The 137,373-nt window shown below is 39.5% G+C and overlaps 1 protein-coding gene across 2 annotated transcripts; it reads right to left on the bottom strand.

The window, feature by feature from the left end:
- Positions 1–15,840: 15,840 nt before the first annotated feature.
- Positions 15,841–118,449, bottom strand: PHEX (phosphate regulating endopeptidase homolog X-linked). Of its 2 annotated transcripts, XM_040531918.1 has the most exons (22): positions 117,824–118,449; positions 113,521–113,589; positions 111,143–111,304; positions 96,546–96,632; positions 95,322–95,548; positions 92,072–92,140; positions 89,246–89,362; positions 86,275–86,358; positions 85,796–85,941; positions 79,206–79,299; positions 74,747–74,875; positions 71,791–71,892; positions 53,319–53,396; positions 51,487–51,590; positions 44,746–44,804; positions 32,849–32,903; positions 29,553–29,620; positions 28,684–28,814; positions 25,610–25,675; positions 25,384–25,488; positions 23,736–23,812; positions 15,841–20,203 (listed from the first exon to the last, which is right to left on the bottom strand). In XM_040531918.1, exons 1-22 carry the CDS (start codon positions 117,933–117,935, stop codon positions 20,101–20,103), a joined length of 2,244 nt encoding a protein of 747 aa, XP_040387852.1. In that variant the 5' UTR covers positions 117,936–118,449; the 3' UTR covers positions 15,841–20,100. The 2 variants fall into 2 exon arrangements, with proteins under 2 accessions (XP_040387852.1, XP_040387863.1); XM_040531929.1 differs by lacking the exon at positions 113,521–113,589 and having other exon boundaries at positions 19,300–20,203; positions 117,824–117,967.
- Positions 118,450–137,373: the final 18,924 nt, after the last annotated feature.

Raw genomic sequence — 137,373 nt, forward strand, 5'->3', positions numbered from 1 at the left:
TTGCCCTAAGTTTCATAGCCAATCTTCTATTTGCAGTAGACATCTCTGCTTTCATGAAATTATTTTTATTTTCTCTCTCTTACTAGTTATAATTGTACATAAATCTTTATCACAGATGTTTGCTACTCTAGTGAGACCACTTTCTGCAATGTAAAGAGCTGAGAAACACATAACATTGTTAGTCAAAAGGGCAGGAGAAAAAAAGATTTGAGATTTCTAACTTAATTTGAGCTATTCTGTGCTTGTGTTCTGTGATAACGTTAAAAGTAAAGTGTGGGTGGATACTGGTTTTATAGTGCATGAACATCTCCAGGCCCTCTTCTCAACAACACTGCAATAATTCACTTACTGTACAAGCTACCATACAGAGAATGACATTATGTTCTAAACCTGTGGGGGGAAAAAAAAAAAAGTTAATAAGGAAATATGTTTTTTTTCTGTTTGTGTCAAGGCTTGAACGCCAATAGATTTTTCAGAGAAGTCAAAAGTAATACATATCTCTTCAGTGTTTTGAAATCCAGCTCCACCGATGCTTTTTCTTTGTAACTGTGGCAAACACACTGCTTCCAGGGCTCCCAGGACATTTTTCTTCTGTTGCAAGTGAGGTTGCTTCGTTATTTCTAATTGGAAAAAATAATTGCTGGGGGTGTTGCCCAGCAGGAGAAAAATCAGATGGTAGCATTTCTCTACCATCTTCAGAAAGCAATCTAATCATTCAGATTTGCAGAAGGCTGGAGTTTTAGATTAGCATGCACATCCAGAGAGAAACAGAAAGATCTTACAGTCGGAGGGCAGTGCAGATCTGTATGAGGTAACGCCAGTGAAGTGGAGACAAAAACTTTGTACCAAAGCTTCTCCCTCTTTAGATGTCATTTGGATTCCCCATGGTACCTGAGTCTTTTCTTTGGGTAATATGTGTTGCAGAGTGAGCCAGAACCATAGTGGCTGGGTGTCCACTACAATAAAGCTCATGCTGATTTTCAAGGTAGGATTCCCTGTGTGGGCAGTTTGCCATCTGCCCATGCAGACTGCTGCCATTTTAGATCAGACTATCAGGATGGAGTGTGTATGAATTTTAGTTGTAGCTAAACCATAAAATCAACTACTTTCTCTTTCAGTTGTTCTATGCATAGTGCATCCTCCAGTTTTTAGTGCCAACTAAAATGGTGCTAATTCAAGGTTATACTTTGAAATATGCATTTCTTCTTTAAAGCTTTTCCTCTTTTCCAGCTAGGTGGCATGACAGGGCCCACAAATCTCTTAATATTCTAGCCTTTACCACACAGCTTTTCCAAACAAGGTCATACAGAACAGATGAAAAACATATAATTAATAATTATCAAGACCTGCTGCTGTGTGGGCTTCAAGTCCCTGCTCAGAAATTAGAACCAAATGATTTCAGGCTTTAAAAAATATAGTTAAAATATTCAGTGTACCTAAGTTAACTCCTCTGAGACAGTGCACCAGCTCCATTAACTCCTGGCATGTGCTTTGTTCAATACTAACACCTACTGCACACCTCAAATCACAGCAGTTGGACTTTGCACTTACCTCACCCCACACACAGGATGAAGTGTCTTTTCAGTTCCCCATGCCTTGTCTCCTTCACCCCCCATACATTACAGCCAGTTGATCTGGAACAAACGTATAGATTAGGCAAAGCAATACAAAAAGGGAAGAGATTTGGGGCAAATAACTGTAAAAATAAGTAGGGCAATCCTAGTCGCATTAGGAATTCTAAAAATTGGTTTCAATTCAGATTGGAATAAGGGGGAGCTAATAGGCAAAGTAAACCTTTATCTCAGTTATTTCTAAAGAACTTGATTGAAATGGTATAGGATGATGTTTAGTATCAGAGTCCAAAAGTTAGCCAGTGAATTGTTAAGTATGCACAGATTTTGAGACAAGAATGCACCTCAGCTAACTTTGTGCATAATTCTGGCTATTGATTTGTCCCACATTCCCCTGGAAAACCCAGTAGTTTATAATTCTGTAAGGAACTATTTTCTAGGTAAAAGTGTTTGTGTAACAATTTAAGACTTGATAATTTATCAGTGAATTCCAGAAAGAAATTTACTTTGTGTTTGGAAACTTGAAAAATTGGAATATATCCCATAAGAACGAGATGGACCAACACAGTTCTGGAGAAGCACTCCCTGGGAAACTCTGTCCTCTACATGGAAAGGAGGACCCATGCCTCTGATTTTATATGTTTGCTAACCAAATATCATGTTTGTCTTCTGCCCAGAGACAAGGTCTGTGTTTTGTTCAACAGTACTTCAAAGTCATCTACTTTCTCTTAGTAAAACAATAAATTAATGACTCTTAAATTGTGATATAAGCACTTTCACCAAGAAAATAATTACTTATGTTCTTCTGAGGAATTATAAAAGGGAATCAGATTAAGAGCATTTATTACATAAATAAAAAGTAAGAGTGTATCCAAACATCTGTCACCAAACTGAATGTTTCTGCAACCCAGATCCATTTGTTAATTGTTCCTCTTTGCCTGGAATGCAGCTGTTTAAGTAATTTCTGAAGCAGCATCTCTGTCATTGACAGACATCTGTGCAGGATCAGTGATGTGCAGAAACTATTCTATTTATAGAGAGGCAATCATCCCTTTCTCTTCTTCCCTCCTCCCACCCACAGTTCTTTGCCGTGATATCAAGGGAGTCCCAAACCTGGTATTATTTCCTTTTGAGATGAAATACACCCATAAACTTTAGTCAAGAACAAGCAAGTCAAGTAGAGTAAGGATCTTTTTTTTTATTCTGAGAAATATCTTTAGACGCCGACTGTGGAGATTTCCTAATGCTAGAAAAGAGGCAGTATTTGTTGAAACAAAAAGAATAAAATAACATCTAACAAAAAGTATAACATCTATTAGTTATCATAATAATCTGTCAGTAAAGGTCCAAACTAAAGTGTGACTTTGGAGATAAAACAAAAAGAAGTAGCAATTATTTTTTAAAATATTTATTTATTTAATTATTTTCTTAGTGAAATAATTTTGTTGAAATATAGCCTTTACATAAAACAATCTTTTGGGGTGGGGGGGTGGGGGGGGTGGGGGTGGGGAGAGAGCTTTAGTTCTTTCCAAATGCTCAGGCTTCTAAAAGAAAAAAATAAAAATCAGTATGTTTCACAGATGAAAAGCAAATATAATGTTTTGTGGAGAGTCCAGTTCTCCTTAATTATCCATGGCTTTCTATGGAGCTAGTATGCTCCAGTTCTACTGCAAACATATTGTTTCATAATCTTGTCACATAGCAGTTCTTGTGTTCCAGCCCCAGAATAGCTGGATTTGATTGAGTGCTGCATAGGAAAAGGAGTAGGAAAGCTCTTGAGAAACTTTGTAATGAAACATATACTAATTATAGTATTATTTAAGAGCAAAATGTTTCAAAGTGTACTTTATTTTACACTTTGAGGGACTATTCAAATATTAAAGCTCATATATTATTCATTTATGAAGAAAATGAGTTATTAGTCTGAAATGGAACATACACAGCAGGGTAGACATCTATGTCATGACATACTTCTTTATTACCCACTTTTGCCACTGAAGAAGGAGCTATGAATTTTAAGGCCTTCTAGCTAGTAACTGTCCTGTTTCCAACAAACCAGTGCTCAACAGGAGGTTTTACATAGGAAATGTCTTTAACACTTGACTCTACAGCTCCAATGTGAAAGGGAAATTAATTGTCGTTCTGCTTACCATTCTCTTCAGAGTAGTATTTTTACCCAACTTTCTACATTGCCTGAAATAAGAAAATCCCATACTCTTTGGTCCAGAATAGTGAAGGATCCTAGGATGACCTTGTGGAAATGTACTGTGTAGCATGGATCTCATGGCTTTCCTGAGCCTCAGCAAAGGACATTGCACAAAACTAGTTATTTTTTCCCAAATATATTCAAAAGTTTAATTTACACCCGTGTTATTAATGTGATGAATTTTAATGTGCATAGTCTATCCTAACAGCCGCAACTTTCAGAAGGAACATTTCAAAATAATATAAGAAAATTGCAATAATTGAGGGATATAATTTTTTTTTATAAACTGCTCTTCTACAAAATATCTTGGTTCAGTTATGTCAACATTAGTGTTGGAAGTATGCAAAATATAGCCAGCTTATTAAAATGACCATTCTTTTACACAGCTGAAAACCTTTCTGCTCCACAGATGGGGCAACCTGTTGTGTTTTTCTTTCCTAACAATGATATCACAACATCTAAAAATGTTCCCTATGGGACCAGTTCACAACTAAAGCTACAGTAAAAGACAGTACACCACCTGACTTTTCTGTAGACTCCCTCCTTGTTATTTGTGCCAAACATTTTTGAGTCTCATGCAAACAGGCTCCATTCTACAGCTACTTCTGATCACCAAAACATCGAAACTGGACTTGCATAGCTAATCCCACCAAGATCTTACATCAACCCACAATAAAGAGTGATTCCTCTTTGCAACACTGACAAGATATCCAGCAAACTGACCGTTATTCTCCCAAGCTAAAAGGTCACACAGCCCAATGTGAATTCTTGGGGGTAAAGTTGACTAAAAGTACTAAAAAAGCTTGGGCACTGCTTTGCAAAGTCTAAAGAGACACGCTGACAAAGGCACTGCTCACAATTACTACCGCTCACAAGAGACACAAATGCAGAGTCCCACCAGACACCTACTATCTTAAAAGCATTAATTACAACAAAATATTGAGGGCAGCTAGATTAAAATGTTGATATACTCCTAAGAAACTACACAATTTCTTTTCTGCTTTGAGACAAGATTTGTAATTTTCCCAGGTCTGTTGGAGGGCTCTAAATTCACACAGCCAAAAGACAACTGCTTCAGGCTTAGTGATAGTCCAGTGTATTGAAGGGACATGGAAAGGAAACAAGGCCTTTAGCCACAAGCAGTATTTTCAAACTCTGTCTTTGATACAGGATTACTGAAATACACTAGAAAAAAGTTACATGAAAGCTATGTCTATTTCACTACCTGTGCCCATGCTGTTGTTGCTGAATTTAATTTAATGGACCTGGGCACAGTATTAGGGTTTATGTAGCCCCCAGCTGGTATGCCCACATGGCATAGCACATCACAGACAGAGTGCTGAGACCCAAAGTAGCATTGCCCCAGCGGAAAGAGCATCAAAAACCATCTTGCAGGGAGGAGCTTGAGGCTGAACTCTGTGATAATGTGCTCACCTACCTCAAACTTTTACTTTTACTGAAGCTTTTCATAGCCACTGTGCTTGTCAGTGCCATACACAAATGAAATGCAAGATAATCAGGATGGAGATTAGTTGAAAACTGGCCAAGGGTTTGCATCTTAGAGCAGACAGCTTCAGTTTTTAAAAGCAGATATGCAAAACTAAGACCACATTCATGTCCCCTGCAGCAGCCGGAGATTCTGCCCTTTGCCCCAGCCAGGCAGGCTTGTCTTTCTGGCAGGGAGCAGAGAGAACCTCATTTAAATGAGCTGCTTGGCTGTCCATGAACATCTGCTCCACAGCAGGCCAGGAAAGTGCCACACCACTTCCAAAGGCAACTGTGCTTGCATATGATGAAGGACAAAAATCTGGTTCAATGTGCTGTTCATGTGTACAGCTTTCTCTGGGCTTCATGTCTTTCCTCCTAAATGATGAGGCCACAGGTGTATTTGGAAGCCAGACGGTAGATAAATGAATTTGCTGTCTCCTTTTTTTTATTAAGTTTTTGTCAATTTTTCAAATTAACTTTATTTTTCCAACAATCCCAAGGAGGAGTTTACTAGCTGACCTTTCTTAGATGTGTTGTTACATGTCTGGAAATAAATTATTAGAGCTTTCTGTTGTCTCTCTCTCTCTCTCTCTCTCTCTCTTTTTTTTTTTTTTTTTGGTAGCAATTTGGAGTGTGGGGGCTGAAAGAGAAAAGTGATGTAGGTTTGCTGGACTGGCACAAACGTAACTGGGTCACAATTTATGACTCAGACCATTCGTGGCAGATTGAACACTCTTGAAATGCTTAATGATTTATTGCTGATGTAAATTGTGATACTCAGTGTGCCATTAGCAAAGCCATTATCTCTGTCGTGAGAACTTAGGATCAATATACGTCAAGAGAGACAGAAACAATGTTGTGAGCTTGCTGATACAAATGGTTTGGGGAAGAAGCACTCTAGAGTGCCGTTTGACACAGCCCTTTGAGAATTTTGAGGACAGCATTTTTCTGAGTGGAACTCCTCAAATCATGTGACTGTGTCCTGTCTTTATTAGCTATTTAATTATGTCCTGGCTACATCAGCTCCCTCCCTCAAAAAAAGAATTTTGTACGTAGCAACAAATCTGATTACCTAAAAAATTAGCTTTTGTAACATGACATGGACAGCCATATTCTACCTAAGACTATGCTGAGACATTATTTGTGAACATGAATGTATGTTCTCAGAATTAATTACTTTCATTCTGCAATTAAAGTAAATGTGTTTTGTGGAGAAATGCAGTACTAATTAGAGCTTCCTGCCAGATAAGGATATCAGCACCGTACATTCAGGTCACTGAGTACAGACTGAGTGCCGTACTGGACAGTCAAACCTTCAGACTAAAGCCACACTGAGCAACCCACTGACTACAGTCAGTTTGCCATAAATAGCTACACATGCTAATTATTCAGAGTCAGTTTAAAAATTACTATACTTTTATAATAAAAATCAGTGTACTTCAGCTGAAAACACTAAAGATTAACTTCACCAAATAAACTGTCCTTTATGATTGTTCACCCTGCTGTGTTTTTTTTTGTTGTTGTTGTTGTTTTGTTTTGTTTTTCAGGAATACCTATTTTGTAAGAAAGCACAGCTGAAAGAACCACTTTTCCTTTCTTGAAGGTACTTGTTAGATCTGGAGCTGAACTTCACTCAGTGCTCTGGAGCATTTGATATGGCATTTAGCACTGATTTCTTCTCTCTGGTGACCAGAGATAGATAGGACATGAGAAAACAGCATGAAGCTGCAACAGAGGATGTTCAGGCTGGGTGTGACGAAAAGGTTCTTCACCAGGAGGGTGGTCAGGCACTGGGACTGGATCCCCAGGGCACTGGTCACAGAGCTGAGCCTGCCCGAGTTCAAGAAGCCTTTGAAAAATGCTCTCAGACACATGGTCTGATTTTTGGGTGGCCCTGTGTGAGCCAGGAGTTGGACTCGATGATCCTTTTGGATCATGCCAACTCAACTTTCTATGGCTCTATAATTCTATGGTTCTATTATTTGGTCAAGCTCACTCTGGAAACTGTTATAAGCCATGAAACGTTGTTTCCTCTAGTGAAGTGTGCTCAGCTTGCTCACTGGTAATTATATCCACATTGCATTCACAAGAATGTAATTATTCAGGATTCTCTGCAAGGATCTTAACAGCAGTACAGTCACTGTGCTTGGCCCCTGTATCAGTTCTTTCTGCTACCTGTTGCAAGGCTGCCTTACGTCATCGAACAAATCCCAAAGTGCTCTTGCATCTACACCTGCAACTAAAAAGTTGTCAGTATTCCCATACTAAAGTGAAAGTGGCTCTGATGGGGTCTCTAATTTACCCTCTTCTAGTTTCACACAGTGTACCTACTATAGAACTAACACTGTCAGAGACTCACAGGGTAATTCAAGTTGGAAGGGAGCTCTGTAAGTCTCCAGTCCACCTCCCACACAAACCAGGACCAGTTACATCAGGTTGCATAGGGACTCCAGTTGAGGCACGAATATCTCCCAGGATGGAGACTCCAAAACCTCCCTGGGCACTTAGGCCAGTGTTTGACCTCCCTCACAGTAGTCCCAAGTATCAACCCCTTAAGACCATCATTATTGACTGGTGACCAGATGAACACAGCACCATTGATTACAATCCTTTAAGTCCAGCAGTTAAAAAAATTGTCCATCTACCTTGTTGCTTATAGTCCACCTAGCCAAAACATATTTCACTAATTTGTTTGTCAGAATACTCTGTGAGATCACATCAAAGGCTTTGCTAAAATCAATATTGACAACATCCACATCTCTCTCTTCACTGAGAGTCAGTTACCTCATTATAGAAGGCAATCAGTTTTATCGGACACAATACAGCATTGGTAATTCCATGTTAGTGGTTTCCAATCACCTTTCTGACATTCATGCATCTGTACAGGAATTCCAAGAGGATTTGCTCCACAAACTTTGCCATAACCTTCCAAAGCCGGTATAGAACATCTGCACAGTAACATTGGCCAGCAATTTTGGTGTTTCTGGAGACATCTCAGCTGGTCCCATAGGCTTGTAGATATCGAGTTTTCCTGAGTGCTCTTTAAGTCTGTCTTCATCTACCCTTGTTATTGCTGCGCTCCCACAGGCTTTGCAACTGGGTTCAGTGGGGTAGGAGGTCTGAAGGCACCCTTCAGTAGCAAAAAAGGCAAAAAAAAGCATTGACTACATTGGCCTCTTCCATGTCCTTTGTCCCTCAATCTCTAGCTCTACACAGCAGCAGGCTCACAGTTTCTTTAGTTTTCCATTTGCAGTTCTGTAAGAGAAGTCCTTCCTCTTGTCCTTCAAATCCCTTGCTAATTTAAGCTCCAGCTGCTCTTCTGGTATCTCTATGTTTTCTTATATTACAGACAATTAGTTATATTCATCCCATTGGTAGGACGACAAACTCTAAGGAAGAACTCTCCAGAGTCATTTACATGAGGGAACTAGTCAAATGCACCTAAATCTTTCAGGATTTGGAAGCAGCACCCAGATGGAAGGGCATAATTTCCAGATGTCAACCCTACATGGAAAATTTCAAATCCTCAAAGAAAATAATTCATAGAGAATTCATCTTATGAAAGACGTCAGAGAGGGAGAAAAATCGTTGTTCTGTTTTGTTACTATGCATCTGAAGGCCTTTCCCAAACTCTGACTAGTGATATATATTTTTTATCTCACCAGGCACATTAACTACCAATTATATTATAAAATTCTGGCAGCACATTATAACTATTTTCACCTGGAAAACTTTTTTTTTTTTTTTTCCTCCATGGGGCACTTCTGTTAAGTGTGAGACATCACTGTTTGGAAAGATGAAAGACAGCTCTGAAAAAAAAAAAAAATTTAAATCCATGATTGAGCGCACACACAAGGAATAAAGCACAAAGCTCTGTGTCCCTCAAATCCTTGCTCCCGAAGGCCTTCTTAGGAGAATCTTGGTGCAAACACAATTTGGAGTTATATTCCCATTTTTCTTTGCAATGAAAACTGATGATGTTTCCAACATGCAAATATAAAAACCCTAGGGGAAGATAAAATGTATTCTTTCCTGGTCTTTTCTTCAAAGATTCCTGTTTGCTGCCAGGCGTGAACCTTCATATTGCATGTGAACTATGCTGTAGCTCACGGAGGTTTCAACAAGTTCATGTCTTTGCTACCAGAAATTTGTTACCTTTTTTCATAAAATACATCTGGTGTGAAAATGGCATGATGGGAAAAAAGTGATTATCAAAGAAGGTGCTGCCTGAACATCTGCCTGTTTTTTCAAGTGACTTTCTGGCCTGAGACTGTCACTATAAAGCTAAGAGAAGAATTGGTATGAGCTGTCTTGCCAAAATAATCTTCTGTTGCCTTTGAACTTTTTGCAGTGATGCATAAGGGAAGAGTTATGGTTTCTCTTCCTCTTCCAATAAAAAAAAGCACACACCTAGTCACACATTTACATCTGCTACTTGCTGTATTAATGCCCAGAGTCACCCTGGCTTCTCCTTTAGCCCCTGCCTTCAGACAAACCGCGCTTTCCATGGTAGGGAACTGGGGCCACAGGTCTCCTCCAGTTTTGTTCCAACTTAAAATGGCAAAATGTGCATTGCTTTGAAATTGTCCATTATTGATTGCCATACGAAAGCCTCTTCTGAGATGCTATGGATGTTATCTTTATTTCCTACACTGCGAACTTTTTTTTAGCTCTTGCAGTTTCTTCTCACATCAGCCTGAGAATCACCTTTCTGTTTCTCATTTTATGTGGTATTTTGCCTGATGTCCTCCTGGTTAATGATTATCTAAACGTGTTAGTCAAGGTCTGGGAGCACTGCCTGGCAAATGAAGAAGTTTTCATTGGGGCTAATTTTAAAACTTCTTGTATTCTTGCTGCATATTTTGTCTAAAATCCCACCTGAGACCTGCTTTCATAACCCTTCCTCTCTTCTTCCAGCTTTCAAGATCAGTTTTTAAACCCTTACTTTTAAACACTCATGAGCTCTATCATGGATTAGCCTCTGGTATCTCACTTAAAGTCATTCTGCTTGTGTGTCACCTTGACATGGAGAGCAGGGCTCTTCCAGTTCCTGTACTATGTAGTCATAGTTAATTCCTGCTAGGATTAATTGAAAATTGTTAAAAATATCACATATTTCAAAACCAGTTATTTTCAGGACTAAATGTTCCTTCCAAATAGTTGTATTTGTTGGTGGTATCCACCATCTGCAGAAGAACTAAGTCTTAGATACTCTTTAGGTGCCCTCTGAACTTGATATCCCTCACACACTCCTTCTGTCTTGCCAGATGGTTAGGATCGAGGTGCTCTGGAGCTGCTGTATTCACCAGTGAGCTGGTTGTCATACTGAGGTTGGTGGAAGATAAACAGTATGTGTGTGGCCCCCATGCAGGCATAATCTCGCCCCTACCTAAACTAAACATTCCTCTTTGGCGCTTCCAGTGCTTTTGTGCAATGAGAACACTTAAATAACATTGTGAACATCAATCCATGAAAAGTTGGGTCTGAAAAGTTTTGACACTGGAGGAGGGCTTAAAAAAAAAGAAAAAAAAAAAAACCACCTAATTTTCTAAAAACACCTGTCTACACCTGTCTCCAAGTCTTTTGTGTGGAAATGTTATTCTCTGTAGAAAAAAGGAAGTGTGATTTTTCAAACACATAGAATTTCATAAATAAAATTATTCCCCAAAGGATAAAAGAAGGCACAACAGGACTTAGTCTTTGGTTCATTGATTTTAGGGCCATGAGGGACCATTATGATTATCAAGTCTGAGAATCTGAATAAGGGCAAAAAAATTTCAACATTAATTCCTCCATTAAGTTCCTCTTGTAGTTGAGCAATAGAAAAGGCTTTAGACTGGCATCCAATTTGATCCATTAGCAAATGCCACTTGTTTCTCCAATTCCCACAAGTAATTCTCTCTCTCTCTCTCTCTCTCTCTCTCTCTTTTTTTTTTTTTTTTCCTTTTCCCAAAGTATACTTAAAGCAATTTGAAATCTTTTAAAATGAGTGTTCATTTTCCCATCACGGTCGGGCTATTTTTATACCTCCTAGAAGAGATCATTTGCTGTGAAGAGTAAGTACAAGTGCTCAAACTTGGCAAATCGATAAGGGAGGGACCCCTGTTACGGAGAACAAACCTACTCACTGCCAGTTGAACACAGGTTACCTATGAGAGCAGGAAAATAAATTAAGGAACCATTATTATTGGTAGGAAAGATGGTGCTAAACTTTGAACTAGAGTTCACTATCTAACACAGTGCAGAGCAAAAACGGTACATTATAGGGATAACTCCAGATTCCAGACATAAGGCACCACTTTCTCTCTGTTTATGGTCAATACTCACTCCTAGACCTACAAAAGAAAGCAGAGAGCAAAGCTGGACCTGGGCAACCCTAGGCAGCACATGAAGTCCCACATCTCTGAAGGTTTCTGTGGGCCCTTGCTCATAGGGAAGTGTCTGAAGCCTGGTTACTCCTCGGGCACAGCATTGGGAAGTGTCCCTGTGTTTGCACCATGGAGAAAGGTCCTGTGGGAGGTTGGCTGTGGTAGGGGCTACATGAGCCGGCAGTGCTCGTGCACCATATAGGGCAGGAAGGTTTGAGAGGAACCAGGCCTCAGCCCTGAGGTGGGATGGGAAGAAGGTGTTGCTGGTGCTTTGCCTGCAGGCCCTGAGGTGTGCGCCACTGGGGAGAGGTAGAAACCTCCCCATCACACTCCCCTCTTGTTTTAAGGAATGCTGTCAGGTCTCCCCCAGGTTCAGCTCTGCTTTGGAGCTCATGGCCACCAACTGCAGGCTCACAATGGTGCAGAGAGGTGTCCACCAGCAGCAGTGAATCTCCATGCTCCTTCCTTTGCTGCGTGTGCACAGCCCGTCTCAAAATGGTGGCACTGGAGGGTGGCTTTGCAGCAGGGACAGTGAGAAAGGAGGGAGAAAGACAAGAACATCAGATCCTGAAATTTAGGGTAAAATTGCAGCAGAACTGCTAATCCCACTTGAAAGAATGGGCTCGAGTCCAATTACAATTTTTTTCCAATCCAATAGGAAAACCATTACACTGATGACAATCGGATTGGTGCAGCCATGGCAATCTTGAAAGCATTTAGGATATTTTGATTAAATGACACAGTGGGCAAAGACTGAAATTGCTTCTCTAGAAAAAGCCCAGCATGGATAAATTTTTAATTAAAATGAATTAATATGGCATTTTTATTTGGAAAACCACATGAAAGGGAAAAAATAAAATTGAGGGGTATGAGAAAGGGAAAACACCCCTTTGTTTTCTCTTCTGGCTGATTGTCACCACACTTTTAAAAATCCCTTTGCTTCCCTGTGTAATCAAGTTGATTAAAATCCTCTAAAGAAATAAAACAGCTGCACAGACCTTCAGAATCACACTCTCCTCTACTGTGTGTGCATTGTCTTCTTTTCAACAGCTTTGTTTTCAAATTATTCTTTTCCCTTCATTGCCTCTGAAAGCCTATTACTGGATTTATTAAAACAAAGCCGAATAAGCATGCTGAATACAGACACAGTGATTGCCTCAACACATGTTGTTCTTGCAAAGAGTACTGTGCTAGCAGGTCTAAACTGCCAGCTGTCGCTGAACTGAAAGCAGAACAAAGCAAAACCCAGCTGAACTAATGTAAGTGTTCACTAAACGAAGACTCCATATTTTGCCCTTAATTATTATTATTAAAATAATAATTGTCACGCTGAAGTCAGACCATGACATTTCCCTTCAGCCCAGGCTAGGCTGCAAAACCTTCCCAAACAAGCTCTAAGATGACCTGACACCTTCTCACCACCTCGGGCTAGGACCAGGCAGCTGCTACCTGCTGCTGCTGCAGCTGTGTCCTTCAGCCTCAGCCTGCCTGGGGTGTCTCAGGAAGGAGACACGCTGCTGCCCTCCCACTCTTGCTTGGGTTTCTTGTGCCTCGCTGCAGGAGGCAGAGGGGATGAGGGGAAAGTGGCGGACAGGATGGAGGAGCACTGCAGACACACACTACACATATGCACACTGCATGCTGCACACACACACTGCACATATGCACACCCCAAATGTGCATTGGACATGTGCACACTGCACGTTGTGGCAGTCCACCTGGACAAGGCAGTGTGGGTGGCTCACCATGACCGGGGAACACTGCTGAGAACGGCGGCAGGGAGAGTTTGGTCCCTGCACGCTGCATGACATCTACAACATTTGAAAGGTAGCACCTAACAAAGCAGAGACATCTCTCATCCCAGCCAAAACATTAAGTTTCCTGGGTTTATTTTGAAGATGCAGTCTGGAAGGAGGTGTTGGCCTGATATTGGTGGGACAAGTTTTATTCTTGTCCTGCCTACTGACTTTGAGGTATTTACTTCAGCTCTCTGCAGCTGTGTTCCCTCATCTGGCAAATGAGATTAGTACTAGCTAATGCCTTTGGAAACCACTCAGTGGACTATGAAGGAAAATTCCTGTGTAAGACACTAGATATTTTGTTCTCAGTCTGACTTTCTGTCTTATCATGGAGACCAGAAAATCTCAATGCCCTATATAAGCTTACACTTAGATCGATAGGACATATCATGTTTACTTTCATAGATAAAGGTCTATTAAACTTTAAATTCAACTTGGTATCTTTCATGAAAAAAAAATACTGCACAAATCTGAAACAGTGACAATGTAACTTTTAAAGTGTTTACAAAGATGAAAATGTAATACCTGCAAGATAAGAGTAAACAGAGTCAGTCCTATGCAAACGATGGTGGATTGGGCCTCATTGTCTTAGAAGAATCCCAAAGACTAGTTTTTTTTTATTTTTATTTGTTCCTGGCAAGAAGAAAATGTGTCCCCCAAACAGCTTTAAATCAGTAAATTCTATGTGCTGTTATACAGATGGAGTAAAATGCTGGCCCCACTGATGCTAATGACAAATCACCCAATGAAGTCAGTGGGGTCAGAGTTTTACCCTGAGACTCTATTTACTTAAAAATAACTCATATTTCTGACATTTTTATATACACTTACATAACATAGACTTGCAGACTTCCTGTGCTGTGCCTATATATATTATCTTTTATAGCAGTGCCCTTGTACTAATGCTTTGTAAAATCTTTTCATGATTTACAGCACTAAAGAAAAGATTTTCTAATTTCTCTTCATCATACTATTCAGAGGTCACACCGTATTGTGCTCTTCCCTCTCCAGTGCAAACCACTGAAACCCCACTCTGGCAGAATGACATGCAAGCATATGCTTTGATTTTAAGTGTCTAATCAAGAGCAGACACAAAACATGTCAGTTGCTTTAAAATGCAGTGGCGCTGCATTGTTTTGCAGCATCGACCTATAAAGGCACCATATTTTCCTTTAAAATGCCATGATATGATATAAATTGATTAATTTATAAGCCTGTTACATGTGTTTGGGGGACAAAAAGGATGCAGGAAAGTAGGAGGCAGTGGCAGAATTACAGATCCCCTAGAACCATCAGACAGCCCATCCAGTCTCCTGGACGATGCAGCGAGTTCCAGCCAATGCAGTGCTTAGCCCCCACCCAGGTACTGAGCTGCAACACCCATGTATGCATGCCCCAGTGCCCAGTCACGAAGGCCAGCAGGGCTCCTGCACTCCCATTTTTCTCCCAGCAGGAATGATCTGGCAAGTTTGTGTACCATTTCCCAGCTCTGGTGGGTCAGCTGCTTCTTCTGCAAGAGTGATATTTCGATATTTTTAATTGCATGCAGTGACATATATTTATTTTCCATATTTGTTATATATGAGATTTTTGTTGCCGGTGGTTTTACACAAATACTTTCCTAGTGTTGAAGCAAGAGAATGTGACATCATATTTTTTCAGGTTCCTGTACCAAAATCTCTGCTACTAACATTTCAGAAGGGCACTATACATTGGCCATGCAAAACAACCAATACTATCATTATTCAAAGAAGTGTTGATATCCTGAGTAAACTTTGTGGTAGAATTAAAAAAAAAGAAAATCCCTTTTGAAATCCCCAGGCTTTTTTTAATAGGTCACTTTTCACGGGTTCAAAGCCTAGACAGGGATGTGATACATTTTTTAGGTACATTTTTGAAAATCTGCATTTAGGTTCACACCCACAGTTAATAGATGCATCTGTGTATTTGTCTAACCTTGTACATAAAGCTCTTTCAGCTGTGATGCTTATGGATGATTAAAATTATATCATTATATCTGTTTCTTTGATGACAAATTAGTGTAACACATTATCTTGATTCTCAGTAACTTCCAGCTTTGATGTTATATTTAATAAAACATGGTGCTGTGTTGGAGAGTCCCTAGGGAATCTTTAATTTCTTTTTTTTTTTATTTTTTTTAAATATATATTACTTTTTAAATGGGATTAAATTGTCTGATCAGTGAGGCAGGCTCTTGCTGTAGCAGATAAACCCTGAATTCCTCAGGGCGATGTGCAGCCACTGTTAAAGCCTCTTTCCAAGACACAGACAAGCTCAGCAAATCCCGTGAGAGTTGAGCAAAATATTTCCCTCATGCCGAGGCTGGTTTCACGCTCCCATCCCAACATTTGCTCTGCTCATTCATCTCCTACCACACAAACCTTACTTTTAAGTACACAGGTAGCTGTTCTCCCACCCCTTGTTATGATTCAGAGGCTTCACATTGGGGCAGTTCTTCTGCCTTCCCCTCTGCAGTTTCTGCACCATCCATCCCTCATCCACAGTAGCTTGTCCTATGTTTATTTTAATCGCCTCCAGTGGATTAGCAGGGGCAAGTGGAGCTTAATAAACTCTGGCTGGAGATGGCCCTTCTTTCGCTGCCAAACAATAACGGTAGCCTTGAGAACCTGGGGCCATGTCATTATGCTCTTTATTACATTTTATAAAGACTATATATTACAGAAGTAACATTGCAGAGTTGGGCAGTTACAGGACAACCAGATTCTGCCATAGTGCATGCATACAAAAATTCTTCATCACTTTGGCTCTTATTGGCTAACACAATTGTCTTTGAAATAGTCTGTTAACTTACCATGCAAGAAGGAAAATTAGGAAGTAGAATAGACTCACGAGAGAAATAAAAATCCAGATTAAAAAGACACAAACACAAAAGACCTTTTAACTCACTATGGTTTTGTCTCTTGAGTCGTCAGGTTTTTAATGTTTATTTGGAGACAGATATATATATTACATTGCTGTAAGACAGACTTCTATGCTGTAATTTGTGAATAATACTCAGGAAAAAGTTACACATAAAACCACCTGTTTATTTCATAAATGTTTCAAACATTTAGTGTCATGATAGCATTCTTATGTGAAGAATGCTGAAGTTCCCTTGCACGAGGCTCAAGGCAGAGCTTTATAATGCAGCTGGGTTTTTTGGTCCTTCAGCATCAGGCCCCAGCCTAGACATCATTGACATACCTAAGTGGTTTACACAGGTGAGTTGCTCAGCTGCCTTTTCAGAGAGCCACTCGTGTAAAGCTACTCTTTCACACTTTCACAACAGGATCAGCAGAAATACTCACAGTGTACGAGGTGGTATTACGGCTTTCTCAGGGTCAGGGGAAAAAAAAAAAGTTTGCATAGTTTCAGGACCAGAAGAAGAGGACATGGGACAGGAGTAGGGGTTATTTCTCTATTCAAATTCACACAGGTAAAATGTGTTGCTTTTTTTTCATATGATATCTTTCCCCTTCTGACCACTGGAAGATAAGAAGATTACTGACCCAAGAGAAGGAAACATTTTACAGTGTGCTTAAGGCAAAAAGAGTGTTGCAATAATTACTGGCAATTAAAAAAATATATCAATACAGAAGTTCTAGGAGTAAAACATATATGATGAAGGAACTGTTTGCATAGATGCAGTAAGTGAACCTGATAGTAATACAGCAAGACATTACTAGCACAGACCAGGGAGGCACAGTGTGAAAACAAAGCAGGGCCAGGGAATCTGTTAAAATAGAGGCAATGTGAAGGGACCTCACATATCATCACCATTTTTCTAGCTATCTTAGGTGACCAAATTTTATGAATGTGCTTAGTTACCTTCTGCTTTGCTTTCCACCTGGCACCTAAATAGCTGATTCCAAAGTGAATTGTAAATTGTAAATTGTGCAATCAGCTCTTTGGTTGGTTGGAGGTAAGAAGCAGGCACGTAAGGTGGGACTGGCTCCTTGTGCTAACACAAAGCTGTGCATGCTGCCGTATGCAAGACCTAAGCCCAAGGCAGCAAACACCTGAGTCAACAGCAAGATTGCCCAGACTCAGATACTACTGATGAACGTGCATGTCAGCAGCAGGGACTTCTGGCTTTCCTGGCAGTACATAGGCCTCTTCTCAACTTCTAAAAGTGGGGTCCAAAATCTGGCCATGCCCCCTCTTCGTTCCTTCCAGTGCATTGTCCACAAGCCCCACACCTCCCTGCAATGCCCCCAGCCCAGGACCCGTTCCGCTGCCCTCTGTAGGAGACGGGTGCCTGCCCTAGCAAGGATGAGAAGGTTTTGCAGTGGTAGCTGTGATATTGGGAATATCCATGGCACAGTTCAAAAGTCTTTGGTATTAAACATGAAAGCCCTGAGCCTAGCAAGTGTGACATAAGGCGTTTTAGAAAAAATCACTATCCAGTACAGAGTTGGACCCCCCCCAAAAAAAATACAAAATGACAGGATCTGTCAAACTGGAAAATAGCCATGAGAGAGAAATTCTTTCAAATGCATCTCTGACCCAAGAGATAAAATTAGAAAACTCCAAGCTGACTGTTGTGAAAACATTCTTGCCTAGGCCAGTAATTTAGAAAGTTTAGATAAGTGTTTGAGTCACTGTTCTGACTTCTTTGAGGACAATGACCGTATTGGTACTACCTTTAATGAGGCCAGGATTTCACCCCTGAACTTTGTGCTGTTGATCCAAAACAGCCAACATCAAGTTGTCTCAGTACTTGTATGAGAACAGGAATGAAATCAGGACAGCACTCAATTTGTTGAGGAACTTTCCCATTAGTAGGCAAACCCTGTGACTTTGCTCAAGAGCCATTCCTACTTGTCTGAGGAAAGTTCTTATGAAAATACTGTCATCTAAATAGTTTGTGTGAAAAATATCTCCAGGAAAAAAAATAAAAATGTTAGTGTCAACTCAAAAAATAAACTATGTTCCATAGAACTAAGAGCTGGCTTAAAGGAAGAAAAGTGTGTTTGCTCTTAAGAAAAAATTGATTTTCTTCAGGGGAAAATTAAAAGAAAATCCTAGCCCCTAAAACATAATTTTTTGATTGTGGCAACAATGACTTAAGTTTAGGAATGACTTAAGTTTAGTTCCTTCACTCTGAAAGGTAGTTTGAGGATCTATTTTCTTTTATGAAGTATGTTTCCATAATGTCTCCCTTCTTTATAAAGAAACATAGGAAACTAACCCCATTTGCAAAAACTTAGCTTCAGCTGAACCTTCATCCACCTTGACTGTTAGAAAATAATTGATCAATCCTTGTAAAAAAATGTATCTTACAAATATTTATATACTGATAAAATAAAACTTAAACAAATTAATAGAAGAATCTATATTTTTTGTATATATATAATATATATACACAGACATATAGATTTGCAGTAATTAAATCAATGTAAAGAAGCTCTCTCTCCATTTGAAATGATTCCACAATCCAAAAATGAATTAATGCACAGGGTATAAATAAATACCAGTTAAATATGTATCTTTCTGTTAGGGAAGAAAGGGCTATCTTAGTTTTCTTCCCCCTTTACTAATAATTTTGCATTAAATATTTTCTGCTACTAAATTTTATTTTATTTTTATTTAATATCATTAGAAATCAGATAAAAAACTCAACTGGCCTGTGTATATGCTGCATTTAAAAGTCCTCTACTTCTAAACTGATCTTTTGACCCAGACAAGTCAAATGCTGCTGGCACTCTGTTTTTCAGTCACATATTCTTCTTTCCTTAAAACTACAGGTAATCTTGCCCTGTTCAGAACATGAGGACAAACATGTATACTACTTATATTCTTCTGTAAATCTCAGACACTAACACATACTAAAATTAAAACTGGTGTAGTATTTCGGGCTTAAAAATAAATGTAGGTGAAACCATCTTCAGCACAACATAAAATTCAGCCCATGGGGAAAAAAACTGCCCACACTTTAAACAGGAATAAGTGCTGTAATAAATCTGGGTATCATGGTGCTGGGAAATCCCTCTGCAAGCCTCTGTTTTTTCACCATACGTTGATTTTTGTCATAAGCTGTTCTAAAATTAGAAAAGGACAGGATCTGACAAGTATCCTTTCTATTTAGTCCTAGCAGATGGAAACCATGAGGTGCTTTCTCAGCTTGAAGCTGTTCCAAAACCTAAGGCACTAATCTGACATATTAAACCAAATTTATATAAAGTCTTGTGCCTTTACATCATGCAACATCATTTATGGCATGCTGGGCAGTGACAGTTTAAGTTATGAAAATGCTGTATCACACAGCAGATCAGAGTTGGCTTTATAGTAGGTCTCATGAATTTCTTCATCCAAAAAGAACAAATTTTGTATGGGAGCATTCTGCATAGCACCCCTGCAGAGCAATAGATTAAAACTAGATTTTAGCATTTACCTCTTGCTCACATATAAATCAGGAATTAGAATTGATAATGGCAGTTACTCATCAATGGCAATGCAACTGCAGATGAACAGGAGGAGTTTTATGGATAAAAGGAGTGCCCATATAGTTCATCCATATGAGTGCATTTGAAGTAACACCTCTCCAGATTGCAGAACATTATTCTGAAACTCTAGTGGTGGGCATGAGCTCAGATGCAGCAGTTCACATTGCAGACCCCTGTTGACAAAAGACCTGTGTGGGATGTCTACCACAGCCGGCAGGATTCTGCCCCTCGGTTCATATTCGTGTTTACTGGGCAGCTGAAAGCCTTACGGAACTCTTCAAAGTTGCTCATGGCACCAATAACTCTGCAAAGAGAAAAGAAAAGTTCTCAACAGGCAGGTTATCTTCTGTCAAACATCACAGACCTGTGAGTGTTTCAACATATTCACTTCGGGTTGAATTTTCAGGCTTCCCTTGTCATTTCTCCAGAAATAAAAAGAAAAAGTTCAGGAGAAGCACTCCTACTTAAAGCTAATGTGAAGACAATCTTGTTTCATTCAGTGCTTTGAGAAACATCATACTTTGCTAGAAACTCAACCGAAAATAATTGCTTTTTAGCAGATACCATGTCATTTAGAACGATATTCCAATCTGAGCTTTGGCAGGAAAGGTGGGGGGACATCAGCAGTAGTCTTGTGTGGTGGAACCCTTCTTCCAGCAGCTGCCGAACTGCTGCAGCCCAGCACACTGCAGTGTGTAAGCACACACGGGGGTTGTGCTGGAAGTGGTTTGATTTGGCTCATGCCAACCAGGTTTCTGTAACAACACCCCCTACCCACACACACACAAGCCATCTCCCCAAGACTTTGCAGCCTGAAGCCGGGGTGACAGACTGAGCCTCTCAGCCAGCTCAACCTTGGGCATCCCAGCCCTTTCGATATTTTGGAAATCCATTTTCTGAAGCTTCTGACCTGACCAGCTCCCAAGCTCTCTTGCTTCCACCCCAGATGGCATGACAGTGAAAAAGCAGCACTTCTCCTCCTCACACAAGCTAGACAACGTGCCTGAATCCTAGACCGGCACCTTCAGGTACACGGGAAGAGCTCCTGTGTGCAGTCATCTTTGGTTTCTTCTTCCACACCTGTACTATTTCATGCTGTCAGAAATGATTATTTTACCATTGCTAGATTGGAATTGTGTTGTTTGCAGATTTTTCCTATGCTTTTAAGCATCTTGGAGTTTACTAACCTGAAATTTGAAATGGTATTAAAGTAAACAGCAGCCTGAGTTAAAAGCAGAAAGGTATCTACTGAGATATTAATTGTGTGCCTTTCTGCTCTCCTTCTTATGCAGTGGGAAGACATTTTTCTCCATTGCAGGCAATCATCTTCTCAGCATAGCTCAGCATGGTAGAAAACATTCTTATTACATTGATTAGACTTTCTGTGGGTAAGAGAATTTGCAGTCAGCTGGTGCAAAAATATCTAAAGGTCAGTTTTGTAGGGAGAATTACAAAATGTTGTTGGGCTTCAAATAAGATATACACCTTTACCGTAGAAACATCACAAATACCTACTCAGGTGCTGGAACAGAAAGAGCTGGTCATGCTGGATTGCTACTTACATTGGTGGGCATTCTGCCTGCCACATTGGGGAGTTCACTTTGAAATCGGCATTCAAAATAAGTGAACTCCCATGCTAATATGGAAAATCTGCCACTTAAATAAAACCAGAATCTAGTCAGCAAGAGATCTTTATGTGTCCATTAATATGACTTTTCTATGTACGGTTTGACTTTGCCATGTTAACTGTGAAATCAGAATGGGCTGTCTGGATTTCAAACCACTGACCTACAGCAGAGACACCTTCCCTTTAATGGGTCACCTTGGGCTCTCTTGACTGTCAATAGAAAGGCGTGCTTGCAGAGTTGAAGTAATCCAGCTTATTTATTTACAGAATGATATGATATGCATTCAAAATACCTATTCTTTTTTGACTGAGAAGAGAACTGGGGGTGACTAGCTCAGATGCACACACCTATGCTCAAGATGTGTGTGTTTCGTTTTTATTATTTTATGATTATTTTTTATAATTACTTAGAAAAGTCTGTTTGGGATGTCTGGATAGCAAGTACTGTCATTTTGGAAAGCAGCTACATTGCTGCTGTAATCATAATGGTCTTGGGACATAAATGAAGCAAAGCTGGGGGAAACAGATAATATTATTCCAGTTGATATGACATGGAAGAAGAGACAAACCAAAATTTCTCTCAAGTTCTGAAACAGAAGATTGTTCTGGCTATCTCACATAAAAACTAAGAGAAAGATTTGTCTATATTTTCTAGACTCAAAATTCATCTAATCTTCTCTGTAATTGTCTTCCATAACCTGACTCCTTCGGCTAAATAAGAGTTTTTCCTCATGAATGCATTATCCTTAGGTTTCTCTGCATATTTTGTGTTTTGCACCATCTCATAGAAATGTAGCAATGTGATGATTGTACATAGAGAAAGGTAAATAAATCTGAGGACTTTTAAAGCCAAGAAATGGTTGTTTTTATCAAAATCTGACATGTATGAGTTATAAAAAATATCACTCTGTAGGCTGAAGATCAGGTGGATACTGCAGTCTTCATTGTCAAGAAGTATTTTTCAATTGTTAAAATGCATGTAAATTTGTATATCATAGTCGTTTTACTCAAGCTGATGTGGCAAGTATTGCTAAGGTATGCTACTGCAAGTTTAAGTGCAGAATGCAGAAATCTACCAAGACCAGGCATATTCATCTGCATTGTTAGCTTACATTAAATTTGTGCTATAATCTTTCCAGCTCCATTATTTCTTAACTCATTCTGGTTATAAGTACCCCAAGGTGTGCTATGCATACTGTGTTTATATGTCCAGCTTTGGTATGGCTGTCCAGGGAATATGTCAGAGTACCTGTACCCTTCGGTCCATGAAGCAACCTCACAGCTCCCCTGTGAAGACAGTGTTGCTATTTCTCCTTTATCAAGAGAGAGAGATATGAGGCAAAGGGAGTTCATAACACCTAAATTTAGACAAGGAAAATCCCAGCTTCCTCTTTAGTCAATAGAAAGTGGTAGGAAACACCGTAAGATAGCCTGACTGAGGGCAAATACACAATTCTTGGTGAAGTAAATGCAAATGACATGAATCCCAGAAGAAACAAAAATTGCCCTTGGTTATGCAGACTCTGTGGAGATACAGAGAAATAAACATTGGCTTCTTAATTCTTACATAGTCTTTAAACCTTCCTCCTTTTCCAGTCTCTCCTTCTTGATGTTCAGTTGTTAAGAGAGCCTGGCAGAGGCCTCTTGGGCAAAGAGGTGGACATGCTGTTATGGGTGGACTACCACAGCTCCTTTAAGAATTGTGTCTTGGAGGTCAACTGAAGAGTTCAGTCTTGAACTGAACCGATGTGGCATGTTTCGCTTTGCTTTTCTACCTGTTCACTATTAGTATAATTCAAGGCACTCATATTAAAGCTTTAATGAACTCAGGCAGTTTGAATTAAGGACCCTCCTAATATTCATTGTTTTCCAAACTAGATTGACATAGGAAAAAGAAAAAAAAAAAAACAACTGATAGATGAGACATTTCATATACTCAGGTCTTGATTATAGAACATCACAAGGATCACAGTATGTTCTGGTTCAACTGCTTTTGAGGGTAGATGCAAGTCCCTCATTTTTACAGAAGAGCATTTGTAACAGCAGAATATAAGCTAATAAAAACACTTGACTTTGAATCTAGGCCAAGACCATAGGCCAATTTTGTTTTAACTTTTTCTTAACTTCTCTTAACATGCTAAATTTCTGCTCTTGACTGCTGCAGTGATGATTCTGCATGTATACTAAGTAAATATATTATTTATACTACCTGAACATAGGAGGGCTGTGAGCTCCAGCATATATTTGTTCTCTTGCAGATTCTGATCTAAAGGAGTTGCATCTTACCTAATAAAAGATAAAAAGAAGAAATAGGCACATCATTTGGAATGACCTTGCAAGTTAAAGCAGAATGTAACATCACAGTTCTTAAGATGCTTGTTACGTATAGAATGTACAAAATGGAAAGACACCTCTAACTCCTATTTGGTTTCACCTTTGCTAGCTTGCAGCGTTCTCCTGATATATTCTCCTGTTTTTTGAAATCCCTTAATGGATCCAGTCCCCACCTGCTGTTTTTCTCCACCCATTCATTCCCTTCATCTAATCATAGCCACTTTACCAGTTCTTTGTTTGATATGCTCTATAATTGTAGTTTGATTTTCAGCTTGTGCTGGAGCATCTCACACCTTAATAATTACCAAGGATATTTCTTGGTCTCAAAGCTATGTAATGTGTAAAAGGTACGTATAATGATGTTTCCCATTTCTAAAATTGCAGCTGTATTACCTTACATTTGTTCCACATTGGAAAGGCAGTTTCTTTTGAAATGAAACATTTTTCAAGTTTCCATTAGTGTTCCCCAATTCACTATTCCTAATACAATGCTTGGCCCAATTGTAACTGACCACAAAACAGAGTAGAGAGAATATTTGCACAACTGAGTAATCCCTCTTATGCTGTATCCATTGCATGAAAAACCTCAATCTCTCAGTCCTTACCTTACCTAAGCCCGTGTCGAATATTTTCTATCAAAATCCTTTAAGCCAGACCACATATAAAATACATGTGCTTCAGTATAAACTACCAAAATGCAATCTTTTCATCAGTTAATATTGTCAAACTTAGGTGGTCATAGACCTGTACACTGCTACACTGCTACCTGTACCCTTAGCGGAGAAGTGCCAGGGTAGGTTTAAAACCAACATTGGTTGCACTGGGTCCTGTTTCTTCAATTTTCGATGATTCATTCCTTCAGGTGGCTGATGCAATTTTGTAGCTCAACTTTTACTCCTCATATAGGGAGTTTGCCCAGTTCTTTTATACAAATAAATCATTTCTGATTCTCTCCCTTGTTTTTACAAAAACTCACATCTTCTATCAAAGTTTTACTACAGGGTGTCCAATGTACAGCAAACAAAGGTGAAAAAAAAAGAAGCAAAGATTTACTTCACCACTGCTTAGTTTCACTGAACAATCTGCTCAGTAACAAATGGTGGTGGTATATTTGCAACAGGAGTTTGTGGTGGATAAACTGCTGATGGAAAAGAGTCATACAATTCTGCACACTTTAAGCACCAGAAAACTGGGATGCGAGCGTAGAAAGAGGTTATAGAATCAATATGTGCAAGACAAGTTTTGCAGTGGATGGCAGCAGCAAGAAGAAAGAAAGCTGCTGCAAGAGCACTGTGCAAAAAAAAAAAGAATAACTTCAGCATTTCTGGTACCATAGATAGGTGAATGAGAATGAAGAGAGAAAGAGAAAAGAAATAATAGTCTTGTGAAAACAAGTCTCTGTTTATATCATTAAAAGTATGGATTTGGTTGCTATAGATTGTTGAAAAAAAGCAGCCTCATCTCTGCACTGTACATTGTGCAGGTCAATAGATGGAGACTCAAAACACATTTGTATTACTCACATGGGCATAACTCAGAAAGAAAAGCTGGTTGTGTGTGAAGTCAAGGCCTGGCAGTAAAGGTTCTTCTTCTCCTCCTCTCTTTTCTCTAATCCATCTCCTGTATGCCTGATAAAAAAGAGATACAAAGTGTCTTCCAGTGACATGGAACCTAAACACAACTGTCTTTCTCTCTCTCACTCTTTTTTTTTTAGTAATACCATGTTCCAGACATTTTTTGTATACTTACTCTGAAAGCCTCTCGCAAACCTCCATTATCTGCAATGTTTTCTGCCAAAGTCCTCTTGCCATTCACCTGGCAGAATGAAAGCACTTCAGTCATTTGACCTGTTTCTGAACTTCCTTCTTGATCAACTTTAAGGGACAGGGAAAAAAAATAAAGGAAGGCAAGGACAACCTCATCCAATTTCAGCCATCATATCTCTGGTTAAGAAAACTGCTTTTCATTGTGAAAACTGTCAGTAAATAATCCTCTGTTATGAGTTATCCTGGCTCTTTGCCTATATCTTTGTAGCACAAAATGTAGTAGATAAAAGGCACTCAAAAATCCTGTCCCTGATCTTTGATCTGAGAATCAATAATTTTCCCCTGAAGATTGTTTTTCTCTGGTTACATGTGAGATCCAGTAGCCCCCTTCATAAACTTTTATCCAAAAGGTTATATTTGTTTCTCTACATAACTTTATATACTCCTGGGATGCTAAAATGACTTTTAAGTCAAAACATAGAAGAGCATAATTAAAAATAGCCGTCAGGTACAGAATTGAAATTGATAGTATATTCAGTGCTCTAAAAATATCTGTGAAGGAGATTCATGTTGCTTTTCCCCAATATTGATTACAAGAGCAAGAGCGATGGAAACAAGAATATATTGTGAGAAGCAGCACTATCAGAACTTTCTGAAAAAGCCAGTTTCCTGGTATTACAAAGTGCAATATCATCATGGAGAAATCCTCATTTCTGCAAGTGCAGCGTTATCTCCAATCACCCAGTTGATAGGGTCTTAGTGCTATCAGACCGTATTTGTAATTAAGCAGTTTTACTCTCTATTGTGCCTAAAATGAACAATGTAATGAGCACAGTTTTGAGCTGAGCTCTGAAGACCAATGTTGACTGGCAAATCTTCCAATGCCATGCTCTCCGATGCCATGGCAGATGAGCATAGGAGGGTCTGGGTTCAGGAGCCACTTTATTTTCAGGTTGGTATAAAAGGAAAAAATGGGGTAGAAAAGGTAAAAGGGCTCAGGAGGTACACAGGCACATGCACACAGTCCCACCACTCGGTGTAGATGACCAAGGGATCTTGCTTGACACCTAGCAAGGGCGTAACAAGGAGAAATGGGAGCAGTAGAGGAAAGAGCAGACCCTTTCCTACCTGTCCTTCCTCCCTTCAGAAGGCCAGACATGGAGATAGGAGGGAGGTTGTCAGGAGAAAAGTTGCTGGGACACCAGGGAACATCCATATGTATTGACTGGCTTTTTTTTCCGGCCTACATCCTCACACATTTTACTTGTGGTTATCTTGTGAAGTAGACTGATTTAGAGAATGAAATGAGAGTAAGCTTGCAGTGGCATGTGAGCCATAGGTCATTTTAATAAGTGGAAGAAGTCCTTCCGCTGATCTCAGGAAGCTCTGGGTCAGGTATCTGAGACTAGTGGGTGCAGACAGGTCATGACAGGGCTCAGAGACCACGATAAGCCCTTTGTTTGATCAGTTGAAGCTGAAGTTATTTCTATATACACTTTTTCTTTCATTACCTTGCTTTTCTGGAGACATTTTTATTGTACACTAAATGAGAAAGAGGAAGAGTAAATAGGTTTCTTGATCCATGTAAAATATTCGTACAGGAGTAAAAATACCTGCAGAATGTATGAATATTGATGTAAATGACAGGGGAAGAAAAAGCTCTTTGCATGCATAGCTCTTCATACAGAAGCTATGAAATACATCAGAAAATACTAAGATTATTCTTCTATCCTCTAAATAGTGCTTTAGGTTATCCCACAGAAATAGAAGGAAAAAGCCTCACATGGCAAGGCTGCAGGTAACAGGATCTCTTCATAAGCCCATCCACCAGCTTCAAAGATGATAACTATACTGGAGGGGATAACTCAGATCTACCCCATTTCAAGAGACACCATAGAAAGTAAAGTGGATGGTGGAACCATTGGCGGGAACATCGGAATGACTCTGTTTGTTTCTTAGGGAAGGTTTTAACGACCTTCCGTAAGTGACATTTTTGTATTGATAGTTCTTGTCCTATAGACATTCAGGAACAAGCCTGAGAATTGGTATTTGCAAATTACTTTGTATGAATTACTTTATATCTGAGTTGTTGAACTTCAGATTGGACTACAATATGGTCTTGTTATCTCTGAGACAAATATAAACAGCCTGAAGAAAGTATTGCAATTATTGCTAAGCATTCAATGCAACTTCTCTGTTCTAGAAAGGCAAAGAATTTATTGTAATTCTGCTTCTAAAAGGTAAGTAGAGGTGGCGAAATTGAGTAGGGGGTTGGGTATGTGTTTTATCCTGAATATTAAGATTAAAATCATGTCCTGGCCAACATCACTGGAATTTTAGCTATTGACTTTTGAAGACCTGGGTTTTACCCTATTTATTCTCTGTTTGGGACACTTACATAAAGTGCACATTTTCAGAGAAGCCTATAGCTCTGATAGACAATGAAACAGAAACAATTGCCTTGCACTTTCTTTCTCAGTTGTTTTCTATGAGCTACTGCTATCATACTCCCTTCATTTGGGATACAAGTTGGGTCTGTGTGCACATATGGAAAAAATAGCAAAAGTTGAATGTGAAATAAAGTAGGGTTCATGCATCTGTTTTTATGGCTGTAATAAATATCAAGTATAATTGCTAAAGGAATGCATAAAACATGCTATTATATTCTTCTTTTTAAAAACAGTGGCTGCTCAGATTTCATTAGTGACCTCATCTTCAGAAGACATTTAACATGCTCACAGTAATTAGACCAGCCCTGCTGAGGGGCTCCATCCTCTTCCTCTGTTTCCAATATGATATGATGGGGAGAAGCAGTTTAACCCTGTCACCAGGGTATGGGTACTGGTATTTGACTGGACTAATAAAATCTGACAGACAATTTTAATCACAATTATTCACTTCAGAAAATGATTTGTTGTGAGAAATGAAGGCGGTAGCCTAATATCCCAATATATTGGGATTTATGAAAAGATAGATTAAAAAACAAAACAATGACAAAAAAAAACAAACAAACACTCCTAATATACCAGTGCTTTCAATCACTTCTGTTTTACATACATGTAAGCCAGCTCTCTTCCAGTAGTAACTGCTGTATTGATTAATCATGCATTTTGTCTTCTCTTTAAATTTTTCTTCAGAGCCATTTGTCCACCATGGGTCTAAATTTCCATTTTTGTCGTATTTCCGACCTTAAAAAAGAAAAAAAAGAAAGAAAACAAACATTTCCAGAGGAAAAGAAAAACAAAACAATAACAAAACAATAGCAAAATGAAACGAACAAAACCCATAATTTTCCAGTTCGGGAATCTAGCACTTCCATAGAAGTTAGAGGTAAATGTACTCATGGAAGTGTGTGAACAAAATACTTAATATTAGCAGACAAAATCTTTACCTCAGTCAACTCAGTAGTAAAAAGCTCACATTCATTTTATAATTATGTAATGTAAGAGGGATACAAGCTTTCTTGTGAATATAATTGTATTTTTCATCCTCAGCCTATATGTCTTTGATTCTGCAAACCTGGTGACAACTAATTTATTACTTGACAAGAAAAAAAATTAAAAAAACTGTGTCATAGAAACTTCTGAAGTTTACATTTTTTTTGTCTTGGAGCAAAACCAGAACATTAGAACTACATTCATATAAACAAGGAAAATATATATGTCCCATTTCCCAGGCTGGTGGTTTAAGCAATGGAGACCAGACCACAACTCCTTGGCCATGTTCTTACCTTCCCATTATAGAACTGAATACAACTTTAGGGAATTTGACACCTTGAACAAGACAGCACACTTCAATTTTCTTCACACAATTCAGCATTGTTAAGAAAAAAAAACAATAAAAGAGCTAAAGTACACACATGTCATCTTTCTAATCTGTCAACTGTAAGGAAAATAAAAGTTATCAACATACGGACAAACACTCACCATTATTATCAAATCCATGAGTAAACTCGTGGCCAACAATTACTCCTATAGCACCATAGCTTAATGATCTGTAACACAAAGAAGCAGTGTTCTCGGAAAGCGTCTACACACAAAAATCAAAGAACAGAAGACAGAAGATCAAACAGATTTGTACCTCAGGAAAGATCGTTATTAAAATTGGGAGAGGCTGGGGGGGGGGCTGGGACAAAAAATCATAAGGTACAATTTTGACTTAAGGTTGTTGAAAGTCTGAAGGTTAAATCCTCACTTGTTTAAAAGCAATCTTCAATATAAAATTTCAAAAAGCATTGTTGTGGCTCGCTCTTTTAACCAAATCATTTATTAGCATTATCTGAACTCCAGAATGTCTCCTGCAGCTGATTGTATTATGTGTATTTTAACCAAGAACAGGAAAAAGTTATAGATGGTATTATTCTCTTATAGTCGTGAAAAAAGCATAGATCAAAGGCTGCAGTGGGCTTCTGTAATGCCAGGTCCAATCATTCTTCACTGGCATGCAACAAACAGACTTGCAAATGACTCTGTAATGCAAAGCATTTAACAGATCTCCTTTCAGTTTTCAAAATAAAGGTCAGACAATTTCCTTGCACCTGCACAGGGATAGGGCATGATCTGCAGTCACATAAATGCACTGGAGAACCAGAATAGACAGAAATATTTTGTATTCTTGATTGACAATAAATGATATTTTCCTTGTTATACCCGAATAAACATGCATCTGGGAGAAATAGGGATGAAAGTTTCAGTACGAAAAGCAATGGATATGGGGGGGAGGGGTGGGTGTTATCTGCTAAATGCATCTTTCATTTGTTAAGTTGTTCCTTGTGATTTTAATTATTTCAGTTATTGAGATGCCATGTTTCAAAGTAGCTTAGAGTATTTTCAACATTGTATTGAAACAGGAGTAAAGGCTGAGGGTTTTGAAGTAACATGTTATTACTGGACCTAATGATCCGTAGCACACTAATTGCTCATCTCAGTCATGCCCAAAAAGTATGATATGATTTAATTTCCCCTTCTCCCATGGCAATTCTTCACTTTGGATTTCTTTTTTTTTTTTTTTTTTTTTTTTCCATATCCTGAAAGGTAACTTACATGATTTACATGTGATAAAATATTCCCTATTGCTTTTTTCTTTCTTTTTTTTTTCTTTTTTTCCCCACTACTATTGCAAACATTCATTAAAAGATGTTGGTTAAAATTGTACATTTCTGCAATGAAAATATTGCCCTTTTGTGTGGCAAATTTCTAATCTTGTGTAACAAATATTGATAATTATCCATACTTAATGTACTATATTAGACTTGTTTTCCACATCTGAAGTAAAGTGGCTACCCAGGATCTTTTAAAGAATAGCGTGCAACTTATAAAGAGTTCAAGAAGAACCAATGAGACCTATTACTAAATGCATCTTATTAATGATAGGTAGCAGAGAAAGCAGGCTGGTTGCCGGGCATACCCAGGTCTTTCCCCAGCTCCAAAAGACCTGTGTGGAAGTTTGGCATGAATTTTGTCCTTTCCTTCTGTGAACCCCCTACAGCATTTTGTCCTGCTCAACAACCACTTTGCCAGAAATGCTCCCAGGTCTGCTCATGCTCTCCTCTTTTGGGACACAGATAGACACAAATGGAGAGGATTAGATCAAGCCCAACACGTACCATATTGGAGAGGAATGTTCTGGGACTGGGGAGGCTCTGAGGACAGCAAGGAAGCTACTGACTCAGCCTGATGTCTCTATTTCAATAAATCTGGCATTGAAGACTCATAACTATGAATAATGGCATTTGGATGGTATTTTATTTCACGTACTGAGATGTAAAGTGACAACTTAACTTCCCTTTATGCAAATAGATGCAGCTGTTTTATAGTAGTTATGCTGGAACTGGACACTAGAACTGCACTAAATGTTAAATATTTGCTAAATCAGTTTTCCAGCAAGTGCTGATGATTTTTTGATGATTTTTCTGTTCCAGTGCCATGTACTGTTTCTTTTAAGCAGACAGAAAACAGATCCAGAATATTTCAAGGACAAAAGCAATCTGTTGTCTGATATGAAACAGCTACATTTGTTTACTAAATTTCATTTTGATACGTACTCAAGCAAAACCAATTTAAGGTAAGGTAACCTTTAAAGAAGAGAAATGAGCAAAGTACAAATCTTTGAAAGAACCATAATTTTATCACTATGGCAGAAGGTCAGGGCACAGAGAAACCTCTTCAGCAAGTAAAGCTGGAAAATGATCTGCAACAACCACAGCAGAAAATAAGTTCTCCTTAACCAGAAAGGACTTTTCTGTATCCCCAGTTACCACCTAGAAAGTCACGTGCCTCGCGAGAATTCTTTTTGAATGGAAATTCATTCATTCCTAAGTTGAATGCATCTCTCTACACATACTGCCAAATTTCTTGTTTACAGGGACACATCCAGACTGGAAGATGGCAAACCAAAAATGTTTTAAAAGTTTGATTTTATTTTTTCACAAATATTTATTAAGGACATGTTTCATTTGTAATTGACTTTCTATAACTACAAAATAACTTTCAGAAACTGGTGTCAGAGACGTTTTCTGGTCTGAACCTGTCCTAAAATAGAAAGATATTGGACTGCATAGAAGCTGTCATCTTTCAAAATTAAATATATGTGACCTGTAATTACTCTTCCTTGTCTATAGTAGCACATAAACCTGCACAGACAATCACTCTTGCACATAGAGGTATTCTCATGCACCTCAACAAGCAGACCCACTGTTAATCTTAGATTTTAGCAGAAAAAAAAAAAAAAAGAAAAAGATAATGAATGGCCTCTCAGTATATTCAGTTCTGTTCAAGGTGTGTTGGTCAGCTGATTTACAATTGCTTTTAATACTTGCCATATGCACACTACTGCATCTGCGTACTATAGCATTGAACCACTTCCACTAAGGTGCACTTAATTATCAACTCCTGTGAAAAATCAGTCACCAGTTTAAGACAACAGCAACACACCTACTGCTCCCCAGGGTAAGAAAAGTTATCACACAAAGCAGCAGTTTTCAGATTTATTTTTTTTTAACTGTTGCAAAATCAGGACACAGCAGGGAAAAACAAGGCAACCCAAAGGCTGAGCTTACCCTACACAGTGACAAGACAGCATTACTGTGAACTACTTGTTGGCTGTCTTTAGCAGTATGGCCTTTTTTCTCTATGCCCTCTTCTTTGTCTGTATGTATTTCTAACACCTTTACTTTCTATTCCTTGCTTTCACGTGTAAGAGGTTCCCCTGATGCAGTACCTACCTAGGATACTCTGTTCCCCAAAAGAAAGGCTTTTGCAGTTCTCCTGCTGGGAATCCTGTAATAGCAAAAAATGACAATCGTGAGATCCCTAGATCAATATAGCTGAATTGCAAAGTAAGTCACTAGGCCCAACAGTCACCTTTTTTGTTTAGTTTCAGAAGATTTTGCTAGGCAAGCTTTCCCTCAGGTGGTACTTTCAGAATATGATAGAGAGGATCTTTGAGAAGAAGTGGAGATCCCTCTCTTTCAGGACCCCAATGAAAACCAGATGCTGCATTGCAAGAACTTGATTTTTTTCCATGGCTATATGTGCATATATGTGTGTTTGTGCATTTGTTCCCATGAATAAAGAGCTAGCATTTCTCATGATTAAAAAAAAACTACTTGATTGCTCTCGGATGCACTGGCAGATCAACATTGAACATATAGGCAAAAACCGACAAGAATTATGAAATTGTTGGTTTAGTGAAGCTTCGGTACAGCAAGAGACATACAAAAGTGATATAATGTAAACCTAATTGTAGTCTGTGAAATCAAAGGTAAAGGAACATACTTAGGCACTTCAGTAAAGAGCTGTAGACAATCAAGGCTGTAGAGCCAGTCTAGCTACAGGAATTACCTGGCTGCTTCTGGTAAACCAGTAGCCAAAACACACTAACAGTGTAGGCACTCCAGTGAATGGCGATCTACTGATGTTACACAAAGGAGCCAAAATAGTTCCTTCGTCAAAGTCACGGGTCTATTTCTAATTCCTGGATGACATTTCACTGCCATGATTCTGAAGACAATGGAGCAGACCATGTTAACAGTGTAACAACCCAAATAGTTGCCAAACGGACACCTATACCCAAAGTTTTCAAATGCTGGTGAAAACTGTAGTTCGTCTGGGTCCAAATGCAGAGTTTGATGACTCACATGAAGAATTCCTATTTACAAAACATGGGCTTACATCCGCTTTGAATGTTACCCCACATGGACTTCTCCTTGTCAGTGAGGAAATGGTTTCCTCTGATGATTCACTTGCTTTCCCAGGAATCTCTGCTTCACCTTACAAGGCTCTCTGCAAGAAATCACCTGGCCACTCAGATCAAAACAAACAAAAAATGCATTCACTTGATTTTGACCATCTTCAATTTTTCACGGATAAACAGGACATAGATTTTCCAATAAATTTTCGGGCAAAATTTTTCCTTTCCTTCCAAAGTCATTAAATACAATATCCTGAGGGTAATTCACATCAAATGATGTAGCAAGCGTTATATCCTCCTGACTGCTTTTTTTCACTGTTCTATCCTGGCTGCCTTGACTACCTATTTGCAATTAGTTTAACAAAAAAAAGTATGGTTTGCAAACTTATTTTCTGAGTACTTTTTTCTCTTACTTCTGCAGATGCTGTTTTGTCCTTTCAAGCTTGTTATCAATTGCTTTCCCAGTGCTACAAAACACAATTGTACCAACGTCAAGGACAAAGTTTTCCTGATCTAATTCTATTTGCCTCCCAGCACACACAGAAAAGTATTGAGTGTTTATGATGTGTGTTTTTAAACATCTCACAGTAACGGTACACTGACGCATCCTGTTGAAAATTGTTTGCTAGTACACTAAGTTCTAAAAAAGAAGTGTAAAAGTGTACACTAAGTACACTAAGTTCTAAAAAAAAGTCTGATAAGTTTACAGAGGAACAAATCCATCCATTAGTGCCCGGTCCAAAATATACAGAGGCCAACAGAATTATCCCTGGGCTGGGCTGCGGCACACTGATGTAAGTAAATGGCACTCCCCCATTCCACATTAGAGCATGCAATGTTCCAGCAGGTTGGTTCATGTGACACCTGAACCTTCAGTGTCCTGTTCACACGCATTTTGTGACTGCTATATGTTGTCATCAACTTTGTGTGCTAAGCACCATAAGGTACTAAGAGTTGGAAATCTACCCTGAACTACATTGCATGCTTCCTTCCAAGTTCAAAACTTCAGAAAATACTTTTGGACATGCCAAAGATATCATTTAATAAAATAGATGTTATGGTTGACTAACCCTGAATGATCCTTTCCCCCAGCAGCAGATGAGAGGAACTGTGGACAGAATGAAGAAATCATGTCTAGTGGTCACACAACCCTGGCACACAGCCATGTAGCTGCTAGCACACCAAGACGCTATCAAGATCTTGTAAGGAGAAGAAATTACTTTGCTTATGTGTACGCTTCTATAGTGAATTTGCACTTGTCTGTGCTCCAGTAGAGGTATACATGCATTTTTTTCAGTAAACTAGATGCAAAGATTCACTCAGGTTCACCCATCTAAGTAATATAATCTAAAGTTGCCTTCATGTGACAGTGCTGAAACAGTCAGGTGTGAGTTAAGCCATGAGATAAAGTTACCACTCATGTTATGTGAAAGAATGGAAAGACGCTCCAACCATGAGTCCATTCAACAGGTTGAAAATTATTTTACTCTAAGTCAGGATCCATTTTAGATAAGACATGCTGAATAATGGAGCTTGTTTAAAGAGTGGTTTCTGCTTGTGCTGTGTGAAACACCTTTGTAGTTCAAATGCACCAAAGCAAGCTTAGGAAGTATTTTCAGGCCAAAGTGAGTCACTGATCTAAGACCCATTTAAGGAAAACTCAGGGAACCCAATAGGGTGTTTTTGTTCAATAAAATTATTATCTAGTTTTAAAAGTGATTCCTGAGCAGCTAATAAAGTGGAGGTGTCCTATCCTCCAGAGATTAGTGGTACTAAATGATGAAGGGTGCTTGCCCAGTATTGCAACAGTACTAGGATACAAGGAACAGCTTTGGAGCTGGCAACACAGGGCATCCCTCTAGAAACAATGTCTCCCTAAGGCAACTGTCAAAAAGATTGTCCTTGGAGGAAACAAGGAAAACAATGTCCTAGACCTAGAATCTTCTTGAAATTATAACATGAGATAGATCACCTGACAGTTTCTTATTCTGTGCTGTTTTGAATCCCCTGAGTTAGGCAATTCCCTTCTGAAGCCTGTTTCTTGCTTGCTTGCTTGGCATATTGCACCTAAAAGAATTAATGACAAAACTCAGAGAGCTCATAGTAGGCTGCAGAAGCAATAAATACTAATAAGATTATTTGTATGCCACTGGAGTTCAAGCGAGAAAAGCACTGATCTGGAGAAGTAAGTCAGGCAGACTTCAGTTTCACATCTTAAAGAATGGATACAGGCAATGAGTAGGTACTTACAGCTAGCACTTCATCACAAATTTAGCCTTTAGTGCATCTTTACATTCTTCTTCCCTCTACATGGTCCAAGAAGAGGGATATAGGCTGAAAACCTCTCTGTCAGTTATGTGTACAGTTTACTGCTAGTGCTGGCTTGGAACCATACTCATCAGCAGCACACAGAAAGAAAACTGTGCTCTCTTATTACAGACCCCCAGACAAATCCCTTTGCCATAGGTATGACCTGGACTTGCTGAATCTGCCTTGCCTACTTTCTTATATTCTACCTACTTTTGTAGCAACATTGCAAGACTGCAACATCATTCTGAGATGGGCACTGGTGTAACATGACATGAGAGCACTGGAGATTTGTGGACATCTGAGTTCAAGCTATCAGAGAACAGCATTAGTACTGTACATCCAAGCATTTTAGAGAAGGCAAGATGTATGAGCTGGGTCGTCCTCCAGATGGACTTTGTGCCACTGATCACAACCCTTTAAAGCCCAGCAGCTATGATCACAGCCTTCTGAGTCCAGCAATTCCACCAGTTTTCAGTCTGCTTATGAATGTCTGCTTATGTAGTCTTTACTTCGTCAATTTGTCTTTGAGAATATTGTAGGAGACAGTGTAGAAAGTCTTGCTCAAGTCAAGATAAATCACATGCACAGCTCTCCCCTCATCCCCAAGATGATGATAGAAGGTTATTGGGTTAGTGAAGGAAATGGTTTCCTGGATCTCTACTTTAAACCCCATCACATACACAGGGACTGAAGTGAGGCTAGCCAGCCTGTAGCTCCCTGACTCTTGTCGTTTTTGAAGACAGGAGTGACATTTGCTTTCTTCCAGTCCTCAGCAACCTCCCCACAACCTTTCAAAAATAAATAGGAGTGGCCTTGAAATGGCATCAGCCATCTCCTTCAGCTAACAAGTTTGCCTTATCAGATCATGGACTTGTGTCTGTCCAGTTCTGTTTATATATTCCACAATCTGCTCATCCTCCAATGAGGATAAGACTCTTTGCTCTAGACTTTCCCTTTGATCTCAAGGGCCTGGGATTTCTGAAAGTCTGTTTTACCAGTAAAGACTAAGGCAAGGAAGGCATTGAGTACCTCAGTCTTCATAGTGTCATTTGTCACCAGGTCCCCTGAGCCACTCAGCAGTGTGTCCACATTTTCCCTAGACTTTCTATTGATGCTAATACACCTGCAGAAACCTTTCTGATAGCCCTTCACATCCCGCACCAGATTCATCGCCAGGTAGTCTTTGACTTTCCTAACCCCTATGCCCACACCCTTGGACAGTGACTTTTTGCTGAACTTTCCTCTTATCTTACTGCTCTGGAACACAGGAGCATTTCAAACAGTGAAGCACATCTGGCTTACTTTAAATATTTCACTCTGAATTTATGCTGATCTTGAAGCTCTGACAGCACTCTTCACCTGCAGAGAACTACTTTTAACTTACTTGAAGACATCTAGCTTCATTTTATCCATTGCATCAATTTTAAGCCTCTTTCCCCAGCAAGATGCTATGAAATTTGTTGGAGTATATTTGAAGTTTGAAACAATTTTTTTTTCTTTTTTTTTTTCCTTTTTTTTCCCTCTCTCTCTCTCTTTTTTTTTCTTTTCTTTTTTTTTTTTTTTTGTTTTACAGTAGCTTTGCTGCAATTAATGAATCAATTTACCAGCTGATACCATGTTATTATACACATTTTGCAGATGAACACCCTGAAACTCAGGGGAATAAAGCTACTTTTCCAGAGAGACACAATGACATTTCATCTAATAGTTCACTGTAACTATGTAAACTAATAATGGATGAAGTAAACAAGAAACAGGTGAGATGCCTGAACATGTCATAAGGAAACTTGGAGTTCAAATCTCAATATGAATTCTAATTCCATAGTTCATTTACATTGCATAATATTTTTAACTAAGACAAGATCTAGTAAAGCCTCATTCAAAGTCAGTGCATTTACAATTTCCAATAATTAGCTGGTTTGTTTAAAGCAACTTCTGACAGGCTAGTGAATCCACCACATAAATAGCAGATGTGGGAGACATCTGTGCTAAGCTGTGTGACTTACAGGGTACTCTGCTGATTGTCGTACTGGCTGTTCTCAGATGTCTTTAAAAACTGCAACCTGTTTTCAAGTGTCATTGAACGAATTCATATTTAGAATTTTAAATGGATAAGACATAAGCAGAAGACTAATTTCTGGTCAGTAAGCAAAGGATTTTGAATTCATGTAAGGAATTAAACGTCAAAACTATGTTGTTTAGTTATCTAAAAACTGTGTGAAGGGCAGGATACATTTCTTTAAAATGGCTCTATAGACTTTAAGTTGCTTGGATAACTGAATCTCTTCCCAGTTGCATTTGAGGTGCCTTTGCATGTCCTGCCTGGGACATGAAGTGCCACTCTCAATGGAACACGTTCTCCTGTCTCCAGGGTCTCATATCTGCAAGATATGACGATGTACTAGATGCTGCAAAGAATCCCAGACAGCTTTGATCTACCTATATGAAGGCAATTAGGATCACTCTGTCGTAACATTGACCTGAACCCTACACCTTATTTCAAGTTCTATCCTGCAGACAATAAGAATGGAGAATATAAATTGTGTGAGGCACAGTAACTGTTTCAGACTGTGCACGAATACAAAGCTTAACTTTCTGAGTCGTAGTGAATACATTAATTAACAGATAAAGAGAAATGATGGTCTTAAAGCAGAGGACTCAGCAACTTTTGGTTCAATTCTTGGCTCAGTTTCCATTTCACCTTACAAAAGAGGGTCTTTGCTGCTCATGAAACAGAGAGAACCTCAGTGGGGCACAGTGAGGAGAAATGCATGATGGTTTGTGACAAGCTAATGAATAAGTGTGCTGAGGGATTAAGAAACATGTTTTTACAATAAATTTTAATCTTTATTTTCTAAAGGCAACAACTCTCTAGATTCCCCAGATAAAAAGAAAAGCACACGGAAAAAATCCTCCTATTTTAAACATTTATACATAAGAATTTTAGGAAGAAGAAATAGAAAAATGTGTGTAAGGATCATGTATCATCTCACCTATAACTGTAAGTAAATAAAAGAGAATACTGTCCATTAGTAAATAGGAAAAAATGAAAACGAGTGCTCACTTAAGAACACTTAAAGCTTACTTAATAACAAGGCTCAGAAAGTATTCAGTCCAAATCTGTTATGTTCATTAACCTCCTGGAAACTAATGGAGCACTTGAAACTACTTCATCAATAACCTTCCAATTAGTCCAGTTCTTAAGGGAAGAGAAAGTGCTGCTATGTGGAGTCCCCTGGTCCTTCCCCAGCCATGGCACCGTGTGCTGTTTGCCAGTGCTTGCCTGGCTCCTGGCGAGATAAGAGTTCTCCTTTGCAACTCACAGCATCAGCCAGCTGCCAGCATCAATATCTGCATGCCACTTTCTATAAAGATGATACTTACTGCCTAATATAAGCTCTCATCTGTAGTTTTCTCTATGGATGCTAATTCGAACATAATTTTAAAATTCTATTTTAGATTATATCTTCTTCCTGTAGCATGTAATGAAGCCGCTCTCGAAAGAGGCCTCTTGACTTTCTAGAGAACTGCAGTACAAGCAAAAATGACTTAGAAGAAGCATGGGTATAAACTTACAGAGATAACATCAACAGGAGTTAATTATCCAATATATCTATTCAAGCTCATACCTCGTTGAGTGTGTTGCTTATATTTGCCTCAGTTCACTGTAAATCCACTTTTCATTACTGTTCACAAACCACAGATGTTACTTTTTTGACATATTCTAGAGGCAAATATATTGACACTTGGAAAGAAAATTAAACACACCAAATGTCTAATGAGCAGTTCCCTTCTACCCTTCACACATTCAAGGGCCAATATTTTAGTGTTGTAATGAAATAAAACCTTTTCTTGAACACAATTATGCTAGCATACTTTGTTCATCACTTGTATCTATTTTCATCATGTACTTGTTGGCTGCTCTAGAGCTCATTAAAATAAAGTCTCTTTTGGAAAGTGTTTTTGTATTCCAGTGATCATAATTTTAAAAGATGGTATTCATGCTGCTTAGGTTATATGAAGTGTGCTTAGATACATATGTAGCATCTAAAGACAATTATATGTACCTGTTATCCTTGTTAAGTACCTATAATTGAACAGAAATTGACTAGCAAATACTAAGAAAAATACAATTTAAATTTAAAAGTGATTAACAACCATTATAAAGATGCATGGTTGTTAATCTAAGATGCTTTGAAGCATGGAAAAAAAAAAAAAAAAAAAAAAACAGGAAATAATTAAAACTCAAGTATAGAGATCATCAGGAGCAAACTTTAATAAGATAAATTTTATATACCATAATTAATAAATTTGCTTTTTGCAGCACATCTTACCTTGATACTTACTTCTTTTTTGGAAAAATTAACAGAATTGTTGTCCATTTGAGCTATTGATAATTTACTAATGAAAATTAAATGAAGTAATAGCAGCCATAAAGGATGTTTGCACTGAAGCAGAGCAGAATTCATTACAATATCTGCACATTGAAGTTTTGCTTTATTCTCCCAAATCCAGCCATTTTTTTAATCATCTAGTTTCTATTGTCTATTAATTTTCATTTTTAGTGAAGAAAGGTCTTTTCTTGCAAGCAATTCAGTAGTCAAGATGCCACTAAAAACATTAACAAATTTCCCTTATATGAAGATTGCATGGACTTGCATGGAGATTCCAGCAATTTCTTGTTTAACACTTAAGTGAGCAATACAGACTACAGTGACAGGAGAATTTATAGACCTTTCACTGGGAGAATGCCAGAGACTTCCCTGTGCTATGGGTGCAGAAAGAAAAGGCATCTTCCTAAAGTTAAGAAGTGATCAAGGACCACCATGTTCCCCTCCACTTCTGCAGGATGACAACTCCTTTTCAGAGTCCACGGATCAAGGCACAGATGATGCCATATCTCTAAATTGTTTCATGAAACCTTCAGTGACTAATTGAGTTTGGAGTTGCTGTGGTTAAGCTGATAATACCACACAGTACATTTCTGTTTCCAAATTGAGCGTTCTTAATTTTTAGAATCAACTTTAAAACAAAGTCTTTTCCTCTTAATGTAGCAGCTGCTTTCCAGAAAGAATTTGCTCTATGCGTTTTAGAATTCAGTTTTCTCGAATACTCCTTCTTAGTGAATGCATTTACCAGGAGAATAAATAGATGGGCCTTGAACACACTAAATTCTAGTTTGTGTACTGAAGAGCAAGACCACTCAAGAAGATAAAGAGCTGACCTAACCCATTCTCTTCTCTCTACCAGTGACCTGTAGATATCAGTGGAAAGAGCATTGGGCATCTCTCTGTGAGGTAGTTCTTCCATTAATACAACTTTTGACCTTCCAGTAATCGGTAGATGAGGGACATGTCCTCCTGAAACAGAGTTTATCCTCCTGGATCAAAAACTATGCCTTTGTTCAAGACAGAACACCCTCTTTTTCTGATCATCTGCTAAAAGAGTGACCAGCACAGATCCTTTGGTAACACACCCCTCCAGCTATTCTGAAAACAATGAATTTGTTCCTATCTCCTTTTCTCATCTCTGATTAGTCATTAATTTCTGAAAGGATATTCTTTCCTGTCTCCTGACAAATTCCAATTAATAGTATTGGGAAAGAACTTCATGAAAAGTGTTCCACGGAAATAAAAGTAATATATCAAGTTCACTTACATGCTGAATTACAAAAAAAAAAAAAAAACAAAACAAACAAAAAAAAAACTCTAATAGACTAAGGAAGCGTGATTTTTTTTTTTTCCTAAAAGAGAGCAAAGAACAAGTCATTTTGACTCTTCCCCATTATTTCATATATTTACTCGTTCTCGTCTTTGTTATGGTCAGTTTTCTTCACATAGGTGCTAGAATACTGCATATAATTATATCCCTCTGGATGCTTTTCGAGAAAAAAAGATTTGACATTTGCCATACCCATTCTTCCCATGCCGTGGATGGTGTAAGTGGTAACATACCAAGGCTGGTTGTTTGGCAACTTCTAAGTTCCTTTGGAATACCTGAGTGAATATTATCTGCTGCTTATATTTGTCCCAATACACTTTATGAATTTCTTCTAAAGTGTCTTCTATTAACACTATATTTGAGACACTTCTTGGGACTTAATTTCCATAAGAAAAAGCTTGAGGATAAGAACCTCCCAAACTCTTCCAACACAGAGAATTGTATTATTTTTATGTCTTAAAGACTGTCCTTTTTCAGTGTATTTGGAAAAAAAAATAAAAAAGTTTTATTATTAGTATCTTATATTCTTAGAAAGTTGCTCCTCCAATCTGTGTAGGCTTGTTATATCACAACTTTACATTTAACCTTCTAGAGCTCATGCTCATTTTTATTCTCAAATTACATTCTTATTTGTAGAATTTTGACATTCTGTTTTGTAGAACTTTTTTCTGTTGTTTAACTACACCTTTGAAAAGGACACAGGTTTTGTAGCGCATCCCCAGACCCTGCAGAACTTGCTGTGATTACTACTGAAAACATAGCTATACAGCAGTAAGGCAATAATTCCTGTGCGTGAGATTTGCCCAGAGATACAGCCCACAGCAGGAGTATGCTTGGGATTGCAAAGTTTGGTCTAACATGGTACAGTTCGCTCCCAGCAGCATTACTGGGAACTCAGTAGCGATATGACAAATATTTACCAGCAGCTTCAGACCTGAGCACGTTCCCTGCACATATCACAGGGGCCACATTCCCTGCAAAGCATATTGATGGAAGTCAGCAGTGGAAGATCATTTTGTGCTGTGCCTTTCATCAAGCCTCTCCTCCTTTTGCACATCATTTTGAGTGTGAGGTTACATGTGTAACTCTCTCACTCACAGGTAGAACAGGGTTTTGTTCAGAAAGAACCACGTAAACCCTTTTGCTCTTAGGAGCTTGCTTGTCTTAAAAGGACAGTGAGCAGCACTATCCAAATTTCTAGGTCAAATGCCAGCAATACAAGACGGTCAGCAGTTGAGATACAAAATACAATCACCCCTATACCCGTGACGGATAGGTTACGTTTGACAGCCCTCTGCTTCGTGACACTTAGACACAGTGAGTGCACAATTCAGCTTCAGTAGCTCCAGCCTCTTCATTGCAGCTTTCTCTAATGTGCCCTGGCAGAGAGCTAGGAGAGCTGAATGCTGCTGAAACTTGAAAAGACCCAATATTAAGAAAAGACCCAATATTAAAGAAGATGTAACAGCAACAGCTCTCATTTTGCACTGACTGAGCTTCCTCTCTGTCCACACAATACATCTGAAAGAGCAGTGGGGGCCTGTGCTCAGTTTAGTAGAAAAACCAGATGTCGTTTTTCAGATGTACTTTAGAGCTCTGATCAACCTGGTGAAACCTGCCTCAAGCATACACTCCAACGATCAACAAAAATGTGGCTGCTTAATGATGGCAGACTTCTAATTAAAGTGGAGCAGTCTAGGTCTAGACTAATTTTAATCAAAAGACCCGCCTAATTATCATATTTACTTTACAAATGAGCTCACTTAGATACAAAAGAATTTAAATTTGGAGGCAAGAAATTATTTACAGAAATAGGCAAGAGCGGATACCAGCAGACCCGGATCGCCTGTCCTCTGCTGTAACCTCTTCTGTGAGAAACATTCATTCTGGGCCTTTCAAAAATTGTTTTTCTATTCGATCAAAAGGGATTCAGGAGAAAGTGGGGGAGTCACTCAGTGATTTTTGACAAGGCTGTCTCTGGGGACCCAGATCACAGAGGTTGCAGCACTCAGCCTTCCAGACCCTGGCGGCATAAAACTGGAATGGCTGATTTAACTTGCAAAGCTAATAGCAATGAAGAGAAGTGTCAGGGCAAAGATAACACTATTATTCACAGAAATACTGGTATAGACTTTTAAAACCAGTTAGAAATTTTGCATGCAAAGTCCCACTAAAGCAATTGGAGAAAACATCCAAACCCATACATATCTTTGGAAAATCTCAACAATTTTACCAAACCAGGATTTATACTCACTAGAAACAACAAGGAACTAAAATTAGTGCAAGACCGGTGGCACTCTACATACAAGAAAATTTCATCATACTATACAGGCAAGAATTTTAAGTTACCTACAGATACTGCTTCTTGTCCTTGTAAGGTATTGAATAAATCTGCTGGACACCATTTTTTTTTTTTTTTTATTATGTCACAATCTCCTATAACCATGGTTTTTGCTACATAGCTATTAATACTAGCAAACTGAATTGCTGTCACTTAAAGTGTTAGTGCATATTTATGGAGGTATGTGTGCACATGTTTTTGCTACAGCAAACAGAAAATATAAACAGTAGTATAAACTTTAGTAAAAGTGATTTAAGCTAACATTTTTGTTCATATTTGCAATGGACAAACTACACACACAAGCAGTTACTGCAACTCAGTTTACTCAGTGTAATCCACTAAGCAACAGTAATTCAGATTTGTTGGAGCCCTTGCTTTTCCAGAACTATCCTCTAACTAAAGATGCCTCACAGATAAATTATGATGTTTGCAGTTCTGATTTTCTTCCCCCTGATATACAGTCACACACACACAAACTGTACAGATATTTTCTGAAGCTTAATGTAACATTTGCCAAACAGACATTTTAAGAACAGGCTCAGAAGTCAGATACTCACTGATTTGATTGGTAGATGCACTATAAAAAGCATTGACAGTAGTTGGGCTGGTAAACCACCTGTAGTAAGAGCAAAAGCAATCATCTGTCAGTACACTAAAACAACTTTATGAATAGAATAAGCAAAGATAAAAAGTTCACTCAGTGGAAAGAAGCAAAAATGTAAAAGACCAAGGATACATTAAAGTTAAATTATTTCTCCAGTTCAGCTCACAGTTTCTGGAACATCGAAGCCTATTGTTTAATGGCTTTACTTTAAGTGCACTTACTCAATGATTGTTCAACAAGAGTGATTGTTAAGTTTCCTATTACCTAATCTGTTGTATTTCTAAGTGACAGTAGTGCTTGTGAGGTCTTCCAAGCTGACAAACTGAAGTCCTGACTTCACCCAACAGAGGTGCAACAATGATAGCAGCTGTGAAAACTCTCTAAGATTTTATTATACCTGTCTTTCAACCATGTGCAGAGAAACTCCCTCTTGAAACTAGAGAGCATTTTGAAATGACTGAAGTGGCTTCAGACTCTTTGCTGAACAGGCACTTGTATGATTAGGATGATGTTAACAACATGGGTAGGTCCTTTCTGGGAACCTAAATTTGAAATAAACAGCTTCACACTCTGTACCCTACTCAGTGAGCATCAGCGTGCCCATAAACAAATGGACATCCTTAAAGCAAAACAAATTTTACAAGGAATATTACCATTTCTTCTGGTGTTTGGATTTCTCATACTTACTGGAAGGAAACCTAGATTTGAAATGCAAATAGGATTTATGAATCTCCTTAGCCTAAGCTCATCTATATTGGCAGTGGTTTCACCCATACGAGTGGAAAAATCTCAATAGGTTTCAGCAAGATCCAAAACCCCTTTGAGGAAATTCTGACTTCAGTGAGTTCAAGATTTCAACCTATGCTTTTATAATGAAGAACTGAGAAAAAATTAAAGTAATTAATAAAGATGTTGAGAATTTGTAGCTAATTCATAATAAATTAGAAACAACTGTAATAAGCATCCAAAAAAGGAAAATCCTGATTTCTTTAGCAACACATTACTCAGAAGTTTTGTAAAGCCTGAAAGCAATAAAAGTAATGCAATTGCTTTGGAAAATTCCTTTCAAAGAGAAAAGATGGCAACTGCAAAACAAGGAGTAAGACAAAGGAAGATCTGTCAGAACATGGAAAATGTGTGATGCCGGTGACATTCAAGAGCACGATTTGTGTTTTAAAATAGCACCATCAAATGAAGGAGTTATCTGCAGAGCCTGACTGTTGTTCTGACAGTTGATGTCCTCACATAGACCATGTAACAAAGGGGAGAGGTTTATGATGGCAGCATTCTGTCTTTTATCAATAAGTTTATCTGCTTCTCTCATGTTCAAAGCTGAACAGCTTATTTTATAATGCAGTAACTAGAAAAAATAACCAAGGAAAGCCAAGAGTGATGTCTTGTAAATGTCTAAACCATCCATCACATTATACTCTCTAATTGTCACAGATAATTCTCCCACTTTTGTTTATTAGGAGATGCTGAATGGGAGGAGTAGGGGGAGGTTGTCTATTTTGGTGTGTTTTCTGTTTCCTCTATAATAAAGGCATGAAATGCAAGAGGTAACATAGTGAGATAATGGAAAACTGAAGAAAGAATGCTTATGGTGAAGGGATAAAGAAAAAAAATTAGGGGCTCTAATTGACCACATTTTATTTTCACATTTGTTGACATCACTGATGAGACGAATTATTTGAAGGATTCAAGCCAGCCACTTGTGCAGTGGTACTGCTCTCCCAGCTTAGCAGTAGCTCTGAAGGACTCCGTCTCTCTTTGACAAGGAGACAACCCTGGAGGGACCCACCTGAAATGCTCAACATTATAATTTGGATTTTACTGGAAGTTTGAACAGACACATAGCATTGCAACTTCTACCTCACCCTGTGGGTTTGCTCCACTTAAAACATCCCTTCTATTCTCTTGAACAGCAACTTCTAAGCATGAAAAAGGCTTCCAAACAACAAACAACTCCCTTTTTACAAATCCTTCTTACAGTGTGTGTCTTGCAGGGCTCCCTCATTTCCAGGCACAGGATTAAAGGCCTGAGGCAGATAACTTACACTTCAAAACAGACTAATGTACTTTGCTCTCTTCCCCGTCCTCTTTGCTGTTGCACTCCCGGGGCCACACTGAGCTCACCGCAACCAGCTCTTGATGGGAAACACCACAAGCAGTGGTTAAAGAGTTCCTCAAGTACAAGCAATGCCTCTCTAATAGCACAAGTTTTCACCTCTTTTTCTGGGTGAGAAGCTAACCATGGCGATGCACATATTTGTCATAACAGAAACACCTCACTTGGCCTGAGAGCAACCAACACCGCAACACTGCTGGCCACACTTTCATACCTAAGAAGTTACCTCATCGCTTGTAGACAAGCTGCTGAGTCTCATCACAACCTCTCTGTCCTGTTGCTACTCCTTTCTTCATGATCTACCACTGCAACAGCAGAGCCCATCTTGTCTTCTGAGCTTAGTATAAACCAGACACCAATAGCAGTCTCAATTTTCTCACTGTAAAACTGAACTATGTTCTAAGTCACTTTTTCACAACAAGGCCTCAAGAAAAACGCAGTATGAAATTTGTTATACTTTAAAGCAGATAGAAAGAGAAGACTTAGTAGCTGTAACAAGGAGTCACAAAGAAAAGAGTTTTCTGGTGACAAGCAGTGTATGCTGCTGAATTTTATATTTGATGTTTAGAGACTCTGGCAAGGAGCATATTTGCACTCCAGCATTTTGTTGTACCATTGCAAGCCACTCAGAAAGATTTAGAAAGCAATTTCCACAAAAGAACAGAAATAACTGAGACTGCTTCTATTCAGACTAGATGAACAACTTCACCTCACATTTGTCAGCCTCTTTCAGTGGGTGCCCTGAAATGATTGAGTCTTCAGTGACAGACCTTAACTAATAATATATCAAATTACTATATGAAGAGCTATAATAAATAGCTGTCAATGTTAAATTTTAAGGTGAAGCAAATTTAGAAATAGCTCTCACATTCCTGTTTGAAGTCTGGTTGGTCATTTGCTCTAGATCTGGTTACAATGTCAGTGTATTTGACTCACTACCAGGACAGAAAAAAAATATATAAATAAAAGAAAAATAAAAAAAAGACAAGCATAACAAAATCTAAGCTCCCTTTAATTACAGACTAAATAATAAAACTAGAATTGTTTCTTCTGTTTCTATTTCTTAGTAGCATGTGAAAGAGGAATAGCTGAGTGTAAAACGTTACCTATCAACTACTGCAGCAGTCAAAACATAAAGCTGTGGACTTGATACTTGTAAGTTTGATATCTCTTGCAAAGAAAATCTTGTACTGAGATAACAAGTGAGGCAGATGCTCTAATAGGTTTGTGTTACAGCTATCTCCACCATATCTTATTTCCTGAGTTGAAAGCATAGTGTGCTACAACGGAAGTCATGAAAAGTGTTGACTGGGAATGATTACAATACAAGGAAAAGCTTATTTCTTTAATTCTCCACAAAGCATGAACTGAAGTTGCAATTTGTTCTCTCAACTTTTTGAGTTAGAGGAAACACTTAGATGGAGCAAAATTTGATGTGCAGTGTCCCAAGTAAAAATTATGTTTTTGTTGTTGTTGTTGTTTTTTGAAGACTGCAAAGTGCACCTCCTGTGCCTGTGGTGACTGCAGGGGAACCAGGCCCCTGGGGACCCCAGTATCATGTCACGGCTCCTCAGCACCATCTGGGTGTGAAAGGTTTCCAGGTGCATTCCTCCCATCCATGGCCTGATCAGCATCGCACATGATGCCCTCGCTACTCCTTTTCACAGAATCATAGAATCACAAAAGGATTGGAAGGGACCTTAAAGATCACCCAGTTCCGATACCCTGCCAGGGACACCTCCCACCAGACCAGGTTGCCCAAAGCCCCATCCAGCCTGGCCTTGAACACCTCCAGGGATGGGGCATTCACAGCTTCTCTGGGCAACCTGTTCCAGTGCCTCACTACCCTTACAGTGAAGAATTTCATCCTGATATCTAATCTAAATCTACCCTCTTTTATTTTAAAGCCATTACCCCTTGTCATATCACAACACTCCCTTTTTGCTGTAAACCAGACAACAGCTAGGTCAGGAGGGAGCAAAACACAGAACAATGAATTTTGATAAATACTCCTGGTTTGGGGGATTTTTTCTGTTTCTTAGATTACAAAACCGTTGAATCCCCAGAATAACTATTTCCACTTTCTTATCCACATTCCTCTTGCTTTATCAAACTCCTTTGTCTTGTACCTCTCAGCTCCTCTGTCCCCTGATAGCGTTTCCCTGGTGTTTCAAGTGAACTAGCACATTGTCTTTCCATATAGTTGACTATGCTGATGAAAGTGAGTCCAGATTGAAATAATATTGCTGAGAAATCTGCACCATCTGCTAAATGAATATAGTGTTTCACATTTGGGAGTAATATTACAGTACTATGTGATAACTTATTTTCTTATATACTTGTTTTCTTATTTATCTTTATCAGTCCACAGCATGGACCATCTTTTAATATATATCTGTAAATATAAATATTTTGCTAGAAGCTACTAAACTAAAGAAAAGTAGAAACAAAGAAAATGGAAACAAACCCCCAAGGGTAATTCTCTATTAACACAGTGTCAAGCTTCAGTGTAGGCCAATGATCTGTGGAATTCAGTGACAGATAAAAGTTTAAAAAAATAAATAAATTAAAAAAAAAAAAAAAAACAGAGAAAGAAAAGAAAGAAAAAAGAGAAGTAAAAGCCTCAGAATGCAGTGTTGTGATAGCCAAAATGTGGCAAATACTAATGCATTTAAGACCATCCTTGACATGCCTCAGACTGGTGGGAATTATTCTTATATTATAATAAATTAAAACACAGGATGGTATTTTTACTACAGGTGACAATGGCTTTCTGTGCCTTGGTAGTCCTCAGCTGACACAGCAACAGTGGCCAGTGTAAGGGATACCACCTTCAGATCCCTTTTCTATCCCTGAGCAGGTGCAGAGGCAGAATAATCCCCCAAGAGGAAAAACCATGGCTGAGGGCTCAGACAGGTTTACCCCCAGCCCCGCAGGGAGCAGAGCATATAGTTGTGCTGACAGAGAAAAGATATTGAAAATCAGGTTGGGATGCCCCAAGCCAGACTGTTCCCCAGTGAGCTGCGCAGAGTGAAGCTGGAAGGGTCTGTCCCCTGCCCTATATGTATGCACACATGGAGACAGTAAACCCACCAGAGGTTCCCATCTCCCCTCTTATGCAGCAGCCAGTACAGAAGGGGTCATTTTTTCCTTTTTACTCCACCTCCTGTGGATGAGCTACTTTGTGACCACATATAGACACTAGACCTGTTTATCTTCCTATTTTTTTTAAGCAAAGGAAAGTGCAAAAGCAGACTGGAATAGATCTACTTAAGGGCAAGACAAAGGTGATGAGGAGACTGCTGTTAAGTAATCCTCAAAAAAAAAGGGCAAAGACAAGGAAGAGAAAGTAGTCAATCTTGTAGTGGTCAGTAGGGTAAAACCTTCAAGTTTTTGAAGCATACCCACATGAAGTGACAGTTCTCAGAGGTGACAGCCCTTGAGGTGTATATTCAGGGACTACCTGCCCATTAATTTCCCTGCAGGGGGCATTTTCATTCTTGCCAGCAGTCTACTTGGTCTGTGTTAGTGCTGCCTCAACTTTGCTCACAGGATGAGGGCTGTTGATTACAATTTCTGTGGAGAGGCAAGCATTATGTTTCACTGGGATTAACCATTGCAATGTCAGAAAAAAAAAGTGTAATGAGCTTACGTTAACTCATCATTAAAATCAAGCTATAAATAACCCCCTGAAAATATGCAGCCAAACTATGAAATTCTAAGCAAGCACGGGCTGCAACTGTCCTGCTGGCACCCTCTTCCTACCTCACGGACAATGCAGAGCCATCCTTGAAACAAGGTACAGTTCAGTATGAGAAGGAATTTCTGGAACCATAAGGAAATAGCATCACAGGAGCTAAGCAGCAGCACTGATTTCAAAGGCTCTGTGCAGAAGGAGTCGTTTTTAAGTAGCGTGATTAGAGTAATTAAGTTCTGTTTAGGTTATAATTTGCATTTTAAGGATTTGATTACCCACCAGTAAGAAAAGAGACTGATTCTTTTATGTATTTGATGACTATATGTGACACAATATGTACTCTCAGGTTTACAAATAAAATATAACATATGTAAATTAAATCATGTCTTAGGCTGTATCACTGCAATCAACAGCAGGTAACTAACAACGCTTATTGCTATCATTAATAATATTATCTCTTGATAATGGCTCCACTAATAGAAAAATTATTTCATAAATCTCTGCTGTATCGTTCCAAATTCTAACTGTGACCAAGAGACATAATCCAGTTTTAATTGAGATTCAACTAGTTCTTTTTTTTTCATTAGATTAAAAGTTTAAACTGCCAGAATATGTTTATTGTGCATCGGAACAGGGGTACCTAGAACTTAATGAAAAGAGTACTTTTATGATAAAAATATCCCCAGGAGTTCCTGAATAACTGTGTTTTTTTGTTGTTGTTGTTTTGTTTTGTTTTGTTGCCCATAGGCTTTTTTATTATAAAATGTTGCTGTGTGTATAATTCTATTACAACATAAATTGTATAAATTAAATAATGTAATTTAAAACATTGTTAAAAGATGATGAAAATTTGTCTTTTGTCTACTCACTCTGTTTTTGGAACTTCTTTTCTAAGCCAGTAGAAATCAGACTGGGCTGCGTATTTGCGAGTTTGTAATACATTGCCAAAATAGTCACTTTCTGTAAATTTCAGCTGTATAGGTAAAGCACAGATATTTTTAAAACATGTCCAAGGAATAAAAATAATAATAAAATAAATAAAATAAAATAAAATAAAATAAAATAAAATGCTGACATAAAACAATCAGAACTTTTAATTTAAACAAGATAACTGCATAATTTTTTTAGTCATTATCAAACTAAGTAAAATTTCCGCATTTGGTAGGAGGAATAAATATTTTTTAATAAGTATTGATGTAAGTTAAAAAATGAAGGGTGAAAGGATCTTTGCAAGGGACTGGTGGAAAGCTCTTGCCTGTGCAGAGAGAAACTGAGGAATTCAGAAGTACCCAAAGAGAAATTGTAGACTGCATGTTTCTATGGCTATTGTTAAGGCAGACTCTTTTCCATACAGAAATAGGTCTATCCCTATTTCTAAAAGTCCATTTTAAAACTGCTTTCAAAACTGTAACAAAGCCTCTTGTTTTTCAGTTTGCTTTGAATTTCATTATAAATACTTTGTACTATGTGCCCTTGGAGGATTCTGCTGCCATTTTTTACCATTCCTCGCATTAAACACTTACAGACATAGGGCTCCACATTCCCATATGCCTCCAAAGCTATTAGTAACCCTCCCCACAACCAAACATGCAAGAAAAAGGGATGTTAATGTTTTATAAATCCAGATTATATCCCTGCCAAGAGTTTCAAGTAATCCCAGGACTTGTGAGTTACATTTCAGATTATATTTCAGATCACAAAATTATAAAAAGAATATAAGAAAAGTTATATTTCAAATTTAACTGGGTTTTGCCACTGTGATTAACAAGAGGTTTTTGCTAGACATTACCATTATCTGGGCAAGTAACTTCATACCCTGAGTGGTAAAGTTGGTCACTTCCTTCATCTCATTACACTGGATTCACAGCAGTCTCGCACCACTCTTCCATGAACAAGGAAGGAGTAAGCTGGTAGAGCTAGTTCTTCAAAGGTTTCTCAATTAATCATGCCTCCTTTTAGTGTACTTTCCTGTTTTCTGGCATAGTGACTCTATCACTACTTGGATTTTAATGGTTCAGGATCGAATTTGTGGTTCTACTTTGCCTGTGACTTGCAGTAATACAATTTTCCACATACACACCACAGTTACCCCTTTGAAAAATAACAAAATATCTTATTCTTTATCATCTTCCTTCCTGCTGTAGTTAGGCTGAATGGATACCATGTCAGGAAGGAAGCCTCCACAGTATCCTTGTCCAGCATCTGTAACAGTAGGGCTGTACAGTGGTTAGGGCCTCCAGGTATGATGAGAAACAAGCATAAATAAAATTCGTAGCCTGGAGAAAGGGGGTAGAGTCTATACAGGCATCGTCAATTGTGATAATTCAGAGGAAATATGCATTCGTTTTTCTGAAGGCCATTACTTTGAGGAGAAATGGTTTTGTTTCATTCTGTTTTTATATGTAAATAAAAAAATTATATCTGGTACTTTTAACCTTAAAAATGTTTAATAGCGGGGAGGTTCTTTGCATCCAGGCCAATTTCACTCCCAGCGGGCCTGGAGGCCATCTCACTTAGACATGTTAACATCGACACTTTAGACACTAGAGCTAGCATACTTAATTCAATGTTTAAAAATAAGCAGGCAAGCAGAACTCCAGATGCGGGTAAAACTAAGGAGCTTTGGTTTTAGACAAGGGTGAAACAAAGCAAAGAATGGTCACAATATGTAAAAGAAGAAAGATACAAGTCTAACACTTACTGTTTTGATGTCTTCATTAATATATGTGTCATTCATTATAAACTGGGGATAACCCACTTTTGCCATAACTGCTTTTGCCTTTGAAAAAGAAAAAAGAAAAAGAAAATAAAACATTGGCAGACATAACCATTGCTCAATGTATGACACTTTTTCCCCCATTCTTTTTCCACTGCATATTATTATGCCTCCCTGAAGGCATCGTAATTTAATTTCAAACCAACTTGCCTACAAGGTAAATTTGGTGCCACAAATGAGTTTCACATCACAGTGTGGAGGGTCTAGATTCTGTTGCCAGATTATCACGGTTGGTCTGTTGACACCTGCAGAGTTTTTGCAGAATTACAGCAATGTGAGCACAAAAATCTTTCCTACCAATTTTTGAGCTAATCAAATGGTCAAATGGTTCCTTTTATAATGTTTTCCAAAAGACACCAGGAAATGACCCATTTTGCTATGGCACAGTACACATCCAACTGTTCAATAGATTTAGTTCAGAGATATGGCTGACCCTGGATCCCTGAAAGGGCAAACTGTCGTGTTTCCACTGAGGGTCACTTCCATTTACACTTGAGGCCAGGTGCACACTTTTCTGAAGGACACTGTACTTCCCTAAAACCCCATGGCTGACCTTTATATTGTTCTCCACTTTTATCCCTTTGCTTCACAGTCTTTCCCCTTTCCCTAAAATTTAAAGGTGTTAAATAAGACACTTCACTTTCCATTGACTTTGTTTTTTTGTTTTTCAGTCATGAACTGGTCCCATTGTTTATGTGAAATCCTTGTAAACATGCTGGTGTGGATTGATAGTAACTGTAGATGAGTATTGCCACTTCATAAATCATAGTATGAGGATATAAACAACCTTAGCAATGTCCTCACAAAAAACAGCAGCAGGCCACCCAGACACCCAGCATCACTGTGGAAACAACACATTTCAAAAAGAAACACAAGAGGATACAAAAGGAAAGGGTGACATAGAAAGAAGTAAAATATGACAAAGCCTTAGAATAACTTAAAGCCATGATGGACCAGGGTAGCACAAAGATCATACTTTGTATGTTTTTGGGAAGCTGAACATAACTTCTCCTTAAGCCTTTGGAATTATCCTCATCCCTCAAAAATAGCTCTGTCCTTCAAACGGAAATGCTTAAATCCAAGTGTATATTGTAAGATATGAAATGCAACAAATTGATGGGCCTTTGAACCAACTACAGCCATACCAACCCTGCATTCTGTCTGCCAGCAGACCCCAGACCTCTCTGGAGGCCCCCTGATTTCTATTTCTCTCTTGCTGCATGGGGTGTTTGTTCAAGGGAAGGTTCCCCTTCCTCCACAGTAAAATCCTTGCCCTCTTCTCCCCCTCCACAGCATCTCAAACAGGGCTTCGTATGAAGATCACAGACAGCAAAAACTGAAATTGTTATTCCACAACTGTAAGAAGGAAGCTGATAGGGGATTACCTTGGTTTAACCAAAATTATTTTGTCTCCTCTTTTATTTTTCAAGAAGACCTCTTGCTTCTCGAAACTCCTTCTATTTTTCAATCTCATTTTCAACCCAAAGTCATAATCCTCCATTTGTGACATCACAATTAATTGCAGTTGAGATAATTATGATGTCTCAAATAGAAAATTACAACTTCAGGTGGGAAATTAGCAGCAGGAGCAGATGAACTCTTAAGCAAGAAAGATCCCATTGTCATGCAAATATCCCTAGTTGGGGGAGAAAAAAAAAAAAAAAGACAAACGCTGAAGAGGAAATATGAAGTGAGCCAAATTAACTCTCAACAGAATATTCTCTCAGTTTTCCAGAAGGTACAGCAGCCGTTCAAGATATCAAGATATTTCAAATGCCTGGGGAGAAAAAAAGGAAAGGAAGCGGAGCACAGTTCATCTGCAAGTTTGTATATAATCAAGAGCATCTATTTTTTGTTGCCCATGGTGCTGTGAGGTCCAGCTGACTGAACTTTTGCAGGGGACTGGAAAATTTCCTTTTCTATTTTCAGTGCTTCAGTCCTAGTTGTTACCCTGCTCTAGATAAAGTGGAGTAAAACTCATCAGATTTAGTTTCTACTCAGTCAGCTGCTTAAGCAAGTTCAGTGAATCTCAAATGATCTGCATGTGTTCCAGCCATCATTTGAATTGCTTAAAGTAGCCTCTGTGTTGAATTTACTTAATTGAGTCCCTTAACACTTTAGATTTTATATCTATTTAATCAACTTATATGATAGAGTAATTCCTTTAAAAGCAATTTATATTGCAACTTGCAAAAATCCAACAATGATTTTTAAAGAAAAAGCAAGGATTTACTGTGTTAGTACAATGTCATTTCACTCATGATTTAGCTAGTACAGTGTCAATCAAAAATTGTTGATCATATTTTAGCACATAAAAGAACTTTTTTTTTTTTTTTTTTTAGCTACATTATATACTTTAAAAACACTCTTACCTCCTAGGCTGTCTTCCAAATGAAAGCAAAAAGCATTCACACCTCACTGGCTGTAAATGCAGAAGACTACAAAGCCAGCCTAGGTCTGGCAGTGCTTCTTTGCTGAAAGGTGTGGAACATGGGCCCTGTCCTCAAACCCACAGTGTTAGCTGTGCGGTCAGGACAACAATATGCCCATCTCCTCTTCACCACATGGACATTTTGGGGTAATTGTGGAATATCTGCCACATCCATCTCAGTCTCTTCCAAGCAGCCCAGTGAGAGCAGCATCATGGAAATGACAGTTTTCAGCCCTTTTAAGCCCCACTCCTTAAGCAAACATCTCCAACAGTGAGGATGATTCCTTTTCCAGGCTGCTTACTAGCAGATCTGATATAGGCTGACTGAAATATCATGTCCATAACTATTATTTAATATTAATTTTATATTTGAGTCATATTTAAATTTGTTAGTCTTGTCATGGCTCTGTTGCATTAGAAACAGAAGATGGGAAGAGTTCTCCTAACTGGACTACCTCAGAACTGCTGGGTTCACTTATCAGGTTATACAGACTCTTGCTCTGAGCCTTTGACAACTGATGCAATGAGCTTATGATTTCCATGCATGAGGAAAAATGGTCAGATGCTTCTGAGATATTTCACAATACAGGCTATATTGAATGCTAGTAAATAACAGAATTTGTCTCAGAATATTTTGAAAGTAAACTCAAAATGTAATGCTGCTCTTAGTGCTTTGATGTTTTAACAATTTGTTTTAACAAATTCTTACCACAACATGAGTGTTGTAGAAGTCTGAGCAAATAGGAAAGACAACTATATACTCCTTAATAACTAAACACGAACTAAAGGTAGACCTTACGAGCATTACTAGTAATTCTGGTGACTTCTTAAATGTTCCACCAATCAACTAGGATAACAAAGATTCAGAAAAGCAAGCTTTGTTACTACAACACCAAGTTACTTTGCAGGAAGCCAAAAGGCTGTGGCACTCCTGTACGGCCCCTGATGCTGACAGTGAAGGAAGCGGGACTCCTGGTGGAGGGGGCAGCGGAGGGGGCAGCTTCCTACAACCAAAGCAAAACCCATGAGAGGATGTAGGAAGCTCTGTGAAGACCCTGGGAATTGCTTCACCAGGTTTTCTCCCAACAGCTTTGCAACAGGTCCAAGCCCTTTCAGCTGAGCCCAGGACACAGCCCAACTTATAGAATCATAGAATCATTAAGGTTGGAAAAGACCTCCAAGATCATCTGGTCCAATCATCCCAAACTTATCTACCACTGTCCAAATCATCCCAACTTATCTACACAGCAGACAAGTTTGAAAGCATCTTGTTATGAGCGGGTTTCTAAATTTGTACATTGGAAGTTTCTTGCTTCATTTTATACCGTTTATTTTCACTTGAGTAATATTTAAATGGCAGTTTGAAGATTCCTTATTCATAAAGCACAAGAAAGAAGAAAGCTCTCCTAAGACTGGCATGCTCTTTGGATAATCGAGTCAGTATTTTCCCTTGATAAGATTAAAAGTATGTTTAAAGGACCAGCCTTCCAGGAGGCATGCACACACATATGGGCAAAGCAAATGAAATGTGACAAATGTACAGGAACCAACAATGTGATAATTGCACATGAATCCATTGTAAATGCACCATGCACAACTTTTTATAGTTTAAAGGCTCATTTAATTTATCTAATTTGCATATTAAGTAACCATTTGTACTGGAAGAAAAGGAACGATGGGGTATTTCCCCTAGCCACAGTATTCAAGTATTCAGACTAGCTTAGGCTGTCAGGTAAATGAAGAAAAATCATCTTCATGAGCTTCCTCTCCTGCCACTGAAAGTGAGAGGCTCTGGCAGGGGGTGACACAGAGCAGCAGCAAACTTTAAGAGTAAACTGTGATAACTGTTTTCTATCCAAGCAGCCAGAGAGAACAGGCTCCAGGGCAGAGGACCTGGTGTGCAACTGCTCCCTCTGCCACTGGTTAGGCCAGGAAGCTTCACCGCTGACTTCCACAGGGTTGGGATTTTATCATAAGTATGTCCTTCTCTTTCCGTCATGAGAGCTTTGTATGTCATTTTACTACAGAGACAAAATAATAAAAGGCCTTTCACTCTTGATTTAACTTGCTAAGGTGGAAACAAACACATGCATTTCAATGTTACAAGGCATCATTGGTCAAGTCAAATTCTCACTCGACACCCAAATGTAGCACATGAGGTTTCCAAGAGCCTTTTTTGCCCATTATAGCCAGATCTGGATACTTTGTAGGCTTGCTAGCGAAACCAAGTACTGACATATTGTATTCACTGTTAAATAAATAAATAAAAATCTCTATATATCTCACACCCAACAAAGTTTTATGAGTCTGACATAGATCTTCTGTATATCAACTTGATTCACAATGACTTTGTGAAGATCATTTTCAAGCTTCTAAAAATAATAAAAAAATAATAATACAATTACAGTTCACTGAAAAATTAGCATGAAATACATTTTGAAAGCTAAAATCATTCACGGCAAAGTAATGTTCCATTTAATTACAAAGATTAATTCAGCCTTTATGTACGTGTCTGGTCTTTTCATTTTTCATTGAAAACAGATGATTCAGGAGCCATCTGGTAAAACTGCTGCATAAATATCACTGCATCTATTTAGGTTTTATGTATAGAAAAACTGGGAAAAAAGTAATGGATCTTGGAAAATCATTGAAAAGTTTCATCACAGGGCTAAAGCCAACTCCTACAGATATCAGTAGGAAGTGACGCATTATCTTGAGTAGGACCTGGACTGGGCCCACCTTAAAAATGTATTTTATTTACACTGCAGAGGCTACATCAAATGTCAGGGATTTGCACATCATAAACTGCAATCCAATGTGAAGTAGCAACTCAAGCATGAACTCTTGGCCTGAAACAATAATTTTAAGAGTACTTGATCTGCACTCAACTGACAGTTATACATACTTCAGAATATAGCTAATCATCAAATTATTTATTTTTAAACTTTGCTTTAACTTTCCTCCTACATTTGTCTATCACAATGCAACCTATGTAGACTGTGCCTATCAAACATACTTTCCAAGATTTTTAGAGCTAGTGATACATTTAATAAACAATTCTGATACCACGCCACACTCCATCACTGTGTGATGTTCCCCACCCATATTTCAATAATCATTTTGAATGTTTTAAATTAATCTGTTATGACAATGGAAAATACAGCTATGGCTTCATTCTTGTAATAGCTTGAGTTCAGGAGGTAGAAAAAAATCTATCAAGTGACTTACATGAATAATCACACCCAGCAACAAAACGGATTTTAAAGATTATGGCATCAAATACACTTACAGCACTGTGGTTTGAAAAGTAGCTGAGTCCATTTAACAACTATTTACTGCCAAATGAAAAAAAAAAAAAAAGTCCTAGTCCTTGCCTTGCTCCTCCCATCACTGTCCATAATTCTGCTCATGCTGCTGGCAACCACAGGCTCTGTGAGCTGTCTCATGTCCTTGCTGCATCTTTCTGCAAGATTATTTAAATCATTATCACAGAAGAAATCGACCTTTTTTTTTTCCTCCAAATATTGTTCTGCCAGATCAGTGAGCTGAATCACTACACAGAGATCCAGCAAGTGCTGGAACTAGTGCAAGACAAGTGCTGGGAACACATGATGTGGGAAAGAAGGAAAGGAACAGCACTGGGATTATGTGTTACATTACTTTACCCCTTCCTCTAAATCATCTTTTGAAACCAAAGCCTCATTCAAAGAAAATTTCCTGACAAGAAATTATTACCTAGTACACATGGGGACCATAATGTACTTTACCATCCAAGGGAAAGGAGAGGAAATGGGACACAAAATTTTCTAAGCAAACAGTTAGTTGGAATTATATAATTACTCTTAATATCCAATAACTGTTACTAACCATAAAGTTACACCTAGAAGTTTATTAGGACAGCCAAACATAGAAAAGAGTCAGAAAAAAAAAAAATTACATCACAGTGACTCTCTCCTGTCCTAAATCCCTTTTGGTTCTGGATCTCTGAAAGGCAAAGAACTTGAATGTTCAAGCATTCTAAAACTAATTTCATTGGAATTAAATTTTCAGTGTAAACTAATCCTGTATTGATTTTTCAGCAACAGAACCAAGCTAAATAACAGAAAATCTGAAAGAGTACAACTTCTATAAACATACAAATCCACTGTGATATTTTCACAAACATAACTCCTTAGTTCAATGCAGCAGTATAATTATTATACCTACTCATAATTTCACCTACCAGCTTGGTTCCAAACTCATTCTGCTGCCATGGATGCTTTAATTTTACTAAGAAAAAGAATTCTTTTGTCCATTTTGTTTTAATTCCATTTTCCATTTGTAACCTCTGCATAACAATTATCATGATTTCACTATTTTATGCATAGAACCCTATATATGACAGGCATGAATGCTGTCTTCCATGAACAGAACCTCAGCTCTGTAAATTAAATACATTTCTTTCTGGCACACAGCAAATATCTTCCTCTATGCTTATACAATACATAAATGATTAGATGTATCTCTTGCATAATTTTGAATGAGAGCTTAGTTTGACTCCAGTGAATCAACAGGATATCCAATTATACAATCAAAACCTTAAACCAGTTTGTTACATCCGCAAGTGACCAAAAAAAAAAAAAAAAAAAAAAAAGAAAGAACAGAAAAAAAAATCATTGGTGAACAAGAATTTTGAAAATGCAAAGGCTACAGAAGGTAGATTTCTTGATGTTGTTTCTCCAACAACTCCAATAAAAGACTTCTGTTTACAGGCAGAAAGTTGTGGAGGACTGGGGAAAAGGCTGAGGTGAGGGGAATACTTCCAAAGAGATCTCAATTAGCAGTTAATGATGGTCATTATACAGCTTACACCCACATGAAGCTATGAATACATATGGACAAAATTTTAACCAAAACATGCTTCAAACAAAAATAAAATAATTATTGACTTCAAGAGAGATGAGCAATGCCAAAGCTAAGTGTGCTTTAAAATTTTACTCTAGTTTTATATACCAAGCAGAGCACGTTGCATACCAGAGTACTTTCTGGCTTTAAATCTGAAATACTTTCTACAGTTTAAGAGTAGGTATCACCAGAAATAGTTTGTGGTTGCAGCCTGATTGGCCACTGGCCTTCATTTACCCAACCCTTTGACTTGGCTTCCCAATACAGAAAATTAGAATAATGATACTTACTTCATGCATCAAGCACAGTAAGTGCATTTTGGTTTTCTTTTAATCCAGGAAAAAAAAATAAAAAGAAAAAAAGAAAAAAAAAAACAGGATAAAGTATACTCCAAATTGAGTATAGAAACAAACAAAAAATAGATTTCTTTCATTATCTCTTCAGATTTTCAGTTCTGGTTTTCTACATCACTTTCTTTTCTTTGTCTTTTTCTTTTAAATGAGTACAGACTAACTCCGTGATTCAACCTGAGCAAGACAGAAAGGGCTCCTCCCAAGAACTTTGGTGACATGGCTACAGTGGGCACCCTCGGGTGCATCTTTCCTAGCACCCTGACAATCACAGGCAGCACTGTGATGTTTTCTCAGGGTAGCTGATGTCTGTGCCTGGCCTCCCCATGGTGGGTTGACTTGCTGCAGTGCTGCACATCTGGGAAATGCTGCTAGGTGGAATAGGGACAAGGAGCAAAAGGCATAGTTTCAGACTGTTCCAACTCCTAGACAGCTTTTAGGCATGATTCAGGGGACAACACTCTTCAGGAACCACTCCTGACAGTATCATTGAGGTTGCACCAGGTTCAATTACCTTCACGGTCATCCAACACTATCCCAGACAGTTATGCCTCTTTGCTTATCACCTCATATCACATTCTGGGAAAGACAACACATCCTTTAGATATATAAAAACATTACCTCAGTAATCTTCAGCTTGGCCTTCATTTTATTTCAGACTTGCTGAGCTTGGAAAAACCCAGGGGGTTTATGTCTTGGGGACACCACATGGGCCCAAAGGTGACCTAGACAGGTGCTGTGTAATATGAGCGCAACCAGCTTCTGTCACACAAATTTATAGCCACATGATTTCAGTATAAGGAGATTTAAGTACAAGGACTTCCAATCACGCACAATTAGACCAAGGCAGGCTAGTTCCCACAAAAGAATCAGGGGAAAAAACCTCATGTCAGTACCTCTCCATATTAACACAACTGAGCTATGTAGCAAAAGAACTATTTAACAGCAAATCATCACTGTACAAAGCTCCTAAGTCAGTTTTAAGAGTCTGTGGGTTTTCAGTGGAGTAGGGATCATGCTTGTGGACCACAAGAAAGGATGGTGCACAGATATGCACACTGACTCAGCCTGTGCTATGTCCAGCTGCAGCATCATGTCACCATGCCAGCAGTGACAGGTCCACTCTGGCACAGGGATTTTGGCTGTGTGTCCCTCTAACACACCTTAAGATCACTTAGGGTGTGAATTCAATAATGCATGTGCAGTCAGCCGGGAACTCCTCCAGCTGCACTTCAAACAAGCCAGAAGCAAAAGCGTTCTGGTCTGGAGGCATTTGCAATGCCACAAAGAAAGAGACACCTTTGACCAGGATTTGGCACATTAGCAAGCTGCAGAAATTACGTTGCATTTTTTGTAGAAACTCCCTGGACTCGCTTCACTGCTCACCCCCTGAGCTCCTCATCAGCCAACCTGAACTCCTGCTGTCATGCCACCTCTTGCTAGAAAAACACCCACCCAACTGAAAAAGCTTTTCAGCTGCTTTTGTTTTAGCTCTGAGGAAACAGCAGTTTTACCAAAAAAACACTGTGCTGCCTGGCAAAATAAAAGTCCCCAAGGCCCCAGTATGCTGAAGAGATCTCGGACACTGAGTGCTGTAACACCCTCTGTGAGAGAGGCAGCCCAAGGGCAGGGAAGCCCTCTCCCCATCACGGCTGTAGGGGAGATGAGTTACCACACTGCTTCTTTTGGCAGTTTTACTCAGCCAAACACTTTATAACCTGTTCCAGAGGGGGACAACTTCTGACCTTAGCCTCTGCGTGCATGAGTTTATATGCATTTAATATTTTCAAGGTTATCTTTGCTTAGCAAAGGGTGCAGAGCTACTTTTTTATTAATGAATAAAATGCAAAAAATTCTCTTTCCATTTCTAGCCACAAATGAGCATCAGACCAAGTCTACACACATCCGAGACCAGACATGGCAGAGACTCATTCCTACATTACTCTAGGTCCCCAGCCCCCATTTCAGTTTTAAACACAAACATTGTTTGCTTTATATTTAAATCAATTCCAATTAGGTGTTTAATTCCAAATTGATGCAGCTCACCCCTTTCCCAGAAGACTGAGCACAAGACACTGCACAGTATCTTTCATGAAGGAGGGCAGCTAAGGAAGCCTTTATTTTCAGTGAAGCATCCCAGCTTCTGAAAAGCCAGTAAGGGAGCAAATTCCTGGGTCCAATGACCTCCTTGTTGTAAAACTCCTCTAGAAGTAATCTCCAGCAACACCACTACCTGAAGCATTTTGAAGATCCATTTAACATTTCACAATTTCACTTCCATGATCAGTGCAATACCTGAGCCAGCTAAAGTGCTGCTAAGACTCAACAAGAAGGCAGCTTTCCTCTCTGAGGCTCAGGCAGGCATATATTGGACATGGAGGTCACCACAGCCAGGAAAGATAGGAAAGACAGGTAGATACCTAAGCTTGCCTTTGGACTCATCCTCCAAGCAAGACAAGGATATCCCATGCCTCAAGAATCTATTACTAGTCAGCTGGAGGACTATAACTCCTTTGCAACTGTTCCTCTACAGAAGGCAATTTTGCTTGGTAAAGCAACAAAGCCAATGAAAGTTAAAGCTAAAATTGTCCAAGACTTCCAGGGGTGATGGAAGATTTCCTGACTTTTGGAAGAATTAAGCTGCCTTTTAGCATACATATGCTTTCAGGTTGCATTTCTGCCACAAAATCTCCAGATTCACCCCAGTCCCTGAACATCAGAAGATGGGTCCATCCACCTCTGTCTCCCTCCCTCCGTTTCAAGCATGAGATTTGTCACAGATGTTTTGATGTCACGCACCCATTCGGGTCTTATGCAGTTGTGGTGGAGTCTGAAAAATGACAGCTGAGAGATCAGGGTTAAATACAATTTCCTCTCTCTTCACCTGTTTTCCACTATCTGTTTGCACAGTGCTCAGTTTATTAATGGAACTGACGTCCCTGCACAACTGAGTGAGCAGTAGCAGCAGCCACATAACAAGGGAGAAGCTGACAGCAGTGATCTAACCCCAGAGGTAAGAGATAAGCAAACATGCCATGGCTATTAGTTTCAACTCTGGCCAAGGGAGAAGAACATCTCCTGTGGTTACTGAATAGAAAAGCCCAGTCCTCCTGAAAAGGTTAAATTAAATTTTGGATGTGAGAGAGATTATTCTTTGAGTGTGAAAATCAAAGTTTGTGATGAGAAATAAACATTTGACTTCTAAAATAGAAAGTGTTGTTTGATGATCTGATAGAAAGAGAAGGTTTATTTTTATTCAGGGAAAAGCATGGAACACTTTTACACTGAAATGAAAGTGTCATTCATTCTCTTTATCTTCCAGGTGAAAAACACTACACTGAATATTAGCATTTTCCAAATATCTATCTCAGGGATGGTGAGATATTCTACTGTCCATATTCCAGACTAGGTAAGTACAGCAAGCTTTCCAAATCCCCTGCAGCATTTCTGAGCTACACAGGATTTATTTCACTTCCTGCTCCCTATCGAGTTCTCCCTTTCTCTTCACATGTCCATGCTTAAGGTAGGATAAAGATGAGTTACACCATGAAGGTAAGCTCCTGGTGATATGTTTAATGCCCAAGAGAGCTGCAGAATGTGACTCTGACTATTCTGAACTCCAAACCATGTTTCAGCTGAATCAGGAGACTTGCTCCCTGCTCCCTGCAACGAAACTGCTACAGTACAGGCAGAACCCTAACTTTTCACATCAAAACACTATCCCAGACAGAGACTACCCTCATTTCAGGAAGTTAACTTCTACAAAGGAATAGTATGGCCAGGGATGTACTGGCATTAAGTAGAAGTATGCTTTCTCATTTAAAAATGACAAATTTATTGCAAAAAGATCTGAATAAAACTTTCTATTAAAAACATCAAATTTGGAAGTAAGAACCTGCCTCCCTTGGCTTTTGAACAGAAATAAAGTGTCTAAATGCAATTAGAGCCTTTGGAAAGTTCTCCCTTTTGCTAGTTCTTCTGAAGCAAGTCTGGCAGCTTGTGAGTGCTCTGAAGCAGTCTTACTCTTTGTGAAGTTCTCTGAAATCCTTGAAACAAAAATATAAAGTCATCTTAAAAGAACCAGTGAAAGGTGTCTTGGGATCTTCTGTTTTGGAACTTCCCCCTCCTTACAATTGTCATTCTGTCAGTCTTGTGCTGGTCTTTCTTCCAGAAAAAGCTCACTTGAGATGTGGGAGGCACTGAGACTCAGGACTGGTTGCTTTGTGATATTCTTGCATTGTTTTATATAGGTTCGCTTCACAGACCCCACAAGGTACAAAAACACATATTTCTTTCTGCACAGCACCTACTGACCATTCTCAAGATTGGATGTTTTGTCATCTTTGTGCCAAATTAGCATGGCATTAGGCAAGATTAATTTCAGCTCCTGGAGCTGTGGTGTCTGGCTTCTGCCTGGATATCCCTAAGATGTTAATGAAAAGTTATTTTTCAGAACTGTATCTAGTGAATGTCTTGAGCAGTCTGTTTGAATACTCCCATACTCCCTGCATGTAATTCACAGAATCACAGAATGGCCAAGGTTGGAAGGGACCTCTGGAAATCACCTGGTGCAACCCCCCTGCCAAGCAGGATCACCTAGAGTACATTGTACAGGATGGCATCCAGGTGGGGTTTGAATATCTCCAGAGAAAGAGACTCCACAGCCTCTCTGGGCAACCTGTTACAGTGCTCTGTCACCCTCAGTAAAGAAATGCCCTCTCATATTAAGCTGGAACTTCCTGTGTTAATGCGCCTTCATGTGCCAGGGTTATATGCAAAGACATATGGGCATAAGAAAAAACAAACAGGCAATTAGATGATTCTCTGTTTTCCCCAGTACAAGAATGTAGGAGGAGCAAAAGACATTTTCCAGATAAACAAAAGGAGGTGCTTCCCCACACAGAGCACAGTGAGGCAGTGGAAATCATTGTCATGGGAAGCTGTGGATGATAAAAATTGTCATGGGTTCAAAAAAGTCACTAGACAAACTCACAAGAGAAAAAACTGGAAAAATACAAAGACACCAATTCTGGCTCAGGAAGCAGCTGAGCTGCAGATTGTCAGAGGCTGGGAGAGGATGGCAGAAAAGTATCCCTTCATGCCTGCCCTGTCCTTATGTTCATCTCTAAACATCTGCTACTGTTTGGCCACTGTCCGAACTAGACATTGGACCTCTGGTCTGAGCAGTATGGCCATCATGTTCTTAGCGAAATCACCCAAATGTGAAGAGAAAATGACCACAGAGAACAGGGAAAGATGGCAGGGGCTCAGCTAATTGACCAGAGGGCTGGATACAGCCAGCAAGTTCCAGCTGAGATGCGAATGGCTTCAGTGGGATAACCGATGGACACCTACCTCATCTAAAGTACCTATACATTGTTGAATCAGGGCTTGTGCAGATGGCTCTTGAATTCCTTGGGGCTATTGGTCTTAATTGCATTGCGTTGTCTAGGGAGGTAGGCTAAGCTAAGGTGCCTAACACTTCCTGAGAGAGACATAAATAGTTAAGCACTGTCCCTATATTTTCCTATGTGTCTCTTGCCTTGGTCTTCAGACAGAGCGAGATGCAAAGAGAACAAACGTTGCGTATATGACTTCCTTAGAGAGAAATAAAGCCAAGCAGCAGGCAAGATTGCACAGTGACCTTGGAATTTGTGCTCCATGACCTAAAGAGGTTAATAATGTTACAAAAAAATCTTATTACAGAAAAACAAGCTTTTTTTTTGGCTTGTCATCTATGCTTTAAAAATAGTATTGCAAAGCAAAAAAGATAACTTCCTACAATACAGTCTACTTTACAAGATTTGCAAACTTTCAGAGAACAAGCTTTTGAGTAAAAGTCTCTTTTTCAAGCCTCCATTTAAACTCAAGCACAAAGGGCATTTCAGGAAGGAAAAAAGTGATTAATAAAATAATGGCTCCTGCACAAGATAGGAAATAATTTTATATCTCAGTGACGATCTTCCAATGAATTATCCTCTGAAGAGCAGCAGAAATAAATTACCATTTTAAAGATGGGAGCACTGATCACAGGAGCCATGTCAATGGAATTTCAGTAGCGGGTTTCCTCTTGTCCCTGTGGACCACCATTACAAAACACAGTTGTCCATACCATTTGGCTGACAAAGTGGACTGCAATCTGCACCTTCTTTGTCAGGGAGACAAAAGCCTCCCCTCTCTCCCTCACATCCTCATTTGCCATCCTTCTTAGAGGCTGCAGGGTGGCTGGGCAGCTGTTGAGGCATCTTTCTGCAGAGCTTCTGCAACTTGCAGACCATGTACCTGAAGACTGTGGCCAGACACACCTTGCACTCATTTGAATATTTTATCTGCTCTTCAAATGAGGGCAAAATTTAAGGCCTTACAATAGGGAGAGGAAAAAAGGACAAGAATAGGAACATGTTTTCTTCTTCTTTTTCTTTCTTTTTTCCTTTTCTTTTTTCCCTTTTCCTTTTTCTTTTCCTTTTTCTTTCTTTTTTCCTTTTCTTTTTTCCCTTTTCCTTTTTCTTTTCCTTTTTCTTTCTTTTTTCCTTTTTCTTTTCCTTTTTCTTTTCCTTTCCTTTTCTTTTTTTTCTTTCTTTCTCTCTTTCTCGCTTTCTCTCTCTTTCTCTCTTTCTCTCTTCCTCTCCGCTCTTTCTCACCTTCTTTCTCCCTTTCTTTCTCTCTTTCTTAAATCAGAGATCTCCATTGAAAATTCGGGAAGTTAACAGGCATAATTTAAGCAAATTTCTGATGATAGTCAACTACAGATCAATAAAGTAATGCTTGCACAGGGTGGAGGAGGCAGGACAGGGCATAAAGCAGAGCATCACAGCAGAGTGCCAAACTGTCCTCTGCGATGCGGAGCTCCTTTAGAAGCAGCATGAGCTCCATCCAGAGAATTAGGTGAGAACTGCACGTGAAGACAGGCCATGGCACCTAAGCCTGTCAAAATCTGATTTTGTAAGACTGGCTTTCAGATGGTCTGGTTTAAATCCATGTTTCAATCATCTAAATACAGGAATGGAGGGGGATAGGAGAAAGGGAAATTACCAGATACTTTCTCGTTATATTGCTCTAATACAGACAGAAAGTCAAACATTAACTCCAGAGTTTACAGGGACTGAAAAGATGATTCTCAGAAATCAAGCATTATAAGAAAAATGTTCTTTATGTCACATGGCTGTGTTGGTTTGATCCTCTTAATACATTTTAGATTCATCAAATTAGAGCGAACAAGTAGTGCTAGGTGTCCTTTCTGAACAACTTAAAACAACAGAACAGACACACAGAGTTATAGGCAAGAAACATTACAGTGATTAGATGGAGGTGACAGGCTGCCTAAAGCAAAATCCAAGCATCAATTCCTACAGAAGACCTTAAGTCCTTCAGAGGTTGATGGTCCCTTTGATTGCAAAGCATTAGGTGACAGCAAGGTGTACAGGTGCCCTCAAGATGTACTTGAGGCAAGTACACAAGCAAGGTGGGGATCAGTCAGACAACAGGTAGCAGACACCATGTAAGACTGTATTGTGAGAGAATTTGTGGTTAATTCTCTTTAAAGCCTGCCAAGTCATTTGCATTAGAGTGTTGTCATCTGAAGATACAATCACAGAAGAGACATCTGAGTAGAGATGTTCATTCAGGAAGGTTTACTGTGCAGACATCCAGATCCTGCATTTGATCTTGTTCCTCTTTCAGGAAATTGCCAAAAAGTTTGCTAATGACACAATTATTTCTGAAGTTAAATAAAGGGCTAATTACAAAATAAACTGTTCACATGAAGTAGGCCCAGTAAACAAGCAAACAAACAAACAAAAACAAACAAACAAAACAAAACAAACAAACACTAGGCTTCTACAGTTCTCTTTCCAAAGCATTTAAGAACAAAATGAGATTAAAAATATGGAGGCAATGCTAAGTATATGGACCACTGCCCTTTCCATATAACATACAGTTTTCCTGTAGAACTTCAGGCATCAACTCTACTCTGCCTCACTACAAGGGACAATGTGCCCAGGTGGCTAGAGAAGTCTGAGAGTGAGAAAAATAGGATGGTATTTTTGGCCTCAGCTCTGTCACTGGGCCAAGCTACTCCTGTGCTTTGGTATCTCATCCATAAACTGGGAATGAGGCCCAATCTCCTTTGACAGCTACTGAAGAAAACATGATAAAAGGCCACGACATTCTTTATCTCACTAATAACTCCCTTTCTTTACTTAACGGATAATAGTAATGATCAGGTGCCATCTTCTGTTCTGGAAACAGAAACAAGGAAAAGGTGCTTGCACAGGACTTGAAATTCATTTCAAAGAAGAATATCTTACTGTAACAAAAAAAAAATTCCACGGAGGGTTTATTAACCACAGAAAACTAGAACAGATGTTTTGTGTGTTACTGGGCTCGGTCCAGCAATAATTGGCCAAAATGCTACAGTTTGCCTATATTAAAGCAGATCAAAGCAGAGGGTCCTTTCTGAAAGAAAGTGCCTTTTGTCTGAAAGAAAGTGCCTCCAGCACCCCACTGTGCTCTGTCATAATGCTGGGTTCTACTTTGCTCCAAAACAAAGAGTAAACCTAAGAAGCCCCGCAGGATCAGGCAGTTTTCTCTTCTTCAATTCAAGAACAAAGCTTCTTCCTAGCTTTTGAAATCCATGGCATTTGCATTGTCTTCAAGATGTGGATAAAAACTGTCAAACTGACAGAGAAAAGTCTCTTTTATAGTTCTATATAATGAAGCAATACTGTTGTTTTTTTAAACAACACAACAACCCCTAGTCCAACATTCCTGTTGACTTTACTGTTTTATTAAGGGATAAGTATTAAAAAAGTGACCACATAATATTCTGGGCTCATGACATTTTAAAAAGTAACAGATTTTGAAGGTTTTGTCGTATGATATATCATAGATTTCCACAGTGAATTATCTGTCTATACATGTAATGAATACATTTCTTAAATAAAAAAAAATGCCCATCCAAATGTTCTAGCACAAATCCAATACCAATCATTAGCAATAAAATAGTATTTAATAAACACGCATAAGGTTCATGTTTCGAAATCTACCAAAATGCCGTTCCAGGTTACTGCAATTTCTAAGTCATTGTGTAGCACTTATAAGCCTGACCTCGTTTCTACCTCAGTAAATGATAAAATTGTTGCTCAAGTCAGTGATAATGGATTTAAACCATTTGCCATGCATAGTAGTATAGCATATAGTAGTATTTTTATTGTACAGTTTGAATTTAGTTTGTCATGCACTGTTCAAACCAAACTCACCTCATTAGCTTCAGAAACTTAACTGAGATGCCTAAACTGGGACCGAGTGCTGTAAGCTTCCTAAATATGTCAATGGAGGGGAAATGGGCATCTCCACCCACAAAAGATTTAACCTAACTTCTGAACACAGCCTTCCCTAAATTGGGAAGAGAGATCTCTTTAGGGAGTTTATTAGTTTGTGGTAAAGCTTGTATTTTTTCTCTGCTGGAAGAAAGGTAGCAAATTTTTAACAAAAGTTTAAGCCGATTGTTTGCTGGAAAATCAACATATGAATTGTATATGGCTGTAAAGGTATATAGAAACATCTCTATTAAGGAAATAAATAGAAAATCTTCCTGCTCATAGTCTACATCAAATTTGTCAAATATCTAAATTAAAGATCATTATGCTTCTATGGGTATTTCTAGTAAACAAACAAACATCAAATCCAGTAAGAAATAATAATTGTAACCCATCTATCATCAGGTTATCAAGAAATAACCTGCCTCTTACTATCCTTTGCTTGCTATAGAGTTTATTGGTCCATTTATGCAACTCATTTTCATTTGTGCATCTGTGAAGGGCATTGCTGTAAAAAAATGTAAATAGGCTGTATATGGAATTTAAAATTTTCCACCAATAAAATGTCTGAATTGCCTTTTCTACAAAATTGGCAAAAAAAAAAAAAAAACAACTTTGAACTCCATGTTTGTTTTTAAACCAAAACAATGCTATTTTCATTCCGTCACAGTGAGAAGGAACAGTGAAGCTGCATTTGCATGTCACATTATTCAGAGAGGAAATTTACTAATTCACTGATATCCCATTGCCTTCACAAATAAGGATGCAGTCCTACACATTTCCCTTCTCTGCCTCATTTATGCCTCTTCCAGCTGCTGCTCTGGGGCAGAGCTCTGGGTTTAGACAAGTCCCTTTCTGTGTATCTCATGCCATAAGTACATGAGGAGTCCAAAAAGGAGCTTTCAGTACCTCCTACCTTCACCTTTGCCTCCTGCATTTTATGGTCACACCACCTGAAAGTAATCATGACAGGTAATGCCCACCTTGACCATAACACTTCATAACTAGCATTACCCTATCAGGAGATGGATGTTCAGCTGGTATGGTTACCACATTCCTGGAAGGTGGCTTCCAATGTAAGCCTTCCACCATGACTTTGGAGAAGGTGAGAAATGTGGATGCTTCCACACCAAACACCCTCAGCTGTCCCACATGTTTTGGACACTGTTTTCTGTTTGTAGGTTGGTGAACCCCTGACACCCCAGTCAAAGCTGAAGACCTTATCAAGAAAAGCACTGCACAAGTGAATCTGAAATGAGCCCAGGGTCTACATCAGCCAGAGATGGACTGGGAAAGATGGAGGCAAGGGGAGGAAGAACAAGGCAAAGCAGGTAAGGCCCACGACATTGTGTTCTCACTCAAGTCAAATCTTCACTCTGGCAGGATTTCACCCACCCACCATTTATATTTGTTACCTTCTCGTAAGCTTTTCTTTTTGTTTCAGAGTCCATCCAGTCATTTTCCTTTTCCAACATGTCGATAAAAGCCCAGCGTATTCCTTCAGTCAACTCCTCCATCTGGAAAACAGTTAGCAAACCCCTCCCCAGTAAGCTATGGCATGGCAGGATCATTACAAGAAAAGTTTCAATGCATGATGGATTTGGTAAGACCATGAATGATTCCAAATCAGACAGTAACTGCTCGTGCTTCTTGAAGATTGATTTCTTTTTTTTTTTTCTTTTCCTTCTCGTTTCTTTTCCTTCAGTTGTACCAGACAACTTGTTCGTTGCTGATCCTTTCATGTCACAACTGTGAGAATGCCTGCCTTAAAACTGTAAAAAAAAAAACACTGAGAGAATTGCAGTGATTTGTGGAGATTTTTGTCTCCTTGATCCTAGATCACTAATCCATACAGAAGAGCCAGGTGCAAAGCATTTGCACAGATAAAGCCTTTTCTGCAGAGAGAGCATCTGTAGCCTTGCTTGGTTTATGTCACTGAGATGGTCCTTATTAATACTGCCAAAGAACTGAATTTGGGCTGACAGTATCACGATCCAAATACAAAGCAGCATCCAAATATTCAGCCAGCAAGCTGTGCTTGTGAAGTACTCTTACCCTTTGTGTACTGCAGGGATAGAGGCCATGGCTCACAAGACTGAGCTGCCCTTACTGCTTCTCTGGTCCTGAACTTCCAGTGACAGCCTGCATCTGTACAAAGCTACGAAATCCACAACCATTTTAGCTTGGCTGCTTCTTTACGACTTCAGTACAAATGGTGGTTTGGCACATATACAAAGCCCCAAGCGTATCACAAGCAAGTTAAATAATAATAATTGAAGTGTTCAATGAGTATAAACATTAAGAAAACCCTGAAATGAAGAGAACAAGGAGTCTTACAGCTAAGAGATGCATTGCATTGGTCTAAAGAGCAGAAATGTCCTCACACCTGTGCATTTGTCTGGCAGTGCAGACCAGAAAGGTAAAGGCAATGAGCTGCTTCTATTTGTATCAATAGATGAACCTTGTGACAGATGACCACAGAGAATACTGTGAGCATCAGGCATTTTGGATGATCCAGTAGTTGTCAGAGGACTTTAGCACAGTCCAAACCAGAGATGAGACAGTACAAGACATGACAGATAATCATTGTATGAAGACTTACTGGATCTTTTTGTTATCAGTTATGTTACATTTAAAAATAATGAAAATATCAAGTACCAGAGTTTTATATAATTTTATTCCAGTGGTTAATAAATGAATGTTGTTATTATTATTCATTTTATGTCTGGTGGCTTTGAAAAGTCATTAAAGATGGGGACTAAACTCCAGAAAGTAATGTTACCTTCAGCTGAATTGTCATTTATGTATCAGATGCATATTTTAATCTGGAACAGATCTTTATTTGTGGTGGAGCCAGATAAAATGCAGCAACGCTCCTTTGATTATTCATTCTACCTTTTTCACAAAAAAAAAAAATCTTATTTTTTTTTTATTTTTAGAGACAGTATGGGACAACCGGAACTGTTCTAGCATTAAATACGACTAAACAGTCAACATTCACAGAAAACTGCATCCCAGGGAATAGAGTAACTTAAAGGTATTGATGACAGAGCACCAACTCAATTAACTTAGTGCACTAATGAGGTGAATTCCCTGTATTTGGAGGTTACAAGTTCAAACTCAAGCTCTACAGCTGGGCCCTGGTGTATAGTTAGGCTTTATGCACCAGCTGTATCTGCAGGGGGCAGGAGGAGAAACCTATTCCTGCTATCAAAGTTATTACTGAAACTGCTCAGGCATAGCTGTAAGAAACACTGTAGGCACTCTGGGTTAGAAACAGAGCTATATTTAGACACAAATAATGTCTTTCTTGATAAAAGGAAGAGAGAAGGATCTAAGGTATGAAACAACAGTCACAAAACATGGAGGAAAAAATCCATATTATATATAACTCAGAATTACCTTTTCATACACATATTCTATGAGTCAGCGAAAAAAAAAAAAGGAAAAGAAAAAATAAAGAAATAAACTTTTATAAATAAGAGTGCTTCTCTCAAAGGCTTTCTAAATACCTAAGAAAGAAAAACAGAACTGAAAACCAGTGAAATGAAAATGATAACAAAAATGATCAACTAGAAAAGCACACTTCTAAATGGATTGCAACAAATTTCACCTGCATCCAATTTTATCTCCTATAAGCCTGAATCTTGTGATTTATACTAAAAAGTATATATGAATGTCTTGCTACGAGTGTTACTGTGAATTTAGACTTGATAGTTTTTCAAAGACTTGGTCTGAAAGGAATTTGCATACTGAGAAAGGTTTTAATAAGGTCACATTTCAATAGATAACCACTCTCCAACAGCTCATCTCCCAATAAAGTGTATATTCTTACAGTCCTTCACACAGAAGTCATACTATCTTATATCCCAGAAATATGTTTGCCACTAAATTGCCAAATAACACATTACAAACTCGATAAAGAATTAGGGAACTGGAAAGCTGGATCTCAGAGAGGAAACTCCAGATGAAAGCAAGCAACAAAAGAAATGCAGAACCTGAGAGGGAAACACATGTAAAATATTTGTAGAAGCCCAGTCAGAATGTTGGTCTGTCTAAAATGGAGTCCTTCCCTGAGAAAGCAGTTGAACTAAACAGGGTCAAGCAGACAAACCAAACTGACCCAAGGCTGTGCAAGGCCATTGCAGAGCTGTTGTTCCTACACAGGATGCTGTTTCATGTGTTTCTTTGATGGTTGTACCTCTCTTGTACTAGGAGCTAAGTTTAATTTTAAACTACCTACTGTTACAAAATCAATGGCTGGAAAAGCAGATACTGGAAAACTCTATGAAAAAATTATGCATTGAAAATAAGTCATAAATGATTGTGCAGGGAAATTAATCATTTGAATTTGCTATTAAGAGGACTCACCATCTCTTTCTTGTCTTCTTGAAAATGGGCATTCACAAACATCTTACCAACAACGTAAGGGAGTGCACTTTCAACAAAGTCCACACATTTATCCCACTGAGGCAGCAAAGATGTTGTTCCATGGATCACCTGTTGGCAAGTGCATGCAGGAAGTCATAAAATCATATTGTTTATAGGACAAGTCTAAATCCACATACAGTATATTTTAAAGTATATTTGTCAAATAGCTACCAAAAAAAAAAAAAAAAAGAAAAAAGAAACTAATATTTTACAGTTATTTCCATTTTCATCTAGTGCTGTGAAAAATCTTTTCAACCCCACAAAGTAGCTGTGAAGTTTTAAACTTAATACAATGGTAATGACTTAGACTAAACTGAGAGGATTAGTTATGAAAAAGTTCTCACAAGTGCTCATTTTAGATTAATCTTGGTAGTCTTCTTGTGTTCAGTAGAGAGACACCTCCCTCTAGAAAATGCCTGCTCTGACATATCTCCTGAAAAAGTTTCTCTGTCTTCACCAGTTAGCTGGGAAGCCTAAGGAGATCATCCTCATGGAAATGAGGTCAGTCCTTATGAAACACCTCCTACCTCAGGGTAGTGGAGGACTCTCCACTTAACTGTGCTAACTAATATCTAACACTGCTGGGTATGTGTCCACGCCTTTTTGCCATTTACTTGGCTGCTTACTCCTGCCACAGCCTTACTCCTACTTATCACAATGTGAAATAAATCTTTGCTTTCCCAGAGTATTTTCAGGAGAAAACCTGTTTGAATCATCAAGAATACTGAGTACATGTTTGTCCCCCCAAAATCCCCCTCCATGTTATAGCAGAAAGGTATTGCTAGAGCAGCGTGTGTATTTTACTAAAGGAATGGTGGTTAAACAGAGACTTCAAGGCTCTGGTGAAGTTTCTGCACCACTGTATATAAGCTTCAAAAGAGAAATAGTCAAGAACAGTCAATGAACAAATAATCAAGGCAAAGTGAAGCATAAGCACATTGTAACTTTGGTTTGCATTGCTGAATGTTGTTACTGTGGACACTTGGCAGATAACATTACTTTTTCTTGTCAAGGTAGGAGTTTATTAAAAAAAAAAAAGTACACATTCAACACAAAATACAAGATGTGTCCATGTAAGCAAATGCAAATGCAGTGCTGATTATTTTATTTTATTTTATTTTATTTTATTTTATTTTTTCAGATTCAAAAAGTTCTCTTTCTACTTCAGGAACTTACTAGGCTTGCTCTACAGAGAATAAGCAAAATTCCAGTCCAGTAGTTAACACCTGTCATTTGTGTAATACTGGAATACAGTCAACACCAGGCCAGGTCAGGCAGGATAGGATTTTGTCCTCTCAAAGATTACACAAGCCTCCAAGCACTGACCTTGCATTTACTCGGCCTCTCCTTTTCCCCTATTCTTTCTTCCTTTGAGTCCAAGATCAAATTCATAGCACATAGCACAACTGAAGGGGTTGGATTTACTGTTTTCTCAACAGGAAAAGATTTCATTGGAAAATTCCAGATTGGCTTAACCCTCAGCTATTGACGGTCAGCTGTTTTGGAAGTTGAATGATTGATTTTCTCCATCATATCGTCTGTAATTAAGCTTAATCAATGACTCATACTTAAATACACCAGAGAGTTGCATTTTCAAATGCTTTTTATTAATACTGTATGTGCCCTAATAGATTTTCAATGACAGAAAGAACACTGCATCTGTAAGAAAGCCACATCAGGCAAACCGACACATAATAAGCTAACGGTTTTCTATACAGAGCTAAATTTGAAAATAAACTCCTTTTCCAAATGCTTCAACCCTCATACATGATACATTTTAATAAATAAATAAAAAATAAAAAGAAAGGGAAAAAAAAAAATCTCTCCATGCAAAACCATAACGGAGCTTTTTCATGATGCAGGGGAAAAGGGGAGTCACAGTATTAGTCATCAGAGCTTGAAATTCTTTCCAAAAGCTCTGACTACACATCAACCACAGAAAGAGCCAGGAGACAGAGCTGGCTTTTAGTGTGTGATACATTATTACAACATAATAATCATTATTATTTTGAGGGAGGCTTGACTGTAAAGAGGACAGAAAGGCAGCACAGGCTCCGAGACCAATAAAACCAGAGCTGAGAGGAATAGATTATATCTCACAGCTGTTTTATTGATATTTATGCTACAGCAGCCACCTAGAGCTCCCTCAAAATTGTCCTCCTAATATTAATGTCTCACCCTAAAATGCAGTACTCCAGGTAGTAACAATGACTTTAAATAGCAGGTTTCAAGCCCTCCCAGGCAGCTCAGCGCTCCGCAACAGAGGTAATTGAGCTCTTCCCCAGGAGCCACTGCATATTTGCTAGAGCTCAAATAGCCAGAGCAGAGGAGCTGCTGATGTTTGCTGATTTTGTAATCAAAGCACTTTCTCTAGAGTCAGCAGGTTTGTCCTATTTTTCAAACTGAAGTTTTTCGAAGTTTCATCACTTCTTTTCTCCTTTCTTTGCAAAATGCCTTCCAGTTTAAGTGTCACGATGTCAAGATTTGTATAAATAAGATGTAAAAAACACCAGTAAAAATAAGAACCTGGTGGAATAACACTACACTTACAATGGGTGAGGCTGACAAGAAATGAATGAACAAATAAAACGCAACCTTCACTTTAGGGGTCAGTGATTCATCTCATGGTCATGTCTTTGTATGAAGTATTAAACTTTTTCTTCATTTATCAGGCAAGAGGTTAGTGGGTTCTTTTTATGATCCCAAAGGAGCCATGTGGCTTTAGTCCTGCAGCCTCTGACTGGACCAGTCTGCTAAACAATAGCTTTGCCTTGGACTCCATTTCTCCCATCATTTCTGCTGACCTGTGAAATCTGTTTCCCTGAGCTGTTCAATGCACTTAACCACAACTGTTAACTATTAGCTCTTGCTGTTCACTGCACTTAACTAACTCCCCATGTCCAGATCCCTGGGGCAGATAATGCAAACAAGCTGCTGGCTTACTGCCCTTACTGTGCTGCTCTTAAGTTTTCACAACCACTTACTTGAAACCGTTAAGACATTATTTTTAATATGCTTTGAACCAACTTGAATTAGACTTCTCCCTAAGCTTCTCGAGAAAGCACCCTGAAAAGTGACAGCAGCTAGCTAGCATATCCAAAAGCACAGTATCTAAAGCTTAATGTTTCCTTCCAGGAATTTTCCTGACCATAATATAATTCAATGTTATGCTGCAGACTGGTGAATGGTCAGCAATCTGTTCTACCTGGCTAGCAAGAAATTGTTCTCACAAGGGCACACCACCACAAACTTGTCCCTGTGGTTCTGACAGGCAGTTTCTCACATTTTTGCATAAAGAAAATGGCATCTCTAACAATACTGATTCTGGAGCATAAGACAGTGCCTTTTCTGCATAGCTTCATCAAGCTATTGAAGTTTATTTTTAGATGTGTGATCAACTCGTAGCTATTCCAGTACTACTCAGGAAGGCATTTTGGGTGCTTTGGTTAGGCACCTGCATGCCTTGACACGGAGGACAGAACACCCACACCTCCTGCGCCAGATCATAGGCATCAAAGTGACAGCCTCCTGTTGTCAGGATGTCACCAAGCAGCTAATTTTCATAACAACAAACAAAAATTTCACCTTCTAAACTAACATGAACAAATATACTAAAAGGAGAAGATACAGCAACTTTCGGTCACAGTTTCATCTTTGGTTTCCTTAAAGAACCCTCACACTGCCCACATGAATATCAGGGTGGATTTCCATTCAGGATCCACTTAATCAAACATATGTTTTACTTAAATGCTCATATTAATTAATAGATAATTAGCTCTGCTCTCATAGCTTATGACAGCAATTAATGCACATATTTGAGACTTCCACAGCCCTGAGTTGGAAGTCACCTGATCTTCTTCTCTGTGAAAATGACTAATGTATATACACGTTAGAGCTCACAGAAAGCTGACATTACAGCATGACAAAGTTTTGAGCAAGCTCAGAAAAAAAAAAAAAAAAAAAAAAAAAACACTAAATCTTCAAGTTTTGTTTTAGCAGAACTATTTTCATGTATATATAAAAAGTATGTTTTTTTCAAAAAACTAGATTTTGGCCAAATAAGTTTGACACTTTGCAGGTCACAACCATGGCACAAAATTTAATAACTTTCCAGCTTTCAGTTTCCTGTGTAAGGAAAACCAGCTTTTAAAGAGGAGGTCTCAAAAACTCCTTAACATACTCTAAAAGATACTTTTCCTTAGTGTCATACACAAGAATATGTATGGCTTAATTATTTTAGATGGAATCTCCTACAAGAAGTTTAATCAATACATTTACCCAGCATGGAAAATATGCCATGTTCTGCAAAGGTATAAGCAACAAAAAATAGCATCTATAATGGAAACAGTTAGTGCCAGCACTAGTGCCATTGTAAATTCTATTAAAAACTTTAACTTACCCGAGAAAATTCCAGCCACCGATACTGAAAACGTCTACTGAGGTTAAATAACCTTGAATAAACCATCCTCCACACCAGATAGTTGGCAAGAGTCCTGTTAAATCAGACATATTTTTATCAGACCTCTAAATGCATATGATGTAATGCAAAGCACTCACAGAAATATTGCCACAATATTCAGACTGAATGGTGGAAATTTCACCTTGAAAATTAATGAGTGATGACCAAATTGATAAATCCTTACTACATCTATAGTAATCTGTTGGATTGCGGCCAGTTAATATGTAATTGCACAGTGGTAACCATGTTCTAGAGGATATATTTACTGAGCCCATCACCTAGTATGCCATGTTTAGGTAATGTTTTTTTCAAAGGGCAGTTTTCGTTTTCCATAAAAGTAGCAAGAACAGTGTCATAATAATAGTTGCATGAAAATTCTGTACATAGATTTAAAAAAATATCAGATTTTTCTTTTGTAATTCAGAGTGTTATCTCTCCTTATGAGTTGGGAAGATAAATTAGTAGGGAAGATAAACCATAGAATAGAAAAGATAATGATCCATTCCTCTATACTAAAGATTATCTCTATTTCATATTTGTGCTTTTCATTAGAAGTTATCAAGATGGTAAAAGAACAATTCTTACTACTCACAGTTATTAAACTATTACCACCCATATTTTGCGGATGGATAACTGACATACCAAAACAGGAAGTCTCAGTAACAAGAGTCTCATAAGAACTGAGGGTTAGAGATCCTGGAAGAACTTGTTCAAACTTCTCTGCAGACCTGACATCTATGACCCTCTTTGTAAAACTTCAAGCACTTGACTAGGGTATTTATCTAGACTAGACTGAGCTATCTCTATGCTCAGCAGTGGTTGTATGAGGTGAAAGTGCACTGCAAATAGCCAATTCAATCTCAAATAGTCTCAAAACAAGTCCATTAATGGCCTAAGTGTATTATCCTTGTGTTATAGATGACATTTTTCAATAATAGTCATTGCCCTAAAGCTACAGACACACAAAAGTTGTTTGTTGTACACTGGGATATACATAACATCGTGGGCACACCACAGACTTCTCCATAAGGAGGAAATTTTTCCCTTTGTACTAGAAGATGCTGTGATGCCTGAACAACTCCCTCTTCTATAAAAAGCCAATTTCTTCAACTTTTAGTTTCTGTAGAGATGGAGCCACTAGCTGTTCCTGCAGTGTCACTCGGTTAGCTTTATTGACAGATGCTACCCATACCATTCCCTCTTCCAAATCCCACATTTTGTGGGAGTGTTGTCTCCACACCAGCATCACCTGAGCCATAACTTGAGTTTTGCCTCTAACCAAGCTCCTGTCAAGCTTCCAGCTCAAGATATGTGGTTGCTGCAAGCTCAAGCTCTTGGCCCCTCAGCTGCAGAGCTGATAGTGATGTGAGGATGGAGATGTTTAAGACAAGTCAAAGTGACATATTATCAATTTGTGACTGAGCACGTTACAACCCAGTCACTCTGGCTATGCACGCACATCCAGGTGGGACACCACACCAAGAGCAGACGAGCAGCTGCGTGCTCTTGACAGGCTGTCAGAGGCCTGCAGTGGGGACAACTCTGGCCAGGCACAGAGGCTGGCAGCTGAGGAAGGCAGGGACTCTGCAGTGCCAATGGTTTCGGTTGTCCTCAGAGCTGCTCCCTCTGAACTGAAGCCAGCATGAGCCTGGGTGCAATTGTACATCCATGACAGTCTGGGCAAAGTCTCTTATTTTAAGTCTGCCCACCCTCAGAGGTTAGAAATACAGTCAACTTATATCACACATAAAAACCTGAGGGTTTAATCTCAAGCTAGCTGCCACCACAAAGGCAGATGTCATACTCGCTAGTTTTTGTGGCTAGTAGCAACGTCTTTAGGGGACTAGAGAATTGCTACAATTTTTATACATCCTGCCTTTTATACTTCAACATCATCTTTCACACTGTGGAGAGCGGCTTTTACAAAGCATTAAAGGAAAGTCTTCCTCCCACTTCATTTCCAAGGCACCCAGGTCTGAATTATCCCATGCAACTCAGGGTGTAATTTTAGATATGCCACATAACCCTGAGCATGAGCCCTCTTTCAGGATACAGGTATATCATACAATATATATAAATCCCCACTATATTCATCAAATATATCTGAAAAAAGCTTTTTAGCATGAGAAATGTAAATTTATAGTACTGTACACATCACAGCAGACAAAAGATCTAGCTCTGATTGGATGATTAAACCATTTTGACAGAATGTTTAGGGTCATTAAAAACTTATTCCAATCTATGAAACAATACCAGAAAGTATAGATTTTCCCATTAACATATTTTTGACAATGTAGAATTTCCTCACTTAACGGCAATTAAAGTGCCCTGAAAGAATACAGCTCTCATTTATTCTGTAAGTGACCAGAACCCCGCCAGCTTCACAAGCACCTGCCTCCTGTATTTAAGCAGCACTGAACAGCATCCCTGCTCCTCCAGTAACTACTGCAAGTTCCATCACTGTTTTACAAAGTAATTCTGTGGATCTAAAATAGCATTTCTGCTAGTCCTATCTATTAAAAGGTCTAAAGACATCATTTCTATTAAAGTTCATCAGTAAAAAAAAAAAATCAGCTAAATAGACAGCTATCATAAACCAATTATATGTTACAATTCAGTACTTAATTGCTGCAAAAAAATAATTCTTCCTTCCGCGAACTTCTTCTTCTCATTTGGAGGAGTTTCTCTTTACATTCAAGATGAGGAACCTCTCTCAAATCAATAGTGAAGGAAAGACTGAAATCTGTAAAGGATAAGTCTTGAAAAGGTGACATTCAAAGACATGAATATCAGTGTGAATTCAAAAACATGTGTATTAGTCATAAATGATGAAGGCAGGTGTCAGTTTCAGGAAATAGCCCACAATTAATTGAGCTTTGTTTTAATCTGAGAAAGAAAAAAAAGGCTGACACCTCCTAAAACTAAGCTCTCTGATGAGATTGTAACAATTCCTGATTGCAATCACAGTAGCATCCACTGATGCACAAAATGCAATAAAATAGGAAGGTTTCACTTCAAAGCCCAGGGGAATGTATATTTATGGGGGATGGGGGTAGACCTTTTTTTTTTTTTTTTGGTTGTTTTTTTCATGGTTGTTGTTGTTCTTGTTGTTTTTGTAGATGTTTGTTTGTTCGGAGAGGGGGAAGGAGGGGAAGGGGGCTGATAATTTCATTTTATTTCAATCTGTTTACTTATTTGGGTGATGATTGTTTTATCTTTTTAGCTAACTGTATGAATTTAAAATCAATTGATCGCCTTCATTCAGGTTAAAAATAATACGTTTTGGTTATGAAATGCCTCAGTGCATATTTTGCGGTGATTTTCATCCAAATTTCACAAATAATGTCACTGAGGTTCAGGGAAATTAACCTCCTCACATGGAGTAAAATCCAACACAAAAATAAACCACAGAACTCCTCTCTGCACTTCCGATGAGACCAGAGCATTTGTTGTTGTAACCTTTGGGAAGACTGCAGTACATAGTCCCTTATTTTATCTTTAAAACAACTGTTACAGAAAGAAGTGTAAACTAACTGTTTCTTAACCAATATTACCATTGCTGTGATACACACTCCAAAGGGAAGTGGTAGAGAGCTTGCTTGCTGGGACAGTTAAAATTATACCAGCTTTTATAAATATCTGCTGAAGAAGGCTCCACCCTATCTGGGAATAAAGTAGGTTGCTCATGTAAAATTCTGTGAGTTTGTAATATTTTAATCAATAGACATGGTGTCAATTAAAGAAGATAGATTTAGTATGAGATAACGGCAAATTAATTGACATTTTAAGAAAAATATATCTTTCACAAATTTTGAGAACTGTTTGGAAATTGTATTCATAATTGGGCTGTGAATCAAATTAAAAGAATTGAAAAATATTCATCTATAGCTGGAGGCACAATTTCTCATTAAATTATTGTAGCTTAGCTCTCTAACTAATTTTTCAGGGGCAGCTGAAGACCAGAAAGGAGATCTAGTTCCCCCATCCCTCTCTAAAGAAAATTCCTCTTTATGCTGCAGGAATTACCATGTACTTCTCTATTAATTGTCCCACACTGCAAAAATGCAGTAAAATGAGACAACACAAAGTAGCTATTTATTCTGACAACAATAAGAATGGTAAAGCTGCTTCCTACAGCAGCTGCAGACATCTCCGTAATGAGGACATGTTTTACTATATCCTATTCATCGCTCTCCTCTAAGGCACCAGCACACAGATAACAGGGATGGGAAATAAGCTTGCTACAGAGACCCATGCCCTAGGCTGGACCCACAGCAGTGCCCTGCTTTGGGAATTTCAGACAGTCCTCGCTATGTTCCAGCCACACCACAGCACACATTTCAAGCTACACAGAGTAACTTGATTACATTCAGCAGGGTTGTCACTAAAATAAATAAATGCCTTATTCTATTAAATTCACACTACACTCTGCCAATATGCTATTTTCTAGTAACATTGTCGTGTGAATGATTTTGCAATTCAAGACTGTTGAGCAGGTTCTCCAAAATAACAGTTTATAATAGGATTTTGAGTCCATACAAGTTGTCACCTCCATCACTAAGAATTGTTTCTGTAGCCAGGCTTAATTTTCACTCCATTCTTCCCTCCACCTGAAAGAAATTTCACCAAGTAGTTTGCCAGATCACTGGGGCATGAACCTTCATTTTGTGCCATGTTTGAATAGCACCCGTGCCAGCAGGCTGCCCGTCTGGGAAGTAGACACAAGGGCACTGGAATAACAGTGTAAGTTAGGGATAGGAGGTTGGTAACTGAGGAGAATATGAACTCAGAGAAAGTGCCTGTCTCTCCAAATGACACTGACTCTCCTGAAATAATCAGAAGTGAATTCACATTTTAATCACTGATGCTAGTCTAAATGTTTTGAATGCTTTATTAGGAAACTGATCCATGGAAATATTTACTATAAAAAAAAATCACGTTTTTTGCATTATTTTTTTAAACATCATATGGAAATGACAAATGAGATTACCCATAAGGAAATATCCTTGTTAAGCTTTTGGATTTTACTGCACAGGAGAATGTTAACACCTTGTTGTTAGCAGTTTGCATTAAGATGATTTCTGATTTTCTCAGACCAGATAACAAAGTTGCTTCTGGAGCAAACTATGACATTTTAGACAAAGAATATTATTACCTAATATATAAACATAAACTTTGTTATCATGCAGTGACTCTTTGGATGGATTTTATGTACAAGAATTTGTTGAAGTCTTCTTGGGTTGAGTTTAGCACTGTATTTGACATTTCTAACATTTTATGATGCGATTTTTCTTAAGGAAAACTTAGAGAAACTGAGCAGAAAACACTTATAGTGTTGGCTCACACAAACTATTATCAGCTATAAGATAAACAGCCTGAATATATTAGAAATCAAAGACTGCTTTTGCCTGTCCCCTCAACATTTGGGAATCAGGAAGCTGGTTTTGAACTTTGCTGAAGTTCTTTCTGGTCACTACTCCAGCCTCTCTCTGCCATGATACACACACTGGTTTAACTTCTCTAACACTCATTGACGGGTTTTTCTTGAAATTAAATTAAAATCCTAATGGAAAAAGCATCCAGGTATTTACTGTGTAGTGGTTATATTTCCATGTAAGTGTATTTGTACACAAGGAATAACTAATTCTCTGTTGTCTTGCTACATGTGTCTCTTCTAAATCACCTCTTATCCTCACTGGCATAGCCAACTTTATGAGATACAAAGGATGGACAACCCAAACCATTTAGAAGACTTTCTTCAGCAGACTAAAATTCATGGTTCACTAATGATATTTCTGAATTTTATAAAGTAAGAATGTTTGACAACCTGTAGGCAGAACAAATGATCATCTTCACGTTTCTTATTGTTTGATCTTCCTATTACTTTTACAGGTACTGTGAATTTACATAAGCATTCTGTCATTGGAGGCACAGAGCAGCAATATAAGAACAATGCTTCCAAATCATTCTTTTTTTCTGAAATGCACATTTGGTTGTGGCCATACTGTACAATCAACTAGGAATTATTTTTACAGATGAGAGCCTGGCAATGGTTTTTAAAAGTTCAGCAACACATCTGAGTGAAGAGTGAGAGCAAACTATCACAGGGACAACTTAGATGTTATCAACAAGAATGCTTCAAAATAGAACATCTTCACATACCCTTTATTCATCACATTGCCTGAACCTGTCTTGCTTCCTATGCAGAGCACATCCATTGTGAGTCGCCTGCATTTTTCTAGAGGTATAAATGATTTCACAAGATACAAGACCCTATAATACAGGTAAGAGAGGCTGAACGGATCTGGAAAGGATCTGCTGAACTTTACTGCAACGTGTTCTGAGTAAAAAGATGCTTGAAACTATTTTTTTCTGCTGCACTCAAAGTAATACCTATATCCTCCTTCAGACAAAACCAAGGAGATCTTTTCCTAGAGACTTGATTCCAAGAACCTCTGATGCACCTGAAAATCCCAGGAAAAGCCCAGTATTCAATGCCCCATCATAAATATGGGTGAAACCATCCTTACTTTTTCCTTTCACTTTCAAGTATCCTGAATAAATCTTTGAAGTACTGGGGAACACGGATAATCACATTTTCTGAAGGACCTATGTCTTTGAGCTCAGGGTAGAGTCTGGTGTCAATCACTTTCTTGATGTATCCCAGCCAGTCAAACTGAAATGACAAAAAGAAGGCTGGTTAAAGCAGTTTATCAAGGAAGATGATTTATTAATTAACTTGCACCTTTGAGATTAATGGTTTCAAAGCTTTACTTACTAAAAATTTAAAAACTATTGCAGTTTGTCTTTACATGTTTTCAGACCTCGCATAATTGTGTTTAAAAGAACATACTTCTTTTTATTATTATTATTCCTAATTTATTATTCCTATTTATTATTATTATTCCTAATAATATTCCTTTAACATACTGTCTTTCCACACTAGAACAGTTTTTAATTACATAGGTCAGAAATTAAAACATTAGTTTTGTATTTTTCCACAACCAACCTGTGGAATCATGGCACTAAGCTCCGATATGTTCATTTTATTGTACATCACCTCGCTTGTTCGATTTTCATATGGAATCATGATCTGGGAAATAAAAATAAAATAAAATAAAAAAAAAGACAACAAGATGGTGAAAATCAGGCGCATCTTCCAAGGATGTGCTCTTATATCACTACTGTCCACCATAATCTCAGTGCAGAAGTATCTCACCACCCCTTTTGCAAGTGTTCATGACATTAACTTCCCTTTCTGAGGATGGCATTACCTAGGAGAACTGGAATATGGTTCATTGTCAGCTTAAATCATTACTGGGAAATTTGATGAACTGAATGTCTTCTTTGAACACAGTAGACCAATTTTAGTTCTGATTATAACACAAAAATGTATGTGGATTCATTAGAGGCAAAAGCACACTTAGACCTTTAATATTTATTCATCTTATCATCTCAGAAAGAAGCCAGCTCCAAACTGTATTGTTTAAAGGGTCAAATCTGAGATGGGTATGCTGGAAGCATATCTCATCTCTTGGATTTGAACATGTGCCCTGCTATGGCCTGATTCCATCTGAGGGAAAAGCCAGACACACACCAGTTTCTCCCCATTTACCAAGCGTCCTGATTTCCATAGCAGAAAACCTGAGCATATAGGCCAGACATGAGCTAAAGCATTCACCAAACCAATCTCTCATCTAATTGACCACAGGAGCCAGACCTCAGGATCCTCTGCAGCATCAAATCCAAGGATGTAGCAGAAGAAATACTAAATACAAAGCAAGTTCTTTTATAATTGACAAGGTACGGTCAGATTCCAAGATGGCAGCCTGTTATCTTAGCAGAGAAACACGCCAAGTACAAGATAAAGTTTAAAATTTTGTCACTGTTCAGGAGAAACAAGAATTCCCGATGCCAATTTCAGCCCCACTCTAAGGTAAATCCTGTACAACAGGCTGTTTGCTGCAGAGTTTAAACAGGACAGAGATTGACGCCAGACTAACCAGACAGCTGGAAGTTCTCCAACCAAAATTCTACAGAAAATGTCTGTGGTTTTACTGTTGCTCAAGCTCAAGCCATACAGAAAAAAAAAAAAAAAACGACTTTCTTCTCCCTTTCTGCAAGTTTCATTTATCTGACAAATCTTTAAACTCTTCTTGAACCCATTTGCTCCCTTCCTCTCAAAATTTTTCCTCTTCCTCCAGTAATTCAGATCTACTCAAAAACTTCCTTGTACACAACAAGATCTCTTGAAGCGTACCATTCCTCCCTAAATCCAATACATTTTCCCTTTATTCTTGTTGTCTCTCTTCCTGAACACACAAGTTCTTCGTTATGTATGTTCACTAAAAAAAGTGTATAGAGGAACATGGGATATAGTAAAAGCCAAAGTGACAAACACGACTAGCTCCTTCAAAATCATGGTAAGATGTTTATGTGATTAATTGTGCTCATTATGGATCATGTAACAATTCCTGTCCCTGGACTCGTGACTAATATCTGAATATATTTTAGGGAATTATTCATACTAAAGGAATATTAGGTGACTGTGAGCAAACATGGCTTGTTGCATAAAGGCATGCATTACTAATCCTGAAGGCTATTACATGATCCATGTCATCTTTTATGGCAACTTCACATATCCTGTTTGTGGATTACAGCTCTGTAAGACACTTGCCAAATAAAACATTAGAACTACCAGAGGTAGCAATGCGTCTTATCACATCACCAATAAACAGAACAAACAGTTCCTGTTTCTCAAGTCAACTGGATCTCGATGAAGTATCTGCTCATTATTCCAACCAGGCTAGGTAACTGAAACAGAATATTTGCTTTTATTTAGAGATTTAAGAAAATTTCATCTCTGCTTTCAGCTGAGAGATGGAAACACTGATTTACTGCTGTTTGGATGGCTCAGTTCTGCACACAGACACACACACACCAATAAGACATATCACTGCCTTTCCTCCCGGTGTAGACAGCAATAGCAGTACCCAGGGAAAAGTCATTTTCTACTGCCACCTCTTCTGAGAAAGAGGCTTCTCTATTAACAGCAGAACCAGCATTTCACAGAGGACAGTGGAAGATAGTTTCTTTTCCATGGTGATATGAAGAAATCCTCAGTTCTTTTGGAAGTTCAGTAAATCAGTGCCAAGTCTATACCCCTAACTTTTGCTGGTTTCCCAACACTGAGGGAAACTCTTCTCTCTAGCTCTGGAAAAAGCAGAAATGTTAGCGGACTTGCAGCTCCCAGGAGCAGGATTCCTGCAGCAGCCACGCTAAAGGAGATACAGGGAAGCAGAAATGTTTCTTCAGCCTGCAAGAGTCATAAAGTCTAAACTGAACTCCACAGGGGGCCAAAAATGTCACCAACTAAATCAATCAGACCTGAGTGCCAGATTTAAATCTGCTTAGTTTTGCTAAGTCCAGTTGGTCCCATAAATGAAAACTCATGGAATTTCTTGCCCCTTCTTCCAGGGCACCCCAAGAAAGCAGCTCAGGAGCTTACTGTGGCACTACTATGACCACCCACCCATTCACTAACTACTAAGTGCCACTGTCCTAACTCACTCTTGTGCTGCTTTTAGACTTCCTCAGAGAACGAGACAGTCTACTCCTTGAATATATGGTAATGTATTCACAACACAGCTGCACAACAGGGACTCAAATTCTGCCCAAGTTCAAAATTAAGAAATATTAATAATTTAAATGACCAAGGGCAATTAGCTAAGGGTTTTATTTTTTTTGTTTGTTTGTTTGTTTCTATTTTTTATTCAACCTGTCCCTGAGAATAAAATATTCTATTTAACAATTTACTATGGCAGGAAGACTGTTCATTCTTTTTTCATCAAGTTCTGCCCCTTTTCTTCTCCTTCCAATAAACATTATTGCTAAGGTTGTTGATATAATGACTTTCCATTTTGAAACAGGATTGCACTTTGTTTTTAAAGCTATCTTCAATACCACATAAAATTACCTACCTCAGCTATTTTAACTTCCAGCTTCAGAACTGACTTCATATCAGACTCGGCTCGTGAAGCATTTGCACCCAGAAGCACTGCTGTATCAACCATGAACTGCAAAAAGGCATCTCGGTACTGAAAAAAAAAAAAAAAGAAAAAAAAAAAAAAAAAAAAGGAAATTATCACTGGATTTGCACTTCAACAGAGCTTCAGCAGTAGGTCACAAAATGCCCAGCTATAGCAGGGAGTAGAATACTTTGTATTTTCATGCCCTTGCAACCAAAGTTATAATTTCCTTACCTCGAGTGCCCACTTTCATTGAAGAGGGGAAATAACACGGTAAACATACTGTGCGTGAGAGACAGATACCTGCTGTGGTACACAACTCTGTGAATCTCTGTGTAAATCTCAGGAAATGCAAATGACACTTCTGGATTACATTGAAAACACAAATCTTATAATGGGAGTAGACAATGTGTATGTGTGTACACAAATATTTTTTTCACAATTTCATACAGTAATCAGCACAGGACTGAAGAAGTGCTTATAAACAAGTGCAAGCTTCGTGGCTAAGAAGACTGGGAGATAGACTCTTCACTGACCTCTCTCCTCTATTTCTGCCACAGCACTGCAACACATGTTACTACCACAATGCTCTGCTCTCCCCAGCTCTTCTAAAAAAAGCACATTTTAGTCTAGTGTGTATACACAATGTTAGCACAAAACACTGTATGTAATGGTACTGTTGTGATTTTTGTGCTACCTCTCCCCAAGCATCATCTTTCAGAGGTTTGAGAGGGATCAGATTGGTCCTCATCAGCTCCTGCTGGCCCATAGTCCTCCAAAAGAAAATACATTTCCCAATACATCACCACCTTTAATCTTTGAATAGATACAGTTTTTTGGATCCCGGCATCATCTAGTTGGATGGATGTGGCTAAAAAAACTCACTAGCTTCTCACAGAACTTAAAAGGGAAGCAAAACTCTAAGACCTTAATCATAAGCGATTTGTCCACTATGACAATCCAAGTGCTTGTTTTCTGTGAGCTGTCGGCTGCATGTGCTGGATGCTGCCCACAGTCTTTCATCAAAGGAGGGTGAAAGAGATGTTGCCATTGTCAAGTATCGATACATATGGCAAACCTCATCAGTTCATGACTGCTGTCCACAGAAAAGCAGCAAGAAAACTTGTTGATAAACTGTAGCAGAGTACTGAGAAATCATGAAGAGAGTGGGAAGAAGAGTTAATGAATCACTGAGAACCGTAGAGGGACTCTTGTTCCCTGTATTTAATAAATTCAGGTTAATTTGATGATAGTCATCTGTAATGGCACTTGAAATGAGCTCAGCCTTCTGGCCTAATTGAACCCAAGACGCTGGCCTGGAGGGCAGCTCACCAATGTAGCAGTATCGGGGTTCCACTTTGTTGAAACAGTCCCGAGCTTCTAGTCGCTTTGTCCATGGTCTGGGAAATCCTGGGGCCTCCCCTGCAATGGACTGGGGGACTCCTGTTGCCACCAGGTCAGGTGAACGCTAAGGCAAGGGTAGCTGTAGCAGCTGCTAATGAATACTGTCAGCTGTCCTTGAATGCAGTGTGCCTGCAGACTTTCTTGTAGTTGACCCCTGATTAGGGAGGGTCAAGCACCCTTTTAGTCCACACCACAGAGAGGCCTATACTAGAGCCAAGCTCCTCAAGGCACAACTCCCACAAGCAATCAACAGATGCACCAGTTCACAAGGAAGAAGTGAGTGAACTCTGTCTGGCATACTCATCCTTAGATATGATGGTCACATGCCACAGGACATGGTCCCCAGGCACTGCTGGTGTAACTGCCTTTTTGTTGAGCTCCTGGACCCAGATGGTGCTTCATAAGGAGGATGCAGATCTGCAAGTCTCAAACTGCAGGCAGCGCCTGCAGCCTCTTGATGAGGCACATGGTCTTCTAGAATGTGTACTTTCAGCATGTTTGCAGACAGTATGAGACTGGGGGAGGTGGGTGATAAGGTTTGAATGATGCATCATATGGTTGTGTTGCCACTCAGAGGGACCTTGTTAGGCTGGAGAAATGGGCCAACAGGAATCTAGTGAAGCTCTGCAAGGGGAAATGCCAAGTCCTGCATTGGGTGAGAAATAACTCCAAGCATAAACACAGGCTGGGGGCCAACTGACTAGGAAGCAGTTTTTCTGAAACGCTCAGGAAGTCCTGGTGGACACCAAGACGAACATGAGCCAGCAATGTGTCCTTGCAGCAAAGAAGGCTAACAGTATCCTGTGCTGTATTAGGCAGATTGCTGTCAACAGGTTGAAGGAGGTGAACCTTCCCCTCTACTCAGCACTGGTGAGGCCACATTTAAGTGCTGGGCCCAGTCCTGAGTTACCCAGTACAAAAGAGACATAGCTGTACTGGATTGGGTCCATCACATGGCAACAAAACAGATAAAGGGCCCAGAGCATCTGACATAAAAGAGGCTGAAAGAGCTGGGACTGAGCAGCCTGGACAAGAGAAAGCTAAGGGAGATCCTATCTATGTGTATAGATATCTGATGTGGGGAGTAAAGATGACAGAGCAGAGCTGACACTACTCAAAGGAAATGTCTCCAGAGGTCCCTTCCAAGGTGGAAGAAAAGCAAGGGGGACCCCAAATCTCATTAAAAGCTTCACTGGAAAAACTTTGCAAGAGTGTTGTTGGTGGTGGTGTTTTCTAATAGGAAATACCTTGAAAAATCTAAATTCAAACAAACCACTTTTTTTTTTTCAGTTTGGAGCTCCACGGAGCAAAATCCACAATGACAAAAACTGAGGGAAAAAATGGACATTTTGAGTTTCAGTTAATGCTACTTACAGATTTAGCTTCTGTGGTGTTTTCTAGGTAATCCTCTCGAGATGAAAGAGAGAGGCTTGCTTGATCTAGCTGTTAAAAGTAACAAGAAAAAGCATTAAATAATTAAATTCATCAGAATTCAAAGATAGCCATATTAGCAACCTTGAAAGAGTTCATGTTTTTCTGGCAATTACAGTAGGTGTGTGTAAATATCGATTACATAATACATTGCTGAAGACCAGCCTGAGTTCCACATAATTAAAAAATAAAAAATAAATAACAGAAAAATGCTGACAGACATTACTAAATTCACATTAGCGTGATCTGGAAAGCCTCAGATGCCTCCTGCAATATTTGAGCTATCTACAATATTTGAGCTATCTACAATATTTGAGCTATCAAAGTATCACCTACCATGACTTAAGTGTTTATGGCTCCTTTAGCAAGTGGGGTAATGCAAAAGGAGTGGGTCTACAGGATCAAACACTCAGTGCTGACAGTGATTCATGCTGTACATATTTCAGGGGCAATAGAGCCAACTTTGGACATACTAGTCGAGTGTGTGGACCAAATGTCCATTAGCTGCTGGAGCATGTCCACTGCTGTGTGCCTGGAAAGCATCATTAGCCTTCTTTGACAAAAAACATGGCTGTGCATTTGAGCTTCACCCTAGAGCAGTATTGAGTCCTGTAATGAGTATTTGGCTTTTTGAACAGAGGTAACGACTGGATTCCAGCCACAGAAATCATTACATGCACGCATGCATGCACGAGAAATTTCTAAACCAGTCATGAAAGTTCAATGAGATCTGCACTTCGTCTTTTGAATGAAATGACTACATGGGAGTGCTTAAATAATGTTTCAAGTTCTTAACTAGGCAAAATTCACAGTCAAGCAGTATTCTTAAAATCACTACTGGAAACTGAGAGTTCACAAAACATTTCAATGTGATCAAAACAAATTAGGATATAGAAGCCAAATCTGAAAACATAATTCATCCAGTTTCTGAACTCTGCATAAGATACTCATGGGAACGGAAAGAATGGAAAAACAAAAACAACAAAAAAAAACAGTTTTATCATTCTAAAATTATTATTTTTATGTTGCATTTGTTTTTGAAAAGATAAGAAATGAAGAGAGATTGTACCTATTCATACTACTTTACACAAGCGCTTTTTACTTTAAATCCTACAGCATTTATATTTCACATTTTCTACATGTATAAAACTGACCTACGTAAATGCAAATAGAATCTCAAATGGGTGAATAAACATCATCTTGTCCTCAAGACGTGATTTCCTCAAGCTTTAAAATATACCAAAACCATAATGAAACAAATCCTCCCCTGAAAGCAGAGTAGCTGTGACGTTTAGTGCAATTCTGATTCTTTGAAAAACAGTATCACCTTTTTTCTGCATATTGAAGAAAAAAAAAATCACTACATACAACAGATATTGGTCTATTTCAGTTATGTGACTGTTGCTTTAAGTGCTCAGCCAAATTTTCCTGGTTTAAGAGTCAGATTTGATAATCCACTGAAAATAAGAAAGACAAATATGAGATAGAAACAAAAAAGTTAACCAACATTTTTAGTCCAAATTTAATATATATATATATATATATATATATATATATATAATGCTGAACAAAGTTTAATTTGGAGCTTCCCCTTTTTTCCTGATCTATTTATGATTTTGCAATGCTGAACAAAGAATTTTGCAATAGAGCCATTTTCACAAGCAGATTGAAATACTCTTTGGTACAGCCACACTCCTGGGAATTTGTTAAAACATTGACAAAGTAGAATACTGGCTGATGCATTCTGCAGATCAAGTTCGTAATCAAATTAACAACAACAGAATCCCCCAAGGAATAATATGTTATTCATAGGATGTAGTGCTTCAGTTATTTAGATACCTAATTTTTATGTGCCACTAAGCATACTGAGTGAAGATACTACTAGGTACAATTCATTTCCAAGGGATCAGCAATATAGATGTATCCAAGCCTTCCACTGGCAGGTGACTTGGCCTAGGAGATTATGGTAGGAGTATGACAGGAGATAGCTAAATATTTCCTCTTTTGATTCCACTGTTTCAGTTCTTTTAAACGAATCCCCAGCCAAAGCAATCTTGACAGGATCCATACAGCATCTTAGCAGAATGACATCCTTAATACTTGAACTCTTGATCTGCTATTGCCTTGACTGTTCAGGAAAACTCCCTAGAGACGGGGAAAAGTTACTGCTGAATTTCATACCAGTCAAACACCTCAAACAAATGACATTCCAAAGAGCTGATTCGGAATCAACATCCACTTCAGAATCACTGAAGTTGGTTCTGTCCAACTCTCGTCCAAGCCCCAAATACAATGTATTCTTGAAAGCATCCCTACAGCTAGCCAGGATGCCAGCAATGTAAGGACCATAAATATTATTTTGCTGTGATGAATGGTGTCATAGCTTTCTTCCTTGTTCCTTCTCTCTTGCCTTCATAAATTACATTCTCATGGCAGTGGAGAGCTGGCCTACTCTGGTTACTCATCTCTACTTCCTAAACAACAACAACGCATTTGGCCCAGGCACTTGATCTTGCCATGATGACATCTCACAGTAACCATTACAATTCTCTCTGGAGTTTTGTCAGACTACAGCTAGGCATTTTTTTTAATTATTTTTATTTTTTTTCCTTCTCACTAATCTAAACTGTTGTGTAATGCCATGCATTGTTAGTGAACTTTATGCTTTGGTGCAAAACAAAAGGATTTCGGTAAATGTTTATTCTGTATTTCAGGTTTAGAAGTGTTTGGGATACATTTTTTGTTGTAAGGTGCTGCATAAGCACAAGATAACATGTTTCCACCTCAAGAAAAATATCTGAAGTTCAAAATATCTGTGACCAATTCATCATTCCTCATCTTCACAGACAAAAAGCATTCTTCATACAACTGATAGTGTTATAAGCAGCACTAAGAACAAGATATCCACCACTCTTATTTTCATACAAGTGGACCCTGGACATCAGTCCACTGGGAACATGCTTAATCTTTTTTGCTATTTGAAAGGAGAAAATGTCCTGTATACATATATTTTTCAACAGCATGTGGTACCCAATAGTTTCTACATTCCCAGAATTGGCACCCAGGTACACCTGTAAGTTAGTAGATAAAAGCAACAATAGTTAAATGTAAGCATTTGGCTTGTATGCGTGTTTTAAAGAATGAGATCACAAAATACCATGCAGAGTAACCTAATAGATATGCTATTCTGTACCTTCAGGATGTACCGGTTGGAAATTTTGTCATCAGCAGCCACATATAAACGGATGAAGACAGAGTTACTGTATTGACCACGAAGGGTTGCCAGAGTCTGGACTAAGCTAAACCTCCTCTCCGACCACAGCCCCTCAGGTCCAATGTTGGATTCCAGCACAGGCCAGTGGAAAGGGGAGTGCCTCAGTATGCTTAGCAGTGGTTTCACATCGGCTTTTTCGATTTTTTCTGAAATGTCAAAGTGTGACAACTGTTACATTCCAGACGATTCAAATCCAGCAGCACCACGGGAGATGCGAGGATTTATCAGTGCTGATCGATTTCTAGGCAGGAGAAGGGCATTGCTGAACCCCAGCGCCTCTGCTCTGCCTGTGAACACAGAGGCACAGCAGTCCTACACCAGTTTATATGAATCAAGTTAAAAAAGAGGCATATCAGTGCCTTTTTAAAAAGGCAAAGGCCTGGAATTAAGCATATTTTTAATATACTGCCCACAATCAAAGCCAGAGGGGTCAGCAGCTGGGCACCGCAGCTGCAGGGCAGCTGCCCAAACTGCTGAGCCTACCCCAGGAAACCATGTCTGAAGGAGAGTGAGAAGGACAAAGGGCACTTTGATGGACAAAGTCCACTCCCTCCCAACTCATCTTTCACCCATCCAGTTGCATAAAGTTTGTGCTGTGTCCCAGTTAGTGCACATCAACCTTACAGCAAGTGACAAGCTCAAGGAAAGCACTGCCCCAAAGTGACTGCAGGGCTCCCCCCCTAAGCCCACTTGGCACCCAGCTAACTCACAGATTCAGAGCTCAGTGCTGCCTGAGTCCTGCCCTGTGGAAGTGTTTTGATCACAGGGATTTAGAGAAAGCTGGAGGGTGCTGAGCAGCAGACTCTCAAAAGTGTCGTAGGAGAATTTCATCAGAGGGCTCCTCTGATACACCAGGCATTACCCCTGCCCCCCTTGGCAGGGCTTTAGCATCCTTTTGCACACATAAGGATCCTTTCACAGAGCCCTGATGAACAGAGGTCTCTGTAAATGTGCTTCCTTGTTCCTTGATGTACCACTGCTTTGACTTCAGAAACAAGCAGAGGACCCTCTGCATTCAGGTTGAATGCAAGTCAGCAAAACCTGTGAGTCTGCACAAAGCTTCATGGAGTCCAGTGGAGAGCAAAAAAGTCTGCCTTCATAAACATGGCTAACACATCGGTGTCCCAAAATCAGACCACTTACTCTCATTCATACAGGATGCGTAAAGGATCTTGGCCTTCTGTACAGCTTCACTGTCCTGTCTTTTGCTGATTGGTTTCTCAAGTAATGCTGGAAAAAGAAATGACATTTTTTAATACCTTGGAAATTGTGGGCATGGTCTGTTTGCCCGTCTCAACATTTGCTTCAGTCATAGCACTTACTTAATTGAGGATAAAGTTTCACGTGTATTTTCTTAGGCAAGAACACAGGCATGAGAGGTATTTTCACTTTTTCCCACCTCCACACAGGATATACATACTTTTTAAAGGACTACTATAAAGACAACTTACTGACACTGTTCATTGCTCACAAAGAGCCACCTCAGCAAACAGAGGTGACAGGAAATCAGGGGAGGCGGGTGGGAGCTAGCACACAGGGCAGAGACTGAGGAGTTTTTTTTAAGTGACTGACCTCCTAGTCTTGGCATGCTGTGAGACTGGGCTCTAAAACAGAAGGTGGTAGGATCCCAGGAGCAAGACTCTTGGGATTTATTTCCACCAGCTCTGCCACTGCTGAAAGCAAGCAGCAGAGAGCTGCCCTTTTGTCCATCAAACACACACAGCCTCAGCCTTGTGAATGACACAGAAGGCCAAGTGTGGAACCACTATTTGAAAAGCTGTGTTATATAGCTCCCTCACACCACAGTTGCTCACCTGCCTCGTTCTGGAAAACCAAACCTGTTTTCCTAAGCTGTCATGTCTCTGCACAAACTTTGCACTCATCACATTATGTCAGGAAGTGAAATATCATGCAGAATGCATCTGAACCTCAGCAGTCCACACTCAGCTGCCTCAAGCCATTTATCCAAGCTTTAAACCAGCCATGATGTTGTTGCAGACATATGTACTGTGGCTAGATGCAGATCAGCTTAGCTTCAGCAACATCCATCAGATCGGGTGCAGCACAGCAAGAGCACTTCTATGACTAAGAGAAGCAGGGTAGTACTTAAGCACAGCACAGAAAATGGGCTAGCAAACCCTGTTGGACCTAATGTATTTTTGTGAGACCCAAACAGGTCATGCCCAATATTACCTTACTGTTACTGGAACCATTGGAAAGATTGGTTTTGCTGGAGCCATCCCAAATGCCTCCTGATGGGTGCTCAGCCAGAGCTAAGAAGCCTTGAAAAATTCAAGAGTAATTTTCCTATAGCATACTCCCCAATGAGTATCCCTCTGGGCTTCAGGAGAGTTTATGAGCAAAGGCACAGTGCAGATTGGCCCTACAAGCTGCTGTGCCTGCCTGAGTTAAGAAGCATGTCCCCCACATAAAGTAGAACAAAGTGCAGTGCAGGAGTCCCAGGGCTGCCAAAGTCTGCAGCTGGCCAGTGGGACCTCATAACACTTGCCACGGTAAAACCAAACCTCTTCTACATGGAGCTTATTCAAGAACCTGCCATGCTTCACCTTTCAGATGCTTCCCACCCATGTCCAGGACACCTACACTCAGGGGACCATACTGCTTACTTCAAAAAGGTATTAGTCAAAGAGTATCCCAGTGATGAGCAAATGCCACTTGGTCTATTCCTCCAAAATCCCTTTTCTCGTTGGGAAAAAAAATAAAAGTAAAAAAATAAAGAAAAAAAAACTTAAAAATTTGCTTGGATCTTTAAGAAACTGAGAAATGTGTTGAGAACGTTCCCTTCTAGCTATGGATAAGATAAGAATTTCACTTAAAAATAAATAAATAAAAGCTGCTGGACAGGATTCCCAACAATTTTGGTTTCAAGTCCTCAAGTTCATAATATTTCTCAATTTCTTAAACACAATATCATACCAATCATTGACACATATCTCTAGTATGCACAGTTCTCAGCAGAATAATCAGACCTGTTCGTGTTTTAAGAATGACATTTTAAGAGAAACTATAAATGAAACCTACATAAAACTAAGGATGAAAAAACACACTCCCATTAATGCTGTCGTAAGAACATCTTTTCCTTGCCAGTGAGCTGCACAGCCGTGAAATTTTGAAGCTAATAAAATTCAATAGCTAAAGCCCAGCTAAAGCTCAAGAGAGATACAGAGGATGACATTCAATAAAATAAAATCAACTCTAGGAATACACCTGCATAAAATCCTGCTAATATGAGACCTGGTGTTTTCCCATCAAATCACCTTGTTATGTGACAGAATGAGGCTGTAACTCCTCCTGCACTTTTGCAAAGGGTAAGGTAGGGAAGATGCTGCCATGTTGAGCAGAAGCATGAAGAAAATTCTTGGTTCCAATGATGCCAAATCCAGTTATCAAAGATGAAAACCTTAATAAGAAGGTTGAATCCTCTATTTGGACACTGAAATGAGGGATGTGGTCCATGTGTGCTCTTCAGAGTACATAAGTTCTTCAGTGCTAGCCTCAAGCTTCCAGAAAGATTTAGAAGCTCAGATCTGGAGCACTGGTCAGATCCATTTGCTTTCTGCATTACCTGATATACAATCCAAATACAAGCTTCAGAAATTCTTTGTCTGTTTAACACACAAATATTTACAGCTACTTTACATGTCCTTGAATATTCAAGTTCTTAAACAAAAAGAGTGAGAAAAGGCAAAAGGTAGTACATGCTAATCAAAAACATGGGTAATCAGTAAGTTTATCTACAAGTTGGGGTGTCAGTGGAAGGAAAGTCACTGCTGTGGTAGTAACCAATGTATACACATCAAACTATCTATAAAGCAAGGTCAGGTGCCTCAAGTAGCCTGGCCATAACAGCAGGCTGCAGCAGGGCAGAGCTCAGAGCCTCTGCTCCCTGAGGACCTCCACAAGCTGCACAGACCCACCTCAGGACCATCCTGCCCTCTCACCAGCCTAGGGAGGCACTCTCTGAACACTGCTCTAGTTCTTGACTTGCAACATGGCATTTCAGGATCTCATCTGCACTATGACAAATGCCAGTCAGTAACCCACAGGGAGCAAATCCAGCCCCTCTGTCAAAGTTCAACACTTAACTATAGCTGGCTGGGAGAACCACATTTCCACCTTGAAAAATGTATATGGCTTCAGATATTTTCTGCTTGCACACCAGAATGAGAGAAACACCCAAGTGGTCTTCCAAGGGATAGGAAGAGAAAGACCACCACAGATCAGTTAATGTTCAGGCTAATGAGATACCCACAGAAAAAGCACAAGACCTCCATTCCCTACTGTCTTCCCAAGCACCTGCTCTTTCCCCTCACTAGAGGAACATATGGGCTTGTACAAATCCATTGAGGAACTCAGTCAAATGGTTTTCTCTTAAGCCCAATGGCTGGAAGTAGAAACTCTGTCCCACTTAGGGAAAGTCAGTGTTTCGACTAAAGCAGTTCACTCAGCACTGAGAAGGACATTGAGTTTGTTCTTGAGGTGTTTTTGTTGTCGCTGCTGGTTTTGTTGGCTTTGGTTTTGGTTTGTTTTTCTGAAATCAGATAATTTTCTGAATGAAAAAAAAAACTTGTTTAAAAATGAAAAGCACCAACTTCATAAAGCAATCTTCCATTTTAGGACTCCAAATATTAACTGAATTTGACTTGAGTCTATAGGCAGTTTCAATACACTAATTATATATATACATCCTTCACCAGATTTTCTGATTATGAAAGAAATTTTATCCACCTTCCATCAGCACCTTTTAGTTTCATCTTTAGATGGGAATTTTTAGGAATGGATCCCTTGCACAAGACTGTGAAACACACAGCACTCCAACAATACTGAAAAACTTGAAATAATAGTTCATTTGCTAGCTCTCAGTTAACTGTTATAGTGAAAAAGATGGAATAGCAATCTAGCCAAAGAGACTAGAAAAGCAAAACATATAAGGTCATTTACATTACTCTGAAAGAGCACAGGATCATAATTACCGGCAATGACAATTTAACAACTCCTTGCTATTACTGACTTACATTACCAGCCTGCCACAAGTGCAAAGCACAATGTCATAGCTGAAAACCACCATGACAAACAAAATGAACCAACATAGTTTAAACCACCATGAAGACAAAGCCTGTGATCACCTGTCCCTAACCAAATATAAAGTACAAGTTTGAATGGCTGTTCTAGCAAAGCAGATCTTGTTCTTCCATCACACCTTTTGTTTCCTTCACTTTTAAATTAATTCCAAAGTTATTCTGTTAGGAATAAAAGGGGTCTCAGCCTGTGCTATTGATCTTAGCACCTCATTGTCTGTGTTTCTGTATGCACAGAATGCTCAGAGGCAAGATTTATATCGGTCTTCACATAAAAGTTAGTTATGGCAAATGTAAAAACCTATTGGTAATTCTGCTCCGCAGCACTGAAACAACATAACTCATCTCATTGAGCAACTATCTCTTGCACAGTCAGAAACTGGTTAAAGCTGTTCATGCTATCCCAATCTTTCTGAGGTTGCAAATTGCTCCACCATTCATTTTCTTCTACCGAGGGGCTGAGGGCAGGGAGGTTCCTGTAGCAAACCAAAGTTCCTCTGCTCGTGGCAGTCTAGGTCAGGCAGGCTTACATCATCGCCCTCCCTGGCCCTTATGCAAAACACAAAGACAGAATCACCAACAGAAAGCACGCCATGACTGGGAATGATCCTCAGTTGCCTGAACTGAAGATGTTCAGGCAGGCAATCAAGGAAAAAAGCCACAGCTGGGGTGGGGTGTTGGGTTTGGGAGGGCAGGAAGGAAGGTCTTTATTAGGTTTCCTTCAGACAGTGCTTTTCCAGGACAAGAGGGCTAAAAAAGGCCAACTTCCTGTGGTTCTCTACCCTACAGTAAATAGCAATCATCTACTGTCGAAAGTGAGAGCAAGGCACTTTACAAAGTAAGCTTTGCTATTTTGTGTGTGTGCATGTATATTTAACTACACGCTATTCTAAAGTGACTAAGAATAATTTTGTGGCTAAATGTTACCTTTAATCTCACTTTCCATTTCTAGCCCTTGTTGATTTTCCTGCCTACTGTCTTACAGAGTTTTGCTTTGGTTTTTGACCACCGTATTTTATTTACAGTACTGAGAAATCCTTTTCCACCTTCTGACTTGGAGTGCAGGAAAAAGAAGTTGTACAGATTTGTAGGGAAAAGTAGCATGCATACCATTTATTCAGATTAGAAATAAAGATTCAAGTTATGAGGGTTCTGGTCTGCAGACTGTATATATTGTGTGCTATCAGACGGTTTTCTACATACACAGTGTCTCACAGAAATGAAATTCAAGTTTATTTCTTGTTCTACAGAGACAACATAAGGTCTTACTGCACTCTCCAGCCATAGATATGGAGAATACATAGTGCTAGTGAAGATAGTAGCATTTTTTTTCCGTTCATTTTTGTCCTTATCCTTTTACAAACATCTGCTGTATGTGGAAAATGCAAACTGAAGTGTTTGTACAGTGATATCTGATGATGATTTGAAATATATTATCATGCTCTGTACCTAGAAGAAAAAGAACTGTATGTGTGAGTATTCCAGTGGGAATACTTTAAATAAAATAATAATAATAATAATTTATACAAAAACCCCAAAGGGCCATCCCATTTCCTGGAAAGTTTTAACCCTGAAGGAGTGAAAAGCTGGAAGGAAACATGTAATTCAGCATGAACTCCCAGGACAATGCTAGAGCAAACAGCAGTCTTGGGCTGCAAAAACAGAGAAGTATCAAAGTGGGGAAATAATCTTATTGTCCTACATGGGCTGGCAAGACAGACTGGAACACTGCGTGCCCTTCTGCTGTCCAGATTTTATAAACAATTTTGAACATTTGGACAGGGTGCAGAAAAACATCACCGCCATTTGGGTTTTTCTTTGTGTGGAGAGGCTTGAGAACTGGGGAGGAAAAAAAAAAAATGCAGTGAGAGACTTGAAGAGCTTGATTTGTTTAGTTTCATGAAAGATTACGGAAGGATGATGGGGTTACAGTACGAAACTACCTCACCATTAGAAAATGCTTGGTGCCAGAGAGATCTTCAGTCTACTGAAAAGAGGCAAAAGAAAAAGCAGACATTGGAAGATGTAGACAAATTCAGCAGTGACAGTGATTAACCACTGCAGCCAAGCAAGTAGCAGAGATAGTGGCTTCTCTGCCCCTTAACATCTTCAAGACTTGATGTTTTGGGGGAAGATATGCTTTAGCTTAAAGTGAATTATGCTTTATCCCAGTGCAAGCTATTGAGCTTCATATATGGGTAATGTAATTGTCTGTGACACTAAAAGGTCGCAGGAGATAATCTAATGGTTGCTCCTGGCATTGCATCCTGTACATTTAGGATAAGGATCTCCAAGCACTCTCAGACATGTGACAGCAAGGAGATGCAGCCATTATCCACTGTTGCAGATAAAGTGAGCCACAGAGGATTAATTCCTCCATATCTAATTCATGTCAGAGTCTTACTGACTTGAACAGTGCTGCTTTATGAGCATAAAGCTTGCTAAACTTGATTCAAAGACTTGAAGAGTCTGATCTTTTGAATATGCTGAAAGCTCCTCAGCCCCTTTAATGTCAGTGACAGTGGGAGTCACTCAGCATTGGCCAGAAGATGCTCAATAGTACAACTGAAAACAATTTGCAATGCATTGTTTTCAGTGCAGATCCAGAAAGCAGACCGAGATTGTAACCATTCACTGGGCCAAAGGAAGAAAAAGCTCGTCCTTCAAGTATGCCACAGTAAGTCTCTGTGAAAATCTCATGCAACAGCATGCTCTTCCTTTGGTTTTGGTAGCAGTAACTAGAAAACATATTTGCTGCAGATTGCATGTTTATCATTCCCTAAAACACAATGATCTTCAGTTTCTTAGACCAAAATGCAGGAACTCTGCTTGTGGAAAAGGAGTTTGCTTGCCTGTAAACAAAGAAAGTGGACTTCTCTTTCAGTTCCTGAGCAATAAAGACTGTTCTTCACCTTCTCCTTAATATCTGTTTACAGCTAAAAGCGTCAGGTTTCTAAACTGATGAAAAGAGTAGTTAAAGAAGCTGTTCACCCTCTTCAGCTATCAGTCACAAGCTTTGTTTCCTCCCCAGGTTCTGTGCTACCTCTGTGAAGAAGCAAAATCCAAGTTATCTTTTAGACATATACAGCACATCCTCTGATGCTAGCAGCAGAACGTTTTAATGATGTCATCTGAGGAATTTCAGCCTAAAAGTAGAGAAAAAGGGGTATTTCATCACTGTTACCTTTTGAAAGCAATTTTTGCCCCCATAATCCACAGGGGAAACACAGGTGGTCATTTTGTTTCAGTGGGAGATGAGTGCGCATATGGGTACACATGGCAAATGCTTGGCAGTTTCACGCTGAGCACACTCAAACTAATCACATAGCACTTGTGTATAAAATGTCGTTCCTTAAGCTCTGACATACTTACGGTTAATCTAATGTTCATTAAGTATGTCTAACTCTTAATCCCATACTTACTTCACACTAAAAAGCTATGTCAAGAGTCCTTGAAAAGCAACTGTAATCCAGGCAGTACCTGTGCTGCCAGGGGCATTTATTGAGGACTCCACCTGTGTCATCAAGGCACTGCCCTTCTTCAAACTCCTAGTGCACTGGGTTTCAGAAATTAGGTTTGTTGCAGTTCACAGAGTGATCTTGGACAGAAATGATTTGTCCAGGATGTGAGGGGGCGCACAGGAACCTTCAAAGCCACACTGCCGTTATGGAAATCACAGCTAGAAAAATGTAACGTCTTAATTACAGTAATGTGAGCTTGCATGTTCCAAGAGTGGTTATCTGAGAATGGTTTGGAGTCAGCTGACTTTCATTCAGAGTATCTAGTTTCCAGATCCCTTTTTTCACAGCCTGGAGTTAAGTGAAGGAGGGTTAGTCTTATGGATGGAGGCCTACAAGGGCACAATGTTCTACCTTAAAATAAAATCAGTGTCCACAGCATCCAAAATTATGCACAATACTGTTATGATCGCTTGTCCAGTGGTAACTTCCCTGGCTTGCTACATGAAACTATGAGAATAACAGACTGCAACAAAAACAATCCAGGTTATGAACTCTTCAAAAAGGAAAATCTGGTACATATATATATATTATTCTCATCAGTCTGGAAACCTGACCCCTACAGCTGGAGAGGTGAAGAGCCTTTATATCAAGTTATAAAAAAACAACTTATAATCTGTAAAATACAGTTATACAAAAATGTCATTAACTGGCATATTTCAAAGCTGTACATATTTCCTGGAAACAAGACAAATATAGTCGAGCCCATATTATATTATTCTTAGAGTTATATCTCAGCACACTTTCCTGCAAAGACAGACATCTCTTGCTCCAGAAAGCAGTGTTTAATATTTCGGTAAAACTTTATCTTGAAAAAGGATCCTTGATTCTCTTGGCAGGTTTACTAGCACAGGCCACACTCCTGTGCTAATGCACCTGCCTTGCTCACATTTTAGATCCGCTTTGAATATCAAAGCCTCGGGAGAAGAGCTGAGCAACCTCTTGCCTGCCTGGAAAACACTGCAGATGCAAGCCTTAAGGGTAAAGAAGCCCAAGCATTGCTGCCTTCTGGCACCATTGTAATCCAACAACAAATACATAATTTCAGGGCCTGCCTGATTAAATTCTTTTTTGCCTTTAAAATACAAGTTTTTTCTGAGAATATCCACTACTATACATCTTCAGCATATGCTACAACACCTTTCCTCTTCTAACAATTGATAGACAGCAATATTTATTTGTTTTTTGAAGCTCCATCAGTGTTGTTTTGTTTTTTTTAACCACCAGTTCTGTTAGTTGTTCTCCAGTACTTCTTACTATTTCAGGTCTTTGGTGGACTGTCTGCTGTGTAGTTTGCAGTCCCCATCCCCAACAAACTCTTTTTAAAAAGTGAGCTGCAAATGATTGGTTTTTAAATGAAAGTTTGCTTTCAGGATTCCAAAAGAAGAAAACAGACTGTTTAAATATGTAATTTTCACTCCAACACAACTAAAAAAAATTCTCACCACTGTACTTAGATACTTTTTAAAGAATGTACCATCACTCTACTAACTCTAAGGCTCTTCTTCCTTTTCTTGTTGGTGGCTTTCAGAGATCTGGAAGGGAAGCTGTCAGAGCCTAATGCAGTACCAAAAAAAATATTTTAATACATTTCATAAACACCTATTTCAATTTCTAACGTGTTATGGTTCAGATTCCTTCATTGTTCCTCTACTGTCCTCAAATGTATATGGAAAAAACAAATTAGCATCAAAGGTTTTCAGAAATCTTGAAATGCTTAAATCAATGACTGCCTTAATAAAGCCTTTTCCTTTGAGTCTAAAAGAAAGTAAGAAAAAAGAAAGGTGGCTTTCCCCATTTGCTGGGGAGGGATTAATGGAAATAACACAACAGACACCGATGACCTTCCTTCACAAAAAGTCTGATATTTAATTTTTTTTCTTTTCAATGAGCAAATGTGGTCATGCAAGAATAACTTCATTTTTGAATTTGAATGATTCAGGAGCATAGTTTTATCTTACGTGTAGTTAAAATACAGATATATGAAAATAAGTCACTTTACTTGTAAATACATAGGTAAAAATATATACACTCCAGCAAACCTGGAGAGCATTGTTTGTCAAAACAGAAGCAAAAGTGTTAATTATGAACAAATTAAAACCCATTGTTCAACCTGAACCAACTGGAGATCCAAGTTGAAATGCACTTGGTCTCCCATACCTTGAGATTTCCTAATTACTGGTTTGTATGGATTTCTGGGGTGGCCTTCCTTTCACCTCTACTGTGAGAATTATTTTACTTTATATGAAATTGCATGCTCTTTGGGGAGGAACTGGAGTCCTATGTGCCACCCAGAAATTGAATACTTTAACTACCTGGCTATTAAAATCATTTAGAAGAACATTTAATGGCTTTGAAGGGTAAATATTTTATATTAAATATTAGTTTCAACAGGAGAGACAGAAAAAGAGCCACCGTTTCGGAGTCTACCGTTTCACAATTAAGTTGTTATCCTGAGTTGAAAGATCTGGATTCATATCCCTCCACACCCATTGCTAAGATAATCTCCCCAGTTTCTTACTCCGCAAGGAGGTGGAAGGGAAATATGGTAAAGTTATTTCTCAAATTAATCTTAATTGTGTAAATTGTCTTGAATCAGCTTATGTCATTTTTGAGAGAAGACTAATCAACCTTTCTTCACCTTCTTTCCCCTCCCTAGGAAAACCACACTCTGTACTGATGCAAATTACATAGCTAATCAATACAATTTTTTCTCTTCTGATGTCTATAGTGAATCTTTTAAATTTCACGAAAGCACGTATTATTTTCAATTTCATGTATTTTGTATTCTCTCCTCAATCAGCCTTCCATTACTTTCTCACCTACTTTCCATCACTTTCCGCATTATAAATAATGAGGTTACCAGAATCATGTTACTGTAACGACTTCCAATAATCACTCCAAGCATATTTCATCAAGGCAAATTCCTTATTCATGAAAACTAGGAAATAATGCAGAGTTCTAGACACAACTCACGTTGTCCTACCATCTGCTGTATCCTCTCTTCATTGGAAGGCTGAAGCATCCAAGATGCCAATGAATGTGGCTATTGATCCCTATTGATGCCTTTTGGAAGACCTTTTGCTGGCTTGCACAGTCTCAGGTATGCCCTAAATATAACAATTTCCATGTTTTTAAAACATTAACATCTATTTTTTAATAAAAACTCTTTTTTTTTTTTTTTCCTGTAGCTCCAGGAGCTCATTCCTCGGAATTGTCTGTAGCTCCAGGAGCTCATTCCTCGGAATTGTCTTTGTGGAGCTGATGCCTTAATCAGGACTGTCTTGTTTTGAAAAACTGTGTTTTCCCACCCACCCAACTCCTACCCAACCTCCCCTCCCCCTCCCCCCTTTTTTTTTTTGGAATGGCATTTAATGATGATCAACACATCATTAATCAATTCAGGCAAACATCTTTCATATATGATACAATTAGTGTCCATCAGTCTATTTCTTAATGGCAATGTCCATCTCACTATGGTTAGACTAGTGACTCTTGAAAATAACTAGTTCATAATTATTAATTCCTCTGACACTGATAGAACATTTAATCATTGTGAATTAGTTTTGCATTAATGAGAATATAATTAATATGCATGTCCACAAGAATTCACAAAGGTTTAGTAATTAATCAATTCATATATTTTCTAGTTGCTAAGCAACACAAATCAAGTAAACCAAACAAATGTTCCCAAACACCAAATTCATGAAAGGATGTTGTATTTTTACAAATAAATTCAATCAATATATTGACATTTTAGTTTTTACTCAACCCCCAGCCCAAGAAGAAATTCCCTTCATCCATTTTTCTGAATATTGATTTTGGCAATATGTAAGTTCTTATGGAAATGCCAGCTGAACAGCTGTGCTTACATTAATGCTTCCTAATGCTGCCCAGTGCCCTAATAGCATATTTCCTAAATGAAAATGCTGTTTGTTTCCGTAATTTCAACATTTTGTAAATTCTTTGAGTTTGTATATAAAAAAGATAAGCACACCATGTGAGTTCCTCCAAAAGTCAGCTAATCTAAATGTACACAAACTGTAACAAAAACAAAAGTCATCTTACAGTGATGTGAGAGTTCATAAAACTAATTTCAATAATAAACCTCAAACAATCTTTTAAGCAATACTCCCTCCAACTACCCACCCCAAAACACACACATATCCACCAGCATTATAGCACAATAGTTTAAACTACATTTAAACCAGAAGATTGTAAGAGCCCCAACTGTTACAGTGCAGAAGGAGCTCTGTGCTAAATGCCAGTATTAAGCTTTATTTCATTATATTAATACTTTCAACATGTACTTGCACATTTTTTCTGTTAGTCATGAAATGGAAAATCAGATGTCACAGTCTGATACATTTTTTTGCAGTACAAACACCTCTGTCTGCAAGATTACCAAAGTACAGTCCTACAGTTATTTTGGAATTTGGTATCTGCAGATATGAACATACCATCCTACTTCAGGTTACAGCCAAAAGACGGATTCCTTGCAAGCCCAGGGGAATATTGTACCATGCATGGAGCAGCAGTGAGGTGTAAACCCCACTCCTGCTCCAGCGCAGAACTTGCAGAGAGATGCCGTTCGGGTCTCCCAAGGAGGGAGACATTGTGGGAATTCTGTGGCTCAGCTGCTGTGCTGCCTTAAAACCTCACTTAGGAACCAAAATGATCTCCTTTCTGTACTCATGGTTTCCCAAAATCACCCAGTTCAGATACAGCTTTCATTCTGAGCAGCCACAAAGCTTGTAGAAAGTCTTGGCTACTCCACCTCTGATCCAGGTACTTCATTTTACCAAAAAGTAGTTGCCCAGAGAGATTTACTTGACTTGGGCCACTTCTGCCTTTTCTTACGCTCAGATGAATAAGCCATTATAAGAAAGATCTGGACTATTACAAAAATGTTTGGACCACTGAAAAGAGATCTATTTGCAGATGAAGAGACTAAGAAAAAAGAGTAAGCACTGTTACTGTCTGCTGCTCGCTTGTTATCCAGGAAGAGCTATCCAACAAGAGGCTATTGGAAGGAATAACATAAATACCCTCTCTATTTTTTTTAACAGTTGGTATTCTTCCTCTTATTCAGGACAGCTCTCAACCAACTACCTCTTAAGAAAAAAATCACAAGACAGGTCCACTGAGACAGAACACCAGCAGTGAGCATCAGTGGCGACACTACAGACCTCATGGGCCACATCCAAGTCCTGACCAAGAATCTGTCAATGTGTGTAAGAAGAGAGGCCAACTCTACCAACTCTATAATATAATGACTATAATATGTAACTCTATAATATAATACTCTATAATATAATGACGTAACTCAAGCTAAAACACAAACACATATAGAGGCTGAAGTTACACCTTGTTACTTTGGCTACCAATACTGACTTCTACCATTTACTTTTTTCCTTTTTTTTTCCTTTTTTTTTTTTAATTACCAAGAATATATTTTGGAGAAATTATTAAATAAAATGATAATGAAGAGATAACAAATGTTATATTAAATCAACCACTCTGCACCACCCGATGTTTCACATCTTTTCTCTTTTCTATGCTAAAGAGCAGTTCTTGCTGCCTGTTAAAGTAATTATCAGGCACTTCATTACACTCTTTTTTTGATATGGAGTTTCCATTAAGCAGATACTTCTCACTCAGATGTTTCTTTCTTTGTCTTGTGTTTTCCTAGCTAAGGATTAGCCACTTCTAAAGGGAATGCAGTAAGAAAACCACATAAAAATGTGGCTTAGCATGATGTCCTTGATTAGGCACGGTAAAAGGAGGAAATTAAGAATGAGAGTCACAGCTTGCTACTCTGTATTTAATTAGATCTGGCTTATATGTGGCTAAGGTTCATGAAGGATGTGCAGTTTTCTAACACAACCTTATTCTGGCAGCAGAACAATTAGAATGCAAAGTGTAACTTAAAACAGGCTCTAGCAATATTTCTTCCTTTGGTTGTGACATCTTCAGCAGATTTAAAACAGCATTCATCAGATTATATCCCATGCTGAAATTCCAAAATCATACTCTGAAACTGCCTGCACCTTTCAAAATACTTAATGATGGGGAAATTGAATACAGTGTAACTGAAGAAGAAAAGTGGAAAAGGGCTTTGATGACTACAAACATGCACATACAAAAACTAATAGAGAAATAAATGCTACATTTAAGCACAACATCCTAAAGGTGATCTCTGTTCTGTGGTGAACAAACAGGAGGCTAATAGGTGAACTAATAGGTCAATAGCATGCCTAAGGTGTGTTACGTTCAGGCACACTGACAGCATGTGTGACGTGGTTTTAGTGAAGATGATAAAATTCTAGCAGTTTTTTCCTCCCTAGCAATAATTGTCACCCTTTTTTGCCAGTTGGTCTGCAGAGTTTCCTGGTGAGGAGGCCTTGCTGCAGAATATAGTGCTAAGTCAAATAACATACAGATTAAAATACCTGTCTTCCTACGCACTTCCACCCCAGGCTATTTTTTCTCCAGACACACATCCTTAAACGGCCTTCTCTTTCACTGATGACAGTTCAGGTACTGCAACAGGAACCTGAATGGCAACTTGAAGGAAACAGAGAACTCAAACAGCCATCTCTGGAAGGCTACAAATTGCCTCCTGCCAAGAGCTAGCTAACTATACTGGAAAATATCACTGTTTTTGCCTTCTTATATTCCTTTCCTGCAATCGTCCACTGTCAGAGACAGAGTGCTGTCCTAGGCTGATGCTTGTCTGGATCTGGGACAGATATTTTTCAACGTGCATGCTGTACTCCTGCACTCTGGTCTACCAGTCTACTGCAAGGAAAAGGTGGTTCAACCCCTGCCACCTTTTCCTTTGGTATAAGAAGTATCCTTTTGTCTCATGGTTCTTAAATTGTAAAGTCAAAAGTAATTGTTTGCTTCCTCCCAAATTCTGTTTCTGTTATACATCATTTTCTCTCAATGTTATTGTCAATAAAAACAACAAAAATACATATAAAAGAGAACAGGAAGTTGTTCTGTTGGATATCCTGCAATAATCAGAAAAGAGTGTGGAGTCTTTACTTGTTTCAGCATCAGCCACTTAACAAGCAACACCGAAAAGTCAACTAAATACTTTCAGAAATGTCATATTTACCCTTTAGTTTGAGGTCCACATTGTGCCGCAGCCAAGGATAAACACCGTAGTTTGACATGTCTTCAGGAATAGGGTGATTATATATCCAGCCATCACATGCAAATCGATAAAAGTTCTCGCAAGGATCTACAGACTGATTTATCTTGCCTAAGATGGCAGCAGCTGTAAGAATAAATAAATAAATAAATACAAAGATATCACGTAAATTTTATGGAACATTTTTACCTAAGTAAAGAATGCCTACATGAGAAGCAGAAAAAAATTAAATATCTGTGCAATGAATGCTCTTGAGTGTCATAAGAGCAATGACCACTGAACCTACTGGAACATGACCTTCTGGAGCCAGATACCTGAACAAAGACTGTCCTTTGTTGCCATGACAAAATTAATTCCCTGAGGAATATAATATTAATACATATCAAACAGACTGTTAGCTTACCAAAAATTATGCGCTGTTTACCTTCAGCTGAATAGCTGCAAGTTCTGATCTGCCATTCAATGGAAAAGATAACTAGTATATTCAGCTCAGTCTTGTGACTGCCTTCCCCAGCAGTATTGCAGGTGAGACCAGTTAGAGACAGATCAGTCTGACAAGTTTGATAAAATAACTTTTGCATGTATAATCAAATGATCATGCATTATAGAGATTCTGGCATAAGTCTACATGAGTAAAATAACAGAGAATATGGAGATAATGTACATCTTTTGGCTAAACGACCATGTGCTTTGAGGCTTATCCAAATAACTGATTAAATTTCTTAGCAGGAAATCTGATAACTTTTACAGAATTTATGGTACAATTTCTATTATCCAGTATTTTTACTTAGAATAGCTCTTCCTAAGATATTTCTGTTTCAGCTGAAGTTCCATCCCTAATGTTAGAAACTCTCAAATTGAGTACATTGAAGACAATTTGGTCCTTGGCAATTTTCTATGACTCCTGAAAAGCTGTTCTTCAAGGCAGAGCTCAATCCCTACCCAGTACACCCTCAGCTAAAACACTCAGGTCCTGTAGGTGTCCAAGTCTGCCTTGGTGCAAAATACCACATTCTGCAGAGTCTACAAAAAAAATCTATGTTACTTCATGTGCACAAGAAAGCCAATTCCAACTCAAACTTGTAAAATGACTATTTTTTTTTTCCGTCCTGAAGCTCAAGATGAAGTCCACACACTTCACACATATTTTTTTTTCTTTTTTCTTTTTCTTTCTTTTTTTTGAGGAGGTGGGGGGAGTGTGGGTGGTGGAGTGTTATTTGTTTGTTTTGATTAGTCATCCTACTTAGATATATGCAATCTTCCAAAAATTAGCTATGGACAGCATTGCCCAGGGTGGCTGAGAGCACAGTCAGCACAGCACAGATGGAAGCCAAGTGACATGAAGTGTCAGGGCAATCTTGACATCTACAGATTTTTCACACTATATATTTAGTCCACAGAATTTTGTCCATACTTCAAAACAAGACAAACATCTCACTGTATTATCTTAACGTGCTTCAGAATGGAAATAAATATTCGTAGAAGTTCACATGATGTCCACTTCGTTTCTATTGAAATGGCTCTAGGGCCAGATTTCCAGACGTGGTAACAATAGTTTGATCTTTGCTCTTGTTACATTCAGTGAAAGACTCTCATTGATTTAGTGGGAGAAAAACTGTCAAAATGACAAGGACAAAATGGGTCTCTTAAGTGCTACCAAACTGGACCTCTTTAGCTCTCATTTCATACTAATAGATGTCCAAGCTTTGTAAGGATTATCACATGTATCTCCGTGTGGGGAAAAGAGCCTGCCAATATGAAAATATGGTTACAGATTTTGAGTCATAGTCTCCACGTTACAGGTGTGCACATCTGTGTACAATCTGGCCCTAAAGTACCTCCGTGCAGAATTCATTTGCCAATTTTCTGATTACTGGGAGGAACAAACCAAATACACCTGAAGGTTGAGTCACCCACTATTTGGTTCCCCTATTTAAAAAATAAATAAATAAATAATAAAATAAATAAATAAAAATAAAATAAAAATAAAATAAATAAAATAAAATAAATAAATAAATAAATAAGTAAAAATAAATAAATAAATAAATAAATAAATAAAGTTTCCTACAGGAAACTTTGAGTTAACCTAGATAGAATAGAGATAAAATGATTAAAAATATGAAGTTGAACTGCAGAAAATAAACAGATCTATAGTAATTTAGACATTGACTCTTTTTTTCAAGTTTTTTGTTTGTTTGTTTTGTTTTGTTTTGTTGTATAACTGTCATTGTTAATGAACTTTATGAGTGAAAAGAACTGTGGAAAAAAATAAAATGGTATAAACATCTCATTAACATACTGTGATAATGATATATAATAGATGGGAGAAAATTGTTGCTTACCAGCTTCAATGCATTCTGAAGTCAAACAGTATTGTTGCTTCGGGTGAAACTTTATAAGACCTTGGCTAACTGCAAAATGGAAAACCATAATGAGACCATTTGTCATGAATTTTGACCATTTGAGCCAAATGTTATGTACCTGATCATTCAAATGTCAGTGTAAGCTCTGGCCCTAATGCATCTCTGGCTACATTGATTTAGAACACTTATAATGTGCATTAAGTAAATACTGCTACTCCTAAAAAATTATTTTCCCCTCCTGTACGTGGTTCCACCTCTATTTCCTCTGTCTTTGCTCTTGAGCAGCATGGAACAAGAACTGTCTGTGTCTCATAGTACATTTGCACAACACCTGGAGCAACAGCAATCCACTTAGGAATGGTGAGCACCACCACGATACAAAAAATCCATCCCTCTTTCTGTCCTCCTCCAGAGATATACTTTTCCCAGCTGGCAGCTTACCATGGAGCTACCTAGCCATCTTCTGCAGGGCTTTCCATGCTGCACCTCCTCCTGCAGTAGTGCTGCACTGTCTAGCCCCACCAGCACCCACGGGACACCTTCAGCATCCCCTAGTCTGGAATAATTTAGAGGGCAACAAATGCAGTAATAACCCTGGTTTATAAGCCACAGAGCATCTTCCGTGTGAACTGGCCCCCAAAGGTACTGGAATTTTATTTGCTTCCAAAAATCGCACTGACAAGACCTATGAAATTCTCAGCTAATTTTGGTTGTCTTTCAAAAATATGCATTACCATTGCCACCAAAACTTAAGTATAGGAATCACTAATTTCAGACACTGCTGTCAGGCAGCAAATATGCAGACATTTAATGCTTGGGATGAGGATGGGAAAGAGTCCCGAGGGCAGATGAAATAAGATTCAGTAGATGTGCTTAGTAGACATAAACGTCTCACAACTTCCATTATCTAATTAACTCAGTCCATGGCAAAAACAAAAATAAAAACCAAACCAAAGAGTAAGAGGGTATCATGGGTATTTCAAGGTATCATAGCTTTAACTGTGCTGCTGATGATAAAGCAATTTCTCCTGTGGTATTAAATTGTTGAAAAAGACATGAAGATGTGAAATAGGATTTCAGCACTGGAAAACTTTACAGTTAAAAACAAATAATAATTACAAAAAAAAAAAACAACTTAAAGCTAGAAATTAATATTAAGATTTTTCATATCATCCAAATTCACAGTTTTAGTGACAGCTAAGGATAGAACAGTCTGGATTTCACTCAGACTTTCTTAGAAACTAAGACTGTAAAACTATTTCTAGACTACTTTACCAAAACTTGTATTGACTCATTGACTCAGTGAAACACATCTTAAAAACTACTACTAGTTAATTTGACAATTAGCCAAGAAAGGCACTAGAGTTTGACACATAAAAAAACTGTAAATGGAACTTTGAAGTACAGTAGGAAATAGAGAAGTGCAGGTCTACAGAATACAGTTTTGAGTTTCTCTATTTTATTTTACAAATAATGGATAATGTGCTTATTACTGAATTGTTTTTCAAAAGCATTTTACTCCTCCCATTCATGGAGATTTGCTTTCTCCCTCTTTAAAGTTAGCTTTTAAGAACTCATCCAGGTCTTGAAGACTTGCTAGATTTTTCTCTTAACAAAGCAGAAAAAGGAAGGAAATTTCCAGACAACCTTTAATTGTTTTGCACTTGATGAAAACTGAGGGAGAATGAAAACAAGGCAGTAAAGCTAAAAAATCCAAAGCAGAAAGTGGTTCTTATACTTGTAAACAAAAGCAAAATATAGTTTCAAATGTTTTTGTTCCATTTACAAATTTCTCATCAGAGCAAATTTTTTAAAAATTTAAATAAAATTTACCTGCTTTTGTTCTCTTGATTTTTTTTTTCTTTTCCCTGTATTATAAGAATCAATCATTACATTACTACCTACAACTGTGATGTTAACCTACACATTTTACTTACACTTGTGCTGGCCCTGGGGGGGGCAAAACCCCACTACAGAGATGAAAATGTTGGTCTGTCTGCCTTACTGCTGCCAGACCATGAGGCAGGCTGCACTACCTGCCTCCATCAGTAGCCTACCTTCTTCCACCACGGCCTACCTTCTTCTACCCTACTCTTATTCAGGGCAGGGGGTATTTTTGTTTTTAATCTTGCCTGAGAAATGGGGAAATTGGAGGAAATCTTTTTTGTGTGTGTGATTTCAGAAGCACAGCTCCTCACGAGGTGCCACCATGACCAAGTGGCATGGTGATGGCACAGCTTGCCCAGAGGACCCAGTCCTCCCCAGCTCTCACCTCCACAGTGGCTCTGCGGCATCCAAGGAGAGCCATGCTCAGTGGGAAAACATGAAACACCCTCCTGCCTGCGCTACAGACATCCAGAAAACAGCAGGGAAGTGTCAGAGAGCCCTGACCTGTGCTTTGGTGCCAAAGCTACAAGCAAATACTGTTCAATGAAAATGCATCGTTCTCCTAGAGAGAGTCAAGAGAACTCTAAGAACATAAAAGAGAAGTAGGAGAAGGTTATGTTACACTTCTCAGACTGAAAAAAAATGAAGGGGAATTGTTTCAGGTCCACCAAAAACAACAAGTTTTTGCAGATTAAATAAAAATTCAAGAAAAAAAAAGTCATCTTCAGATGCCTGAAATGTTTCACATGACCATTAATAGTGGCTTCCTTTTCTACAGTTTTATGAACCTGAAAAAGAGTTAAACTCAAACTTACAAAAAAAAAAAGTGTCAAAATGAAACACTAGAAGATTTCATTGACAAACTGTTAAAACAGAACAGTTCAATTCTTTTCCATCATTCCTTTTGGTTGAAATCTTCAGACAATTTCAAAACAAAGCCTTAAAAACATTTTGGTTGACCCAAGGCCAGTATTTTTATTTTCTTAGCCATTATGCCAATGAAAATTCTTATGCTGAATCCCCGGTTACAGAAAAGGTCTCGGCACACTTACTAAGCTGTCTATAAAAATTATATTTTCTTGAATTTTCATGTCTGGTCTATGGGCAAAAGACATCTCCAACAAGCCATGTTGTTAAAATTTCTATTGCTTTCTACAAGAAATAAATATACAAACAGACTACTGCTGAAAAAGAAATAAGGTCTCTCCATTACTGTCTGGTGTTTGGTATCATATTAATTAAGAGAAAAACATTATTTTTTATGTAGAATCAATATTTTAAGCTACCAAAATGAGGATCCAATCTTCCTCACATTTATAAAGGGTTTTATTGAACTAAGTGGGATTCTTTCTATACACAATAGTTACTTGAGTGTGTTTGTAGAATTTATTCTCCACCAGAAAAATACTGAGTGAGAGCCTGCTGCTTCAAATATTCTATAGAAAACTTAACACCATTTTCTCTGTTGTGATTACTAATGAAGCATACCTTGCACACAGCATCATAAAAGATTGGAGGAAAGCAAAAGATAGTCTTAGAGGTTAAGTTCCCTCAAGTCCATGGAAATTGGTGTTGATTAAAGAAATGAAAAGTTTGTCTAAATTATTCTAAAAAGGATCTCTCTGCAACCTTTTACACAATATTGCTTTCTATTCACTGTCTGGTGGTTTCTGGGTGCATTTTTAGGCGTAGATATATGCTTCCATGCGATATTCCAAGAAAAGCCATCTATAAACAATTCCAAATCCCTGAGAGAAAAATTTATTTCCTTCTCTATTTTGTCCAGTTACAGCTAATAAATCTGATCAAAATGTTTTAGTTTAATCCCAGGTGCACCTCTTATGATTTTTGCAAAGACACTTTTGCAGTTCTTCATAGAAAAACAGAAACATCTAAATAATGTGCAAGCATATGCGTTATTGAAGCTTTCTACAGGAATTTTAGTCAAGCCCTAATGAAAACCAAATGAAGGATAACCCAAAAGACTGCATAAAATGTGTGCAGTACAGATTGATTTTCAGGAAACACAGAATTTTAGTCCACATGGGTCACAAACTGCCAGTTTGCAATCAGTCTTACCAATATGCATAATTTTACCCTTTTCTCCCCATTCTGTGAAAGAATCCAACTCTAGCTAGAACACATCGAACTGAGTATTCAAATTTAAATTCAGCTTTCAAAAGTTACATGGGCTCACATTGCAGCTTCTAGCTCTAGTGTTCCCCATAACAAATCTCTTTGCTGATGCATTTCCATTTTATGGTAAAAATAAAACAAGGAAAAAGAAGAGGAGACTGGGATTGTCACCAAAACATAGCGTACAGCACAAACACCCACACCAGGCAGGCAGGCTCAGGAGGGCTATGTTCACCCTCGCCTAGACATTCTCACTTACCCAAGAAAAGTGCAGTGCCAAGCGCAATGGTGCCAGCCACGAACACACCAAGGGCAATCCGAGTGGCTTTGTTGGCTGCTCTCCTGGTCTCTGGTACCGTCTCCCCTTCCATCAGGATGGGATGGGATGTGCTCACTCTCAGAGAAGTCTGGTTCAGGAGCTCAACTACTCAGAAGCTGCATCCATCAGCTCTCCTCCTCCTCTCTTCTATTTAGAACTTCAGGTTTCTGTCGTGAACCATTTCCTAGGCACTTCCTGCTCTCTCCCTCTCCAAGGAAAATCAAGCACTCATATAAAAAGCTGTCTTCTGCACTTCCCTCTGACCAGACCTAGGGAAGGCAAGCAGTGACCACTCTACTTACAGCTCCTGCTGCCTGTAAAAGTCTCTACGAGCCAATCGCTCAGCAGTCCCCTTTATCAAAAGTTCAGAGCACGAGGATTTCACAATGTTGCTGAACAGACGTTTTAGTTATTCTAACATATAGCTGTAAAGCCGTTACAATCAAAGCAGGATTTCTGACAACTTTTACAAGCACGAGACTGATGGAAGGTTTTCGTTTTCTCTTGCGCTTGTTTTACAAACCTAATTATTTGCTGACTGAAGTTCCCTCTTCTTAAACCATTGCTACTGCATCATTTGATTTTTACCAGAAGCAATATTCACCCAGTGGGCAAATTCCTTTTTAAAGCTTCCTAAGAGCTCTTAGAATATCATGTAGCATTTTATTTTGGGAATTTGGTATGTGATATTTTGTGCCAAAAATCACAGTCATGCAGCACAAAGCAATAATCAGCACAACCTACAGAATAGTGCTGTTTTAAGAGCTGGATTTTATTTTATTTTTTTCCAGGCAAGATATTTCAGTATTGCTCATATGCAGTGAATTATAGGAGAGGATCCTTCGCTTCCAACTCAAATACCACTATGAACTTAGTGCAAAGTATCTATCTGGCACTTCCAAGATGGAGACGAGTAAAAGGAAACAAACAAACAAACAAACAAACAAACAAAAAACTTATTTGTATGGATTTCTCAATTTCAGACTGAGACTTGACGATCCTCTCTCTAGGTAGCAAGGTTTCCCTGTTCAATCCATAAGAAAGTTCATCATTTCAGAGTGAATTCTCTGACATGGCTGTGACATTCAGCCCTCTGAAGTGCTCTTAGTTCCTCCAGAGACAGACTCTCATGTAAAACATAAGGATGCAGGGAGAGGCAGTGCCATGTCCAAGCTCCCAACAGTCTATGTGTCTAAGTCATGTCTGTGCTGAGTTTTTATCTCATCCCCCCCCAACCCTGATTAAAAAAAAAAAAATTGCAAAAGGAGCGAAGACAGACAAGGGGTATGTGATGATGGTTACCAGTCTGGAGACCAAATTGTTTCTCCTTATGAGTGATTTATCCAAGTTGTCCTGGATCCCAGATGGGCATAAAGGGAAAACCCACTCCATCCATATGGAGAAGTGGATTTTGAAGGTCCTGCAACCCTCTCAATAGCTGGGATAGGGTCATACAAGGAAAACACCCCCATTGCTGACCCTGTCCCCCTTTGCCAATAAGACCTAGAAGGGTATTTTCATCTCCTCTCAGTGAAGACAGGGAAAAAGCATTTTTTTTCTTTTCACCTGCTTATTTGTCTCTTATTTATCCCACAATTCAGGATGTCCAACAGCTGAGGAAGAAGAGGGAAATGATGATGACAGGGAACCAGGAGAACCATATACCACTTCCCCGGGGGTGTTTAAGGAAAGGCTGGATGTGGTACTTACGGACACGGTTCAGTGAGTGATATTGGGGGCAGAAGGATGGTTGGACCAGATGATCTTGGAGGTCTTTTCCAACCTTAATGATTCTATGATACCTTCCCGTACAAGAGTTCCCTTTCATGAATGAATGAATCCAAGGGCATGAGCAGATCCCTGGTTTTAAATGATCACTGGCACAACTCTGTCACCCGCACAGACTTGAGAATGTATGTTTAAGCAACATCGATGCTATTGAGTCCTCATATAGAAATCACTAGGAGTCTCAAAGGGCAGGGAGTTGACACAGAAAATGCATGGACACGCTGTGATCTCACCATTTGATCAACTTTGCCCATGACACAAACATTAAGTAAACCTCAAAAGGAAGCCCTTGGCAAGGATTTGTGTTTCTACGAGTTTTCCTTCCACATCAGTACTGAACAAATGATGGTGCAAATACTGAACGTTTAATAGACCTATGAATACCTTCTGTCAGCTTTACATCCTCTCAACTGACCAACACTAAATGAGCATATGCCTAACTCACTCAAATTCCCCCACAGTTTATAACTTAAAAGTTTGGCTCCCTTGGGGTTAATTATTTACAGCCTAGCATGTATGAATACCATGTTCTATTAGTGTTTCACTGACAGCGTTTCACTTTCAAGATAAGATCTCAGCACTGAGCCTGTCGGAGTTTAAGAGGCGTTTGGACTGTTCACTTAGCCATATGGTATGAATTGTTGTGTGGACCTGTGCGATGCCAGGAATTGGACTCGATGATCCTCCTCGGTCCCTTCCTTCTCGGGGTATTCTATGATTCTCTTTCTAGGACAACACCAGGCAAGAAACAAGGAATAGCTTTCAGCAGTGCAAAGCAGCAGTGATTTATTTCCCAGCTTTCCTTGGGAAGATTGCAGAGGGAAGATGGAAAAGGGAGACTGGGAAGCAGATTAGAGGTAGAGTCTGGACAATTCAGACCCTTTTCCAAACAGGAACCTTAGCTAAAGCAATGCTGAGGGCTATGGGAGCATGGAGGTATCCCAACAAGAACCAGCCAGCTACAAGTACAGGATGCCTCTGGAGAGTCAGTCCCAGGCAGCATGCGATCCTTCTGGCAAGGGACTCACAAATCAGCTGCCAGCACATGAATGACTCCTCTAAGCTGGGGTTTGTGGGCTTATTTACACTGTGGCATCATGTAAGCGTCCTTCCCTCTGTTTAGGAGAGCCTGGTTGTAGTCAGTAATTTATTTTGGTTTCTCCAGCATGTAAGGAAATACAAAATTAGAGCTAAAACTCAAACAGCTGCAGGCAACAGCTGCAAAGGTTCATTTCTGGCAGTAATTGAAAAAGTATATGGAGCACATGTGAATCAACTTCTGATACTGCTGATCAGTAACAGAAGTTCAATGTTGCACTTGAGACACTTTCCTGATGTGTGCTAGGATTTCGTTGCCCTGTTCATCATAACTCCAGTAGCAATTTGGCAGGTACCCAGTACCTACCATGCTTGCAACTGCTAGAGCGGCTAACAGCACTCCTGGCTACCACAGTCCAATAAGATATTTAATGAGACTGTGCACAGACTCTGTTAAGTGTTCATAAAACACTGAATGGACATAGGAAAAAGATCTAGTACTTAAATGCAACACACTCTGAATTAGAATCATAGGATCATTACTATTCTTTCACTCAGAATTGCCTCTGACTGAGACCCCACTCAAACAATGGGATCACTCTGGCACTTGCAACAGCGCTAGGACAATGTACAAACATTTCCACCCAAACCCATACGTAAAAGAGCTGGCAAGCCGTCTGGAACGTGTTCCAGGCTGAACCACAGCAAAAACGTCCCAGCTTCTAGAAGAATTCTGTCTACATGTGTAAGCGTGCGTGCACACATGCATACGGATGCACACTCACAAATACAAGTACTCATGCATTACCTTTCTGTTTTACAAGCAGACGCAATCCTCACTTCCATGAACTACACCAGTCAGGCAAGAGTTCTGATCAGAGCTGAAACTGATAGCACTATGTCAACTTCTCTCCATGTAGCTTGGTTTAAGGTAAATTCCCATTTCTTCAGGTTTGATTATCAGATACCTTTGATAAACTTGCCAAACCCCACATTTTGCCTAGTTTTCACTGGAAACAGTCAAAACCAGAATTATGTATGCTGTCACTGAACACCCAGAACAACAAAACAGCCTGAGGTTGACATATATTCAGCTCAAGCTCACTGAAAGTCTTGCTCAGGCTCATTGGAAAACATTTTGTCTTTCTTGCACTTAGGTAAACTTTAAATCGTATTAAAACAACTGATGATACTTTTTATGGAGACAGAAAAATCAGTTCAGATTTCAAGGCAACAAAGGACAAAATAACACATGTCGAACACGTAGGATCACACCAATATGTTAGTTACAGAAGGCATTTCCTCACACGCTGTCCTCGTGGTGCACAATTGACTTGCCAGTGAGAGGCAACAGACAGGTTACCGCAGAGGAATAAGTTAAGCTTGAGAGACGCAGTTCACAATCAGAGCATCGCAGCTTTGATAATGCCCTGTAAGGCATTTTTAGCTCACGGTGACATGAGGCATACTGCTGCTACCACGCTGCTGAAGGCAGAACCACCAGGCAGATACAGCACGGGTGGCTTCAGCAGAAAAGCACTTAAGAGTCTGTGAAGTTACAGGTGTACTTGGAGGTATACGCTTTGTTGAATAAGATCAATCTGCATGGGTCAGAGCAGAGGCTGTGTTTAATTTCATTTCATTTCATTTAAAGTGTTCCACCATGGAGGCTTGAACTGTGTTTCTTTTTAAGCTATGCAGCTGTTGTAGCCAGGATTGGCTGATTGGGCTCTAAGTACACACAATGTGCTTGAGAAAAACGCAACATATTGCATTTGAAGACAGTCTTTAGATCTCTGAATCTTGTAAATGGTACTCTCTTGGCTACAGAACTCCTAAGATTTCTGTGCTGCAGCCAACAGCAGCTGTGCTGTGGTGCAAACTGGTCCTTTATTCATGTCACAGAGACAGCTGGAAATAAACAACTCCATTGTTTTCCACTGGTACAGCCACATCATAGAAAGCCTCAATTAATGACCCCTATCCTCACAGCTGCACTCAGAGCCAATGCAGCGCCACCAGGCCTTGCAGGGCTCTGAACATTTCTGGTGGCAAACTTTTCCATAAATACCCTCCATACAATTTCAAATATGGAGAGAGCATACTGCAAAGCAGAAAACGTTTTTCTCCTACACTTCTAACTTCCCAAATATTTTTTATCATTATTATTTTTATTCCAAGTAGGCTTAGCTTTTCTCCTTACTCCAAAAAGAACTTGTCCCTGCTGCAGAAAACTCTGAACAAAAGGTGCTTGTATCCAGCCCAAACAGCACCTCACCATGAAAGCCAACATCTGGGATGATTAGAGTTAAACCACTCAAGTTTGCAAGCCTTCTTAGAGCTGCTTTTGAAAAAACACTTTAATGAAAAAAATGCATATGCTCTCAAACAGAAAGGAGAACTGCTTTAGGTCTTCCGTCAATTTTTCTTCAAGAAGTGGATTGAAGTATAGCTAAACAAAACACCACTTCTCCTAGAGGCCACGTTCACACCATTATAAGTGTGTTTACAGATGGCCATCGCTTCTGCATACTCTCCTCCTCATCTGTCATTCCACGGTACAGATTAAATATGGGGCCATATCCACTGCTCATGCTAACATGGATTTTAGAAAGGCATGGTAGTTGGGAATTAAAGACATATAAAATAATTCTAGAGCACCTCAGAACAAATTTTTGACTTTGTTCATCTGAACTGTCTGTGAATATAGGCTGTATCGCACTGAAAAAGACATTGCTGGGAAATGTGATACTTTCAATGGCCATGGCTGTAGATGCAGGGGTGTAGACAGGACATGACTCTCTATTGTTTCTTTAAAATATTGCATCAGAACTGCCAGAGCTTTAACCATTTCCTTTGCTCAGTCCAGATGTTTGGTCACACAGCCTTCAATACAAAGGTTATTTATATGAGCAGTGGAAGTAAGGAAGCCTGGCTTCCAACAAGTTTGTGCCTCATGGGTGAATCCTCAGGTATGTAATGGGACATATATTCACCAACATTTGCAATCAAAAGAGAAGGAGAGCCACCAGACCCATATGTGGCTGCTTTCAGCATCTACCCAGAGGATAGATAGACAGGACAGACTCCCCCGTGCTGACCAAGGGCCATACTCACTCTGAGGTCTTAGTAGCAGAAACAACAGGCCTTTCTAGCTGGGAAAAAAGTTGTCAGAATTGAGGTTCTTTGAGCCCAAATCCCCTCTGTCAAATTTGTTTGGAATTGGCTGGCAAGGTCAAAGGTTACTGAGCAAGGCTGGGGGATGAAGGGTAAAGAAATTCAGGGAAAGCACAACTGCATAGGCTCTGCTCTCAGAGTAAAAGCAGCTGGCTAAAAAAACTGTTCTTCCAGACATTGCTACAACCAGTTCAGGAGCTTCCTGAAATTAGTTTTATTTTACTGTATTTTACTTAAGTGGATTCTTTTTCCTCTCCCTCATCTCAAAAGGAGATTACAATTAACTGTGCATAGTTAAAAGCCAGGAAAATCCCACATTAAATGTGATGTCCTAAATCCAACATCCCATGATAATGAGACTTTGTGCCTCTTGCCCAGTGGAGGTATTCTAGCAATTTGTCTAGTCTTGTAGCAGTCTTGGTGCTACTTCATTGATTACGTCCGTGTCCAATAATGACATTCAACAGCACCTCAGCAGGGCATTTGATCAAGCTCTCGTGAAAGGGGAGGCCAAAATAGCCCCAGGTTGAAACCACCGCACAAGACCCCATGGGACAGAACCATCAAGGCCAAATGTTTGTTTTCCCCAAGTCACAGAAATCCTCAAGAACAAGTTAGGAGCCAAATATAATTATCTTTACAAACCAAACTGCTATGTTCCTGACAACCCTTTCCTGAAGTTTCCAACATCTCTATTTAAAATAAAGCTTTGTGCTATTTTATTGGTGCCTTTTTTTCTTTTTTTACCTATTGACACAAGGCCATAAAACACAGATTTCTCACTGCCTTATACTATTATGGATTTATATCCAAACCTGATTAAAAATAAATAAATTTTTCAGTAAAATTTGTGGACACTCACATGGACCTTTTGCTGTATACTTCTCAAAGTTAGTGCTTGATATTTTTACTGCATTTGAAATGAAGAGTATTAGCTTCAAGCTCATTGCAAGGCTTGAGTAGTGGATTTATCTAGGACCAAAGAAAAGCGTGTGGTGGATTTCTTCTTTTGCAACTCATCTGCATACACTGGAGTAGGAAAGTAGGTGTTCTGGATTGCTGCTTTTCAAATTCTAGTATCACAACAAATTTCCATGAGGAGAGAACAGATCTGGAAGGGGCATAAGCAAAAATGTCAAGTGTTATTTCTGCTCTGAGCAGAATGGCTTAGGAAAAACACTCATACCTCCATATGTAAAAGGCAAAATGGAATAGAAATTTAGCAGTAAAGCTAAAATAACATTAGAATAGGTGGTTTAAGCTCATAAGGGAATCCAAAGACTTGGGAATGTTACAGTGCTTGACACCCACAATTTTGCCATCTTAGCCTTTAGCAGCCAAAAGAAGTACAAATGCAAAATAATGAAAATTTGAAGGGAAGCTCTGACAAAGAAATGTGTTGATCTGCAGCTGCTGAGACCCTGCTCTGTTACAGGAGACAGTAGGTTGAAAAAGGCATTGGCAATACAATGTCGTTGCATTTTTCTACACCAGAGATAAAAATGAAAGGCAAAACACGATCTTAAGAGGAATCACATGTATTTTCAGATTAATTTCATAAAACCTTCTATGGCTTGCTGGTTTTGTTTTAGCCATCTATTTTCTTCACTACTATCTGGGGATAAAAGTAACTATATGACCATATTTTTAATTACATAAAATATTGAATGGAAAACATCCTCTGTTGCATGAATCTGCAGGTACGGTAAACAATTTTAAGCTATTAAAATGTATTTTGTTCAGTATGACATAAAATATATCTTAGGGTGTCTGAAGTTCAGATGTACTTGATTACCATTTGTTCACAACTGGATGCTTGAGGAAGGCCAGATTTCTGCCACTCACTGGAAAAATGATTCACCTGCTATCACTAGACAGCCAAGCAGGTGCTGAGAAGCCAGATCACAAGCATCATCCAGAACTAGCCTATATTCCTCCACTCTCACAAATAACACGTGTTAGGTACGGAGAAGCACATCTGATAGACAAAGGAAATCACCCTGGCGTGCTTCACTGCAGCTCACCACCTTCCTTGCAGCCAGAGCTCACTGTGCAGTACAAAGGTGCTTGCCTGTGTAATAATCATTTCATATAGTACTCCTTCTGGGTACGGATCTAAAAACACATTGCTATTTTATTTTTGGTACCAGAAAAAAAAATAATAATAGCGTTTGTGTTTATTTAAGAACATAGCAATGTAGATCAATAGCTGATGCTGCAAGAATTGGGTGTTGGCTACACTCTTTAAAACCAGCTGCTGGCTAGGAAGTGCTCCTAGTCTTTGAGTGGAATTATCATTACCATTTTTAACCTAACCTCAGAAAACAGGGCAAAATCAGTCCATTTACCTGAAATGAAGTGGGAGAGTTAAATGACTAACAGACAGAAATTTATTTGAAAGTTTTAAAGGTATGAATGTTAACAAGCAATTAAAAACAATGCACACACCCACGAAACCACAAAAGCTACATACAGAGTATTGACACAAGTTACAGATAAAGCTCTATAATTTCAATTAGGCTAGAAAAGCACATGGTTTGTGCTGGATTACCTTTCAGCTGCCCCCAAAAGTCTGAGTTATTTGAATATTCCCGAATGACAATGGTTCGGTAGAGGTGATTAAAGAGGAAAACAATAATAAGAAAAACAAGGAGCAGCTCCCTTAACAATTCCTCCCCCGTGTTCCTAAAGCAGGTACACAGTACAGTGCTACAGCCTTCATTTTGAACATTTTTCCCTCGTTCCCCACCTTCTTCTGACCTGTTTCCACCCACCCCCATCACCAGTTCCCACGCCTGCACAGCACGCAGGTCTGTCAGCACAAGCGTTTGTCTGGCAACACGATGAACCAGAGAGGTTTACTTCCAACACAGATTGATTTTTCATCCTTTTGTTTCAGCAGAGCAGCTGAAGTGAGATCAGCTCCCCATCTCCCTTTAATGTCTCTTCTGGCTCATTTTCTAATCTAAAGAAGCGCTGCAAGTCTCACAGCAGAGGAGCTAATGCAGGGTGAGAATGAAGAGGTTGGAGAGAAAATGGCTGGGACCATTCACGGAGCACAGCTAGTAGAAGAAATGCCTTCACAGCAACCCCTTCACATGAGCTGTAATCTCAAGGGAAGTGGATCAAGTAAATTTCCGAAAAGAAAAAAAAAAAAAAAAAGAAAAAAAAAGTTAGAAAATTCAGTCAAGAAAGTCTGAAATATTTTTTATTTTTGAGAACTTCTGGCCAAATAAGCTCTTTCTAGAAAGTCTGTGGCCACCCAGGCTGAGTGCCTGCTCAAAAGATGAGGCAGTTCAGGTCTCCAGATGCACGGAGTGCCTGAGCTTATTGCTGCCATCTGGGGGCGGCAGAGACACTGTGTGTGTGAGGTGTGAGCAGGTGGACGACCTGCTCAGCCTGGTGGCAGAGCTCAAGGAGGAGGTGGAGAAGTTGAGGGCCATCAGGGAGTGTGAGCGGGAGATAGACCTGTGGGGCAACTCCCTGCAAGGCCTGAAGGAAAGGCACCAGGGTGAGACCCCCCAAACAGTGGTGGACCCCCTGCCCTGCCGAGCAGAGGGAGGGGACCTAGGAGATGAGGAGGAATGGAAACAGGTCCCTGCTCAATGTCGCAGGCAACCCCACTCCCTACCGGCCCTGCCTTCCCAGGTGCCCTTACACAACATGTTTGAGGCCCTGGAGCTTGAGAGACTGGTGGGTGAAGATGAGGTGAACAGTCTACCCAGGAGGATGCCTAAGGTGAGGAAGTCAACTCCACACCTCAGGACTGCCTCCACTAAGAAAGAAAGAAGGGTGATCGTCGTAGGTGACTCCCTTCTCAGTGGAACAGAGGGCCCTATTTGTCGACCTGACCCTACCCATAGGGATGTCTGCTGCCTCCCTGGGGCCAGGGTCAGGGACATTGCCAGAAAGCTTCCTAACCTGGTTCGCCCCTCTGACTACTATCCTCTTTTGATAGTCCAGGCTGGCAGAGATGATATTGAAGAGAGAAGCCTGAAGGCTATCAAATGGGACTTTAGGGGACTGAGACGATTAGTAGGTGGAGCGGTAGTACAGGTCGTGCTTTCCTCCATCCCTACAGTGGCAGGGGTACAGAGAGGACCAGGAAAGCCCACCTGATAAACAGGTGGCTCAGAGGCTGGTGCCAACACAGAAACTTTGGGTTTTTTGACCACTGGGTGCTTTACTCGGCACCCAGCCTGCTAACTGCAGATGGGTCCCACCTGTCTCTAAGGGGAAAACAGATGCTAGCCCAGGAGCTGGCAGGGCTCATTGAGAGGGCTTTAAACTAGGTAGGAAGGGGGACGGGGAGGGAATAAGGCTCGTTAGAGGTGTGCTGGGGGAACAATGTCAGGGTCTGGGGAGCAGGGAATGGCCCAGCTGAAGTGCATCTACACTAATGCACGCAGCATGGGCAACAAACAGGAGAAGCTGGAAGCCATCGTGCAGCAGGCTAGCTATGACTTGGCTGCTATCACTGAAATGTGGTGGGACCACTCCCAAGACTGGAGTGCTGCAATGATAGCCTATAGGCTCTTCAGAAGGGACGGTGCTGTGGCTCTCTATATTAGTGTTTTGATGTTGTGGAACTCGAGGCTGAGACTGGGAATGATGAGTCCCTATGGGTTAAGATCGGCAGGAAGGACAACAAGGCAAGCATCCTGGTGGGGGTCTGTTACAGACCGCCAAACCAGGATGAGGAGACGGATGAGGAATTCTACAGACAGCCGGCAAAAGTTGCGAAATCGTCAGCTCTTGTCCTCGTGGGGGACTTCAACTTCCCAGACATATCCTGGAAATGCAATACAGCTCAGAGGAAGCAGTCTAGGAGGTTTCTGGAGACCGTGGAAGATAGCTTCCTGACGCAGCTGGTTAGTGAGCCTACCAGGGGAGGTGCCCCGCTGGACCTTCTGTTCACAAACAGAGAAGGACTGGTGGGAGATGTGGTGGTCAGGAGCTGTCTTAGGCAGAGTGACCGTGAAATAGTAGAGTTCTCTATTCTTGGCGAAGTCAGGAGGGGGACCAGTAAAACTGCTGTCTTGGACTTCTAGAGGGCAGACTTTGAGCTGTTCAGGACACTGGTTGGCAGAGTCCCTTGGGAGGCAGTTCTGGAAGGCAGAGGAGTCCAGGAAGGCTGGGCACTCCTCAAGAAGGAAATCTTAATAGCTCAGGAGCGGTCTGTCCCCACATGCCCAAAGACAGGCCGGTGTGGAAGAAGACCGGCCTGGCTGAACAGAGTTGTGGCTAGAGCTTAGGAAAAAAAAGGGGGTTTATAATCTTTGGAAAAGAGGGCAGGCCACTCAGAAGGATTATAAGGATGTTGTAAGGATGCGTAGGGACAAAATTAGAAAGGCCAAAGCTCATCTGGAGCTCAATCTGGCTACTGCTGTTAAAGACAACAGAAAATGTTTTTATAAATACATTAACACGAAAAGGAGGACTAATCTTCATCCTTTACTGGATGCAGGGGGGAAACTTAGTGATGAGAGATGAGGAAAACGCTGAGGTGCTTAATGCCTTCTTTGCCTCAGTCTTTAGCAGCAAGACCAGTTGTTCTCTAGATACCCAGTACCCTGAGCTGGTGGAAGGGGATGGGGAGCAGACTGTGGCCCTCACAATCCATGAGGAAATGGTTGGCGACCTGCTACAGCACTTGGATGTACGCAAGTCGATGAGGCCGGATGGGATCCACCCGAGGGTACTAAGAGAACTGGCAGAAGAACTGGCCAAGCCACTTTCCATCATTTATCAGCAGTCCTGGCTATCAGGGGAGGTCCCAGTCAACTGGCGGCTAGCAAATGTGATGCCCATCTACAAGAAGGTCTGGAAGATAGACCCGGGAAACTATAGGCATGCTAGTTTGACCTCAGTGCCAGGGAAGCTCATGGAGCAGATTGTCTTGAGTGTCATCACGCGGCACTTGCAGGGCAAGCAGGCGATCAGGCCCAGTCAGCATGGGTTTATGAAAGGCAGGTCCTGTTTGACAAACCTGATCTCCTTCTATTACAAAGTGACATGCTTAGTGGATGAGGGAAAAGCTGTGGATGTGGTCTACCTTGACTTCAGTAAGGCTTTTGACACCATTTCCCACAGCATTCTCCTCGAGAAACTGGCTGCTCTTGGCTTGGACTGGCATACACTTTGTTGGGTTAGAAACTGGCTGGGTAGCCGGGCCCAAAGAGTCATGGTGAATGGCATTAAATCCAGTTGCAGGCCAGGCACTAGTGGAGTCCCCCAGGGCTCAGTACTAGGGCCAGTTCTCTTTAATATCTTTATCGATGATCTGGATGAGGGGATCGAGTACACCCTCAGTAAGTTTGCAGACGACACCAAGTTAGGCTAGTTACGGTAGCTCTCCAAGATGTTGAATATCCTTGGGATACTCAGACCAGCATGTTCTTGTTGTTATGTCTCCTGAATGCGCTTCAGGTTTTGTTTAAGGTTAAACAACTACTTAGGAATCTCATCCGGAGATCTGTTTTGAGGCGGGATATTTGCGAGTGGCAGGGAGTGTGGGAGGATATGGGCAGGTTTCTAGGGCAGTGGGCACCTCCAGTGTTTTGGACATTCACCCCTGAACAACTGCAAAATCCTAAAAAACTGGTAGAATGCTTGAAAAAAAGGTGTCGTGACTCTGGCAGTTCCAAAGTGACACAAATCACTGTGGCATGCTGGGGTCTGGCTTGTGCCTATCGAGCTGCAATTGATGCTACTATCAACCTAGTGACAGACCCTGCGGCCGTTCCAGTCCCGGCTCCCGCAGCTGTTCCAGCTCCAGCTCCCGCAGCCATTCCAGCTCCAGCTCCCGCAGCTGTCCCGGCTCCAGCTCCCGCAGCCGTTCCAGCTCCCGCAGCCGTTCCGGCTCCAGCTCCCGCAGCCGTTCCAGCTCCCGCAGCCGTCCCGGCTCCAGCTCCCGCAGCCGTTCCGGCTCCCACAGCCGTTCCAGCTCCCGCAGCCGTCCCGGCTCCAGCTCCCGCAGCCGTTCCAGCTCCCGCAGCCATTCCAGCTCCCGCAGCCGTTCAGCTGGCCTTAGATATTGCTGAACGACAAAAGTGGCCAGTTCTCTATCTCTATACTGATTCATGGATGGTAGCAAATGCCCTGTGGGGGTGGCTACAGCAATGGAAGCAGAACAACTGGGAATGCCGGGGCAAACCCATCTGGGCTGCTGCATTGTGGCAAGATATTGCTGCCCGGGTAGAGAACCTGGTTGTAAAGGTACGCCATGTAGATGCTCATGTGCCCAAGAATCGGGCTACTGAAGAACATCAAAACAACCAGCAGGTGGATCAGGCTGCTAAGATTGAAGTGGCTCAGGTGGACCTGGACTGGCAACATAAAGGTGAATTATTTATAGCCCGATGGGCCCATGACACCTCAGGCCATCAAGGTAGAGATGCAACATACAGATGGGCTTGTGACCGAGGGGTGGACCTGACCATGGACACTATAGCACAGGTTATTCATGATTGTGAAACATGTGCTGCAATTAAACAAGCCAAACGGTCAAAGCCTCTCTGGTATGGAGGACGATGGCTGAAATACAAATATGGAGAGGCCTGGCAGATTGATTACATCACACTCCCCCAAACCCGCAACGGCAAGCGCCACGTACTTACAATGGTGGAAGCAACCACCGGATGGCTGGAAACATATCCTGTGCCCCATGCCACCGCCCGGAACACTATCCTGGGCCTTGAAAAGCAAGTCCTATGGCGACATGGCACCCCAGAAAGAATTGAGTCAGACAATGGGACTCATTTCCGAAACAACCTTATAGACACTTGGGCCAAAGAACATGGTATTGAGTGGGTGTATCACATCCCTTATCATGCACCAGCCTCTGGGAAAGTTGAACGATACAATGGACTGTTAAAGACTACACTGAAAGCAATGGGTGCTGGGACATTCAAAAATTGGGAAACACATTTGGCAAAGGCCACCTGGTTAGTCAATACTAGAGGATCTGCCAACCGAGCTGGACCTGCCCAATCAAACCTGTTACGCACTGTAGAAGGGGATAAAGTTCCTGTAGTGCACGTAAGAAACATGCTGGGTAAGACAGTCTGGGCTACTCCCGCCTCAGGAAAAGGCAAGCCCATTCGTGGGATTGCTTTTGCTCAGGGACCTGGATGCACTTGGTGGGTAATGCAAGAGAATGGGGAGGTCCGGTGTGTACCTCAAGGGGACCTAATACTGGGTGAGAATAGCCCATGAGTTGAATTATAGTATGTTAATTATCATATAACTCTGTATGTCATCGCTACCATGGTTGCTATATATCATAGATGAAAATGGTGATTAATTAGAAGGTATTGGAAAGAGTGTAACCTGAGCATGACATAAATGGTATGGAATAAGGGGTGGATATCTGTCCTGGTTTCAGGTAGGACAGAGTTAATTTTCCTCCTAGTAGCTGGCAGGGTGCTATGTTTTGGATTAGGATGAGAAGAGCGCTGATAACATGCTGATGTTTTAATTGTTGTAGAGCAGTGCTTACACCAAGCCAAGGACTTTTCAGCCTCTCTCTGTCCTGCTAGCGAGCAGGCTAGGGATGCAGCAGGAGCTGGGAGGGGACAGACCCAGGACAGCTGACCCAAACTGGCCAAAGGGGTATTCCATACCATCTGACATCATGCTGAACAATATATAGGGGTGGCTAGCCGGGGGGGGGGGGGGGGGGCGGCTGCTCGGTGATAGGCTGGGCATCGGTCAACGGGTGGTGAGCAATTGCATTGTGCATCACTTATTTCGTACACATTATTACTATTAATACTATTATTATTATTATTATTATTATTGTTATTCTTTTCCCTGTCTTAATAAACTGTCTTTATCTCAACTCACAGACTTCACTTTCCCGTTTCTCTCCCCCATCCCGGAGAGGGAGGGGGGAGGGTGAGCGAACGGCTGTGTGGTGTTTGACTGCCAGCCGGGCTAAACCACAACAGGCGCACGTGTCGATCTGCTTGAGGGGAGGAAGGCTCTGCAGGAGGATCTGCATAGGCTGGACCGATGGGCTGAGGCCAACTGTATGAAGTTCAACAAGGCCAAGTGTCGGGTCCTGCAGCTGGGGCACAACAACCCCAAGCAGCACTGCAGGCTGGGAAATGAGTGGTTAGAAAGCTGCCTGGCAGAGAAGGACCTGGGAGTATTGGTTGATAGCTAAATACGAGCCAGCAGTGTGCTCAGGTGGCCAAGAAGGCCAACAGCATCCTGGCTTGCATAAGAAACAGTGTGGCCAACACGGCTAGGGAAATGATTGTCCCGCTTTACAGGAGACCACCTTCTGTACCCATGCAATCCACCCAACACCTAGAAGGGAGGCTTCTGGGTAAGCACAGCACCTCAAAGTTGTGGTAGTCCAATTTACCAAGTGCTCCTAGACTACTCTGGTCTTGCTACCCAAACAACACGCAAACGACACCCACAGCAAGCAAAGCATGTGGTCTGTGCTTAAAAGGGACTGGGCCCAGCTGCATACACACAGGCTGGGGACGGACAGGCACAGTGACAATCCCTTCTACATGCTGGTGGCTTTGGGTCGTACTCAGAGGCAAGCTCCCACATCTCACGTACAATCAGGGCTCTACACCAGCAGCAAGGCACCTCTACAGTCAGCCTACTTTTTGTCAGAATATCAAAGGGGAGTGCTGGAATGTGGTGCTACCACACGATGGTTGGCACTATCAGACATGCAAGCGACAGCCTGGAGTTTTGACAGTCAGTGTACATGTGAGGATGAGCAAGTTGCTTGATATCCCTGAGTGCACCCCACCTCCTGTGCACGCTACGATTATGGCCTAGCGTGGGTCAGCCTTCTGCTTCTGAGGCACCTTCAGCAGTCCCTGGCCTACACTCCATACAATGTCTGAACAACAGAAAAGCACACACAATGGCAGCACAGGATCATGCTGCCTGGGCATTACAATCATCAGCTCTCCAGGAAATGTGGATGTCTTCCCTGAGCTCATGTAGCTGCTGAGGCAAAGCCCCAGATGAGACAGATGGTAAGCATGGCAAGTGCCCCCGAAGCTCACGGCCAGCAGATGTGCAGACACTGCTGGTGCTGGATGCAGCAGCACCTGCTGGCTGCAGCTGCATGTTAGCTATATGGCCACAAGCTACCCACTCGGTGTTTGTCATTTTATTTATTCTGCTTATGAGACAGCATGTTGGAGCTAGATTGGCTCTGCTTTCTTTAACACTGCCTAATCTTGACTGCAGTCTTAAGCACGCTCAGCCATTTCTTCTTTTCACATAACCAGAGGTGTTACCAGCCACCACACAGGTAAAGGCACAAAGGACTTCACTACATAGGACAAGATCAGGAAAAAAAAAAAAAAGAAAAAGTAGACTTGAGATACATTTTAAGTATAACTTCTTAAGGCACAGGACTGTCTCAAAACCAACTACAGAAGCTGAGCAGATATCTTCCCTTTCCCTAGTATTTAACTGTTATGTATATACTAACATTTTAAAGGCAGCAGGAACTTTTTTTTTTAAACACAATACAGGTAAAATCTTCAAAAAGGATGTTATCCTCTTAAAAATAGAAGTTAACACACATTCCTTTAATTATTCTCTCAGTCTTCACTGGTGTTTTTTAAACAATGAAGCAACAAAAACTTGTTACCTGTCAAATTCGTCTGCAGTCCTCCTTTCACCCCAAATAACTAACCAATGGCTGTAAAACATCATCAAAAATACACAGGCATTACAAGAGAAGCCGATCATTAGGAAGTAATTTCCCAGGATGTGAAGCTGAGAGCAGAACCTGGACAAGGCATGGAATAATATATATATATATATATATATTTATTTATTTAAACAAGCAGAATCACTAGTTTTGATAATTAACTGAAGAGTAAAGTTAAATAGGGAAATGTTAGATAACATTAGCAGCTATCAAAACCAAAAAAGCTTCACAGAGCTGTATATACTCAGCATTGTTAGTCTCATCTGCTATAACTATTGTTTTAAAATCCCACTGATGCTTATCTTTGTATATACAAAGATTACTCAGACACTAAGATCTTTCTATTATACATCAATAAAATACTTTTGTCTTTGGGTCTTTCAAAGTAAACCGTACTAATAGTGCTCCACAGGCAATATGGCACAATCTGCTGTGCATTTGTTACTGAGGTCATTAAACTTATTATCATTTCAAATAACGTACAATGAAGTTGTCATGGCACTTTGAAGTCGGAAGAAAAACCCTATAACTGGTAGCAGCGTTTTTTTGTTTTATTTGTTTTCTTTTCATACCATTACTGGTTCAGATTGGTTTTCCCAATTCCACAAGCTAAGTCAGCAGAGATGCCACTGGTAAGCTTCTACCTCCCACACTCATGACAACAACCCATGACAGTTAAATCCCACAGTTCCCTTTCCTTCGGGCTTCATTAATTTTGTATTTATTTGCTTGGGTAATTAGTCCACAGTGAACGCTCCCTTATTCTGAGTAGTTAGTTTCCTTTTGATCACCATTCCATTTCCAACAGTATTATTCTCTTTCTCCCAGAGTACTTAGGAGCCACCTTGTAATCATTCCTTAGTAGAAATAAAATATAAAAACAAAGAAATAAACCACATTCCACATTTCAAATCTCTCTTCCTTCTTTCTCTGACACTTACAGAGGATAGACTAGGCAGTGCAACTGGCACATGTGCTCCCCAGCCCCCTGCCGTATCTTGTCCTGTCCTGTTTCTGGTTCCTTCTTCTCGCTAACTACCCCAACCACTTTCCATCTTACCTGCTCTTGCTCCTGCATCCTTTCTTCCCTTGACATAACCATTTCTGCAACACTGCACAGGCATACTTCTTATCACGCTTCCAGTTACAAAGCACATTTTGCCCTTTTTCCTCCCTTTCTACTTTCTTCATTTCTTTCTCTGAAGCTCAAGTTCACTGAAATCCTAAAGCAAAGATTAACTGTTCCACATTTCAAAAAGGCACCCCTATATCGCTGTGCTATTAATCACTCATGCACTCAATTCTGTTGCTGCTACTTCTCTCCCATGCTCCTTAGGCATTTCCTTTAACAATTCCAACTACCCTTTTTTTCCTCTGTAGGTAAGGTTTGTCAACCTCTTCCCATTACCCTCAGGCAACATCACATTGCATCTCCTGTTCTTAAAATAAGAAACTGAGTGCTCTTCTCCCTCTCACTTGTCCCAATGCCTTATTCCTTCTAGAGAGCTGTCAACACCTCAAATCCTAAATGGTAAAAATAAAAAAGCAAGAGACACCTAACCATCTTCCCTGTTGTGTGTGTAGGCACCCTAAAATGACTCTCTATCCTATCCTCAAAGTCTGTACGTGAGACTTTTTCTTAAAAAGTTACTTCTTCCCCTTTTTCCTAACTACCAAGCTATTTGGTACTGCTGTAATTAAGACAGATGTAAATATTTCTCCTTCCCAGTTAGCTGGAATTTATGTATATTTCTCTACAATCTTTCCTTGAAGTCACTTTGTCTGACATTATTAATCTTTTCGAATCACACCCCAAAGTAACTTCAATCTGCCCATCCTGTTCATGCCCTTCTCTCCCTTCCTAATCTTCTGCTCCAAAGCTTGCACCATTCCTCACATCTTCTTTCTTACCAACCTGTCTTTGCTTTGTGCCACACAATACATCGAGCTGCCACCCAAATCCAACTTGACACTTCAGTAGAAAAACTAAGAAGCATATTACAGACCTCCAAAGAATTCACATCTACAGTATTCCACAATAAAATTAAGTTCTTCTAGTCAAAGATTACTGAAGTCTCAAGTGATCTTCCCCACTGCAAACAACGCTGTGCATACTACAGAGAATCTTATCTGAACATATATTATGTGGAAAACAAATGAATTTATTAATCTGTGAGAGACAGAAAAGATACTCAATAAAAGGACCAGTAAGAACCTTTATGTTTGTTAGGTGACAAATGGAGAAGAAAAGGAGGTACAATGGGAAGCATCATACCCATTAACTCTGCCATTTTAACACTAAATCTACAATGTATTTAAGAATTCACACACAAGGAATAATAGTGTAACTTTATTTTAACACGTGCGCTGCACTGATGCAGTAGATACAATGCCAGAAGGTCTTCTCTTTGCACAAACTACTATCAATCGATTTCTAAATATTTAAATTACATTCCAGGTGGAAGCAGCATTTAGTGCAAAGAACAATTAAGAAAACCCTAATGTTAACTGTATCTTGGGAAATGTTTGCAATACACAGGTGCAGCAATCACAGCTGTTTTCTAACTGGCCTTAAACATGGAAAACTGATCAACTATTGCAGTTTGCATTTGAAAATTTGAACACAAAGCAATTTGTTTTCCTTAAAAAAAACAACACTGCTGCAACAAATAGACTGACAGTGTGTACATACTTGTTCAGAATCAATTCAGCAACTTAAAAAAAATTAAAAAAAAGATAACGTTCAGGGTTTGCTGAATTGCTTTATACTACTTCTATCACTTTTAAA

This window comes from Cygnus olor, chromosome 1 (genome assembly GCF_009769625.2).
Source record: "Cygnus olor isolate bCygOlo1 chromosome 1, bCygOlo1.pri.v2, whole genome shotgun sequence".
In the NCBI taxonomy this organism is placed as follows: domain Eukaryota; kingdom Metazoa; phylum Chordata; class Aves; order Anseriformes; family Anatidae; genus Cygnus; species Cygnus olor.

Bases quoted from the DNA above. Each gene is read 5' to 3' on its own strand.
- PHEX (XM_040531918.1), bottom strand. From the start codon at position 117,935: ATGGAAGGGGAGACGGTACCAGAGACCAGGAGAGCAGCCAACAAAGCC. The intron at 32,904-44,745 runs GTGAGTATCTGA...TTGCTATTACAG, and splicing joins TGCATCTACCAATCAAATCA to GATTCCCAGCAGGAGAACTG. The intron at 23,813-25,383 runs GTGAGTAATACA...ATCTTTTATTAG, and splicing joins TCTTTCTGAGTTATGCCCAT to GTAAGATGCAACTCCTTTAG.